This window comes from Prionailurus viverrinus, chromosome A2, assembly GCF_022837055.1.
Source record: "Prionailurus viverrinus isolate Anna chromosome A2, UM_Priviv_1.0, whole genome shotgun sequence".
NCBI classification, from domain to species: Eukaryota; Metazoa; Chordata; class Mammalia; order Carnivora; family Felidae; genus Prionailurus; species Prionailurus viverrinus.
The window spans coordinates 115,750,359-115,894,537 of NC_062562.1; the positions used below are offsets into that span (position 1 = coordinate 115,750,359).

General features: G+C 39.3%; 3 protein-coding genes, 1 long non-coding RNA gene and 1 pseudogene across 12 annotated transcripts in view; 3 read left to right on the top strand and 2 right to left on the bottom strand.

The window, feature by feature from the left end:
• Window positions 1–3,112: 3,112 nt before the first annotated feature.
• On the bottom strand, window positions 3,113–4,266 carry LOC125153745 (heterogeneous nuclear ribonucleoprotein A1-like; annotated as a pseudogene).
• A 2,901-nt stretch (window positions 4,267–7,167) lies between these two features.
• KLHL7 (kelch like family member 7) lies at window positions 7,168–76,127 on the top strand. Of its 4 annotated transcripts, none has more exons than XM_047845977.1 (12): window positions 7,172–7,236; window positions 22,721–22,851; window positions 27,718–27,820; window positions 28,615–28,708; window positions 28,988–29,112; window positions 36,831–37,006; window positions 39,453–39,627; window positions 51,668–51,810; window positions 66,407–66,647; window positions 68,804–69,005; window positions 73,678–73,775; window positions 74,682–76,127. In XM_047845977.1, the coding sequence occupies exons 3-12, from the start codon at window positions 27,742–27,744 to the stop codon at window positions 74,963–74,965; spliced, it is 1,617 nt and encodes a 538-aa protein (XP_047701933.1). In that variant the 5' UTR covers window positions 7,172–7,236; window positions 22,721–22,851; window positions 27,718–27,741; the 3' UTR covers window positions 74,966–76,127. The 4 variants fall into 4 exon arrangements, with proteins under 4 accessions (XP_047701941.1, XP_047701933.1, XP_047701915.1 ...); XM_047845968.1 differs by having other exon boundaries at window positions 7,187–7,538; XM_047845985.1 differs by lacking the exon at window positions 22,721–22,851 and having other exon boundaries at window positions 7,168–7,236.
• LOC125158669 (uncharacterized) lies at window positions 37,878–43,300 on the bottom strand. Its single transcript, XR_007149455.1, has 3 exons — window positions 43,217–43,300; window positions 42,083–42,160; window positions 37,878–37,945 (listed from the first exon to the last, which is right to left on the bottom strand). It is a non-coding gene; the product is annotated as an uncharacterized LOC125158669 (long non-coding RNA).
• A 6,758-nt stretch (window positions 76,128–82,885) lies between the features above and the next one.
• On the top strand, window positions 82,886–100,524 carry NUP42 (nucleoporin 42). 5 transcript variants are annotated; one of them, XM_047850596.1, is made up of 8 exons: window positions 82,934–83,071; window positions 83,497–83,595; window positions 85,245–85,473; window positions 88,338–88,432; window positions 95,181–95,257; window positions 95,998–96,084; window positions 98,616–98,700; window positions 99,918–100,524. In XM_047850596.1, the coding sequence occupies exons 4-8, from the start codon at window positions 88,357–88,359 to the stop codon at window positions 100,484–100,486; spliced, it is 894 nt and encodes a 297-aa protein (XP_047706552.1). In that variant the 5' UTR covers window positions 82,934–83,071; window positions 83,497–83,595; window positions 85,245–85,473; window positions 88,338–88,356; the 3' UTR covers window positions 100,487–100,524. The 5 variants fall into 5 exon arrangements, with proteins under 5 accessions (XP_047706550.1, XP_047706552.1, XP_047706551.1 ...); XM_047850595.1 differs by having other exon boundaries at window positions 83,497–83,584; XM_047850594.1 differs by lacking the exon at window positions 83,497–83,595 and having other exon boundaries at window positions 82,886–83,071.
• A 41,421-nt stretch (window positions 100,525–141,945) lies between these two features.
• Window positions 141,946–144,179, top strand: part of GPNMB (glycoprotein nmb) — a 26,012-nt gene continuing 23,778 nt past the window's right edge. Inside the window, exon 1 of one of the 2 annotated variants that reach the window (XM_047825937.1) lies at window positions 141,946–142,277. In XM_047825937.1, the coding sequence (XP_047681893.1) occupies window positions 142,205–142,277 (73 nt within the window). In that variant the 5' untranslated portion in view covers window positions 141,946–142,204. The remainder of the gene's footprint in view (window positions 142,278–144,179) is intronic. The other variant, XM_047825926.1, reaches the window with a different exon arrangement.

Genomic DNA, 144,179 nt, shown 5'->3' on the forward strand with positions numbered 1-144,179 from the left:
TTCCACACCTGGACCATAGAATCTCACACATATATCCAAGGAGATATGTATTTATATATGAATAGCTATGTTTTGGTGATAGAGAAAAAGTCTAAACAACCTAAATGTACCCTAATAGGAAAATGGATAAAGGATGGATATGGACACAACAAAAAATTACATTGCGTAAAAAAAAAATGATAAAGCTGTAAGTATTAAGGGCGATGAGCTTCATAAACATAATATTTGAGGAAAGAAAACAAGATACAAAAAAATACTCCTTAGATTATTTCAAGCCTTTACCTAGTTTCTAGCAACCTGAAAAAGCTGATTTTGACAGTTCCCTAGTGTTCTTGTCGCTTTCAGGGAGGAATCGATTTTCAGAGGTCCAACTTACTCCACCATTTTGCAAGCTGAGGTCACGCTTGTAACTTATATGCTGTATTATAAAATATATGCATGACAAGCATATTTCTACCATTTTTGACTAGAATTCAATGAACACTAAATCTTTTTTGCCTACCATTTTACACAACTGAAGATTGAAAGAATTTTCCACAGACAAGCTTCTAGCTTTATATATTTCACACTTGTTTTTCCTCCACTCCTTATGGTATTGGGCACTGTAGAATATATTGTGATAAGATCTCTGGCCCTACATCTTGACATTGCAGCACAGAATTGGCACAGTGGGCACAAGGACTATGCCTGGAAGTCATACCTACATTGAAGGGCTGAAAATAACCTAATTATATAGAAGTAACTATGATCCACAAAAGTATATGCTACTAAACCCCAACAAAATGTATCCCAAGCTCAATTTGTTCTTAGTCATGTCTCAAAAAATCCATGTCCACTCCCACACCACTTTATAGTAAAAGAAATATATAGAGATAAAATCAGAGTAGAATGAGACAACAGACTCAACCTAGTATGGTTACAATATCTTTTAGAAATTTTACAAAACCAAATGACTATATGAACACATTGCTAGGACTCCAACCTTGAAAAGGGCCTATTAGAGATCCTGAATTTTAAGCTTAACCTCACTATATGTCTCTGTCTCTGCCTCTATTTCCCTCTCTCTCTCTCTCTCTCTCTCTCTCTCTCTCTCACACACACACACATTCATACACACACACACACACACACACACACACACACACACACACACACACACCACCTGGTCTCTCCTTTGATTTCTCTCTGGATCTCTGGGTTTCTTTTCCTCTATGTAGTTTCTGCAGACTGCTTTACTCTGCTTATCTATGCACATGGCCCTAAGATGGCTGCCTGAGCCCCTTGTACATATACCCTGTAGAATTGCTAAGTGCCAGCTCACTAACATCTATTTGTCCAGTTTCCAGAGAGAAGCTAATTGCTCTCCCCACCAGTTTATTAATTGGCTTTCTTCGGCTCAGGTGTTCAACTTTGATCCAATAAGCTATACCAAGTATAAGTAAAGTCTCATAGGACAAGGGTAGCTTTAGAGTCCCATACTGTAAGTGGATAGAATATCAAATAATTTGTGGATGGAAAATAGGAACAGGCTAACCTGATGCCCAAGGCAGTATATTATGGCAAACTTGATTACGTTCAAGCAATAGGCACAGCAAAGTCTTTGCCAAAAACTTCATATGTAAATATATTTGGGATTTTCTCTAAGAACATATATCTTATTTCCCAAAATTGTATTCACAGGGATCCTATTTCAGGGGGATAGGGATTGTTCATAGCACTAGAATTCTGAGGAACACATTTTGGGGAATTCTGGATTAAATAATAACAGTGAAATTATTACTCAGTAAAGTAATATTGTTTGTCTCAGCGTGGCACCAATCTAAGCATTTTTGGAATCCTTATACCAGTTCCATGTGGTAGGTTCTATTCTTACAAATAGAGATGCTGAGGCATAAGAGAAGTTGACCAATTTGCCCCAAGTTGAACAACTAAGGAGTGGGGCTGCTTGACTGGCATCCAGGCAAGTTTTCATGCTTAACCTTGTGCTACATAGGCATACCTTGGAGATATTATGGTTCAGTTCCAGATTACTGAAATAAGGCAAAAATCATAATACAGTGAGTCAAATGAATTTTATGCTTTCCCAATGCATATAAAAATTATCCTTACACTATAGTCTATTAAGCATGCAATAGCATTATGCCTTAAAAACAATGTACATACATTAATTGTAAAATTCTTTATTACTAAAAATTGCTAATCATCATCTGAACTTTCAGAAAGCCATAATCTTTTCCCTGGTGGAGGATCTTACCTTGATATTGATGACTGCTGACTGGTCAGGGTGGTGGGTTGCTGAAGCCTGGGGTGGCTGTGCCATTTCTTAAAATAAGACAACTATGAAGTTTGCTGCTTCAGTGGACTCCTCCTTTCACAGCTGATTTCCCTGTAGCATGTGATGCTGTTTGATAGCATTTTACTCACAGTAGGAGTAAAATTTTTTCAAAATTGGAGTCAATCCTCTCAGACCTTGCTGCTGCTTTATTAACTAAGTTTCTGTAGTATTCTCAATCCTTGTCATTTCAACAGTCTTCACAGTTCCTAACCAGGAGCAGATTCCATCTGAAGAAACCACTTTCTTTGCTCCTGCATAAGAAGTAACTCCCCATCCATTAAAGTCTGATCTTGAGATTGCAGCAACTCAATTATATCTTCAGTCTTCATCTCTGGTTCTAGTTCTCTTGCTGTTTCCATCACGTTTACAGTTTTGTCCTGCACTGAAGTCTTCAACCCCTCCAAGTCATCCATAAGGGTTGTAATCAACTTCTTCCAAACTCCTGTAAATGTTGACATTTTGACCTCTTCCCATGGGTTATGAATGCTTGTAATGGCATCTAAAATGGTGAATCCTTTCCAGAAGATTTTCAATTTACTTTTCTCAGACTTATCAGACGAATAACTGTCTATGGCAGCTATAGCCTTACAAATGTATTTTTATTTTTATTTATTTTAAAGAAAATTTTTTTATTTTTATTTTTAAAAAATATTTATTACTTTTATTTATTATTTATTCTATTTATTATTTTCTTCTCCTCCATGCATGAGAGGGAGAGAGAGAGAGAATCTTTTATTTTTAAAGACATAGTTATACAGCATTATGATTAGATTATTACATTGAGAAATCAACAGCATGGGTGCAAAAAAAATATCTACATTAAAACCCTTTGTTGGAGTGCATTACACTTTCCACAGAACAGAAACTAAAATAAACTGTTATATAATTAGTCATGAATATAGTCCTTGGGTTTTAGCCCATACATATGAATATTGTCTAAAACATGGCTCCTTTGTGGCAGCTAGGCCCTGCCACCACCGTGCTTGGCTGAGCTCACAAACCTGTTGTAACCTGTAGCTTCCCTGTCACTTCTCTGGCTCTCCTCTCCTGCTAAGCTTCGTTTCCCGACAGTAATTAAAACCTTCTGCCACTGCCATAGCTACTGCTGCTGCTGGAACTGCCACAGCCACCTTGGTTTCTGGTTTGACAAAGTATTGGCCTCCACCACCATAGGGCGCAGAGCTTCTGCCTCCAAACTTCCCTCCTTGCAGGGGTCCAAAATTTGAAGATTGATTGTTGTAATTGCCAAAATCATTATAGCTTCCGCCACCTCCAAAATTGCTTCCATCATTACCAAATCCGTTACAGCCATCCACACTGCCACCACGTCCACCACCACCTCGATTGCCACCAAAGCCACCTCGCCTGCCACCAGAGCCACCTCGCCCACTGAAGTTTCCCCCACGACCAGAGTTGTCATTCCCACCACAACCACCACCAAAGTTTCCAGGACCACTTTGACCTTTCTGGCTGGCTGAAGCACCAGCCATCTCCTGCTTAAATAGGGCTCTCCTCACTTCCCAGTGTGGCCGTTCACAGTATGGTATTTTTGAATGACAATCTTGTCTACAGAGTCATGATCATTAAATGTTACAAAAGCAAAATTCTCTTCTTGCCACTACCTCGGTCAGCCATGATTTCAGTCACTTCAGTTTTCCCATTCTGTTCAAAATAATCTCTAGGATGTGTGCTTCAGGGTCTTCTTTAACGCCACCGACAGAAATCGTTTTCACAGTTAAGCGGGCACCAGGTCTTTGAGACTCGTCTCTTGAGACAGCCCTCTCTGGTTCTACAACTCTTCCATCCACCTTGTGTGGCCTTGCATTCATGGCTGTGTCCACCTCTTCCACAATGGCGTACGTGACAAACCCAAAGTCTCTGGAGCGCTTGGTGTTGGATCTCTCATTACCACACAGTCTGTAGGCGTTCCCCCATTACTCAAAATGGCTCCTCAGACTCTCATCGGTTGGTTCAAAGCCCAAACCTCTGATGAAAACCGCAGCTGTTCAGGCTCTTTGGGAGACTCTGACATGACGGCATCTACAGGCAGAAAGCAAGAGAGAGAATCTGCTTGATGCAGGGCTCAATGCAGGGCTCTACCTCGGGCTCACTCTCACAACCATGAGATCATGACCTGAGCGAAAATCAAGAGTCAGACACTTAATCCATTGAGGCATGCAGGTGCCCCGAAATGTGTTTCTTAAATAATGAGTCAAAATTACTCTTTGACCCATGAGCTGCAGAATGGATGTTGTGTTAGCAGGCATGAAAATCTTTGTTTTATATCTCCATCAGAGCTCTTGGGTCACCAGGGGTATTGTCAATGAGCAGTCATATTTTGAAAGGAAGCAGATCTCAACAGTGGGGCTAAAATATTAAGTAAATCATATTGTAAACAAATGTGCCATTACCTAGGTTTTGTTTTTCCATGTAAATTTAGCATAATTATTAAGGGTCCTAGGATTTTTGGAATGGTAAATGAGCATCGGCTTCAACTTAAAGCCACCAGCTTCATTAGCCCCAAGAGAGTAACACTGTCCTTTGAAACTTTAAAATCAGGCATTGACTATTCTTCCTTAGCTATGAAAATACCAGGTGGCCTCTTTTCCAATAGAAGCCTGTTTAGTCTAGATTGAAAATCTGTTGTTCAGTGTAGCCACATTTCATTAATTGCCTTAGCTAGATCTTGTACATAACTTCATATGGCTTCTACATCATCACCACTTCACCTTGCACTTTTGTGTTACGGACATAGCTCTTTCCTTAAACCTCATGAACCAACCTCCGCTAGCTTCAATTTTCTGCAGCTTCCTCACCTCTCTCAGGATTCATAGAATTGAAGAGGGTTAAGATTGTGCTCTGGATTAGGCTTTGGCTTAAGGGAATGTTGTGGCTGGTTTGATCTTCTATCTAGAGCACTAAACCTTTCTTCATATAAGCAGTAATGCTGTTTCACTTAATCATTTGTATGTTCACTGGAGTAGTACTTTTAATTTCCATCAAGAACTTTTCTTTTGCCTTCACAGGTTGGCTAACAGTTTGGTGCAAAAGACCTAGCTTTTGGCCTATCTCACTTTCAACATGTCTTCCTCACTAAGCTTAATCATTTCTAGCTTTTGATTTAAAGTGACAGATGTGTAGCTCTTCCTTTCCCTTGAACACTTAGAGCCCATTAGGGTTATTAATTGACCTAATTCCCTCATTGATGCATCTCAGGGAATAGGGAGGCCTGAGGAAAGACAGACAGGGAAACAGCTGGTTGGTGAAAGAGCCAGAACACACATATTTATCAAGTTCACTATCTTATATAGGGACAGTTTGTGGCACCCCAAAATAATTAGAATGGTAACATCAAAGGTCACTGATCAAGAGTACCATAACAAACATAATAATATAAAATACTGCTAGAATTACCAAAATGTGACCCACAAAGTGAACAAATGCAGTTGGAAAAATTGTGCTTATCAGCAGACTGAAATGAGGACTTGCTCACCACAGTATTACCACAAACCTTAAATTTAAAAAAGTGCAATACCTGCAAAGTACAATAAAGCAAAGCACAATAAAAGGAGGCATATTCTGCAATATGTAAAAGGATTGATTTAACATCAAGTAGGTGATTACTGTTTCTTGGGTTTTTTTGCCTTGTTACAGATGAGTATTCCATCTCCTCACCTGTATTTCTGCTTTGGAATCATGGATCCTTAGTGACTCCCAAGGCCTCAAGAGTTAGAAGACAGGTTTCCACTTCCTTTCAATTAAAATAAATATTTAAATGCACTCATATTCTTCAGTGTCCTGGGGCATTTGATGAAGTACATAGGGTTTTCCTCATTTCTAATTTCATGAGGAATAAATGGTTTCTATTGCCAGGGTCCAGTATAAAACCTCAAATTATGAACTAGCTAAAATACAAGATCTGAGAACCTCTAGATTAAGAGAAGAAAGATAAAGTGCACAGAGGCATAAATGCCTTAGACTTTCGTAAAAATGGAGGCTTATATACCCCTTGCTTTTTCATTTGAGTTATTGTATAGTTTGTCTTCATGAAGAGAAAGCATAATACTTCAATAGCATGTTATTTTCCATAAAGCATGTCTCCATATATACCCATATAGACATAGGTAGAAAATCTACCCTCTGGGTTATGTAGAAATTTTTCAGAATGTGAAACAATGTATAATTTCAAATGATCTTGTATATTATCATGCACTAGAACGATTATTAGAGTCACCAAAAGTCTTTTCTTGCGTTCTGTGATTGAGTTCCGGTAGAATATTTGGGGAAGACTAACTGAAGATTTCTGGAGCTGACACCTGATCTTCTGGTTTCAAACACAGTAATCCAGCCTAAGTAGGCAGGCGTTCCACATCAGGGAGACGCCAACGGGACTACGTTTTTGCTCTATGAATCCCAAGCAAATAAATCTTGTATTCTGTGTAATACGCCTTTCACTGGCAGTACGTGAACATCTTTCATCATTTAATAAATATATATTGAGCGCCTACAGTTTGCGTCTGATGCTGCAGTGAAGAAAAGACCAATCCTGTTCCTAAGGAGCTTACGCTAACGGGAGACACCCTAATGTGTCCTACCGCCTACGCTTCCAAATATATACATATAATCTCACCACATAACCTAAATTTATAAAATCTGACTTGGGGAAATGGAAGCGCTCGCTCGTCCTTGGGGCCGCTGAAAGTCAAAACCGTTCCTGCTCCAGGTGGCGACCCAGCCTCCCGCCCAGCGCCGCGTCGCAGGGAGCGGCGCGCCTCTGTGACGCGCACGCCCCGCCCACCGCTCCCTTCATAGTGCCCCGCCCCCGTGAGCGAAGTGCGCAGACTCCTCAGCCCGGCTCCAGTTCGGTCGGGACGCCGCTGAGCCCGCGACGTCGCCTCCCGGTGAGTTTCTGAGGGGGCCGCCAGGCCTTGTCCTTCCGCAGTGGCCGCGCCGGCAGCAGGGCACTGCAGCCGCAGTCCCGGCCGCGGTGTTTGGTAAGCAGAAGCCCCGGCGTGCCCTGAGCGTGCAGCCCCCCGCCGCTCGGCCCGGCCACAGCCCCGGGCGTGAACGGAGCTGACGGAGGATGGCAGCCTCCGGGGTGGAGAAGAGCAGCAAGAAGAAGACCGAGAAGAAACTTGCTGCTCGAGAAGAAGCTAAATTGTTGGCGGGCTTCATGGGCGTCATGAATAACATGCGGAAACAGGTACCGCCTTTGTGGGAGTGACGGACGCCAGGGGGGAGGGGGTCCGGGACTCGCGCCCCTGGCTCCCTGGGCCGAAACCGCGCCCGGTGGTGATCGCGACTCTCCTCTGTCCTCGCCTTTCCTTCCATTTTCGCACGCCAGCCGAGCTGCTGTTAGTAGAGGGTCGCGTTAACCATTTGTCGAGCAGAAGCGTCTCCTCGTCTGCCGGTGCTGCGTGGCTCGCAAGTCAGGCTCCTGGGAGACTCCTGGGCTGGCATATTCGGCATCGCGTATCGGTTGTGTAACAGCTCTGCCCTAGTTATCTCTTTGTGAGGCGAGGATCCTTCCATTGGCGAGCCGCCGCGTTAAGGTGTCGTGAGATCTCGTGCGAAGAAGCCCATTGGCACAGCCCAGCCCGAAGCCCCCTCAGAAGGGAGAAGCATTGCTGGCCTGAAATCAGCTACTCTTAGATAAGGATCCCCGCCCCTCGTCTGTGTTCCCCGGGTGGAGCTAGTTGAAGGCAAATCCTCCTGTACGTGTTAATTTAGAGCAGAAACAGTCACCGATAAATACCGCGCAGTCTTTTAAGGCTCCTCTGCGCCTCTGTTATTAAGAGGAGCTCTTTGTTCTGTCCTTGACGTGTGGCGCATTAATGACCGTCTTCACGTCGGCGAAAGGTGGGTGATGAAAAGAACGGATTTTAACGCGGAGGATGTAGACAAGAGAGGTTTTTTGGTGGGTTTTTTTTTTTTAATTCCATAACATCTTATACCAATAAGTATAGAAAAGTCACTTGGTTACCGTAAGCTTTATTTGTAGCAAATAGGCATCTTAGATGTGGGAATGTTTCTGTTCTGTAACTGTGGTCCTGTTTCCAAAGAAGACAAAAGCAGGGTGTATGAACTGCAAAACCTGGTTTGCTTATCTAGTGGTTTTGATGGGAATATGGAGAACAGTACAGGAATTTGAGATTTGTAAGAAGATCCTAGCTTCTGATTTCTTGAAGCAAACTCTGACTGCAGGGATCTTGTCTTTGTTCATCAGCTCCTGGCATGGTGCATGAATGCGGTAGAGATCTGTCTGAATGCCTTTAAATCTTCCCCGGCTTTTGTGCCAAAGTCGCCGTGAATGTCTGCATTCAGTATTGTATGTAACTGACTTTCATGTATCTATTTTCATGTATACATTCAAGTTCCTTTCATGTAAACCTTTTTATATTTGCAACACCGGTGACTTCAAATTACTGGTGCATTTAACAAGTGTGTGCTCCTAAAGGGCAGTTGAACACAGTTAACCAGTGCTCAAATTTGTTTCCAGGAATCCTCCCCCCCCCCCGCCCCCCTCCCCCACCCCCAGAGAGGTGGTTTCATCTGTGGACTCCAGCATTGTAAAGCTTGCCTCATTCCTTATGTAGATAGGTTGCAGCTGGGTTGCAGCATCAGCTGTTTACTTGAGGAAAAGGGGATTGTATGTTTAACTGTTTGGGTTCAAAAATTGAATTGTATCCATTTCTTAGATTTAGCTTTAGACTATGTTAACCTCTGTTTATCCACTGTTAAACTAGAAATAAAGTTACTGAAAAATCAGGATTCTGTTACTGTGTAGTAGGGGAAAATAGAGCTGGAACAACCAGAGATCTCTTCCACAGTGGTTCACTGATCTTAATCTGCCGGTTCTCTTTTTGTCAATGGTTTTGCATGTTTTTAAGGTATTCTCCAGTAGAATTTTCACCAACTTCATGGAATCCTTTTGCAAGATGTGCAGTTTCCTTTGCAGTTGATGTACATTGTACTCGTATTGTTCTGTTTAACGTCGTAACACAGGAGAGACTCACCAAGAATGACTGACAAGGGCATTTGATGGGATTGGCAGAAATAGAAAGTGGTCTGAGCCAGAGGAAGAATGTTTGAATGAGAACCAGTTTTATAAGTGTTCTTGTTCTTCAGTGAATATTTTTGTGTTGTGACTCTTTTTTCTTTCCCATATGACTTCATTACTTTGGGGATCAGGATAATGAGTGCCTAGATGACAAGGACCCCTCTGTACACACCCAGAAACATTCTTACAAGAACTTGAGAACACTGAAATTAGAATACCTGAATTCAAATTGCTGCTGTACCATTAATTAGTTTTGTGATCTTAGATAAATATGACTTAGGTCATTTCATCTCTCCATAACAGAGCAGTCAATTCTATACGTAGTGGCCAAGGAGGTTGTACAGAATCAGCAGCCTCAGCTTCTTATGGGCCCCTTTTCCTTCATCATCCTTGCAGTCATTTCTAGCCTTTTATTTTTAAGTAAACTTTCCAATGAAGTAGAGAATTCACTAAAAGGATACAAATCATAAACATGCAGCTCATTGAATTATTACAAACTAAACACACCATCAACGATAAGAAATAGAACATGAAGAGTACACAAGAGGTCCCCCTTTACACTCTTCTGAATCACTACCCCCCCCCACCAAAGGCAACCACTGTTCCAACTTCTATCACCATAGATCTGTTTTTTCTGTTTTTGAACTTATATAAATGAAATCCTACTGTATACATTCTTGAGTCTTGGCTTCTTAAAGCTAACATTATGTTTGTGAGATTTATTATGTCGTTCTGTGTCACTTTAGTACATCCTCGTTGTGCTTAGTATTCCATTGTATGAATACACCACATTTATCCATTCCATCATTATGGACATTTGAGTCATTTCTAGTTTGGCACTATAAAGACTAGTTCTACTTGGAATGTTTTGTATATTTTGTACATGTCTTTGGATGTGTGCATGTCTGCATTTCTGTTGGGAACTACATAAGAGCAGAGCTGTGGAGTCATAGGTTACACTACATTTAGCTTTGATAGACACTGTCCTGTAATTTCCAAAGTTGTGTCAGTTCATGCTCATTCCAGCTGTGTACGAGAGAGGGTTTTGCTCTCATCTTTGTCAGCACTTAGTATTGTCAGTCTTTATAACGTTAGCCATTCTGGTGGGTGTATTGTAGCATCTTATTAGGTTGAGGACCTTTTTATTTCCCTAACTTTTTGTTTAGATTAATTTTATTACCTGAAACACTAGAGAGGGGCTCTACAAAGGAGGGCTGGGTCATAGTCACTACTGCTCCTATCCAGTTGCTCTCACTGTGTTAATGAAGTCTAGGAGACCCTTAACATTTGAGAGATATGTTTTGAGACCTTTTGGAGTACCACTGTAGCTTATAGTTTTCTCATGTTAAGTGAATTAAAGCATAATTAGAATTTAAAAGCTTATGTTAGGGGCGCCTGGGTGGCACAGTCGGTTAAGCGTCCGACTTCAGCCAGGTCACCATCTCGCGGTCCGTGAGTTCGAGCCCCGCGTCAGGCTCTGGGCTGATGGCTCAGAGCCTGGAGCCTGTTTCCGATTCTGTGTCTCCCTCTCTCTCTGCCCCTCCCCCGTTCATGCTCTGTCTCTCTCTGTCCCAAAAATAAATAAACGTTGAAAAAAAAAAAAAAAGCTTATGTTAAAGCCCTATTGAGAATTATGTGAGAGAACCAAAAAAAAAGCTGATTTGAAGACTGGATGCTGAGCAGTTAACTGGGATTATTTACCAACTAAAAGGACTCAGCTTCTGTACAGTCACCTCTTAAAGATTGTTAACTACTGGTAGTCATTTTCTTTAGGGTCTCTTGTGAATGATCTAAACCCTCTGCATTAAATCTTCAGTAAGAGAAACACTTCTTGGGCATGTATTTTCTACCAGCTTTGTCTGTCTTAATTCAGCTAACAGTTCCCATATACAACTCCCATCATTCAGACCTTCCTATTCTTAATTGCTGCCTTCTCCTTTTGTCTGTCCAGTTTAGGAGATAATCATCTCTCTCTTCACTCCCTTTCAAATGCCCCAGGCTTTCTTGACATTCAGCCTTTTTTTCACATCCATCTGGCCTAAAGCATTGATGACAATTTACCTTATTTGTGCAAGGCTTCCAAGCACAGCTGGAGAATATCCCATTATTGAACAGTCCTCTGCTAGGTAAGTCCCAATTTCAACAGGGCTGTCAGTACTGGTGATCAATCCTACTTTCCATTAATTTTACTGTTTTTCTCTAACCTGAGTCTTTTCTCTATATCCTCATTTTCAGTAGGGCATCCCTCTTGTGATATCACAAATAAATAGAAGACATTAGTTTGGAACTATCTAACTTTTAACTTTCTACCACCAAGTCTTTAAGCCTATTTTGTCACATTTTATTTTGCTACCATGAAGAAGCTGCCTCTTTTCCATCTAAAGCCAGTGATTTCACCTGGGCTTTGACTCAGTATTAGTCTGGTCAGAAAAGTTATATTGTTGGTTACTCCATCTCTGCTAAGCACCCTTAACTTCTTTTCTACTAGACTCTAGCCATCAACATTCAGTCATGTTTTAACCTCCCTAGCTTTTAAGCCAACCAAACCAATCCACCTATTGTTAGTCTCAACATTCCCCTGTAAATAATACCTCTCTCCCCCTTGTTAAAACCAAAAGGTGGGTAGATTCACTGCCTTTTTTGGCTCACTGTTGATTGATTCCCTTACCTCAGTTTGACTTTCTAACTCAGCCCTTCAGATGAATATTTATTGAGACCCACTGTATGCTAGGCATTTTGCTAGATTGTTTAATTGCAGTGATGAGCAAAACCAGACAGTCCCTGTCTTCATGTGGGTTTTGTCTAGTAAGAGAGACATTAGTCAAGCAGTCATACACACACAAATGTGAAATTGCAACAGTGGTAGGTATTACTAAAGAGAAGAACATAGTACAGTGAGGGCATATGAATAAATCATTTGACTTCAGGAAGATTTCCCCAGGAAACTGGTAAATGAACTGAAAGCTGAAATAAGAGTAAGGGCACCTTAAGGAGGAGCCTCTTAGGTAGATGGAACAACAAATGCAGAGGTTCTGAGTCAAATGACCTACTTATCACTCATAGAATGGCAAGTGAAAGATACTGATTAAAGGCCAGTGTGACTGGAGCACAGAACATAAGGGGGAGGATGGCGAACATGAAACTGGAGAAGTAGAGAACTGTCCATGCATAGTCTCATAAGACATTAGGGGGGGTTGCCTCTATCCTAAAACCCCTTCAGATGCGGGGTGTGTGAGTGTGACAGAAACAGAAAGGGATCTGTGAGTATTTGTTTTTCTTTTGAAAAAGATGGTGCCTAATCTGTGGCCAAATGGGAGAACTCTCAGAGTGGTTGTTGGCAGACCAAATAGGAAGTTGTTCAGTAACTCAGATGGTCCCTTGGACTAAGGTGGTAGCGGCAGTAGCAATGAGGAAAAGATGACATATTCAAGATTTAGGAGGTAAAATCAATAGATCTTGGTGATGATAACTCTCACATGTGGTTGTGATGACTAAATTAGATAGCCAAAGTAAAATAAAGCATGACCTGATAATGTTGGCTATTTTTGTTGCTCTTGTGATATGGTGGTTGATTCGATGCTGAGGGATTTAATACACGTTGTCAGTTATGACCTGTAGGGTTCTAGAATTCATAACTAGATAGATGATGACATTAGCCACCAAGAGAGGAGACACTAGAGAAAAGGATCAAGGCTTTGAGCAAAGGATTATAGGTTGTATTTTAGATATGTTCAGTTCACAATGCCATGAGACAGTAAGGTATATAATGAACTGACAGGTTTGAGAGTTGTGGGGTAAAAGTATAAATTTGTGGTGCACCTGGCTGGCTTGGTCAGTAGGTAGAGCAGTAGAGTGCACAACTCTTGATTTCAGGGTTGTGAATTCAAGCCCCATTTTGGGGATAGAGTTTACTTAAAAAAATTTTTTTAAGTGTAAATTTGTGATTATCTGCAGATAGAAGATAACTTTGTTGAAACTATGGAGAGTCAGGAGTCTGGGATAAAGAATAGGAAGGAGCCTATAAAGGAGACACCCCCCCCCCCCCCCGAAAAAAGGCCAGAAGAATAAGAGGAAAGAGAATTTTCAGAATTGGGGAAGAAATTGTTTCAGAAGGAGGATGGCAAATTTTGAAGCCTATGAGAAGTCAAGATATGATATAGCAACACAGGGGAGTTGTTGACTGTAGTGTGTTTTGATTGGAAAACAGATGGAAGTCAGATTGGCATGAGTAGGATATGAGACCATTGAGACAATATTTTTGGAGAAACTTGGCCCAGAAGGGAGTAGGGGAGTCCAAATGAAGGTTGTTTGGTTTCATGTGTTTAAACTGGGGAGAATAAGTGTGCTTCAAAACTGAAAGAATTCATTTGAGATGTAGAGGTTGAATGTATATGAAACAGAATGTATAATTGATAGATGATTCCTGAGATAAGATCTAAAGTAAAGGTAATTAATCTGTCATGGGAGGAGGATAGTTTCTCTTTCATCAGAGTGGGAAGGAAGAGTGGTTGGAAGAGAGGTTTGGAATCAGAATAAAAGAGCCTCTGTCAGAGGCTGTCTCTGAAAAGTAGCAAATGAGACCATCTGCTGAAATGAAGGAAGAAGAAAATGAAGTTAGAGGTTGAGGAAAATAGTTTTTGTGGAGTGGAAATGCTATGATGGCTGGCAGTATTTTTGAAGGTTTTTTTTTTTTTTTTGAGGTTAATTACCATGGATTTGTAATTAATATTTATCCTCACCCTGGCCTTCAAAGACCTGTCTGACCTGATCCCATCCTATTTCAGTCAGATTTCATACCACTGTTCTCATAGCCATTTCACTCCAAGGCACCTGTCTTCCTTCAGAGCCTAAAATGTTGTATCAGTGCTTGTAACTCTTTCCCTCTTACTCATGCTCAGTTCTTAACCATAAATGGCACTTCCTCCCTGAATGCCCTTCATTGTGTCAAGGGCATGTACTACATATACTCCATTTCTTTCCTTCACCCATTGATCTTCTTTATTAGACAGATAAACACTTTGTATGTATGTCTTTGCTACTAGGCGCTAAGTTCCTTGAGGGCAGGGACAATATCTGTCTTATTCAGTGCTATATTGCCAACATCTACCACATAGGTGTCAAATATTTGTTAAGTAAATAGTTGATGTCATAGGTATGGTTGATAATACCTAGAGATTGAGGAGGAAGTAAGAAGAAAAGACAGGATGAAATTCTAGGGGAACATCAACATTTTAAAGGATAGAAAGAAAAGTGCATTGGAGATTGAGGTGTGGAAGGAAGAAAGACAGCAGGGAATAATGTCATTGAAACCTAGATATAAGTTACAAAGAAGAGGAGACAGGAGTATCAAATGTAGTAGGGAGGCCAAAAAAAGATAGTGTTCCCTGGGTTTGAAAAGTGGTGCATTTAGCAAATAAAGTTTTAATGGAATGGTGGGGGAGGGAGCAGATTTTAGAGGACAAAGGAAGGACAGAATGGTGAGTACATGGAGAGGGACCTGCCTCCTCTGTGGCCAAAGCTTTCCAGGATGAGATTAATGTTCTTTAAACACCAGTGGTATATACCCAAAGAATACAAAAATACTAATTCAAATAACCATGCATGCACCCTAATATTTACAGCATCATTATCTTCAATAGCCAAACTATGGAAACAGCCCACATGTCCACTGACTGATGAATGGGTAACAACACGCATGCAAGCACACACACACAGATGCACACACTTTTTATTCAGCCATAAAAAAGAATGAAATCTTGCCATTTGCAACAACATGGATGGAGCTAGAGAATATTATACAAAACAAAGTCAGAGAAAGACAAATCCCATATGATTTCACTCATATGCAGAATTTAAGAAACAAACAAGCATAGGAGAAAGAGAGAGGGGCAAACCAAGAAACAGGCTCTTAACTGTGGAGAGCAAACTGTACCAGAAAGGAGGTGGGTGGCTGGGTGGGTTAAATAAGGGGATGTAAAGAATGCACTTTTTGTGATGCGCACAGGGGTTGTATGGTAGTGTTGAATCACTAAATTGTATACCTGAAACTAATATTGTACTATATATTAACTAACTAGAATTTAAATAAAAACTTCAAAAAAGTAAAATGTACTTCTAAAAAAAAAAAAAAAACTCTGGTAGTATAAAGTGCATACTGCCATCATGACACTTACCACATGTGTGTTGAATAAATGAATACAGAAGCACATCTTAAAGGAGACATGATTGTATTAAAATTCCCTCTGAGGAGAAGAAAATCAAGATTTGGGAGCTGCAAGAACCATGCCAACCCCAGAGGCCTCTTAACCTCTCTCTAGGACACTGCCTTCATTGCACCTCAGCTCTGACTACCGCCAATCTGTTTCTCTTTCAGAGTTTCAAATCCTGGAGAGAGAGGATCTGATAGACCTAGTTTGGGTTGAATGTTAACCCTTTGAATCAATGATCTATGCTAAGGAGAACAAGATCATGTAGCACAAACATGATCTTGAAAGGGTTATTTTATGTACTTTATGTATTCCATTTCTGGGGAATGGAGAATTACAAGTTGGGTAGCTACTCCAGTGGGCATCTATTACAAAGATTCATATTATTAAAACAGCTGGCATATTATATATTTTAATACATAATATAGCATATAATTTAGTTACATTCTGTTGAACTGTCTAAAATTTGGTTGATTAATATTTAAGAGAGGCACTCTTAATATGCCATCTATGCTAAATGTCATAAATTCTATACTCAGTATCAGGTTAGTCTACTGGAAAATGGTTTGCCAGAATGAAATTAGTTCTTTTTTAGACCTTTGAATTGCACTTAAATTCAATCACAATTTAATATTATACTGTAAGCTTTTATCATGAACAATGATTTTAAAATGTCTTTGTATCTTCTATAAAACTTCTTTTAGTCATGTTGTCTTTAGTCACTCATTGCTATGGGAAACAATATGCTATAGTGGAAATAACTTGAGTTTTGGAATCAAACAGATCGGGTTTGAATCCTAGCTCTTCCTAATTGTGTGACATTGGGCAAGTCAACTTCTTTAGCCTTTTATGTTTATATTTACACAATAATGATTATAATATTATACTGACCTACCTTACTGATGTTGGGGATAGTGAGAGAGAGAATGTGAAAACTCTTAATAAATTATTTAATGTTAAATATTGTTGATATTGTTATCACAACGAGTCTACTGGCATTCTTGGTTATCAGCAAAAGAAATATGTTCTCTCTTAAGTCAAAATAATTTATTGTAAGAAGTTCGGAAGCTTATAATGTTGACCACAGGCTGGAAGATGAGCAAGCATGGCAAACAGGCAGAAATCAGGCATTCTCCATTAGCTAGGCTTCACAAACCCTGGAGTTCATTACAGTGTAGGCACAGTCTTGACTACCTGCTGCTTCTGCCACCACTGTAAAGAGATTTTTTCTCCATCTTTCTATCATTTGCTCAAGATTCAAAATCCTGAAAGTTGGCATATAATTGACTGGCCTTAGATTGTTTGCCAGGTTTTGGCTCTGGTAAGTGAATAATAGAAACAACTGACTTCTAGTTTCCATAATGAGAATCAGGCTCTGAGAATTGCCCTCTCACCATTTTCATAATGAGAAAATTTTCCAGAAATGGGAGGTTAGGTTTTGTTTTTTTTTTAATTTGTTTATTTATTTTTGAGAGGGAGAGAGCATGAGCAGGGGAGGGGCAGAGAGAGAGGGAGACACAGAATCTGAAGCAGGCTCCAGGCTCTGAGCTGTCAGCCCAGAGCCCGACATGGGGCTTGAACCCACAGACAGTGATACCATGACCTGAGCCATCCAGGCACCCCGGGAGCTTCGGGTTTTAATAGGCAGGAAATTGGGTGCTAGGTTGCCAGAATCCACAAATGTCTACTGTGATCTATATACCTCAAGCTGTTAAATACAAACATGTATGCACTTATTCTCATTCCTATAATTAAAAAAAAAAAGTCATCAGTCTTTTTCACTTACCAGATCTAACTTGAAGTTCAAGATTATTGGTGATACCAGTTTCTTCTATAGTCTTTTCAACATTCTTAGGCCTAAGTCTTAATAGATTTATTTGATTGTAAAGGGGAGAGTTTCACATAGTTAAGACTTATATAAATATAAGAGCAAAAGGGTGCCTGGATGGCTCAGTCGGTTAAGCATCCAACTCAATTTTGGCTTAGGTCATGATCTCACAGTTGTTGAGTTCTTGTGCACTGACAGCACAAAGCCTGCTTGGGATTCTCTCTCTTCCCTCTCTTTTGCCCCTCCCCTGTGCATGTGCATGCGCGCGCTCTCTCTCTCAAATAAACATAAATATATATGTGTGTGTGCGCGCGCACACGCGTGTGTGCAAAGATGAAAATAAAAATGCAAGCCACATTGTTGTTATTTAATATTTTTATTATGCATTGTTCTCATGACTTCATCCTTCCCTGACTATTCCTATTTGTCTTTAGCCAACTCCTCAAGGTTCTTTTTCTGATGGGATGATCTAATCCTTTATTCCTAGGTATCTTGAACCTTTGGTATTACCTATAAAGTCACATTAGTCTTCCATTAATGCTTATTACTAGCTTTAGCAGTACAAGCCTTAGGCAGGAATTTGATTTTATGATATTTATAAGTTGATTAGTTAGCCTGTTGCTGTTTATTTTATTTTATTTTATTTTTTTAATGTTTATTCTTGAGAGAGAGCACGCGAGCGAGTGTGAGTGAGGGAAGAGCAGAGAGAGGGAGGCACAGAATCTGAAGCAGGCTCTAGGCTCTGAGCTGTCAGCACAGAGCCTGACACAGGGCTCGAACTCACAAATCAGATCATAACCTGAGCCAGTCGGACGCTTAACCAGCTGAGCTACGCAGGCGCCCCAGCCTGTTGCTCTTTAATGGATGCTGGCAGAAGACATGAGACTCCTAGATTAGAGACAATAGACTTGATTACTCACAGCATAGCATTATGAGCATCCGTATGTATGTGTCAGTTCCTCTTGCCCCACAAGTACTATGAGGGTGACCTGCCCGGGGCCCAGATGGATATTATACACACAGTGGGTTTGTGTTGTAGCTCTGGAATGAACACTGAGCTTAAGGAATCTGCCATTTTCATAGCAAACAATAAGCAAGCCTGCTCCTTATTCTTGTGAGGGAGAAGGTATCTCATCCCTATGGTTGCTTGCTGGCAACATAATCCTGAGAAATGGTGGCCCAGGGAAAAAGTGTCAGGGCCTTGCCTTCTTGACATGTCCGGGTTTTAAAATATATAGGAATTCAAGAGATCCACAGAGGTCTCCTCTCCCAACAGACAAAAGATACCCAAGGGGATCCCCTGAGCTCCAGCTATCTTCTGTCCCATAAAGAGCAATGGTTCCCCACCCCCCCTTCATTGCCAGGTTCAGAGAACTACCCAAATGTAGTAACTTTTGTTCTTTTTACCCAGTGGCAGGAGGAGGCCAAAATGGCCAGGTTGCAGTTTTAACTTCTAATTCTGTGGAAACATGATTCTATCACTTGAATCATTCTTCTTTTGGGTCCTCATATCTCTAAACTAGCAGAACCCACCTCCAGAGACTGATTGCTGAGATCAGAAGCAAAATATTTGTGAGTGAATCATTAAGCATAAGAGTGAGGGGAGTTTCTTCCATCCTTTGGTTGCCAGGCTAACTCTGGCTATAGAGAAAACATTATTTCTGTATAAATTATGTGTAATCACATCATTTGAAAATGGATTCTACTGCTTAAAAAGTTTGAAAACCACTGTTATAAGGCTTTTCCCTGAAAGGAAAAGACATATAGATTCTGTCTGTGTGTGTGTGGTGTGGGCTGGGAAAAACATTTCTGACCTTCACCTTACTGAAAGAGGAAGCAAGGTATCTTGAACTCATCTCTCTCCTACAAATTTTGCCCAATGAGAGAGAAGTTCTAATGAAGCTAGGATTTAAGACGTTGTTTTATTAATGGTAGGGTTACTCTTTTGAGACTTACATACTTTTTGCCCCAAATTTTTATTTAAATTCTAGTTAACATACAGTGCAATATTGGTTTCAGGAGTAGAATTCCGTGATTCATCACTTACATACAACACCCAGTGCTTATAACAAATGCCCTCCTTAATACCCATCACCCATCTAGCCCATCCCCTACGCATGCACCCAGCTCCCTCCCTCAGCCCTCAGTTCTCTATCTTTAAGGAGACTCATATACTTCTATTTAAGGTCTCCATCTGCTAAGGAGGACAGGTAGGATATGTCTTGTGGACTCTATAAGGTGGATTTGGGCCCCGCTATCTCCCCCCCATATGAATATGCAAATTTAAAAATTTAGATTATTGGAGTATATGGGTGTGAGTAGGTGGGGATTACTAAGCACTCACCCATCTGTTTTATTTTGTCTCACTTGGCTGAAATCTTTACATAAACTCCCTGAGTTGAGAATCTCAGAGGGCTGAATAATAGTATTCAGGCACCAGAGCCCCATCCCAACTCCCAACAGAATGTACTGGACCAAGTAGCTATAAGTTCTTATTTCCAAGTTTTTTTTTTGTTTTTGTTTTAAGTTTTCTGTTTCTTGTTTGTTTTTAACCTGTACAGGGAGCGTTTTGTTCTTTTTTTTTTTTTTTTTTTTAATTTGTGTTGAGAGAGAGAGCACACATGCATGAGCAGGAGAGGGGCAGAGAGAGAATCCCAAGCAGGCTCTGTGCTGATAGTGTGAAGCCTGACGGGGGTTCAATCTCATGGACCATGATATCATAACCTGCACCAAAATTAAGAGTCAGATGCTTAACCAACTGAACCACCCAGGTGCCCCGGGAGTGTTTTGTTCTATGTTAAAGGCATCCTCTATCAATACCTATTCTTCCATGTGTCTTCTGCAGACCACCTTAGGAAGATTATTTAAATTTTTTACTCCAGAAAGCTTTAAAATGAGTAGATAATCTATTAACTCTAGACTGGAAATTCACTTGCATTTCCCATCTAAAATTTTTCTCAGCCAAGGTGTCATTCATAGCTTTCCAGATTATCTGGAGTGAAATAAATGACAGCTTAAAGCGCTCCATCTAATTCCATACTAGCAATATAAAATCCCCCAAATCTGACTGTTATGAACCCACTCATTATTAAATTCCCACATCTGTGATTTCCCTGTGGGTTAAAATTAAAGGGAGTTCCAAATGTGTGTTCTCTCTGGTTTCTTATATGCCAAGTCTCAGCCAAAAAGCCTTCACTTAAGTGTTTGGGTAGGTTCTGGGACTTTGTTCAGCAGCTGCAGCCTGGGCTATCTTCCACTGGCATATATTAAGTTAGTTTAGCACCTCCAAAACTGAATTTTTCCAGTGTCAAGGTGGTTGGTGCCACATGTTTTCAGAATGTCAAAGGGTTCAGAGGACTCTTAAGATGAGTACAGCATCATCCTGATCCCCACAAACCTGAAAAGATACAAGCAAATCTCCCATCTCTACAATAGATGTTGACACCTTACTATACAGTCCTAACCCACATTGTTCCCAGACAAAAACAACAGAAACGTCGGTTTCTAGAGAACAGAGAATCTTCAAAGAAAACTTCAGGATATCTTGGCTTTTGGCTTGCCACAGGTTGCCAGTCTGTGTTGGCTATCTATAATTTATAGACTCTAAACTCAGCTAAGAGGAATCACTTATCAAGAGGCTAATAGGGACACTTTACCATATAGGGAAGAATTTTGTCTATGCATTGTAATGTTTCACTGGCATAGGATATTTTGTACTTAGAGAAATTTGCCAGGGGGATTTGCCCAGCTGCCAGGTCTTCTAGAATTTCTCTTGTTCCCCTTTGTCCTGCACATTTAAAGCTTAATTTTTATTTCTTTTTTCAACCTTGTGTTCCTCGCACCCCAGTGCTAGAATAGTTGAGTTCTGTCCTTTGAGAGAGGATGATCCACATTTGTAGCAGGCAGTCAGGCAAAGCACAGTCTGTAGCCTTGCATTCTCCACCATTCTGATCCTCCTAGTTCTGCACCCTTGTGTCCCCATTATGATCCTGTCCTGCTGCGAAATTCCTTGTATCTACTAATCCTGCCTCCTGAAGGGGTCTTTTTTCCTTTCCATTTTTCTCAGCTGGAGAATGGCCTTTGACTGATTCCTCTAAAGCCTATGGGGACCAACATGGCCTTTGCAGTGTGCTCCTCAGAATCTTACCTTTTCTCGTTATTTGAGGTTTCCAGACCTTGGAAACTCAGTAGTAGCACACATATTCCTTTCTGTTACCTGTATATGTCAAAATGGGCTGTGTCTCTGTTGTCTGTTTCTTTCAGGCATCACCAGCTGAGTTGTTAACCTGTTTAAGTTAAATCTTTTCCTTTCTACATAGTGTGGAGCTAACGTTATTCAGATCAGAATAACTTCCTTTTCCTTTCCTTTTGATTTTGGGCCCAAATGTTTGTTTTGCTTCTTCTTTCTCTAGTGCCTTTCTTAAAAGACACTGTCCTAGTGAAAACAAAGAGGTCCACGTGTTCAGTGTTGATTGAGTTACTGCCAACCTTCAGCAGAGTAATTCCAATTATGGACAAGTTCAGTATTCACTTAGGCTTGGATTATGGCTGGGTCATTTGGCTTCCCTTTGATGTGATCTAGTACTCTCCCTTAGAGTCTTACTTCCGCACATTTCCCAGATATGTTCCACTATAGCTTGTAGCCTTCCTGTCTTCCCAGACACACCACCTTGCAAATTATGTAGTGGAGGAACTACTTTATTGCTGATCTTCCTTTTCCAAAAGTTTACAAATCTATCTGAATTTAATGTAACCACCTATTATAACTGTCCTACTCTTTAAGGGCAATCCTGTCATTATGTTTATGATTCCTTACCTTTAGCTTTGAAAGAGCTCTTAAAAATTTCCTAGATCCAGGCCTTTTCTGAGTTTTATTTCTCTTCCTTCATTATATCTTTGGTATGTATCACCTAAATTGAATAAATAAAGCAAAAATAACTCTTTTTCCTAGTCTTTTAAAGAGCAGTTATACCAAACTGTATATGCTTTCCCTTTCGAAGCTGTTTGACCTAACATGCCCTGTGTTTCCGTTAAGGAAGAAGTCCCCTTTTCCCTCTGTTTATCTGGTGTCTAACTTTTTCTTTCCTTTCCCACTGGCCTTATTGTGATTATGTGTCTTTAAATCCAGTGCTGTTTTTCTTGGCTTTCTGAGAAAATGTGATTCTGAAGGCTTTTTAATTTTTCTCCTAGGTTTTGAGTTTATCATAGCTTTGTTGAGGCTTTTCTAGTATCTCAATCCAAGAAGATTTACCCCCATATAATAAGGGCTCCATTTCCCTTTATCTTTTCAGTGATTTAAATCCACCACCCAACTATAGTTGAATCTGCAGTCTACTCAGGGAGTTATACCCAGGGCCAACTTGAAATCACGCTGTGCAGGACTGATTGCAGAACCTTGTTGACAAGCTACATAAACCCAAAGGTTAGTCATTCCCTGGTCCTCTTCTTGGGATACGATGAAGAACAGAATTTGGGACAGCTGATTGCATGCCTCCTACTAATGCCAGCACACATTGTTAAAAGCTAGAACCTCCTGCAATGCTGCGGAGCTTACATGGAGCCTCCTACCTTTTGCAGTCCTACTAAGAAAACCTGTAAAGAGAGCAAAAGGTCCTTCTACCAACACTTGCCTGAAATCCTTGCCTCTTTTCAAGTGAACGTTTCCTGACCGAAGGACGCTTCCCACAGAAGTCCCTAATGTTTGCAGGCACTAAAGCATTACCAGAGTTTCTGCCTCTGTCTACAGGGCTTGGAGTGTCTATGCATATGGATTTCAACAGCCCTCTTCCACTGTTGGTTCCAAACATTTGAGATGAGTTATGTTCCGCTTTGGGGCAAAATTATAGAAGAGAATGAACCAGACCGGGCAGTTTATGGTCAGTGACCTCTGCCTTATCTCTTGCTCATCTTGTACACACTCTTCACAAGTGACAGTGGAGAAAAAGACTGCACTTTGCTTCTCAGTACTTACTTTCCCCAGAGGAAGAGCATTATGAGAGAGAAATCTAATTTCCCCTAAATGGGTAACAGTTATACCATTTTTTTCCAATTATCCATTCTCTCATCCCACTTTTTAAATTAATAGACTTTGTTTTTTTAGAGAGGTTTTAGGTTTACCAAAAACTTGAACAGAAAGCACAGAGTTTCCGTTTTCCCTCTCCCCTGCCCAGTTTCCCCTACTAGTAACATCTTGTTAATACAAGTGTGATACATTTGCTATAATTGATGAGCCAATATTGTTACATTATTATTAACCATAGTTTACATTAGGGTTTTTTCTAAGTGTTATATAGTCTGTGGATGTTGACAAATGTATAATAACGTGTATCCACTGTTACACTATCCTACAAAATAGTTTCACTGCCTTAAACATTGCCTTCTTACCACATTTTTGAAATAGTATCTTTATGATACATCAAATTCCTGTTTAGTGTAGATCCCTCACATTTCTTAGGTTTACTTCTCAACATTTAATTATTTTGTTGCTGCTATGATGGGTTGTTTTGGTTGTTTTTTTGGTTTTGTTTTCTCATTTGTGTTTTTTTATGGCTTACTGCTCACATATAGGTTAGCTAGTTGCTTTTTCATATTTATCTTATTTGTGTCTAGCCATCTTTTCATTTAGTTCTACAAGTGTTAGGTTTATTTATCTTTATTTTCTTACTGATTTTGTTACCAAAAAACCCAGGTTCGGCTACTTGTTGCTTGAAAAGCCAATACTCAAGGGAGGAATTTTGATTGGAAAGGAATATGAGCTTTATTCAGGAGGCTGGCCATCTGGGGAGAAGGGAAACTCTCGTCTGAAAACCAATTCTGACTATTCTGCCTGGTCCAAAGTTTTAAAGGAACTTTAGGGCATTTAATCAATAAAAAGAGAGCACAGTGGCCTGTAACCCTTCCTGATTGCATGCAGACTTGATGCCAGCTACAGACATCATCATTACAGTGCCAGGAGGTTGTGTATTGGTGCCCCAGGGGGAGGTTGTGCAAGAGGATTTGGTTCTTTCTAGGGAACAATGTATAACCTGTAGATATACAAAGAAAGGCTTAATTAATCACATGGGCTAAAAGTGCTTTCTGAAACTTAAAGACTACTAAGTTGGCCAGAGGGGTTGAGGTATCAGCTTCAATTTGGGTAAAATTTCTAGAACAATAATTGAAAAAAGTAGTGACAGCATATGTTTCTTAGATGAGAATGCCTCTTCTGTGTCGACATTAAACGTGATGTTTGCTCTTTCTTTTTTTTTTTTAATTTATTTTTTAATGTTCATTATTTATTTCTAAGAGAAAGACAGTGTGAGCAGGGGAGGGGCAGAGAGAGAGAAGGAGACCCAGAATCTGAACCAAGCTCCGAGCTGTCAGCACAGACCCTGACTGAGGGCTCAAACCCACAAACTGTAACATCATGACCTGAGCCAAAGTCGACACTTAACCGAATGAGCCACCCAGGTGTTTCCTCTTGATTCGAATGACCTTCGTTATACAGATGCATCATTTTCTTTATTAAAGAGTATGAAAGGAAATGAATGTTTAATTTTGCCATCTATTGAAGTTTTTCTACATGAGGTTTTTCTCTTTTAACCTGTATATATGCTGAATTATATTAAAGAATTACTGTTCTTGAACCCTCCTTGCATTCCTAGAACAATATTTGACTAGTAACACTTCTGAATTCACTCAGCAACTATTTGACAGATCTCTAAGCCTCTAAAAGAAGAAAAAGGTGCAAAGAAAATGTGACCAAAATAGCAACTGGTATTTAAAGAAAAAAAGAAGATGGGGCACCTGGGTGGCTTAGTCGGTTGAATATCCAGCTCTTGATTTCAGGTTCATATCATGATCCCAGGGTCATGGGATTGAGTCCCACATCAGGCTCCACACTGAGCGGAGAGCCTGCTTAAGATTTTCTCTCTCTCTGCTTCTCTATCAAGAAGAAAAGGAAAAGAAAAGAAAAAAGCAAGGAAGCATAATAAGTAATGTAAAAGAACATGGCATATGTAAGATGAAACATAAGTTATCAGTAATAAATATGAAGATTAAACTAAATCTGACTTAAAGTAATCTCAGATGGGGGTGGGGGTGCTGAGTGGCTCAGTTAAGTAACTTCAGCTCAGGTCATGATCTCACAGTTCATTAGTTCTCGCCCCTCATTGGGCTTGTGCTGACAGTGCAGAGCCTGCTTGGGATTCTCTCTTCGGTTTCTGCCCCTCCCCGACTTGTGCACGTGCTCTATCTCAAAATAAATAAAACTTAAAAAAAGAAAGTAATCTTAGATGGTGAGAATTTTTAATTAAATCACCTAAAGCTATCAATTTATGAGAGGCTAAAAATTCAAAAGCTGAAAATAATAAATACAAAGATGTAACAAATATGGGGGAATATAAACAAAAAAATTACAAGATTTTTTTTTCTTGCTTTGTCCAGTGAACATGTATTGTTCAAAGGGTAGTTCTGTGTAGGTTTCTCCTCAGTTCATATAGAGAGGACTTGTTATCTTTCATACTGTCTAACGTAACGCAAGTCTCTGTCTTCCGGTTTTCTGTGGTTACACTCTTCCCAATAGGAGCCTCTCTCTTTAAGTCAGTCCTATCTCTTGTTAAAACCTATTAATCTCCTGTAGTACAGTCAGATGCACAATTTGGATACAAAAAGTTCCTCCCTTTCCTTCTACAACATTAATATCCAGCTGGAGATTAATCTTAGAGAAGACTGAATTGCTTTGCAGAGATCTGATTTCTTTAACTTTCTTCAGTGCCTGTAAATTCATGCCACTAGAACTCCCTGTTGCTGAGTGTATATTTTGAAAAGGTTTTTGGCTCCATTTCCATACAGTTCTACATCTTCTGGAACTTCCTGTCAGCAGCCATAGACCCCTCCCTTATCTGATTTGCTGTTCTCTATCAGTGTTCTTTTTCTCTCCCACCTTTCCTTCTTTTCCTTCCACCTTTATTTTTCTTTCTTGCTTTTGAGCAACTAGATCAGTTTCTTTTGGTGGGAACCAAATATTTGGCTTGGTTTTGCTACCTGGTATTTTTGGTGTGGTATGTGGCAAAATCACCTGAAAGCTGACCAAAGGAAATAAAAATTTTAAACTTCGAGACACTATTGGGATAACAATGGCTTTAACTATAAATAATCTGCATATAATTTCTAAGCAATAGACCATAGGCCTTATTTAAAAAATCTTCACATAGCTGTAAAAGTGAAATTTTGTTTCTCTCTTACCCAACTATAAAATATAAATAAAGCCCATTTCTTTTCTTGTTCTAAGCATTACCATCTCATTTGGTAATGAGAGTATCAGAAACTGTATTAATAGTTTTAGTAAGTATTTAAAATTTACAAAAGGCCACATCCTCTGAGCTACTAATCCGACATTTAGATATGTGATAGATTTTCTTTTACTCTGATAACATTATTTTCCTCATATTCCCAGTGCCTAAGAGAGTGTCTAATATATCGCAAGCATCAAATTTTCTCTGAGACTAACCTGGAGGTTACATATGTAACTTCATTAATTGAAATTTTGTTTGACAAAAAAGATGTTTTTTTTCCTTGAAATTCATGTTTAAGGGTTCCAATAAACCTTAAATTTTTTCTTTAATATTTCATTTCTTTAGCATCGTAAGTGTGTAATCTGACTCTGCCTTCTTTCAGCAATCTAGAGTGATACCATTTTTGCCTTGGTTAGAGATCATAATATAAAAGTGGTTGGTATCCAGCTTGTCAGAAGTGCATTTGAGAAAAGTGTTACTTAAGGAAAGAGTGCTGAATGGTCATTTGCTTCGTCCACTCTGTGTATTCTGAATTGTTTCTGTGAAGGTTACTTTCTTGGGAAATACAGTGTGCACACTGCATCTCAAAACAAATAGATAATTTAAAAAACCCAGATTGTTCTGTTTGAGAAACCATCAAGGGCATTGCTCCTATGTCATTTAGTGTCCCCTTAAAATTTTACCATGAGAAATCCCTTAAGAATTTGTGTCAGGAAAAAAAAAATGGTTTCCCTAACAGATTAGTAGAATACTTCTTTTCTGATTGTAAAGATCTTTTCTTTTTTTCTGTTTTTACTACTGGGAAACTCAATAGCACATTTTGATACAACAAATCATGATAGCACCTCTCTAAGGTCTTCCTAAATAGGTCTTATAAACAGATTCTGTGCTGAAAAAAGACTGGATTTGAACAGAAAATAGAGATAAAACCTTTGGCAAGCACCAGTTTTATATGTGTGCTAAGCCAGGCCCAGTGAGCCCCTTTTAATTTCATTTATTTTTCTCTTGACTAGAAAACGTTGTGTGATGTGATCCTTATGGTCCAGGAAAGAAAGATACCTGCTCATCGAGTTGTTCTCGCAGCAGCCAGTCATTTTTTCAACTTAATGTTCACAAGTAAGTATCTTAAAGTAATAAAACATGTTATTTTTTCCATGAGAATGACTTAGAGTCTAAATTAAAATATCTTTCCGGTACCTGGGTGGCTCAGGCAGTTAAGTGTCCAACTTAGTTTCGGCTCAGGTCATGATATCTAGGTTTCATGAGTTCAAGCCCCACTTGGGTCTCTGTACTGATGGTGCAAAGTCTGCTTGGGATATTCTCTCTCTCTCTCTCTCTCAAAATAAACTTAAAATTTTTTTTAAAAGAAGAAAATATCCTTCTAAAGCCCTTAAGATATTAAGGCCATAAAACATTGAAGAGATTGCAAAGGGGTTATGATGATGTTTGATCAAACGAAAAATGTCCTTTCACTAGCACTAGAGGCCCAAAGGCTTTATTGATGGAGATGCAGTTTCTAGTTGAACAATTGTCATTGTTCTCATAGATTGGCTCCAGCTATATCAGATGTAGTTTTGCTCACAGCAATTTAGAAGAGTGCCACTAAGTCATTTTAGGAGTTGGGGAAATACTAAATCTAGTTTTATGTATCTCTGTTTACTTGGCCCTTTTTGTTTTTTTAAAGAAGTACACTAATCCACTAATTTCTTACCTTATTTTAAGACACATCTCAAGTGTGGAGAATTAATTTGCATTTGTTATAGGAATGTTGGGTTTCCTGGGATCTTTATTAACAGAGAGCTCTCTGTCCTGTTATTCTTCTCCACATTTAACATGGCCTGGAATGATCTGGTCCTCAGTTAACCTGGTGATAGTAGTCATGTCATTTATATTTCTTCTTTTCATTTTAGCTAACATGCTTGAATCAAAGTCCTTTGAAGTTGAACTCAAAGATGCTGAACCTGACATTATTGAACAACTTGTGGAATTTGCTTATACTGCTAGGTAAGTTAAGAAGGATCATTTCTGCTGTGGAGGAGTAAGGTTGGGATCTACTATGGCAGAGCATTATCGTGACAAATTGATGTGCTCCAAATTCTTCAACAGGAAAAACCATAAGGATGGGGAAGTTTGAGGAGCTTATGCCATACATACTCATGCAAGCAAGGACCGAAAAGTTTAATTTTTTGTTTAATTTCAGGAGCTAGTAGGATACATTTTACAAAGCATTATTTAAATAATAAAAAATCATAGGAAATTAAATTCACTTTAACTTCTTTGCAGAATTTCTGTGAATAGCAACAACGTTCAGTCTTTGTTAGATGCAGCAAACCAGTACCAGATTGAACCTGTGAAGAAAATGTGTGTTGATTTTTTGAAAGAACAAGTTGATGCTTCAAATTGTCTTGGTAAGAAGTCATATTCCTATTTAAAATAAAAACCAAAACAAACTTTAATGTGCATTTTAATAAAGGAAAAAAAAAGTGTCATTCTAAGTGTCCTCATTTAATTTTAAAGACATTGTCCACTAGAAAATACACTTAAAATACATTTTAAGAGACATTTAGGGAGATGCCTATTAACCCGGGCAGGAACAAGCCCATTAAAATTTCCAAAATATAAAATAGCTTTAATAATGAGTTTTTGTGTATCTAGAACAAAAAGTAAGGATTGCGTCTGGTGGTGGTGTGGTATGTCATAAACATGAATGTTTACCTTTGTTGCAGTACTTACGATTGGTCTGTCATAGATGAGAAAACAGGTTGTGTATATTACCTGAGGTCTTAAAGCTAGTATGTGGAGGAGCTGGAGTTGGAATTCAAGCCCTCTTGTTCTTAACTACTGTCCCATGTTGCCTCTCCACATTATTAAATACGTTATTGTATACTAGAACACTTAAAAATCCTAGACTATAAATTAAGATACTAAGTAAGAGACTGCTATAGCACTCTATTTTATTTTTTTAAGTCTTTATTTATTTTTGAGAGAGAGGTCAGTTGCAAGCAGGAGAGGGGCAGAGAGAAATCCCAGGCAGTCTCCATGCTGTCAGCGCAGAGCCTGATGCAGGCTCAAACTCACGAACCATGAGATCATGACCTGCACTGAAACCAAGAGCCAGACAGACGCTTAACCGACTGAGCCATCCAGGTGCCCCAGCACTCTATTTTAAAGCCATTAATAAAGTATTTTATATTTCATGTCAGGAAAAGCAGAAATAGTTGATCAGAGTTTCCCAAGGTGTGATATGGTATGCTTTCCACTGTGAAATAATCTTTAGTGGCACATAAATGAACATCCAGGTCTTTGTAGTTGTATTTTCTTACCCTTGCTGTGATTCAGAGGGGAAAAGAATCAGGGTAGGAGTCCTAGGAAGGCAGGGAGGAGAGGAAAGCTGAATCAAGGACAACCAATGCAAAGATTTTTGACAAATGAGAGAAGATGAGGGGTGCTGACAAGAAGCCAACAGCTGGGCAAAGGGCTCCTGGAGATACATGAGAAGTTTGCAAACCTTCTCTTTCCCCCGTTTTTCTAGGCTCCCCTCTAGTAATGAACTAGACGGTTCATCACTCCATCTGTCACACACCCCTACTGTGAATGCAGAGCAAAAGATCTTTGTAGGCAGGTAAATAGGAAGCAGAATAAATTTTAGGGAGGGATAAAAGGCAAAGGGGATGGGAATGAGTTTGTGGCTGGTATCCAAAAAAGGAAATGGACCAAATGGAACAGGACAGGTAATAGCTATGCAGGTGAATATACTGGTGGAATTTATTTTAAAGGTGGTTGTAGGTCACAAACGAAAAGACCCATATATTAGGAAATAAAAGGCCAGTCTCTAATCTTATCTGTGCAGCAGAGACACTCTGGAATGAGTCCCTCTATTTCTCTGGGCCATAGTTTGGGGCTCCATTCATCAATAAAATTTATATCCTGAGATTTTACTTATTTCCCCTTATATAAATATGTAGTCTCACAAAATTTATTGTAAAAAGAATTCAAAGGAGTTTTTGGAAGGTGATGGCTTAAGTACTTCTCCTTAACTCCCTAGCACTCTAAACTTCCAACCAGGTGATTCAACTAGAAAGAAAAACAGCCAGAGTAGGGAGTGGATATGGTGGAACCTGGAGCAAGTTTGTGCTAATCTCATTTTAGGCTTTGGGCTTCTGAGGAGACCACTTGGGAGTGTTACTTCTGGATGCCTTCTGGATCATTGTTTTCAAGAGAGGAAGGATGGTGTAGCAGCCTAGAAGGGAGCCTGATTCCTTCCCTAAGCCGGGGTAAAGATAGTGGCCCGTCCAGTTGAGCCAAGTGCAGCTACTCTCAGTACCCAAGGGAACTGCTGCAGCCTGCATTCTTTTTAGCCCTGGGGTGGCTCTCCCTGTGAACTGATTAGAGAACTCCTTTGTTCTCTGCTGCCCCAGAGATCCCAACAAGCTGACTTCCATGAATTCTAAAGGCACCCATAGTATCTGATGGAAGTGGGCAAAGATATCATACCAGGTTAAAGGAAACCTGCTAGTTCGAGGACAGAAATCAAGCTAAACAGCCAAAATGAATGGCTCCTGTAGAAATTTTCATTTAAGAAATGGAGGAGACCTTAAATAGAAAGGAAAGCCATGATTTTCCATAAAATTCAATTGAATTGAAAAACAGAATGGATATTCCTAAAAATCAACCTAAAGAAAATAAAACAGAGAAAACTGCCTTATGATAACAACACAAAAATGCAAAGAAATGGAAATCATTAGTGAAAAACATAAAAGACCTGAAAGGAAGATACGGGACACTGATGTGAAGTAGGGATTCCACAAGGAACAAGTGGAGGAAAAGTGATATCAAAGAAATCGTAAAAGAAAACTTATTTGAGACTTAAAAAACTTGAACTTTCACACTTATACCAAGTACCAGACCTGATGGAGTGAGATTTTCCTCTCCTAAACATATCCTAGTGATATTTTTTCACCTCCAAAATCAAGAGAGAACTTATTTTTTTTAATGTATGTTTATTTTGAGAAAGAGAGTGAGCACGAGTGGGGGAGGAGCAGAGAGAGAATCCCAAGCAGGCTCCATGCTGTCAGTGCAGAGCCTGATTGGGGCTCAGTCTCACCAACCGTGAGATCATGACCTGAGCCAAAAGTTGGACGCTTAACCAACTGAGCGCCCCGGGTGCCCCAAGAAAACCGTTTGACGTGATAAAAATGTTCTGGCACTAGATAGTGGCGATGGTGACACAACATGGTGAATGCACTAAATCACTAATGGTAAGTTTTATGTTGCATGTATTGTATCCTAATTTTTAAAAATATAATAAAAATTTATAAGTTTTTAGAAAGGGTATGTATGATAGGTTACCAGAAATTGGTCACAAATTCTTTTCATCCTTGTATGTATACCCCTTATATAAGTGACTATAGCTCTTCCATCAAGAAGTGGAGTCTTTTTCCCCTTGTAATCTAAGGTTGGCCATGTGGCTTGCTTTAGCCCATGGGACATTTGCAAATGTGACATGAGCAAAAGCTTAAACAAATGTGCTTTGGGGCTTGCCCTAGTTTGCTGCTGGGGACTCTTCTGCCATCATGAAAAGAAAATTAGAGACCATTTGGGACACAGATGAGTTATACTAGCTGATGTCCCCTTCACCAACCAGCTTGCGTATTACCAAGTATGTGAATGAGGCCAATCTAGACTATACAGTCCCCACTAAGCAACCAGCTGGCTGCAGAGATTAAACCAGCCCAGGTCAAAAGGACCACCCACTTGACCCATAGAAGTGCATTGTTATTTTGAGCCACTAAGTTTTGGTGGTGTTTTTCCTGCATCAACAGATAATTAACATAAAAGCTTACTTAGAAAAGGAGAATCTGAATGACATTAATTTTTTATCTGCAACAGGAAGTTAGAAGACCACAGCATTAGATATGCAAATCGTAGAGAAAAAAAGAATTACATTTAAAAACATTGTTCATTTGAGATATTGCAAAGACACAATGTATAATCCACCTGGAGCCTTCTGAGAAAAGTATTGGGGGAACTACTACAGCAAAGTATGGTAAAGATCTCAAGATAGGGATATGCTGCATCAGCTTCCTTAATTGCAAGCAAAATAAACTGACTTTGCTAGTTTAAACAGAAAAGGAATTTATTGAAAGCTTTTGAGTAACTCAGAATTGGCTGGCTCAGCTCAGTTGGTGAAGCATGCAACTCTTGATCTTGGGGCTGTGAGTTCAAGCCCCAAGTGTGACGTGAAGTTTACTTAAAAAAGTAAATACACACACAAAATTAAATACACAAAATTACATAGAAATCTCAAATCAAGCTTAGTAAAAGTCTGAATTTGAACAACACAAACTTGTTTAGGTAGATATCACAGAGTGTTTTACTCAGTAATCAGAGAACACATAACGGTTTTTCAGACACCTCTGGAGTGTTTACAAATACTGATCAGCAGCCACAGAAAATCTGAAGCACCTAAAAGAGAAGAGACACAGTCTACATCCACTGATTACAGTGCAATAAAGCTGTGAACTAACCTCAAAAGGAAAGCTGTTTCCTCCCACTCCATTCTGAACACTAGATATTTAATTGAGAAATTTAGAAAAATATTTTTAAAGAGGTGTTAATGAACTTACAGGCCAAATAGAAATATATGACAATATGTACAGAAAAAAAACAACCCAAACCTTTAGAATGTGACCAAAGTATTCCTTAAAAAAAAAAAAATTTTTTTTTAATGTTTATTTTTGAGAGAGAGTGAATATGCAGGACGGGCAGAAAGGGAGAGGGATACTGAGGATCCAAAGGAGGCTCTGCACTGACAGCAGAGAGCCCGATGAGGGGCTCAAACCCACAAACCATGAGATCGTGACCTGAGGTGAAGTCAGATGCTTAACCGACTGAGCCACCCAGACACCCCAGTGACCAAAGTATTTCTTAGAAGAGAATTTGTAGTCTTAAAATATTTTCCAAATAAATGCATTTATTTTTATCTTTCCTTGACTGAGTATTCTACTCAAAGAGATAGGAAAAAACTTTAAACACCTAATGAAAGTAGAAGAAAATCTCTTTCAAAGCAAAATTAATAAAATGGAAAAAGAACACTAATAGACTGTAGACTTGGCCAGGGAAACAAAAGCTAATTATTTCAAAAATGGGGGCGCCTGGGTGGCGCAGTCGGTTAAGCGTCCGACTTCAGCCAGGTCACGATCTCGCGGTCCGGGAGTTCGAGCCCCGCGTCAGGCTCTGGGCTGATGGCTCAGAGCCTGGAGCCTGTTTCCGATTCTGTGTCTCCCTCTCTCTCTGCCCCTCCCCCGTTCATGCTCTGTCTCTCTCTGTCCCAAAAATAAATAAACGTTGAAAAAAAAAAATTAAAAAAAAAAAAAAATGGTATAAAATAGTAAACAAGTCTAATCAAGAAGGAAAGATCATAGAACAAACAAGAATTAGAAAAGGTCAAAGAAACAACATTAAGATATGAACACAAAAGAGAAATAGTCAAAATTGTCTTTAAAAGTTGAAAACCCAGAAATAGAAATGTTGAAAAGGTAAAGATTTGTTCCCAACGAATGCTCCAGGTTTGATGGTTTTATGTGTTAATTCTACCAAGCTTTCAAGCAATAGATTAATTCTGTATTACTTAAATCTAGTGGACATGGATAGAAAACTTTACAGCTCATTCTACAAGGGTAGGATTATTGAGGTGCCAGGATTGGACAGATAACACACACGCACACGTGATTTTAGTTTCACTTAGGAACAATGATTTATGGGGTCTGTGGGTGGCTCAGTCGGGTAAGCATCTGATTTAGGCCCAGGTAATGATCTCACGATTCATGAGTTCAAGCCCTGCATCGGGCTCTGTGCTGACAGCTCGCGCACAGAGCCTGCTTCGGATTCTGTCTCCCTTTCTCTTTGCCTTTCCCCCACTCGCACTCTGTCTCTCTCTCTCTCTCCAAAATAAACATTAAAAAAAATTTTTTTAACAATAATGATTTATTTTAAATTCCTTAAAAATAGCAAATTGAATCCATCAATGAATATATTTTTAAAAATAATACTTTACCAAAAAAAAAAAAAATATTGTAATACTTTACCACCCTGGTGTGAGATGTTGACAATGGAAGAGATTATTTATGTATAAAACAGAAGTATATGGGAACTCTGGTTTCTACTAAATTTTGTTGTGAACCTACAACTGCTGTGGAAATTAAAGTTTGTTAATTAAAACAATAATACTTTGTGACCCAGTAGGGTTGACTTCAGAAATGTCAGAATGATTGAATGCTTAAGAATCTAACATAATATACTACCAAGCTATAGGAAAAAAATAAATATTTATAATCATAGCAACAGATACTGAAGGCACTTTTTATATTTCCATTACCCAGTCCTGATTAAAAAAAGAAAAAAAAAAAAACTCTTGCACTAGAAATAGAATATCTAATTAACCTGTGTCTGAAACCAATAGCAAATATTCTTTACATGGAAAGATGCTACTTACTATTCAACTTTTGCTGGAGATGTCCATTAATGCAATCAGTGAGGACAAAATAAGGTAACAGTAAAAGCTTCCTTATCAGGCATAATCAGAACATTAATTGGTTGTCTGACTTAAAATGTCATTAAAACAGTGGTTAAATAAGAGAGGCTCTGCTGTAAAGGTGTTTAACATAGTATGTAAGTATACCAATCTTCCAGTCTTTGACTGTGAGGCCCAAACCTAGTCTCTCAGTATTGATCCATGTCATGTCTTAAATAAATCACACCAATAATATATATAATTTTTTTTTTTTTTTAGTTTCCTTGAAATGAATTGAGAACTTAGTCTGAGTACAGAATCCCCTTAGAATTTTGCAGTGTTTTTTCATATCTCACCAGTTGTCTTGGTCATATGCCTAATCTGAGCTTTTCTCAAGTTTGTCTGAAATCTGAAGATTAGTTTTCATAGAAACAACTTTCTTTTCACATTCATATTTTATTGAAAAGCATGATATTTAATTGGGTTGCATAAATACAGAAAATTCAACTGCCAGAAATTAGTTAATAAACAAATATTGGTTCTTGGTGAAGATACCCTCTCTCTGTTGGGAGCATAGATACAAGCTATAGCAGACTGCTCACCATGAGCATCTAGCATGCCATGGCATTGGTTGGTATTAGATAATAGCAGTTAATCTGACAAGTTCATTACCAGGCATTAGTTATGAGAACCTCTGTGATATAAATGTGAAAGTATCAAAACTCATTATCTTAAGGCAACATGAGTTGAAACAGAAAATCAAAAATAATGAACTGAAAAATATTCAACCTCTGACTTTGAAGGGGGGCCTGCAACAAAATCACACACAATAATCAGTGGATTTATTTAGAAGGGGGATTGGCCAACTTTTTCTGTAAAGGGCCAGATAGTTAAATATTTTAGACTTTGTATGCCATGCACATGTCACACGTGGTCCTTGTCACTTCTTTTCCCTCTCCCTCTGCCCCACTTTTTTTTTTTTATGACCCTTTAAAACCATGAAAAATGTTTTTAGCTGCTGACCAGCTGGTTGTGGGCTGGATTTAGCTCATGGACAGTACTTTACAGATTCCTGAAACAGAACATTAATAGCCAATTAGGGAGACACTCCCTCTCAAACAAAAATATAGAATAGCTAGGAAAAGGCTGAATGGGAAATGTATGAGGGTTTATATAAAGAAATCTGTGTTAATTATATTGAAAATCATAAGAAATCTGAGTAAATGGAGATACATGTCATGTTCCTAAGAGGAGCTCCTCTTGTGTTGCGGAACAGTCCCCACAGTAATCCAGAAATGCACTGCAGTCCTAAGTAAAATTATACCAGGATTTTTTACAGTAGAATGTTATAAGCTTATTTTTACATTTATTTGCAAGAGAAAAATGTTTTAACAGTAGCCAACAAAAATTTGAGAAAACATTGAAGGGGCTTCTCCTACAAAGTATCAATATTGGCCATACTTAATTCAGCATAGCATAGGCATAGGAATAAACCAGTAGAACAGAGAAGGATCCAGATTTGTTAAATTCACTCAGCCTCATTTTTTTGTTTTCAATGTATGTTTGGGGATTTTTTAAGTGATTTTCTATTCATTTATTTTCTTCTATGTTTAGGTATAAGTGTGCTAGCAGAGTGTCTGGACTGTCCTGAATTGAAAGCAACTGCAGATGACTTTATTCATCAGCATTTTACTGAAGTTTATAAAACTGATGAATTTCTGCAACTTGATGTTAAGCGAGTTACACATCTCCTCAACCAGGACACTCTGACTGTGAGAGCAGAGGACCAGGTGACTAAATTGTCTTCTCACTTTTTTCTTAGTAAAATATCTTTTCTGATTTCTTATGTTTCATGTTTGGATACATGACAAGGAAAAGAATCATAGTAGGAGAGAATGTGTTCTTTACATTAAACAGAGTATTCCAAAGTCTTTTTCATAGGAAAAGTAAGTCTTGCGTGCTTGTAAGGCTTGCTCTTTGAGAGAGAGACCATTTGGTAGAAATAAAGCTATTGGGTACCATGGTAGGAAGAACAGTGCTTCCCCCCAAGGATTATCCACATCCTAATTGTCAGAACCTGTTGTGAATATGTTGCCTTACATGGCGGTAGGACTTTGCAGATGTGATTAAAGATCTTTGAGATGGAGAGATTATCCAGGTGGGCCCAGTGTAATCTCAAGCGTCCTTAAATGTGGAAGAGGGAGGCAGAAGAGTCAGTGTCAGTGTGATGCAGTGTGAGAAAGACTTGGCTGGATATTGCTGGCTTTGAAGATGGAAGAAGAGGCTGCAAGCCAACAAATGCAGGAGGAGGCTGCTGGATTCTGAAAAAGGCAAGGAGATGCTTTCTCCTCTAGAGCCTTCAGGCATCCCCGCTGACACATGGATTTTGACCCATTGTGACCTATTTTGTATTCAACCTCCATAATTGTCAGATTAAACTGCCGGAGGTGTAAGCTGGGTGCAGGCATTTGGGAGCTGGGTGGACTAACACTTAGAAATGCAGTCATTCAATTATTCCCTGTTTTCAGTCCCACATCCTTCTCTGTATTTTATTTAATTTGTTAAATCAGCAGTAGCAAACTAATAGAGGTACTGTAGGATCATATGCTTTCAGTTACTTTTGTTCTCGAGATAAAAGATTAGCACTGGGCCATTTTTGTCCAGTCTTCTTCATGGCCCAGCGTATTGTATTAGTCTGCAAGTTGACAGGTTGGACCTGGAAGACCTGACTAGGGAAAAACAAACAAACAAAAATCTTAGTTCTGTGACCCATGACTAAAATTAACTGACTTATATGCATTATGGAAAGGGAATTAAAAACGTAACTAGTCTGAAGAAACCTGGCAAACATTATCTACAGATTATTATTATATCAAGCCTGATGAGCACTATTTATAGGATAATACCGTCAGTGATAAGTCACGTTGATATGCATGGCACCTCCGTAGTCTTCCTCCCAAAACACAGTGCTCCTAGTCTAATCATGAGAAAAACCTCAGACAAACCCAAATTGAGAGACATTTTACAAAATACCTTACCAGAACTCACAACTGTCAAAGTCATCAGAAACAAGGAAAGTCAGCAAAACTGTTACAGTCCATAAGACCCGAGGTGACATAATGAGTAAATGTGATGTGCTCTCCTTTATGGGATTATGGGACAGAGAAAAAAATGAGATAAAAAACTAAAGAAGTTTTTTTGGAAATATGGACTTTAGTTAATAATGGATCGTTAGCTGTGATAAGAGTATCATGCTAATGTAACATTTTAACAGCTGGGTGCAGGGTGTATCGGAACTTTGTGTGCTATCTTTGTAGTTTTTCTGTAAATCTAAAACTTCTCCAAAATTAAGAGTTTTTTTTTTTTTTAAATAGACCAATTCCCATTAAAAATTAATTCATATGGAGGTCAGAACTTAGGCCATATTAACACCAATCCCAAATTAACTAATTTAAGTAACTCAAATGTGGCAGGTGTGTTTTCAGTGTGTCTGAACTACTGATTTGTGGGGACACCTGACTGGCTCAGTCATTAGAACATGTGACTCTTGATCTCATGGCTATGAGCTCAAGCTGCATGGTGGGCATGGAACCAGTATAAAACTAACAATAACAATAAAAAACTAGTGATTCATAAATCAGGTTGTGTTGATGAACTTGGACAGGTAAATACTACAGTATTATTTTCAAAAAAATTCTTATATAATCTGTAATGTATTTTTTAAACATAGAATTCTTATAAAGTTTCTGGAATGTAGATAAGTCTATCAGTTCACAATTCAGGAATATCATATTGAAATAAAATCATAGATGAAACTTCATTTCTCTTGGGATGGACATCCTCTTAGGAAATTAAAGTATTTCCGTGATACCAAGTAAACATATATTGACACTATCATTGACCAGTAGATTTATTTCAGTAGAAATGTACATCACAGCTCCTTCTGAAAAAAGGTTATATTTTGTTTCAAAAAATAAGTTCAGTATCCTCCCTGTCATTATATAGTAGTAATTCTAAAAAATACATTACCGACAAGAATCATTAGAGCAGTGTGTAAGCTGTTCTGAAGTACAGGCAAGTGTTGGGGAATGAAAGAAAATGTTTGATAAAATATTGGGAATAAGTGGTTGCGTCTTTATGAGATCCTCCCCTGACCTTCAGTGTGAGAGTAAACATAGGTAATTGGAAATGTTTCTGCCTTCTAAGAACTTTACTGTGCTATTTTTCCCCCCTTAGGTTTATGATGCTGCTGTCAGATGGCTGAAATATGATGAACCTAATCGCCAGCCATTTATGGTCGATATCCTTGCTAAAGTCAGGTTTCCTCTTATATCAAAGAATTTCTTAAGTAAAACAGTACAAGCTGAACCACTTATTCAAGACAATCCTGAATGCCTTAAGATGGTGATAAGTAAGTTGCCTTAATACCCATTTATAACCTGATCCTGTAGGCAGTTTTTCATGGGCTTAAAACCCTTTAGAATGGATCAGACTCCATTCAAGACTTAGCTCTTTAATTCTTTTTTTTTTTTTTTTAAGTTTGTTTGTTTGTTTATTGAGAGAGAGGGAGGGATTGAGAATGTCAAAGCAGGCTCTGAGCTGAGAGGACAGAGTCCAATGTGGAGCTCAAACCCACACACTGTGCTGAAACCAAGAGTCAGACACTTAACTGACCTAGCCACCCAGGTGCCCCAAGACTTACCTTTTTTAGATTAATAATCCACTGGGGTTCTTAGCTGTCTACCTGGAGGAGACTTAGCCCCAGCCCTCATTTTATAGGAATGTGTATGATAGAAGGTAAAAATTACTTATGCCTTGTCTCCTTTTGTGTATAATAGCTTTCATGTACTTTGTGCCTAGTGTTTCCTTTTTTATTTTACTCAGCCAAATAATATACTGTGATCACTTTTTTTTTCCTTTTTGATCAGCCAACAACTGCCATATTTTGTCATTTACTTAGTTTTTCTTGGCTTGCAGGCTAAGTCCCACCCCCTCTGTAAAATGCTACTTAATAAAATTGTACAATTAAACAATCTGTTGCTTTTATTTCTTGTAAACATCCTTCATAGAGCCTTCTACGTATTCCAGTGTGGACTATTTGCACTCTAACCCTGAGACACTCTTCTTGTCCTGGAACTTCCCTTCTCTGCCATCCTGGGATGTCCTTTCACTCCTCTCCTTTGTTAGATCCACTGCCTTCCCGGACCTCAGGTCTTCCCCTTTTTTAATTCTCCCTGTTGAATGGAATGTATCCCATAACAGGTTCCTGAGAAAGAGTATGTCATCAGTAAATATTAGGAGACTTGATGAATCTCCTGTATTTATTTTACCATAAAATGTTGAAGGATAGTTAAACTGGGTATATAGAATTATGTTGAAAATCATTTTAGAAAATTCAAGTTAGAATTTTGAAGGCATTGCTCCATTAACTAGCTGCCAGTGTTGTTTTTCAGAAATATGATGCCAGTCTGATCCTTTTATTTTTTATTCCTCTTTGTAATTTTTTTGTAATATCCCTGATGTTTTGGAGGTTCACAATAATGTAACTTTGTGTTTTGTCTTTTGTTTTTTTAGTAGTCATGTTGGACATTGTCTTTTCAATCACAAATTTCTCATTTCTCTGTTACTGGTATTGTGATTCTTCAATACAACTCTTGTCTCTGCTTCTCTGATCTGTCTTCCAGGAGACAGCCTTAATTTTTCTATCATCACTTTTATTTCAGCTATTATTTTTAATTTCTGTGAGCTTTTACTTATTCTCTAATTCCTTATTTCATGGTTATAATACCTTATTCTGAAGTAGCATTATAGTGCCTTTCATGTTTATCTTGTCTGCATTTTCTGTATTACCTTTGAATTTTGTTTTTCTGTTTTTGTTGTTGGAAGCTTTTCTTAATGTGTTATCTGTGAGTCATATTTATAAGACTAAGTTATTAATAAAGCCAATAGCACTGTATATGTGAGTGGGCTCTTGGTTCTTGGCCTGAACTGTAGGGTAATCAGTGTAAACACATGTTTTTTTGTTTTATTTTTGAGAGAGATAGCAAGCAGGGGAAGGACAGATAGAGAGGGAGACAGAATCCCAAGCAGGCTCCACACCATCAGCACAGTGCCCGATGTGGGGCTTGAATTCACAAACTGAGATCGCGACCTGAGCCGAAATCAAGAGTCGGGTGCTTAACCGACTGAGCCACCCAGGTGCCCCAACACACATTTTGTTTTTAATTGAGGACCCCTCCAATGTTAGTATCTATAAATATTTTCTCAGATAGTTGGATACAGGCATTTGGGAGCTGGGTGGGGAATATTTGGTATGTAGACTTTCACTTAACCCTTGTCATCAGGCTCATACCCTTCTCTGTGTGATTCTCCAAAGGCCAGTCATCATATATCCTACTTGGAGAAGGCATGGCAGGTTACTGGACTGTGCAGTAGGGGAAGGAAACCTGACAATTAAAGTGTTGTTTATTCAGAATTTTAAAGCTCTCTTGTTTTCATCCCCACCCCACTTTCTGGGGGTACTTCCTATCTCCCATTATGAATCTTTCCAGGCTTCTGCAAGATAATTTGGCTTGCTTCTCATTGGTGTCTCCTTCCACAACCATCTCTTTTTCTTTTTCTTTTTTTTTAATGTTTTATTTTTGTGAAAGACAGAGCACGAGTGGGGGAGGGGCAGAGAGGGAGACACCGAATCTAAAGCAGGCTCCAGGCTCTGAGCTGTCAGTACAGAGCCTGATGGGGGCTTGAACTCATAAGCTGTGAGATCATGACCTGAGCTGAAGTCAGACACTCAACCAACTGAGCCACCCAGGTGCCCCCACAACCATTTCAGGTTAACATTCTATCTGCTATATGTCTTCACTTACTGAGTTTCAGGGTTATATAGATCTTCTAGTATTATCAAAGGTAGAGTTTGTTTCTTGCTTCATTGTTGTTTGGGATGGCTTTCAAGAGAAGAAGAGAAAAAGGTCTTAAAACTGGCACATTCAGTCTCAAGTTCTTTTTATCGTTAAGTCTGAATCAGTGTTTTTGTATTATTAACTCTGAATCTAGTGTTAGGGATGTAGTTGGAAATGTCTTCCTTATTCCAAGGTAATTTTTTAATTTCATAAATTCTTGTCTTGTGCACTTAACGGATTTCTTATTTTCTCCTTTTTTAAAAAAATGTTGAAACCTTGTATCCAACTGAAATTTATTTGAATACAGAAGAGTCTATCTTTTTTTCCTCTTTAAATGTCTGGCAAGATGGCCCAATATCATTATTGAATAATTTATCTTTTCCCACTGATTTGAACACCATGAACTAAATTTCTCCTTATCTGTATACACACAAAAATCAGTTTCTCTTCCATTTCATTCTGGTACCTTTTAATTATTGTTGTACCTCATTTAAATTATATGTCCTGGAGAATTTATAATTTTCTTTTTATAAACTTCTACACTTCTTAAAATCTTTTTTTAGATATTTTTGTTGTTGCTGTTGTGAATTGTATTTGCATTTGTCATTACTCATTTCTTTTTAAAACTTGTTCAGTTGATTTCTCTTGCTTTTTCTAGGGATTTAATCTTTTATCTGCAAGTAATGATAATTTTAGATTCTCCCCTCTACTATTTATACCTTTTATTTTGTTACATTGACTACTTTCAATAGCCTTTTCATGACAGTGTGCAGTTAACTAATAATGATAAATGGCAGCCTTGTATTTTCCTTTCTGGAAATACCTTTAGTCCTAGTGGTGTGGATCTGGGTTCTGACTGTGGTTGGTTGTGTGTGTGTGGTACTAGATGGATATGAGTAGAGTGGGTGTCTATAATTAAGACAGTACTTTGGTTTTCCTAAACTCTAAACTTTAATAAGCACCCATCAGTTGTTTTTTTTTCTGAGAGTTTGAGGATTTTGGCAAATATTGCTATAAGTGTTGTTTTAAAAAATTTAGTATGCATATTTAAGCTGTACAGAAAGGTATAAAAACTAATAATGAAAATATTCATGAACTTACCTAGCACCCTGAGAAGTCAGTACAGATGAAGCATCCAATGTGTTCCTCCCCAGTGACAGCTCACATGCTTCTACCTAGGAGGAAACAATAGCCCTGAATATGGTGTTTGATCAGCATGCAGTTCTTTACCATATATATAAGCAACATTTAGTATTGTTTTGCCTGTTCCTAAATGCTACATGAATGGTATACTGTATGTATTCTTCTGCAACTTGCTTTTTTTTTTTTTTAATTTTTTTTTTTTAACGTTTATTTATTTTTGAGACAGAGAGAGACAGAGCATGAACGGGGGAGGGTCAGAGAGAGGGAGACACAGAATCTAAAACAGGCTCCAGGCTCTGAGGTGTCAGCACAGAGCCCGACGCGGGGCTCGAACTCACGGACCGCGAGATCATGACCTGAGCCGAAGTCGGCCACTTAACCGACTGAGCCACCCAGGCGTCCCTGCAACTTGCTTTTAATATACTTTTTTAATGTTTATTCTTGAGGGAGACAGAGACAGTGAGAGTGGGGGAGGGGCAGAGAATGAGGGAGACACAGAATCAAACTCATGAGCCATGAGATAATGACCTGAGCTGAAGTCAGACACTTAACTGACTGAGTCACCCAGGCGCCCCCTGCAACTTGCTTTTAAAAATACTTTCTAATTTCCATTATGTTTTCTCTTGTGACCAATAAGTTTAGTAGAAGTATGCTTTTAAATGCCTTTGGTCATGGATTTTTAACTTAATTGCATTGTGGTCTAAGAATGTTATGATCAGATACCAGTTTTTTAATATTTATTGAAAGTTGTCAATATTTGTAAAGTTGTTTTGTATCTTTTATGACTAACTTTTTGGTCTAGTTAATTTATCAGTTACTGACAAAGTTGTATTATATTCACCCACTATAGTGGATTTCTCCATTTCTCCTGTAATTCTGTTAATTTTTCTGTTCTATATTTTGAGGGTTCTAAATATGAGTTTAGAAATGTTATCTTCCTGGTGAATGCAACCTTTTATCATTATGTAATGATCTTCTTTTTCCCTAATAAAGATCGTTGCCTTTCTGTATTTTATCAGATATTTATGTAACTAAACCACTTTTTATCTGGTTACTATTTTCTTAGCTTATATTTATGCATTCATTTCTTTTCAAACATTTTGTGTCCTTATATTTTAGTTAGATCTCTTAAAAACAGCATATAGCTTTATTTTCTTTTTTAAACCCTTTCTTACTATCTTTTAACAGGTAAATTATATTCCATTTAATTTATTGTAAATACTATTCTTAATTATTTCTAATACCTGATTTTGCACTTTTTGTTCATCCCAATTTTTCTATGCTTTTTTAATCTCCTTTTGGGGTGAGGTTTATTCCCTTCATTTTTTCCTTCTACTGTTAGAGAAGTTTTATATTTTGTATCAATCTTTTTAATAGTTATGCTTTATATTTTAATATGTGTACCTTAAACATTAATATTTCTACCTGCTTCCAGGGGCACCTGGGTGGCTTAGTCAGTTGAGCTCGTCTGACTCTTGATTTCAGCTCAGGTCATGATCTCATGGTTCGTGAGTTTGAGCCCCACATGAGGCTCTGCGGCTGGCAGCACGGAGCCTGCTTGGGATTTCTCTCTCCCTCTCTCTCTGCCCTCTCCCATTCGCACTGTCTCTGTCTCTCAAAATAGATGAATAAACTTAAAATATATATATTTCAGGGCACCTGGGTGGTGCATTCAATTAAGCATCCAACTCTTGGTCGCAGCTCAGGTCATGATCTCACAGTTTGAGAATAAGAGCCCCACATTGGGCTCTGCTCTGATGGTGAGGAGCCTGCTTGGGATTCTGTCTCTCCTTCTCCATGTCCCTCCCTTGCTTGTGCATGTACACAATGTGCACTCTCTCTCTCAAAATGAAAAAATAAACATAGATAGATTGATTTCTACCCTTCTCTAGAAGAAAACAAGGGTCTTAGGACATTTTAATTCAGTGTATCTCTTTAGGTGTTTTGTTCTGTATTTTAGTTCTTTCTTTTCTTTTTTTTTTTTTTTAACTTTCCAAGTGGGACATTATAATTTTTTTTATAATTTTTAAAAAATATAGTCAGTGTTGAGATATATACATGTTTACCAATTTCTTTGCCCACCATTTCTTGTACCTTAGCCCTTCCTTCTGAGATTATTTTCCATATTTCTACATTTATGGTCTGATTGTAATAGCCATTGTGAATGTCTGGAAATGTCTTTTTATTCATCCTATTCTTTTTTTTTATAAATTTTTTTTCAATGTTTATTTATTTTTGGGACAGAGAGAGACAGAGCATGAACAGGGGAGGGGCAGAGAGAGAGGGAGACACAGAATCGGAAACAGGCTCCAGGCTCTGAGCCATCAGCCCAGAGCCTGACGCGGGGCTCGAACCCACGGACCGCGAGATCGTGACCTGGCTGAAGTCAGACGCTTAACTGACTGCGCCACCCAGGCGCCCCTATTCATCCTATTCTTAAATGAAAGGTTAAGTGGGCGTATAATTCTAGATTGAATAGTTGAAGGTGTTATTTCACCCTGCATCATTACTGTTGATCCCTGCTATTAGTCTAGTTGTCATTCTTTGTAGATGATCTGAATTTTTTCTGTGGCTTTTTACAAGAGCTTTTCTTTATTTGTGGTGTTTAGCACCAAATGTGTATGGGTGTTTATTTCTTTAGTTTATCCTGCTTGGTATTTGTTTTGTTTCCTGAGTCCAATGATCTGTGTTTTTCATCATTTGGAAAATTCTCAGCCATTTTTTTTTTCTTCAAATAATGCCACAGCTTCAGGAATTCTTCAGTTAGAAATGTTGGTAGGTCTTGCCTTTGTGATTTCTAAACTTTCCATTCATCTTTGTCTCGTTGTGTTGCATTTGGGGTAATCCTTCAAGTCTGTATTCCAGTTCACTGATTCTTTCATCTATTTCTATTCTAGTCAATTGTTTAACTTATCCTTTCAGTTTTGAATATTACTTGGTATTTCTTTTTTTTCATAGCAGCCTGGTCATTTTCAGTGGCCTTTGCTCATGTTTTCAGTTCTTTTATTTCTGTAAACACCTTAAATATAGTTATTATATGTTTTATGTTTGATGATACCAATATGTGAAGTCTTCGAAGACCAGATGCTGCTATTTGTTGCTTGTTTTGACTCATTTCTGGTTGCTTAATTCCTTATGTGTTTTGTGATTTTTGTATTGTGAGCTTGTATTTGTTTGATATTAATCTCCAAGAATATGGGGAGACCTGGGTTGTATTCTTGTGAGTCTTCCCTGCTCTCCTCAAGAAGAGAATAGTATTTGCTTTTGCCAAGTGCCCTGGGGCACAAAAATCCAAGACTGCTTTGAATTTATCTTGGCTTACAGTTTCCTAGATTTACAGATAGGTAAATTCAAACCTCAGCCTTTACAAGGGCAGGGCCATCATTATAAATTCTTTGTATAGAATTTATAAAGGAAAGGAAACTTTACCTCTACCTGGAGCTGAAATTTAAATAGGCAAAGTATTATTTTCCCATTCTGCCATAAGGCAGATTAGTTTTTTGGCATTTTGTTTTGTTTTGTTTTGGCTCATCTTTTCATTAAAGGTATAACAAGTCCGAGTGAATTGGCTTTAGGCAAAGATCTCAGTTCCAACACCTTACTTGTATAAATCTAAGACCTTATCTTCTCTCCCTCATACAGCCAATAAAATAAATTTCTATGTTTCCGATATTATCAAAAGCCCTCAGAGTCGCTCCAGGGTCTCTAAATGCTTACCATTCTAGTGTTTAGTTTTCTCATTTTTCACCCTCTGATCTTGGCTGTGCTTTTTTTTTTTCCCCACTTTAACTATTTTATTTTACTCTTTTTACTTTTTTTACTCTTTTTACTCTTTACTTTTTATTTTACTTTAATCTTAAGTAAGCCCAACATGGGGCTCAAACCCACAACCCAAAGATCGAGTTGTATGCCCTACCGACAAGCAAGCCAGGTGCCCCTTAGCAATACATTTAAAACATAAAACTATGTTTTAACATTTATTATTTCCAGCATTAAAGTTATTTTGTGTTTGTGGAAGTCTAAACTGTCATGCTGCTATAAGTAGAAGTTAAGCTTATTCTTTGAAGAGGCCTGAAATGTGCAGGCAATGATTGTAATATGCTAAGTTAAGTATACTAATGCTAACTCTCCAGGGCTCTTGAATTCCCAGTCATCCTAAACCAAAAACCACATGGATAGTATCCACAAATGGGACCAACTGTAAGATTTCAATTAATGTGATGATCAAGAAAGCCTCTCATAGAAGGTAGCTGGAACCTACTTTGAACCATTAAGTTGTTTTTGGTGCCTTATCTGGACATTTCATTTAAGGTATAGCTGGTTTCAGGCACAAAGTTAACGAAATAAATGAAAGAGAAAGGAGCATGTTCCCTCCTGCCTAGGACACCTTTCTCAGGAGTGGCATTAAGTTTGAGTGTCCTAGTAATTAAATAGTATCACTTGCCTCTTAATTTGGAAGTTAAGTAAAATTTTCATTAGATTTATCACACTGCTACTACTTAATAATATTGTTATGGCATTAGGTAGGTTGACCCAATATTGTCCCTTAAATTGGAAAAGTATTATGATATATCCATACAATGGAATGCTTTGTATTTACTAAAAATATTTTAAATGAATATCTAGTAATTTGGAAATTTTTCATAAGTGGTAAAAGCATGAAACAGTATATGGTATACTATCTTTTTGTTAAATGAAAATAAAGAATTTTTAAAAGACTAGGAATATTTTGATCCAGTTAAAGTGTGAAGAGAAAAAAGAGAAGAGGGTATAAGTTAGGGACATATCTTTATGAATACCTACATTTAAGCAGTGGTAGAAGGAAAAGAACCAGGAAAGGAGAATTTATTAAACTGCTTGAACCAAAGGATGGTGTTTTGAAAACCAAGGTATAGAGAGAATTTTAAGAAGTACAGCATAGGTGCCCACTAGTCTCTTAAGTTCATAAAGATGAAAGAAAAAATTGGGACCAAAAAGATACCTTTAGATTAGGGCTTTCACCTTTTGGATTTCACACATGTTAATATTAGATTTTTTGTCATGCCTCCATTCCCACACCGTGTGTTATATTTCTGGTTTCATTGGATAAAGCACTGCACCTGTTTCTTCATACATGATGTGAGCTGTTAAAGACAACTAGCCAATCTCATTCAAGTACAGTATTTAGTTCCTATGTGGATTCGGAATTGATTTAGAAACAGGATGGCAGGATTATTCTGGAAATCCAACCAAGTATAGGGATTCCAGAAAGCCAATCAAGGCTCTGTTATTTATTACATTTTTTTTTCTTTTTTAAAAAAGACAGTAAGTTATTCTAAAATTCCCTGACTAATACAAGCAGCTGAGACTCTTCTAGGCTTTGGGACCTGGGCAGAGCTAAATGGAGGAAAGAAGACCTCAAACCTCCCTTCTTCAGATCATTAATTACCTTCCTAACATCTGCCTTAGCACTGTCTTTTCAAAGCAGAAGCAAAAAGCACAGTCAAAGCCACTGCAAAGGGCCAGACCAACTTCTTACTCAAAATTTGCAAGTGACAATACCTGACTCTCAAGGGAATAACTCCCAAAGCAATAAGCCTAAAGAGCAAAGAGCTCCCCAGGAAAGATGTCAGAGTATTTGTTTCTAGCCCTGTCCTTGTAGAGAAAAAGCCTACCAGTAAAGCCCCAGCTTATGCTTCCTACAGAGGTCAACACAGTTGGCCACAGTCAGCCACTTTTACCCAGTGGCCTGTTGTTTGCAAACCATTACCTCCTGTCCCTCTCCTTCCTTGCTACCTGTCTTCTCTTGTTGGGAGTATCCACAGTACACTTGTGCCTGTGTAGAGCCCTCCTAGAGCAGTAGCTCTCAAATTCCAGCATTTCTGATTCACAAAGTCTGGGGTCAAGTACGGTAATTTGTATTTTTAACAAGTTTCCAGGCGCTGCTGCTGCTACTAGTGATGGTCAGGCAAGAACCACTATCTCAGACCAGGAACAGGAGGGCTGAAGGGGAGGTCAGCAAACTACACTCCACAGGCTAAAGCTAGCCCTGAGCTAAAAGGATTATAAAAACAAGTGGAGAGTAGTGACAAAAACCATCTGTGGCTCGCAAAGCCTAAAATATTTATTGTCTGGCCCTTTCCAGAAAAAGTTTGCTGACCCCTGACCTGGAGCATGTGCCAGAGCCTTGGCTGCAAAGGTCTCCTGCCGTTCCAATACAAAGTGCTTCTACTCAAACTCTGAAATGAGGGAGGTGCTAAATATTGATTTTCATTCCCTCACAAACTTCTCCAACCTGTCTTTTTATTTGAAAGCCCAGCACAGCATCATGAACAAAGTGTTTTGCATGTGTTAAGAATTGTTGACATTATTTTGTCTTTGGATCTATAATACTGCACATCATACATAATTCAAAAAGATACAAAAGGGTATATAGTGAAAAGTCTGTCCCCTATCCCCTTGTTCCCTCATGCGGGAGGTTACTTGAGTCTGCATACACATTTACGTACATATACTTGTATAAATTATATAACTGTGTATATATGCATAAAACGTACATTTTAAAACACAAATGGTATCATACTGTGTACTCTGCTACATATTGCTTTTTTTTATTCCATGTTAGTTTTGGGAGATTATTCCATGGGTACATATTCCCTCTTTCATTTTTCTTAACAGCCACATACAATACTCCATTATATGGATATACAGTAATTTTTAACCACTTTCCTAACTGAACTTTAGGTTGATAAACTCCTGGAAGAATTAAGAAGAATCATTGACTATAAAGAGTGTGTGCATTTGTAATTTCGGTGGATCACACTATTGCCTTCCAAATAGTAGTACCTATTCACGTCCCCCACCCCACCCCCCCAGCACTGTATAGAAGGCAGCATGTGCTTCCCCACACCTATATTCTACCCTGTGTCCAGACAGTTTGATCTTGGCCAATTTGATAAGTGAAAAAGTATGATTTAATTTGCATTTCTCTAATTAGAGCACTTCAGTGTCTTTTTGTATGTTTAAGAGTTAGTATATTTAAGTAGTTCTTTTTCTGTGAACTGTGTTCATTTACTTAATGGAATTTTCTGTTAGTAACTGGTCTTAATCTTGTTAACGGTATCTTTCAATATTTGTCCCTTTTGTTGATAAATATTTTCTTAGTTTGTCATTGTCTTTTGGTTTTGGTTTTTTCTTTCTGCCATGCAGCAATTTAACTTAAAATTTTATGTAGTTAAGTCAGTTTTTTTGTTTTGTTTTGTTTTGTTTTTTCACGGCTTCTGTGTTTTCTGCCTTAGCTTTTCCACTTGGGGCCTATTTTTAAAAAAGAAAACTGTTGTCTTTTTCTCTTAGTACATTTATGAGATTTTTTGCATATTCAGGTATTCTTTTGATTTGGAACTTAGAATAAATTATGAGGTAGGGGTATAACTTTTTCCTTTTTTTTTTTTTTTTTACATTATTTAATTTTTACATTTATTTATTTTTGAGAGACCGAGCACAAGTGGGGGAGGGGCAGAGAGAAGGAGACAGAATCTGAAGCAGGCTCCAGGCTCCGAGCTGTCAGCACAGAGCCCGACACAGGGCTCGAACTCACAAACCGTGAGCTCATGACCTGAGCCGAAGTCTGACACTTAATTGACTGAGCCACCCAGGCGCCCCATAACTTTTTTTTTTATATCATTATCTAACATGATTTATTGAGCAACCCACCTTCCCATGCTGGTTTGAAATAATACCTTAAAAGTTTTTCATTGTTAAATGGCCATTGACAAAATGAAGGAAATGCTAAATGAAAAGGATCAGGTTAGATCACACTAATTCCGAACTGTCATTGCATTTTCAAATCATCTAAGGCATCTACTTTCTCAAAGTGTGTATCTGAATTACCATGGGATTTTGTTAAATACGTAGATTCTGATTCACTAAGCCTAGTAGGTTCTGGGGTTCACTATTTCTAATAAGCTCCCAGATGCTAAAGCTGTTGGTCTTTGAACTACATTTTAAGTGGCAATACTTGTGCCTGGGCCCCTCCAACAGAGTTTTTTACTTTATTCGTCTGTGGTAGTTTCAGAGATTTCCGAGGTGATTTCTAATGTACAGTTAGGGTTGAGAACTGATAGATTAGGAGATCTGAATTTCAGTAACTATTATTTTGGCAAACTATTGCTTGAAGAGCCAGATAATTACCTGGTGTAAAGTAAGTGGGTTTGGCGTTCTTAGCCTAATCGTGATTGCTGAGAATAATAAATTGGTTAGGACTCCAACCCTTACACATTTTCCTACCTTTTCCCCCTCTTTCCTTAACTGCTTTAAAAGGATAATAGAAAAACAGTTACAGAAGTAAAAGCACTATTATATTTGGTTATTTCCTTTTCAAAGCATTAAAGTGCCAAAGTTTTTGAAAAGTTGCTATATGTTTTTCCACAGGTGGAATGAGGTATCATCTGCTGTCTCCAGAGGATCGAGAGGAATTGGTAGAAGGCACAAGGCCCAGAAGAAAGAAACATGACTACCGCATCGCCCTGTTTGGAGGCTCCCAGCCACAATCTTGTAGATATTTTAACCCAAAGGTAACTGATTTTTATTGTTTTTGTTTTTGAAAGCTCAGAGCACATAAACACTCATCTGCCACTAGTAATAATAGCTCATACATTTAGAGAAGTTACAGTTTGTGTTGTTCTTTCACATATCTTTTGATATACACAGGTGTCTTCTTTAACAAATAAAGAAATTGAGGCTATAAATGTTTCAGTAATTGCTCTGGAATGCAGTGTAGTAACCACTGTATCAAAGAAAATGGAAAACTAGTTCTCCTATCTTACCTCATTTTGTTACTAACCCCTTGCATTCATTATGACTAGTTGTTTCCTTTAGGTGCTATTTTCAATGACAATATGGTTCTGGAGCTGTATGTGGGTTGTTGTTGTTGTTTTTTTTTACTTTAGTAATTATGTTTTAGTGTAAATTAATACATACTCATTCTGGAAAATTTGAAAACCTAGAAAATCACAAAGAAAACAGATAAAGTTACCTTTAACTATGTAGAAATAATTATCAATTTTAATGTGTTTTCCAGTACATGTTATACCATTTGGACCAGCAGAGCCTGAGTCATAGGTCTAGAAATACAATTTTTAATAGACTATTAATTATAACCTTGAGAAAGGCCACTTACATTTCTACCCCTCGTTTCTTAGTCTCGTATGTTTTGGCTATGGAAGGGATAATACCATATTCTGTTAGTACTAAATGTGTTGCTGGGGCAGAGCAAATATCACAGTCCTAAAATATAACACCCCAACCTTGCAAGGTGGTACCCATAACTGGTGTTCAATCTAAGCATATAATGGTCTCTTTATTATTTTGTTGGCCCATTTTTGGTTGATGATAGATACCTGATAAGTCCAGAGCATCCTCTTGGCATCAGGATGCTTATCTGATACTTGTTTCTTTGGAGGCAGTCTATGTCATACTGTAGTAGTGATGTACAAAGCATTTGTAATATGGTGATGTTGTCAAGTGTACAAGAGAGAGTGAAGTCCAAGCCAAGTCCAAAGTATTAGTTCCAATGAGGGCAGAGCATTGTCCCTTTAACAGTGGAGGGGTCCCAGTGCAGTTAGCCTGCTATTAGATAACTAACTGGTTCCCGCAAGGTTTGGTAACAAATCAAGGGCTTAGGATTGATCAATATTCCTGACAAAGTGGGAGCTGACTAGTGGATAGCCACATTGGCCTTAGGGGGGGAAAGTATGTTAGCTTCCACAGCTGCTAGCGTATGCAGCCTCTGTCATTGACCCTGTGGTCACTCATAAGCCCATTGAGCACAAGCATCAGATTGAAAGGGGAAGGTATAGATGGCAGTCCTACCCATGTAATTATTAAGAGACTTTACTGGTGGGCGCTCTGTTAAGAATTCATATGGGATGCAAGTTTGTGTCCTTTCTAGAGGGCCATCTACATTATCCTTCCTCGAATCTTTCTGTCAACAGTCTTACATTGTTGCTTATTTCAGGTGTGCATCCATCTGGGTGAACCATTAGCTACTGTCAAGAATTGATAAAAACTGACCTTAGCCTGTCTCTCCTGAAGGGCATAATGGAAAATAAAAGGAACTACTTGAAATTCTGCCAAATTAGAAGGTTTCTTCTGAATTGTCCTTTAGTACCATTTTTGAAGGGACTAAAATGCTTTAGCAGTCCTCTCTTGGCTAGTAATATCATAAATGATCCAAGCTCAGGTCTTTCAAATTTATCAGCTGATTTATCAGGGACCACCTCCGCAAAGACATAACCCTGGTCGAAGGAGAAGACCTCCTAGGAAGGAGTTGTGATTCGTCCTTTCAGGTATTTTGTGCCTTTGGGACCTCCATAAGTGCAGGGTTATGTTTACAGACCAAATGATTGGTCAAAGGCATGCTATTTGTGATTTGATAGATCAGGTAAAATTGGTTCAAAACAGGTTAATGATATGGTCAACCTGGTTTCCTTTGGTGTCAGACATTTGCTGTCTGTCACAACCTAGTGGCCAGCCAGGAGCTATGTACTGAAAAAAAATGGGTTGGCCTTGCTCCAGAATCCCAGGGGCATGCTCCATGATCATACTGGAACATGCCCCAAGCTATAAGCAGCACACTGGTCAGTACATTGATGCCCCAGGATCACAAAGTAACCTGAGCAGCCAAGCCATTCTACTATAGCCTGTCCTACTTAGAAGGTTGTCTCCTGCTCTAGCTTTCACTTGCAACTGGCAGCTTTTTGGTTTACCCTATAAACATATAAAAGTGGGACACTCAGTTAACAGGATCTGTTCCATCTATAGTATGTAGGAGATACTTGGGGCAGCAAGCTATAGCCTTCGTTTCCAAGGAGCTATACCAACACGCTGTAGATCAGAGCTTAATGAACTTTGTCTATAAAGGACTTCATAATAAATATTTTCAGTTTTGTAGGCTACACAGTCTCTGTCATTACTGGTCAACTCTGATGCTATAGCAGGAAAACAGCCATAAACTACATGAACAAATGGGCATGGGTGTGTTCTTGTTTATTTACAAAAATAGGCAGTGATTTGCCAGCCCAGTTTTGCCATCTGTAGGCCATAGTTTGCCAACCCAGCTCTAGACCTGTGCACATCTTTGAACTTTGTAGTGACTGTATTCTAGGGTAAGTTCTGTCCTGTCAAGCACTTGTCTTACCACTTCCTGTTCTCCAGAACTGATCAGAATTATGGGCATCAGTATAGGAAACCAGGGTGTGACAACCTTTGGTAAAGTGAGATAGACCAAGGGTCCTGCAGCTTAGATTATAGCATACAGAGTCCTCTCTTGACTTGAGGTCAGACCATGAAATGATTTTGTTTTCCCTGCCAGCTGAAAAGAAATCCCATCGAATGGTGTGGATAGACAGTAACAGAAATACTCATGGCAGAGTGTTAGCTATATACCAAGTGTTAGCAGTAGTTTCAATCTGGTCCAGTCAGAAGACCACACATGACCCTGCTGCAACAATTAGAGGCATCAGTCTCGGCAGTTCTACAAAGCAGCAGTTCCTCCTCTGTTTTGGTAGAAAAGGAGGCCTTACCAAAGAAGGCTTTTCCTTCTTACTGTAGTATTTAACACCATAACCCATGAGTAAATATACTGCCAGATAGCAAGAAGACCTCTCCAAGGAGGGAGGGTTGGGTTAGATTGGTTAAACACCATCATGTTTGGACTGTCCCTGTTGGTCTGGTCTCAACTCATCCATCCGTCTCTGGCCCATTCTTCCATCTCCAGAATATAGGCTGTATTTTCTTTACTAAAGACATCTAGCTTCCTTTCTCAGAAGACTGGTGTCTGGGGGCGCCTGGGTGGCACAGTCGGTTAAGCGTCCGACTTCAGCCAGGTCACGATCTCGCGGTCCGTGAGTTCGAGCCCCGCGTCAGGCTCTGGGCTGATGGCTCAGAGCCTGGAGCCTGTTTCCGATTCTGTGTCTCCCTCTCTCTCTGCCCCTCCCCCGCTCATGCTCTCTCTCTGTCCCAAAAATAAATAAACGTTGAAAAAAAAAAAAAATAAATTAAAAAAAAAATAAAAAAATAAAAAAAAAAAAGAAGACTGGTGTCTGGCAGGTACAACAAGGCTTCATGGCCTATGTGGTACAACCCAGTAAGCACGATGGTGTTGTGCTTAAGTGATTGATACACCTACCCATCTATTTCACACCAGGTAAAGTTAAGACTTCTTGACATTTCACTGTTTCATTGTTTTTTAATTTTTCAGGATCCATTTGAATAAAGAGCAGGAAACTTACAAGTATGATCTTTTTTTTCCAAGCAAAAATTGAAATCATAGGAGTTTATAATTCTATGAACCATGGCTTTCAAGTGTTGATAATAATCCCTTCTTGTTACCCAAAGCCTAACTACAGTATTGATTTTTACAGTTAAAAGCAAAAAACAAAAACAAAAAAACCCTAACTATACTTGTGGTGAGCAGAGCATAACATATAGACTTATCAAATCACTATGTTGTACACCTAAAACTAATGTAACATTGTGTGTTAAGTATACTTCAGTTTCTTTAAAAGGAAATGAAACTACATTTTGGTAGAAAGTATTTTATGTTAAAGCAGGTGGCTATTTTGATGTATGGAGGGACAAGGAGATCTTAATTTCATTTACGAGGCTGAGCATTGTAGAATGTGGAAAATGTGGAATGACTCCTAGCACTTTATTTTTGGTTTGTAGTTCTAACCCTTTCCTTGATTTTTTTTTTTTTTTTAACTGAACAGTCAAAAAGAGACACATATTCTATACAAGCCTGAAAGTGAGACTGTAACTCCAGAATTCTCATTCATTGTCTTACTTTGCTCTTATAAATGCCTGATACATACTTAATGTTCTTTCCTGTATTCAATCACAAATTTTTAGGCTTTCAATGGAAAAATTCAAATAATTGAGGAAATAACTACAAATAAAATTATACTCATTCCATCAATTGTCTCTTATGCCCTGAAGCTAACACCACTAGAATTCCACTAAATGTTTATTAAATGTTTCTATTAGAAGTATCACACCCTCCCTTCTTTTTGCTATAAAATTTTATCTTGAAAAACTCACCCATTACTATTATTTGTATATAATATTTTAATATAAGTTGATTAGTCTTTATTATGTCTAATATTTAAATAATTGGGAAGGCTGATTTCATTATAAATTATTGTTATTTATCTTGAATCTCCCAAAGTGAACACTATTTCATTATTCAAGTAGATTGCTTAATAAGAAGTACTATACAGAAATTATATTTTATTGAACTTAACCTTTCATCAGTTAGAATTCAGAAATTCAGATTTGACAGTCATCAAGTGGGCCCCATTTGTGTGTGTGCTATATGCACCAAAAATTATCATTTTCATTGGATTGATCTCCTTTAAAGGAGGCAATTTAAGCAGTATTATTACTTAATTGAATTGTCTAGAATTAAGGTGGTATCCCTATAAACTATTATCATTAGATATTCCTTGGATATCACTGGTGAGAAGAGGCAAATATTTATATTAATTGCTGACTGAAAAATGATAAAATCTTTTTTTTTTTTTCCTGAGTATTGACAGAAAAAGGAGTCTTGGGTTGCTGTATTGAATTGAAATGATGTAATTCTTGTTATGATCCTTTTATAAAGTCTATTGAGTCTTCCTTTCTCCCATCTGTACCTGTTTTTAAAGTTTTCAAGTGCTTAGTGATTACTAAAAAAGTTATGTGTAACCATGCTCTACTCTTTTAGTACTGGTATTCTCAAATTGTAGGATGGGAATGTCTTACGATATTAATTCCTAAATAAAAGTTGACTTAATTGACCAGTTTTTATTTGGACTGTTACTACCGGTAAAATGATGAGCTCTAAGGGCTTAGAACTTGGTAAAGGTCTTGGCTTGCCACTTCAGTATAGTGGAGAAATAGGAGACCGTGTCCTAGAGATAAAGGGATTCTGCCTATTCCCTGCCAAAAACAAATAAGGACTAAGACCCAACAAGGTAAGGGCCAAAGCCTGTAAATTACAAAGGCAGAAAACCATATGGTGCCGTGTCGTATGAAACCATCAGGTTCAGAAGGATTACATTGTACAGTAATCAGAAGGATTACTGAGTACATTTTCTCATTCAGAACTCTGACAGATTCATCACTGAGCTTAGTGTCTGGCCCAATGTGGACACTCAAGTTTGAAAGGATGAATACACCAAGATAACTTTATATAACACTTCACAAGCAGTTTTGTCAGTTTTATAGGACTGGGTTTAAACATAGGTGGCCCCTGAATCAAAAGAAATGAAGTTACCTTCCACTCAGAACACATTTTCCTGCTGGAAATATTGTTTGTTATAGGTATCAGTGTGCTTCCCAGTGCTTTTTCTCACAGCATCATAGCCACCTTACCTCTTAAACAGGCCGTCGCTGAGGAGACAGTCCCACTCTGTGATCAGGGTGGAAATGGGCAGTTATACATTGCATATTATTTTAAAAGACATGTACACGAAGAAGTGTAAATCTTAAATTAAAAAGTTAATAAGGCACATGGGGAACCTAGAAGAGCAGGCTCTTTTGTCAAAGAGCAACTCTTGATCTCAGGGTTGTGAGTTTGAGCCCCACGTTGGATGTAGAGATTACTTAAATAAAAAATTAACAAAGCTTGTATGAGAGTGTATCAGTTGTGTTTGCCACCAGCAAAAGAGTGCTGTAGAAGCAGTGCACAGAGGTAAAAGGAAGAGCACTGCTAAAAGGATCAGGAGCGCCCATAGGAACAAAATATCCAAAGTGGGCAGCAGTCATCCCAAGTGGATTGGATCCTGGCTGTGTGCCCAGGGGCCGACATTGTTGGAATGCAAGTGTGGGTCACCCTGGGTATCCCTTCAGCTTCCTTAGTTGTCGTTATAATAGGCATCCAGTGGTAATAAGGTCCTCTGCAGCTTGGGCACAGTAGCTGTTCCGTAAGCTTGTTTGCATGCAGTTTGGTTAGAGAGGCGGTACTCACATTCGTATGGAAGAGACTGGAGTACATTCTGAAGTAAATTCTCAGGAGAGTGCTCTTCCTTCCTAAAATGTCTTCTAAAATATTGAGAGCCTCAGTTCTTCTCTTTTCAAGCATCTCCACCACACACTATTTTGTAGTTTTATTCTAAAATCAACCTGACAGCCCCTTGCTGTCACCCTTCAGGGATCTGTTTCTTTTTGTGTTTAGTCACTGCATCTGCAAGAAACCCCAGTGAAGTACAGCTAACCACAGGAGGGATGATACCAGACTCATTCTCTGTAAGCCATAGTTATCATAAATTAACAGATCAATCCCCTAAAAAAGTATGGGAGAGAGCAGAAATAGAGCTGTAGTTTATTATTTTGTTTTGTTTCTGTAATAGAGCAGTAGGTCTTTGATCAAGGGGTGTAAGGGGGAAGGAATGAGAAAACTAAACATGGTATCTGTGTGTGGTGGTGTTTTAAAGACTCCAGCCATTCTGAAATGAGCCGGAGAGTAGTGGGCATATGAACACAGGACTACAGGGATAAGGGTCAGGTTGAGGGTAATCCTCAGAGAAGTAGAAAAATTACCACTACCATGGCACTTGGAATTTTCTCTTGGCTAATTTGGGTAATTGTTCATATGATGACCCAGAGGCACAGTAAGATCAGTCATCCTAGAAGTATTAAATCACGTCCAAATAGGTTTGCTGTGATTATTTTCTTTGAAAATTGATGATCAGGTTTTAAGAGAAAATTATCCTCAGCGGTTATAAACAACAGAACATATTGTATGGACTATGTCCAGAAGCAGGAAGCAGTTAGAGGCTGAGGTCAGTGAGGAAGCCACTGAACACAGCCAATCAAAAGTCCCAATATGGGATGGACAATAATGGCCTTTTTGATATGAAGAGCTCCACCTGAGTTGGATTTGCCCATGGAAGCTTCATGGAGGTTTTCTTGAGGGAAACTTACTGGTGGAGTTTGGATAGGAAGAAAGAGAAAAGACAAGAATATATTGAGTCCTAAGTATGTTTGCATCTTTTTGGTTTGATAAGTATGGTTATTAAAATTTTTCATGTGAGCTTCGAAAGTATTACTTAGCTGAATGGAATCTAACTTTGTGCTTAAAAAAAAGAAATTAGATGTAGGTGGAAGAACTGAAGGACTAGGCCATTGGTCATTTTTCTTTTGTGATTCCTTTTTTTTTTTTTTTTTTGGTTCTTTTTCTTTGTTTTATTTGTTCTGTTGATTGGTCACTTTTGTTTTGTTTTGTTTTGTTTTGTTTTTGTAAATGAAAGCACCTCTTTAGGAGAAAGAGCATTTCAAGTTTAGGGTATATGAACTAAGGCAAATCAGTCTTCAGCTTTCTGGTCTATTAAGAAAGTTTAAATCTTCTCAGCATTTGTGTGAGCATCAGTTATGTTCATTTGACTCCATCTTTTCTTTGACCTTCACTCACTCAGCTTCTCCCTGCCACATCTTTAGGATTCTTCATCTTCCATATTTAAACATAAAAAGGCTTCTCATCTTCCTTTGTTCATCTCCTTTGTCTCTTCACCTTCCCCAACTCTTCCAAACCTCTTGCCCTTGTGCAGCATCTCCCCTACTCTGTCCATCTGAGACAGCAGATGTTCATCCCATCTAGTGAGAACAGTTTATTAAATGAGTCTGTTACTGCATTTCAAGATTTGAGACAGTCAGTTAAAGCGTAGTGTGCCTTCCTGTGCCAAGATTTGCAATCCCGCGTTAGGGCTGTAAAGGCAGATCTTGTGTTGAAGTAACTGGCAGAGTGCTAGCATAGGGGTGCTTCATGGATTCTCTACACAAAGCACAAGGGCTGTTATAAAGCCTAACATCCTTCTCAGGGTCCACTTTTGCATTGAGCCTCATTTCATATTTAAATTTCTGAGTAATTCAGGTTTGAGTTTTGTTTTCTGGTGGTATGGTATTCATCTGAGAGTTGAAGGGAAGACATTTTGTGACTTTATAAAGCAGCAGGTTTTTTGTTTTAAAGTCGGCCCCACGCCCAGGGTGGAGCCCAATGTGGGGCTTGAACTCATGACCCCCAAGATCAAGATCTGAGCTGAGACTGAGTCTGACACTTAAACCTACTGAGCCACCCAGACACCTACCAGCACTTATTCTTAATCAGTAATTCCCTTTTATCAGGTCTCTGCCCTTCCTTCAGGCTCCTTGCTGATTTTAACAATCATTAACAGTTGAGAAATGGCCATTTACGTGCTTGTTGTTCCTTATTTATCTCACAGTTTACTACAGCACAGCCATGCCCCACCCACCCCCACCCAGCCCCCACTGTGGAAGCCCTTTCTTCCTAACTACAATGCTGTATTTCTTGAAGAACTTAAATTACAAGAGCGTTTTCTCCTAATGGCTGATTATTTAAATCCCTTTCTGGAGTTTGGAAGGTTAGTATGTTCTCAGCAATATTTGTGTGACCCTGTTGAAAATAGTGTATTTCAAAATGGGTATGGCCTGAGAAGTTACTTGGCAAATGTTTACTTCTGAAAACCAGAGTGCCCTGGTAAGTGTGCTGTTTGGAAGGAAGGCAGAAAGACTGCTTCTGATCTGTCCTGTAGTTGAAACTCAGCCTCATAGTATAATAGCTATTTATGTGTTTCAGTTCTTAAACCCTGAAATTAATTTTACTTCCACCTTAGTGTTAAAACATTAGCACTATTATAAACATCTGCTCTGAGAAGTTGTTTCCCTTGTACCATACTTTTGCTACCATTTGCCTGATTGATGTATTTACTTTTTCTGTTTGTTTGTTTGTTTGTTTTTACTGTTTATTTTTGAGAGAAAGACAGAGTGCAAGGGAGGGGCAGAGAGAGACGGAGACACAGGCTCCCAAGCAGGCTCCAGGCTGTCAGCACAGAGCCCGACATGGGGCATGAACCCATGGACCATGAGGTCATAAACTGAGCCAAAGTCAGACACTTGACCGACTGAGCCACCCGGGTGCCCCTACTTTTTCTGTTTAAATAAACACATGTAGAAGATTCAAATATAGCAAGATATAAAGGAGAAAGCCAAAGCACTCCCAGTATCAAAAGACAGTTCTCAGAAGTTAGTGAATATCATTCCAGTCCTCTCATTTTATATATATGAGATCATACTGTACACGCTATCTTGTAAAAACTATTTTTTACTCTTTCGGCATTTATGTTGTAGAAGTATTTTCATGTCAGTGAAAATACCATCCTTTCAAAGGGCTACAGAGTGTTCCATCATAGGGATATAACATAATTTATCTGAAGCTAACGATATACCATATTTTGTTTAATGCTTATCTTCTTCACGCACATTTGGCCTAATTCCCATTTTTCCCTGTTGAAATACCCCTGCAGTGAAACATCTTGTATATACCAACTTTACACTGTCCCAATTTTTTCTGGAGAGTAAATTCCTAGGAGAAGAATTGTTCTAGCTAAGGATAAAGATGGAAACTCTTTCAGTTTACCAAAAAAGTAAATAAAAGCTTGGTTCCTAACATCAGGTACTGTTTGTTGGTGGGTCATAGGTTTCCTGTACCTCAGTAGTGCAGCCACCAGAGGCCCAGGGACTAGAGTGACAAGATGCACACTGGAGTCAGTATAGTTTAAAGACATCACTACAATGAGGAACTGACTCATTGGACTAGGAGCCCCGTGCAGCATCTACAGTCTTTGACCTTTAGAAAGTCAAAAAGAAGGTGGTTCAGCTGAATGAGACATTTCCACAAATCTGGCCTATCTCCCAATAAAAACATTCCCATCAGTACGCTAAGCCCTTGGCCAAATACCATACAAAGACATGGGGGAAATCACTGTTTTCAGAGAGGCTGTAGTTTTAGTGCTCAAATATTATTTTTCTAAGTGATAAGATATGGAGACTGTGCATGAGGACCTCAGTGGCCCTCTTGCCAACATCTTGATTGGTAGATGAGGGTGGTTCAGGTCCTTTGATGTCAAGTCAAATGCCCACAGTGACTTAGCTAGAAATACAACAGGAATAAGAAGAACCCAGATTATTCCACTCCCAGTCCAGTGTTCTTTCTAGGAGGCCCTTTAAGAAGATTTTTAGAGAGCAGGGCAGTGTAGGAGTTAAGAGCACAGCTTTGGAGTCTTGACAGATTGGGACTTAAATCTTGGATTCACTACTTTCTAACGCTGTGATCTTGACATAGTACTTAACTCTCTAAGATATCATCATCTATAAAATAAGCTTATTCTTCATGGAATTATTGAGGAAATTAAATAAAATGTTTTAAGATATTTCAGCATAGCTCCTGGAAGGGGAAGTGCTTGAAATAAGTCAGATAATGGCTTTACAGAAAGTGCTTACAATTTGGACATTGTAAACTCAGATTAGATTGACTCCTTGAAGTTTCTGCAAGAAATCCTAAGGGTTTTTTTTCTTTTATTTGTTTAATTTTTTTTGCCGTTTTGTTAATTTTGTTTTCCTTTTTTTCTAAGACCCCATCTTTCCTATGTTTGCTTGGTTTCCTCTCAAAATGATCCAAAATAAAATTCTCGAGTCTTAAAAATAAAAAGTATTTCTTTTACTTTGGATTTTGCTTGTCTTGATTGTTAAAATATCTGTGTGTGGTGTGTTTATTTTTTGAAGATTCATGTGTTTTCAGAATGCAGATTGTATAAAATCAGTCCTTACTCTCAAGGAAAACAGCAAGCTGATATTTTTGCCTTGAGGGATTTAGAGAGGCAATTACAGCCCCTCACCTCAAGAAGCATCTCACTGTAGTACCACACCACTGCTGGAAAATCATACAGGACACGATGTAATGGAGTGCTCAGTCATCAAGCCCAGACTTAAGTGTGGTGGGGATTCAGAAAAAGAGAAGCCTACAAAAAAGGAAAGAAGCCTTGAGCTTGAAAAAAATCTTGAATGTGGTATATATCACAGCAGAGACAAGAAAGGCTAAGGACAAAGGAAGACAGGATTTTATACACGAGTGTATATGTGTGTGGATGCATAAATGAGTGATGTGTCAAAACTTCCTTCTACCTGTGTCTTTTCCAGGCTTTCCAGTTATCCCATTTTCATACCAGCAGTCAGGCACAGAAACGTGCATGAAATTGATACTCAATAAAACTTAACTGAGTTACATTGTTTTTAGAGTAACAGTTCCATGCCCACACATATACAATGTAACTCTAGTGCTATGTATGTGTCTGGACTTACAGGAAAGCTGCATGTCTAACTTGACCTGTAGCCTAGGAGCTCAGAGCCATAAGCAACCCTTCTTCTACCTGCAGGCCCCGGGTTGGGAATGGTCCTATTGCTAGGATAAGACCTGGCATTCCTACCCACAGAGGCTTTAAGTCAGACTTCTAATCTGTATTTTTACCCTCTCTGCTTGCTCTCTCAACTGCACACATTATCTCCTAGGCAGTATAACAAGTTATTAAAGGGCAAACATCAAATCACCTTCTTAGTATTGTTTTGGATGAAGTGTAGATGGGGGGAGTTAGTAGATGGGAGTGAGATCTACCATACGTACATGTGAGTAAAAAAGCTCCCTTCCCTCATACATGGATACAACCAAAGCCAGGTATTTTCAAGCACAGGTGCATACCTGTGTATACCTGACAGGTATACTTAATGAGCTAAAATATAAAACATTAAATTTTAGCTGAAATAAAGTCGGATTTACATTCTAGGTAAAATTCTTGCAAAGGTTATTTCATCTATCTGCCTTGAAGATGAACTCTTAGGTAAGAATATTATATGTAGTTAGTATTTATCAAGCTTAGCGTCTACAATGTACATTGACCAATGACAGTATTTGGAGAATTGAAAAAGATTTAAAAATTTGAGGATTTCTAAAGAAATCAGGGCCCAAATTGCAAGTAGATACAAGCATGTGCATGTGCCTATCTATTCCTGGTCACACATGTGTCACACACACTGGATAATCATTTTTCCCTTGAGCTTATAGTTCTAAGAGCACAATTTATTTTAATCCTTAAATCTGAAGCCTAAGCCCTATGTGACAGGTACATATGAGAACTCATTTATTCCTTACTCAAACCCTTGGGTAGTATCAAAAGTTAGAACTATTCTATTATCAAACTCTTGGGAGTTATTTGTTTTGTTTTGTTTTCTTTTTGGAACTTCTCATATCCTAGCGTCTAAATGTTCAAACTCATTTAGCTAAAAGAAAAAGTATTTTGTTTGTGTGTTTAATCCCAGCTCATACATGGGCAGTTATTTTTAATTTGAAGAGTAGCTGGTCTTAGAGATCATTTAAAAGGATATATCACCCACTTTCTCATCCTGAAATAAAGGAAGAGCAGGAAAAGATAATGTTCTTGAGAATATCTTTAGAAATTATGGGAAAGTTCCCATATTGCTTTCTAATAATATCAAATAAATTGGGTGTAAAAGTGGCAAGACTTGAGATTCAGTGAATTAACAATGTATCTAATTAATGAAACTGAAGTTCTCTACTTATAAAGTTGGTCAGGTAGGAATTATGAGTAGATTTGCAGAATATGTAAGAGTCATTAGTTTATACTTTTGAGGGATCATTCCCTGTAGAGTATGGTCATTACTTTCTTATTTTTTTTTTCATTCTGTGGTATGCAACTCTAAGAAAACAAATTTTTAAAATAATTTTCCCATTTTTCAGTGTCCATTGAGCAAAACAAACTTTGGGAAAATGTTATATTTATCCTATAGTTTTGTATGCCTGCCATAGGTATACCACTGAGTAACCCAGGGGAATCCCAAATTGAGAATAAAGCAAGGATTAAGACTCTTGTTTTTCTAGGGGTGCCTGGGTGGCTCAGTCAGTTAAGCATCTGCCTTCAGCTCAGGTCATGATCTTGCGGTTTGTGAGTTCAGGCCCCACATCAGGCTCTGCACTCAGTACTGAGCCTGCTTCAGATCCTCTGTTGCCCTTTCCCTCTCTCTCTCTCTCTCTCAAAAATAAAAATAAACATTAAAAGAAAAAGAGAATTTGTATTAAAAAATAAAAAGTCTCTTGTTTTTCTGGTCACCTAAAGAGCAGAATGTTCATCATCACAAGGAGTCAAGGTGCTCTGCATAAGGGGCTCTTTTTCCTGAGACTTCCTGGTGTTGTATGATGCTTTGATCTAATCTGATGAATGCCTAAAACGGCGCTAGTGTGACAGATACCCATCAGATTTTCCCAAAGGGCACTGAGCGTTAATAATCACACACACACTGCTTTGCTCAGTGACAGCAGGAATTGTTTGGATTTCTGCCAGACCCAAATTATTTTTAGACATTTTCAGAAAGCAGCAGAAACACTATAGCTTCCTTGTTCAAAAAAAAAAAAAAAAAGGAGGGGGGGTGGTGGAATCAAAGATGCTGTAGCTTTGGGAGAATCCCCATACATTTACACAGAAAAAGGTATCCTTGGATGTATTAGACATAGTGAGGAAACTAAATGGTGCTGTGAACCACCCTTATTGTGAAGTACTGATTATGTGCTCATTTTTAATCACTGGGAAGAAAAAAGTGAGCTTCCAGACTAGTTGAAACAGATTCTTCAAGTATTCCATAGTAAATATCACAGCTTTAAGAGTCCATCTGAATAAACTGGCTGAACTGAATATTTTTAAAAAGTTAATATTACAGAAGTCCACAAAATACCTTCTCGCCTTAGATGTCAGGAAGATCACAGCACCTTAAACTTCATGTTAGCCAATGATTATTTACATCTCTCAGTGTATCTGGCAGGGAAGGGATGGCTAGAGTTACATTTGAAATGGGCCTTTGTCTAAGTAACAAAAGTACTTCACTTATTTTAGAATTTTCTTGTATTATTAGGCTTAGTAACAGAAGGAATAGGAGACTGGTGGTAGGGATGCATTCAAATGTGTGACAGTTTAATCTGGAGCCAGAAAACACCCAAAGCAGCCACTATCTTCCTCTCGCCCTCTGCCCCCACCTAACACACATTCTGAAGAAATCACACAAGATTAAGTTAGGTAATGTCTCAAGCCAAACATTGTGATATGTACTCTAGTAAATTAACAAACTCACATTTTGTATTTTCTCAACTATGTCTTTGCCTCATCTGTATCAATTTGCCTCATCAGATCAATGCCTCATCTGATCAATAAGATAAGATCATCTTATCATCTGATAAGTTTTGCATTACTGACCATTTTTTTCCTGTTACAGGATTATAGCTGGACAGACATCCGCTGCCCCTTTGAAAAACGAAGGGATGCAGCATGTGTGTTTTGGGACAATGTAGTGTACATTTTGGGGGGCTCTCAGCTTTTCCCCATAAAACGAATGGATTGTTACAATGTCGTGAAGGATAGCTGGTATTCCAAACTGGGCCCTCCAACACCTCGAGACAGCCTTGCTGCCTGTGCTGCAGAAGGCAAAATTTATACATCTGGAGGTTCCGAAGTCGGTAAGGACTTACTCGGTATCTTTGTTTGCAAAAAGTGTTTTACCAAGTATCTTGGTAAAGTTTCTTGGCTTTTCATATTTATAATAAACAACCGGTATGGTCTTTTTAACATAACTTACATACACATCTGTCACATTGTACAGCCCATTTCCCTGAAGGTTTACCTTACTTCGTTAATTTTACAAGAACTTCAGCTTCCTAAGTTACGTTAACTGTCCCGTTTTTCTCTCATGCCGTCTAGATTTTAGTTCTATGTAGATTGCTTTAAGATACATAATATTTGCTTTGACAATTTCAGAGTGTGGCTCACTCCTAGACTCTTTAAGATCTCTTTACTACATTCTTGCTTTTAAAATCTATATTGCCTTTTTAGAACAGCATATGGGCTTGGCTGTAAAACACCTTTCTCTTTAATGGATAATTTGTTAGCATCAGGAGTGGTCTTTTTCTAAATGAGTAGTTTTTCTAAATGAATATTCTAGGCGCAGACTGGATATATAATAGCATTTACATGCTTTTACCTTTTCAGATAATTTCTTTAGCTAAATAATGGGTTTATAAAGAAAACTAGGAAGACCAAGTAAACCTAAGGTACAGAATTTAAATGTTAATTAAGTCTTTATTTTCTTTGATAATTTTATATTAGGCCAGAGAATGTTTTACTTTTGGTCAGCATATTTATCTGTTTGATGTTTTTACTCCCCCACTAGATGTCAAAAATACTTAGATTCTAAAATATTAGAAAATTTAAAGGTTTTTTTTTTTTTTTTTTTAAGTTTATTTTGAAAGAGAGGGAGCATGAACAAGCACTGGGGAGGGTCCGAGAGAAAGGGAAAGAATCCCAAGCAGGCTCCGTGCTGTCAGCATGGGACCCCATACAGGGCTCGATCACAACCTGAGCCAAAATCAAGAGTTGGACACTCATCCTCGTGACACCCAAGAAACCCAGAAAAATTAAAGATTTTTAAAATGTGACTTAAGAAGTGACCTTTTCCCCTTCTTTTTTTTCCTTTTTTTTCTTTTCCCCCTTTAAAAGCATTCTTCATAGAATGTCTATGAAGACATATTTCAAACACAATAAATACTAAAGATAATAGAAAGTAACTGTTCTATAGATACACTTTTTATAGAAAGCATAATATGTAACTTTACTTCTTCAGCAATTACTGAGTTTTTTACTTAAATAGTAATTTCTTATATCTGCCACATACTCTGTATTTCCCCTTAATATCAACCAATTGAATCTATCAAATTGAAAATGTTCTAAAAGTTAAAAAGAAGTTAATGTTAATCAGGACGGTTGCTTCTTCCATTTGTTATTCCCTGAATTTTGCCTTCTGTAGACCTTGGTTGTGGTTGAGAATTATAAGGGTGTTGTTAAGCATTAGCAAAGTCCAGAAGAGTGGGAGATGAGAAATCATTTGGTTAAATTTTAACGTTTTTCTTCGGAAGGAAAAAAGCACCTGTTTCTTCATTAGTATTATTTCTAAAATTCTCTATTGAGCCCCTATAACTTGCAGAAGTTGCAAAACAGGATGAATATATGTTTTGCTATTAAAATGTATAATCAAATTACACCAGAGTCATGCAGTGGTACCTTGAGAATATACTTCAGAATGGCCCAGCATGACTTCAGGGCTTACTCACACAACCACTAAGAGTAGTCAGGAAGAATAGTTTTGTTAATGGTGCAGTGACTATTACGGAATGTTAAATTATAATCCTTAGAATATTATCAGATCATAGTTTTCAGAGTTTAAGGTATGGATTTATCATCTATAAATAACTGTAGTTTTCTCCTCTATAAACATTTGAAGTTTGGATAATTCCCATCATGCATAACTGGGCTTGAAGACATACATAATGTTATTTATTTAATTTTTCTTCTGAATTCAAACCAATCTTTTCCTAAATTAATTACCAATAAATAAGTATCTTCAGCAGATCCTTTTTTTTTTTTAAATATTTTCTAAGGTCTATACAAACAGGGTTAGCTTTTTCTTAAGCTATTCCTACATTTTGCTGTTATTGTTAATTAAGTTTAGAAAAGACTCTACAACTGTAAATTCCTCCCTCCAGTAACTAGTGACTTCTACAATCAGCTCACTCCAAGCCCACACACTAAACTAAGTCTAGTTGGGCCTTTTCTTTTACAGGAAACTCAGCGCTGTATTTATTTGAGTGTTATGATACAAGAACTGAAAGCTGGCACACAAAGCCCAGCATGTTGACTCAGCGCTGCAGCCACGGGATGGTGGAAGCCAACGGCCTGATCTATGTTTGTGGTGGAAGTTTAGGGAACAATGTTTCTGGGCGCGTGCTGAATTCCTGTGAGGTTTATGATCCTGCCACAGAAACGTATGTATCAGTTTAAAAGTCCTATTTTAAAATCATGCAAGAACAGACCTGTTCTTAAGTCATTGAAATCACACTGGGTATAATTCATCTTTTAAGTAACATCGTTCTTTAGATATAAGGGTTTGTAAACTTATGTGTAGAAGTGTGTGGGAATAACCTTATGCATAACTCATTAAAACTACACTGTATAAACAAAAAAAAAAAGTCTTCTTTCAGTTAATTGTATGTAAGCTCAGAGGAAGAAGATGGCAAAAGGCAAAGGAGCCCAACAGAAGAATTTAGTTCTCGTATCAAGAATGTGCATACACTTGGGAATGTGCTAGGTTTGGGACATTCATGGCCTGGACCACTCCTCTATGCTTTAAGAAATGGCTTGACCTTATATACCCTGTGGGAGCTGCTCTCTTTCTGTTCTTGTTTGTGCAGCAAATGCTGTGAATGGGACAAGTATGACTTGATTCATCAAAGTCATAAAATACTTTTGTTTGAGGTCAGGAAATGTAGGGGAGGACAGGGAAAAATTTATGATCAGTAGTAAATTTGCCTTTAATTGGGAATATCATATATTGATTGGTTTGTATCATTAATAAATTGTACCCCTAGGTATAATGTCTTAATTCTGAGTTTGTATGGGTAGATACATATTTTTCCAGTAAGATTATTCTTAAATCCAGGAAGTAAGTAACTGCTTTTTTAAAGACAAAATGCTAAAGAAATGGTTAGGCAGCTTTTCTGACCTCATAATTAATGATGGAACCTGTTCAATGTAGACAAAGACAAAGCTAATGTGCAAATTACTGAACAGTAGGGGGCGTGGGTAAGTAAAATGCCATTAAACTAAGGAATGACCACAGGTAATATCCAAGTCAGACCTTTTTTTTGATACTCAGAAACAGCCAAAGAGATTTGATAAGACAAGTAACTTACTGATTTGAAAGCATTGTTCTTCCTTTACCAGAACCAATTATTAGGTAAATATGTTCAACTTAAACATTATGCCAAAGAACTGCACCATAAGTCTTACGTTCAAGTTTTACATTTAGGAAATATTGCCAGCTTATGAAACATAGAAGTCTTCTACTCCAGCTATTTTTTTTTTTTTTTAGTGAAAAGTAATAATTTAATTATAAAATGTGATTAGCCATGTACCATTATTTACTTATACTTCCACCCATTTTTAAAGAATTTAAAATCAGTAATTCCTTCCCCAAACAAAGCTGCAGTTACAGTTGTTCTTTTCTCATTTTTTTTGCCCAGCTGGTTACCAGTGCTAGTAATAGAATTGAAAGCAACTTATCTTGAAACTTACCTTTGCTGAAGTGTTGAGACTAGAAAATCTCTCAGAGATCATCAAATTTACTATTCCTCAGTGTTTTTCAAAATATACCTTTGTACTTGCCAGAACACACTGGGGATACCCCTTATCTCATCCCATCATCTGTCAGTTGAGCTATCTACCCCATCTTGTCCCAAATTACAGGAGGGGGGTGTATGCCAACTGTCTTCCCTCCTGTATCCCTGAGATACCTCTGCTTTGCCTCTGAGAAATTTTATGCCCAAAAACTAGTACTGCATATTAGTTGGAAAACTGTGGTCTCATTCATCCTGCTGCCTAATTATTTTTTTCATTTCTAAAAAAATCTCTTAAAGTAGAACTCATACCAGATAAACACCAGGATTCTAAATTTTGAGATCTTTATTCAGGCACTGTCAGTGTAAATTAGTATATTCTTATTCATAGCAGCAGGGAAAAAGTATAAAGGAATTCTGCCCCTCAATATTTTTTTTTAAAGTTATTTATTTTTGAGAGATAGAGAGCAAGAGCAGTAGCTGGGGAAGGGCAGAGAGAGAGAGAATCCCAAGCAGGCCGGTGCAGAACTCTACATGGGGCTCAGTCTCACACACCATCAGATCACGCATGACCTGAGCTGAAATCCAGAGTTGGATGCTTAACTCACTGAGCCATCCGGGCACCTCTGCAGCCTCAATATTTTATTTTTATTATTATTATTATTATTTATTTATTTATTTATTTACTTATTTTTGAGAGACAGAGAGTGACAGAGCACAAGTTGGGGAGGGGTAGAGAGAGAGAGAAGGAGACTGAATCCAAAGTAGGCTCCAGGCTCAGAGCTGTCAGCACAGAGCCCAGTGCGGGGCTCGAACGCACGAACTATGAGATCATAACCCGAGCCGAAGTCGGACGCCCAACCGACTGAGCCATCCAGGCATGCCTACAACCTCAATATTTTTTTAAACTGGATCAATACATTCAATTTAGGGGAATATTTTAAAACTTACACAACTTAGCATTTCTTTTGTATATATTGAGCTTATGTATGAAACCTGAATTCTCTATATTCTCTTCAATGCCCTTAACTTTACCCTAAGTGAAAAGCTAGTGTGACTATAATGATTCACATCCCAAAATGAAAAGTTATATGCTACAGTGATTTCCTTTTTTAAGTGTTTTGTAACTGGTTTAATTGGAAGCTAAGAAATGAAGCCTGTGGAAACAACATGACATAGTTTATGCAGTCAGAACTTTAAGAAAAACTTCTAAACACTAAAGTTCAGGTTGGGGAGAGCATGGACACAGTACATACTCCACATATGAAATTACAGGAAGAAGAAAATGTATTTTGGGAAACTTCCTACTCTAAACCTTCAGGAGACTTAGCTACAAAGATCTTCCTCGACTTACAGTGGGGTTATATCCTGATAAACCCAATGTAAGTGGAAAATATTGTTACCTTGCAAATGCACTTACTCCACCTAACCTGGACATCATAGCTTAGCCTAGCCTACCTTAAACATGCTCAAAACACTTACAGTAGCCTATAGTTGGGCAAAATCAGTTAACACAAAACTATTTTATAATGTGGTGAATAGGTGAATACTGGACGTGAAAAGCGGAATGGCTGTACAAGTACAGGATGGTCCTAAGTGTATCAGTCGTTCACCCTCGTGATCATCTGGCTGACTGGGAGCTGTGGCTCACTGCTGCTGGCCAGCATCGCGAGAGAGTATCATACAGCTGGCCCAGGAAAAGATCAGAATTCAAAATGTGAAGCACAGTTTCTACTGTATGTGTTTCACTTTTGCATTATCATAAAGTCAAAAAATCGTTAAGTCAAACCATCATTAGCATCAGACCACCCACCATACATACAAATACACTCTTACTTTATATCACGGACATATGTGGAGAAGAAAGGGGTATATATTTTGAATTTTTCCAAGTCAAATACTATATTTATTGCATTTTGACAGCTCACCATCTGAAGCTCACTGCGTGGAAAGGCAGTGGAGGTCCAGTGTGGCTTCCATGTCTGAGCTGTTTGCTGGAAAAAACCAGCATGGGGGAGCATGTGTATTTACCCTGGGGAAAAAAAAAAAAAAAAAAAAGGACCAGTGTTGCCCACCTCACCTTACAGAGTACTCTGAAAATGAGAGTGGTGACTTTCAAATATCTTTTAAAGCAAACAAAATTTATAGATATAAGGCAACAAAACAGTTGCTAATATTTCAGTTAATCATTATGTCCTAATTATTTTGAAAAAATTGTAAATTTAACTTTTAAAAGAAGAGATAGGGGTGCCTGGGCAGCTAAGTTGATTAAGTGTCCAACTTCGGCTCAGGTCATGATCTCACAGTTTGTGAGTTCAAGCCCTGCGTCAGGCTCTATGCCTACAGCTCAGAGCCTGGAGCCTGCTTTGAATTCTGTGACTCCCTCTCTCTGCCCCTCCCCTGCTCGTGTGCTCTCTCTCTCTCAAAAATAAACATTAAAGAAAAAAATTTTTAAATAAGAGATATAAATAATCATATTAAAGAGTTACACTTATGTCCAATTTCCTGTTTTTGCTTGGAGACTTTTGATATGTTAGCTGTTGAGACACAAACAAGCCTGTGTGCCAGTACCCCCTTCACAGTCAGAAATGTCAGTTGGGTATATTGGATTATATGCAAAAGAAGGGATTGAGTCTCATAGAAAAAAGTAACAGTTGTCTGTGTGTATGAGGCTGTTAGCTATGATTTAGTATTCTTCAACACTTGTGTCCACATTTATGTTCTCAGTCTCATTACGTATAGTAGTGGACAAAATAACATGCTAATAAGGTATTAAATTAGACACAGTGACAGTACTTTTGCTACTAGAGCTGCCTAAAGTTCGAGGGTACATTTGAAGGTGGACATGTGAATAGTAACAGATACTACTCATTTGCTGATTGCTAGAGCCCAGTGTTAAATTTGTATTTTACTCATACATAAATGTTAATTAAAACCATGTGTGACAATATTAGTATTTTATACTTAAATACCTTCCCTTTTTTTTTTTTGTTGTTTTGTTACCATTTTAACAAATTATTGTGAACTACAGGGATTGGATTTCCTCCAAAGACATGTTAGCAGTCTCCAGATATTCTCTATTTCTCATACTCTATCGAAGTTGAAAGGAGTAAAATCCCCATTTACCTGACCTTTAAATAAATTCCTCAAAATCATGTTAGACTTTTGTTTTCTAGCTTCTCAGGTGTGTGTGTTTGTGTGTGAACACATAGGTGAGTGGTAAATGATCACTTTAATTGGGATAACAAACCTTTCTTATAAATTAGTATGAGTACTTTACTTCCTGTGAACAAGTACTCTAAAAACTTTCTTTTATTTTCAGATGGACTGAGCTGTGTCCAATGATTGAGGCCAGGAAGAATCATGGACTAGTATTTGTAAAAGACAAGATATTTGCTGTAGGTGGTCAGAATGGCTTGGGTATGTGATATTAATTCACTGTTTAACTTTCCCAGTGAATTTGCTGAGACCTCCTTCTCTTAAATTTTGTAAACATTTCTTAAAATCTAAATACAAGCATTTATCACACACATTATTATACTTATTTTTATAGTTTCTGGGAACTATTTTATGAGACATTGCAGTGTATTTAACATTGCTGTCCATGAAATGTAGGTAATGTCCACCTCACACATTTCCTGGGTAGTAGTATCATAATAACCAAAGAACTTATTGAGTAACAGAAACATTGGAATTAAAAAAAAAAAAAAACCTTTAAATACAACTTTTAAGATTTGTATACAGACCCTGCATGGCATAATTTCCTAAACATTTTTAAAATTTGCATGAAAATATCAATATTACTATTTTTTAAATAAGTAAATTTGACTTTTTACTTTCTTAAATAATTTATAGCAAAAAATCTTATGGAGAATCTGGACTGAATCTATAGTCCACAAACCTCATTTTAGTACCTTTTAGCATTACTTAAATATATAACAAAGAAATACCTTCTTTCCCTTTTCCTGTCTCTCACCATTGCTAAATTGATAAATGCCAGAAGGATAATTTGAATAATTATAATCAAAGTTAATCAGAAGGAGAATCCACTGATTTACTTTTCCAGAACAGAACATTTTTAATTTTGCAAAATAAATATAAATATTTAGGATTCTAAACCAACAAGTAAAAATTAAGTTAAATTTGTATTATGTTAAAGTAAAAATAAGAATAGATGGTAGATTTCTGGGCATTCATTGTAAGATTCTTAACTGTTCTGCATGTTTGAAAATGTTCGCAATAAAATGTTGGGAAAATGCAAAAGAATACTTTAAGAGATCTTAGAATTGTTCATATAGTCGTTCATGTAATTTTATTCTTTTGAAGGTGGCCTGGACAACGTGGAATATTATGATATTAAATTAAACGAATGGAAGATGGTCTCACCAATGCCATGGAAGGGTGTAACAGTAAAGTGTGCAGCAGTTGGCTCTATAGTCTATGTCTTGGCGGGTTTTCAAGGTGTGGGTCGATTAGGACACATCCTTGAATATAATACTGAGACAGACAAATGGGTTGCCAACTCCAAAGTCCGAGCTTTTCCAGTAACAAGTTGTTTAATTTGTGTTGTTGATACTTGTGGAGCAAATGAAGAAACACTTGAAACATGAAAAGTGAATGGACTTCAAGATTTATTGGAGACTCAAAAATATGGCCACCAGTGCTTTGTTCCAAGAGTTTGGTTACAAAGGTTTAGTTTGGTGTTTTGTTTTGTTTTTAAGGAAATTTCAAGTAAAGTAAGATCGCTATAAAATAGATGTTTCTTTTATATGAATTTCCTTACTTAATTCAAAGACCATATTTTAGCTGGCCACTTAACCAAGACATACCTAGTGAGAAAACTTGAAAAATCATAAGCATTTGGTGAAAATACAAATTCTTGAATGAATTTTACATGTGTAACTATGATTATGGCAGAGTGGGGATTGGCTCGTCAGTGAAGCAGTCTCATCTTAGCTCTAGATTCTATTTTCATACATCATAGAAGTGCTATGTAGGTAGGTCTACTTGTTTCTGTTCAGTCAAGAACGAAGACATAGTATGAAGTGTAAGTCAAGACAGGCAACTCCGATGAAGCAGCTTAGTCTCACCTAGTTTTGCTTGTCTTCATTTGTTCCATTTAGTGCCAAATTTATTCCATTTTAAAAGCAAGCCAGAGTGAGTCAAGGCATACACATTTTCTCTCACAAAACTTCATAAACACATTTTGGGCTTAGAAACATATCCAAGTCCTCATGAAATATATTCAATTAAATATATTCCATCTTTTAAACACAAAATGTCAAGCTTAGCACGCCAGTTAATTTATAGTACTGTTTTACCCCGTGGTTAAAAAATGATTATGCCTCTTCACTCACTGTTAAATAAAATAAAATAAAATAAAATCATAGTAAGAATGATTAGCAAAAGATAAAGCTATTTATAGCAAATTTCTAGGTTACTAGAATAGCACTGATAGCTATACAATATCAATGTTGACTTTGAACTTCTTATGGATTTAAAAAGATACATGATTTCTTTTTGTTAGCAGGACGCATCAGAGAGGTTTGACCCAGGTATCTCCTAAAAGTTTTGTAATAATTTGAGTTAAATGTTTGTCATCTCGTATTAATTGCTTTTATGTGGTCAATAAATCTTTTACAAACCCAACTACTCATTTCTTTCCTAGTAATGTTTTGCCCTTTTACATTATGGAATGTATGGAATGAGCCATGTAAAGCTGTCACCATCAGTGTTTTTATCCAATTATATTAAATATTTTTTAACTTAAAATAGACTGCTAAGTTTTATTCATCTTTCATTTTAAATGTGTTAGGCAACGGTTTTTAAAACTTGTGAACCATTGTTTCTGTTTTGATCTTCATTGTTTTATTTATATGGGGGTTATAATCTTAAATCCTAAAAATGTTCAAATGAAAAAGAAATTATAAAAAGCATAGTGATAGTATTTTTATTTATGTAGGGTTTTTAATGCACATAACACTTTTCTTGAAATGTAATTTACATATCCTACAATGCACCCATTTAAAGTATACCATTCAGTGGTCTTTATTATACTCACAGACTTGTGCAGTCAGCATCACAATTTTGGAACATTTTCATCACCACAGAGAAGAAACCCCATACTCATTAGCCATCAGTCCCCATTGTCCCCTCTATTAGTTTCCTGTGGCTCCTATAATGAATTACCACAAACTTGGTGACTTTAAAACAACAGAAACTTATTCTTTCTAAGAGGCCAAAAGTCCTAAATCGGGTTGTTGACAGAGTTGCCTCCTTCTGGGTAGAGGCTCTGAGGCAGAAAGTGCCCATACCCCTCCCCTAGCTTCTGGTGGTGGTTGGAAACCCTTGGCATTCATTGACTTGAAATTGCATCATTAAAATCACTGCCTCTGTCTTCACATGTCCTTTCCTATGTCTCTGTGTCTTGGTGTGGTGTTATAAGGACAGTTAGTCATTGTATCTAACCTACCCTCCCTCAGTCTAGTATGATCTTAACTAATAACATCTGCCGAGACCCTGTTTGCAGATAAGGTCACAGTCTGAATTTCCAAGTGGACATGAATTATAGGGGGACATTATCCATCCTGGTTACATACCCCAAACAAGACAACCATTAATCTTTCTGTCTCTGGATTTGCCTATCTTGAATATTTTTATGTTGGGTTGTGAATTTTGTGAAATTGAATTAGAAAAAAAATGTCCAGTTTAATTTCTTTGAGGGCAGAACATCCATTTAACATGATTTGGTTATATTACTTAATTTAATACAATAATCTCCCATATGGAATATGCAGCACTCTTTGAAATATTTTATTTTTTTTTAATTTTTTTTTGAAATATTTTATTTCTTAAATTATGTTTGTCTTTGAGAGAGAGAGAGCATGGGAGGGGGGCAGACAGAGAGAGGGAGACAGAGGATCTGAAGCAGGCTCTGCACTGACAGCAGTCGGGGCTCAAACTCACAAAGTGAGATCATGACCTGAGCTGAAGTTGGATGCTTAAACAACTAAGCCACCCAGGCACCCCCTATTTGAAATCTTTTAAACAGACTAGCCTTTTCTTTAGGCTGTATCGACTGACCAGAACACACTGTAAGTATGTAGAGAGATTTGATGTATTGTAATGAAGTGGTTTGGGGGGAGGGGGGTGGTGTTAGTAATCTTAGTAATTACTAATTAGTACCTATTTTCTGCCTTGGAAATACTCTGCAAAATTGTCAATGCCAGGATAATGAGTAATGATGACATGATATATCAGCAAGTATTTTTTCTATTCCTTTTTCCTCCCCACAAAATTCCTGTCCTTCATATAAAGGTCTCTACTTTATTTTTCATCACCATGTGATATGTTAATACTATATCCTTTGCAGTGACACAATTTTGATGACAGAAGTTTAGTTGAAATTTTAAAAATCACAACTTGAACGTAAAAAGTTTGTCTTCAAAAAATGTTGCTATAAAAAAACAGTACTCAATTACAATTTTGACCTAGCTTTCAAAAACCTGACCTACAATCTTAAAGGAAATTTTGAATCACAAAAATAAGCCATTAAATAAACACATATTAACCAAGCAGTCTATGTTCCTTTTGCCTTATATACTGTTAACAGCAAAAATTTGAGATTTGCCGCATAGGCCAGGGTAAGGGAAATATTTGGAGGACATTTTGCTTTTTAAGGGTGATGCCATTAACATATACCCACAGTGTCAGAAAATTCAGTCCATTCCAACATGACACCAAATTAAGCCTCAATAATTTGGCAAAATGAAAGACAATTTCAGGCTGCATCTTTCATCATGTGATAAATCCTTTAACACTCTTTTTCTTACATTTGCCTCAAAAGACTTAAAAGTTTGAATTTATTTTCACCTTCCTAACTTCCTCCTTTGCAAGGCTATTTTTGGGAGAAATAAAAATTTTAAAGTCTATGCTGGGAAATTGTCTGAAATGTTACTAACTAGAAAGCTTTTTAGTTCCCAGACCTTTAAGCCTCCTCTCATAACAACAGTAATCGGGTTCAGGATCTGGTTTAGTCAGTTCTTGTACGGGATTTCTCTGACTTTATCTTCCAACCCTCTATTGAATTTGTTTTCACTAGCCATGTTTAATTTCTAAGAACACTTTTTAAAAAATATTCTTTCCTATAGTATTCTGTCCTGGGGATGTTTTAGTTTCTTTAACGTTTTCTATACACCTTGATGTCTTTCAGTTTACTCTCTTTTTCTGTTTGCTCTTTTCTGTTGGAGTCTTTACACAAATATCTGATCCCTGGCTGTGTATTTATATTTAAAATGAGACATTTAAAAATAATTTTTGTGTACAGAGGTGGGCTTAATTTTCAGTGAGCTTTAATGCACCTGGGTGCCTCAGTTAAGCATCTGACCTTGGCTCAGGTCATGATCTCACAGTTCATGAGTTCAAGCCCCATGTTGGTCTCTTTGCTGTCAGTACCAAGCCTGCTTGAGGATCCTCTGTCCCCCTCTTTCTGCTTCCGCACCCCCCTCCCCATTCTCTCTCAAAATAAATAAACTTGTAAAAATAAGTATAAAAAAGTAAAACTTATCAGTGAGATTCGTCATATGATGAGGAAATGGCCACTTATTTTTGTTGGGGATCTATCGGAGATTCATAGATACTTTTCTGAGATGTTTGATTCTCAAAAAAAATAAACTTCCAAACTCCTGGACCTTGGGTGGGGAGGGCAAGTTGGGGAAAAAGGGGACTGTAAGCCTGGCTGCAGGATTTCTGGAGCTCAGGCAAAGGGGACAATAAACATAAGTTGCTTTGTCAGTACCATAATTTCCCCTTTGTCGTTGATGTCCTGGATTCTGAGGCCTCTCTGGTTACCCCTGTCACCCCACCCGCCCCTTTTTTTTTCCAAGAAAAAAACCTATCTCCCATCAGGTACGAATAGTTGCCTCACTAGGTGGATTTATGGAGCTAGATTCTAACTTCACCACTTACAGACTTTCAGTCTACTCTTCTCTGGTTACCTAGAGGCTTTTAGTTCCTGAGGCATTTCAGCCTTCTCTAGGGACATCAGCGTGCACCCCATAGATATTTGATCTTCTAAGTAATTGAATATTCTTCCATGTGCATTCAGTCCTCATAAATTGTGGTTTGAGATTTTGGTTATCTCCTAGTATAATGAAAGATGGTGTTTTTGCTTTTCCCTCTTATTTTGAGATGATTTTTAAGAGGAAAGGGGAGGGGCATTAGTATTTTCACTCCGCCATGTTGAAATCAGAAGTTTCCTTCCTGTGACCCCACTCCTGATTTTTCCACCTTCCCCTTCCCTGACTGATCACTACTGAATTCTGCATCCATTGGCCCTATGCTCTGTTGTCTCACACAGCACTCCACCAAGATGATCTCCATTGGGATCTGGGCTTGCCCATCTCTCTCTACCTTCACACACCACCATGCTCACCCTCACAGCTTCAGCCACCACTGACATTATTTTAGGTCTTTGATAACCCAGCAGAGTCCTTACATATTTTGGTGTTTGCATAGACAAGTCAGTGGCCACAATGAGAAACTGGTTAATACAAGGGGATTACTCAAATGTGAACAGTGGGAACCAAGTCCCTCCTCCCAATCAAAGGAGGCAGTAAGAAATACAGGAGCAAGATAAATCCTGTGATCTTGGGATAGAATTGGAGGTTATCAGTGTAAACTCCCAGTTTCTAATACACATAGACACAGAAATAATGTGTTGGTGTAAATGTGTGTCTGTCTATAGTACATATTTCCTAGCAATGCCCATGAAAGGGCTTGGGAGCAAAGACCTCACAACAGCAACCAGAAAACTTAAAGTTCAGATCATGGCTTCTAAGTACCATTAAAAGACCCAAGATTCCTTGGAGAAATGGCTGATTCCAAGACTGGATCAAGGAATGCATAAGATGAGCCTTGCAATCTTTTGGGCCAAGGAGTAAAGAAGTGCTCAGAGAATCATGTGATGTGTCAAAAAACAAAGGAGCTTACAGGGCTCTCGCTGGCCAAATTGGGGAAGATATGAACCTCAAAATAATGACTAATAGATTATAACCCACTGAATAAAACTGGAAATCATGAGGCCATACTGATAGGAATAAATGAATGAATGAACCAAAAAGCTTGAGGAGGAATGACATTTTTATACTTTCAGAGTATCTCCCCACAAAGTCCTTACTAATAACAAAAGGAAAAGAGTCATTGTAGAGTGAAGTAGCTTGGCACACACCACCTTATCAAGTGATCAGAGTGAGGTAGTGAGACAAATTGAAATTGTGCACAATCTGGGAGGTACAATGTGAAGACCATGGCTTCATTTCTGTGATAATCCTACCAGAGATGCTCAATCTGAATCCAATCCTGAGAAAACATCAGATAAATCTGCATTGAGGAACTTCTACCAAATAACTAGCTATCAAGGTCTTGAAGTAGTGTTAAGGTCTTTAATAGTGTTATGCTCTTGAAAATCAAGCAAATACTGAGGAAATGTTCCAGAATGAAGACAACTAAAGAAATATGAATAAGGCAACAATAATTCTAAAGTGGATCCTTTTTTTTTTTTTTAATATAAATGTGCTTGTTTATTTTTGAGAGGGTGCACGCGCATGAGCAGGGTAGGGGCAAAGAGGGGAACAGAAGATCCAAAGCGGGCTCTGTGCTGACAGCAGTAGGCCCCATGCGGGGCTCGAACTCACAAACCTGAGCTGAAGTTAGATACTCAAACGACTGAGCCACCCGGGCGCCCCAGGAGTACATAAATATTAACGTCTTGATTTTGGTGACTGCACTGTGGTTATGTGGGAGAATGTTTTTGTAGGAAATACAGGAACTATTTGGGTGATGGGGCATCAAGTCTGCAATATAGTCTCATACTGTATTTGTAAATCTTCAATAAGTTTCAAAGTAAGTGAATTGAATATATATATATACATATATATATATATATATATATATTTTTTTTTTTTTTTTTTTTTTTTTTTTTTAATAAACTAGGTTAGGGTGCCTGGCTGGCTCAGTCAGTCAGAAGGGCATGTGACTTGATCTTGGGGTCGTGAGTTTGAGCCCCACGCTGGGCACAGAGATTACTTTAAAACATTTTTTTTTTTACATTTATTTATTTTTGAGAGACAGAGCACAAGTGGGGGCAGAAATAGAAGGAGACACAGAATCCGAAGCAGGTTCCAGGCTCTAGGCTGTTAGCACAGAGCCCAACACGGGGCTCAAACTCACAAACTGAGATCATGACCTGAGCCGAAGTCCGACGCTTAACTGACTGAGCCACCCAGGCACCCCTAGAGATTACTTTAAATAAGCTAGGTTGTACCAGTTATTCCCAGTGCTTTGGTAGATTCCATTGTACTCAAAATCCAAAGATGTGAGCAAGAACTATGACCAATCATCCTAAACCACCAGGGATAAACCTGTATTCCAACAAATTCATATTCATTGCCTCCTTGCAACTAAGCAGACTGGGAACCAGGGGGAGAGTAGGGTGTCTCACCATACAAAGGAAAAGACAGTTGTAGGATTTTGTGGGGAAGATGGATTTTAGGCAAAATTTGGTAAGCTCGAAGCAAAGCAGAGTTGTGTGTAAAGGCATCAACATCCAATCTGGACTGAGAAGTGGATGTAGGGTCGTTTTCTTGGAAACTACAAAATTAAGAAAAATATGGAATGCTCTTTTCAGGAACCTGAAGTTCCACACCTGGGTAGAAGTCGATGCTACTTCTCTGTCTTCGCTCCTCCAAGGAAGAGTGGGATGTTTCATTCTTAAGAAAACAATTTCAAATCGCAGTGTTTATGTGACTTTATTTTTTTTTCAACGTTTTTTATTTATTTTTGGGACAGAGAGAGACAGAGCATGAACGGGGGAGGGGCAGAGAGAGAGGGAGACACAGAATCGGAAACAGGCTCCAGGATCTGAGCCATCAGCCCAGAGCCCGACGCGGGGCTCGAACTCACGGACCGCGAGATCGTGACCTGGCTGAAGTCGGACGCCCAACCAACTGCGCCACCCAGGCGCCCCTATGTGGACTTTAAACAACTAACTTTCTCAGTGTAAGAATGTAGTGTTTATAGAAGTTGTTATGATACTTTTCAGTTGCTGTCTGTCCTTGAAGGAACCAGTTTCCTGTTAACCTTGTAACTGGCTTTATGTGTTACCCACCTGATGAATGGCTGGGCAGATTTTTGCTTCCTCAACAGCAGAAATGAAAAGTACGACTCGGTCTCTCAAACTACAAGTACTCCTGTCCTCCAGGGCCTTGCTGAAGATCTGTTTCCTTAACCTGCTTTCTTCTCATTTCCGACCCTCAAGCCTCCCTTAAAGTCGGAGGCCTAGTACCACGAGCAAACACGCCTCTTTCTCCGCGTTAACCATCCAAACATTCCGCTTTCCCAAGACAAGCTCTGTGAGTGGGGGGCCGCCCCGTTCTTCTCAAACCCTATTGGGTAAAACCCACGCCTCTCATCCCAGGGCGGGACAAGAGAGAAAGGGGCGCGAGAAGATGACATCACGGTAGCGGGGTGGGACCTGTGGTTGCATTGGGCTCTCCTTCTGCTGAGGGTGCCGCCTGAAGACCGTTCCGTGGGCGACGCCGTCGCTATGACCATTTGTCAATTCTTCCTTCAAGGCCGGTGCCGCTTTGGAGACCGGTGCTGGAACGAACATCCCGGCGTCGGGGGTGCGGGCGGGGGACGGCAGCAACAGCCCTCAGGTGACGTTCTCCCCGGTCCTACGCCGGTAGCCGACTAGGGGAAGGCCTGGCCCGGGGCTCGTCCGGTTGGGAAAGGGCGTCAGGCGTGAGGCCCGCCACTAGGCTTTGCCGCGCTGTGCACCAGTCCGGTGACGCTGAGTTGCTCGCGTCGTTCCCTCTTCAGCCCCGCCCACCGGGCTGGGTTCAGGTTCTCTCCGACGCTTTTATTAGCTTATTAGTCCCTGGGTTGTTTTTTGTTGAGGGGATGAAGACAGGGACTTGGCCTTTGTCGGGAGTACGCGGAAAGCTACCTTGTCTGTGGGTGGTAATGGTCCGGGGAATTGGTGTAGGTCGACCCAGATGCCTCCTTGCTTTACTACCCTTCTGAGTACTTTATTTTTTTCCCTTGTCACCTTAAATATAATTTTTACCAAACTTTTTTCCAGAGAGAGGCTAGCAACTGGGGTCAGAACCTGGATTCTTAACTTTGGAGAAGTTGCAAACTCCTTTCAAAATCTAATAATAGCTACAAAGGTATACCCCAGGTGAATGTACATGTTCATAACATTGGGGGTAAAATTAGAAGGATGGGATGCCCAGTTAAGAACTGTGAGTTATGAGGGAAGGGGGGTGGAGGACCGCGTTGACCTACTATCTGGGCCTTAGTGATTGTCAAAGTTTTGGGAATATTTAAGCCAATCGTGGATGATGTGAAAGGATGGTGTTCAAGATGAGGAGGGAACAAAAATGAAACCATATTACAATGCAAAGTTTTAAAGTTCAGATGAATAGTTAGGTTTTATTTTCTAAGGATTGACGGTAGCCCTTGACAGTGTCACAAGATGCTGACCACCTCTCCAACTCTTCCTTCCCTTCCCTCTTGTGGGACTGTTCATCCAACTCTTCATGTTGCATTGTGGTTTCACGTCTGATCCCTCCTCGTCTTGGAGACAGTCCTTTTGCATCACCCACCATTAGTCTAGTGAATATTCCAAACCAAAAATTATGACTCGGGGTTTGATAAATGTGAGTGTATTTCCTAGAAAAACCACTTAATATTTGACATTCTTTGAAGACTCACTCTAAATGTAGTAATTAAAAAATAAATGTTGAATGGATTAATGGTTGAAGAAAGTGTAAATGAAACTCATTAAGTAAACAGTGTATTTAGTTCCCAGAAAGGAATGCTTCTAGAATTAATAAGTGAAGGCCAAAAGCTATATACAAAAGAAAGAATGAATTTCTTCAGGGTGTCATCCCCCAAAGGATTTGAAACTTCAGAAAAATAAAATACCATTAACCCTTACATGAGGAATCTGGCCCAGCAATCTGCTCCTTTTTCTCATTGGTTTTACTAAGTAGTTTGAGAAATGGGAGATGAATTTTCAAGAAGGAATATATCTCCCATCACTCCAGTTTTTAATATATTTCATGGCATATCTCCTAATTCAGTCAAAAACAAGGTGAATTATCTTGGCCCCCACTAGGAAGTGATGAGTAAATGAGGTACTTTAAGTGAGAAGATTTTTTTAAATACAGAGAGAGGAGAGAGTCCTCTTGGCTCATTTCAATAATTATGAAATATTAGAATCTGCTCATAATAGAACTCAGTGCATTTTATTCACATGTAAATTATAATCTCCCTATGAAAGAGAGGTGGGTAATGGTGTTTTCCCAGAGGGAAGATGGAGTCAAATAGATTTAAGCATCTATTCAAGGACAGAGGGTAGGATCTAATTTTTTATATTCAACAAACTCTTTAATACATTGTTCATTTTTCAGACTTTACTGCTGTGTAAGGGCCCAGTAGGAGAGCAAAAAATGGTAAAGACAGAACTTTTTATCCTGAAGGAGCTTATGGTTTAAGATAGATCCTAAATCCATTATCAAGCAATTATTTATTTAATAAGCTTATATCATCTTAACTTAGTAATATATCATTATTTTTCTGTGGATTTACAGGCCTCTCAACCTTTTTAAGCAAACAAACAAAAAATGCCACTAGACCATTACATGATGTGTTGGTTACAAGTAAATATATAAATCAAAAATGAAGGATTTTGTGATTTAAAATGAGTGGAAATATGCTTCTTAAATCTTTGCATAATGTCTGCACATAATAAGACAAAATGTAATTAAATTTTTAGAGTTTTAAAAAAAGAGTTGCCAATAAAATTGTTTTGTTTGTTTTCAGGTAGTAACAGACGTGGATGGAATCCCTCCAGCCAGAGATACTCGAGTGTTATCCAGCCATCCAGCTTCTCCAAATCCACACCATGGGGGGGCAGCAGAGATCAAGAAAAGCCATCTTTCAGTTCTTCAGATTCTGGAGCTTCAAATAGCAGGAACAGGGGGTTTGGACTATCCCAGAATCCATTTGCTTCACCCAGCTCTGATGAGCAGAAAGATGAAAAGAAACTTCTGTAAGTGGAAGCCTTCAGAAAAACTACCCATTTGCTTATTTTTTTCAAAAGTACCTATAATATTGTCTTTAAAACAGAAGTAATACATTATTAAAAAATCAGAATAAGCAAAAAGAAGAAAAAGCACCCATGATCCTATTACTCAGAGATAACTATTTTGCATATGTCACAGTAGACTTTATTTCATTTAAAAATGTACTACCTTGGAGCACCTGGGTGGCTCAGTCAGTTGATCATCCAACTGGATTTCAGCTCAGGTCATGATCCCAGGGTCATGGGACTGAGCCCCACATCAGGCTCCACGCTGTGGAGCCTGCTTGAGATTCTCTCTCTCTCTCTGTATCTCTCTCTCTCTCTCCCTCTCTCCCTTTCCCTGACTTACACACTCTCTCTCTCTAAAGTAAAAATTAAAAAAAATATTGGTCACCTTACCATACCAGTACAGTGACTCTCAGGGCTAATTTTTTTCCCCACTTTTCTATGGCTAACACTATATTGTGAATATCTTTCTAAAGTAGTTCTGTTTAAATTTGTTGCAAATTATGAGGTCTTTGCAAAGTATGAGGTAATTTAAGCTATTTGTAATCTTGGTGGTACTTACAACATCTGGCATTTTTCTTTCTAAAATTTTTATTTCACCTACCCCATTGAAACTGATTTCATTTGATTTCCTTCATTACTGTGGAGTATATTCCTTATGATTTCTTGATCATGGTAGAATGTATGACTGGTGCCAAAATATTCCCTGACTCTCTGTAACTGTTGCCTCAGCTCCCCACTTGAGGACAGAACTTAAATATACTTGTTAGTCTTTTATTTCCCATAATAAATTAGAACAAGTGGTAAACATTTTGAGCCATGTACTACATACAATTGATTTTTTAAAGGTAAAAGAGCAAACAAAGCCTTCCTTCCTATATTTGATGTTGTAAAATAATTTAAAAATTATTTAAAATTCTGTGATAGCTAAAATTTTATTAATTGTAGCTTTTTGGATAGTGGAGGGAAACATTTAATTTAGAGTCAAATCTGTCCACACCTTTGCCAATAAAATAACTATATGTACATGGGTCTGTTTTCCATTCTGCAAAATATGAGAATTAAACAAAATGGTCTCTAAAATCCTGCCCACTTTATTATTTTTTTTTAATTTTTTTAAACATTTATTTATTTCTGAGTCAGAGAGAGAGCATGAACGGGGGAGGGTCAGAGAGAGGGAGACACAGAATCCGAAACAGGCTCCAGGCTCCGAGCTGTCAGCAGAGCCTGACGCGGGGCTCAAACTCACAGACCGCGAGATCATGACCTGAGCTGAAGTTGGCCGCTTAACTGACTGAGCCACCCAGGCGCCCCAAATCCTGCCCACTTTAAAAAGTTTAAGGTTCTGGGTGCCTGGCTGGCTTTACGTGGCTAAAGTGTCTGATTTGATCCCAGTTCAGGTCTTGATCTCAGGGTAGTGAGTTCAAGCCCTGCATTGGGCTCCCCGCTGGGCTTGAAGCTTACTTAAAAAAAATTTTTTTTTTAACAAATTAAATAAAGGGACATCTGAATGCCTTGGTCAGTTAAGTGTCTGACTCTAGGTTTGAGCTCAGGTCATAATCTAACAGTTCGTGAGTTTGAGGCCTACATCGGCTCCTCACTGATGGCACAGAGCCTATTTGGGATTCTGTCTTTCCCTCTCAGAGTTTCTGCCCGTCCTCTGCTCATTCTCTCTCTCTTTCAAAATAAATAAATAAACTTCAAATACATACATACATACATACATACATAAAATTAAAATGTCATGGTTCTGTATTACTCATATGGTGCTTTGTGTCTTTTTCCAGTTAAATGGCCGTTGATGTTTATGATAACAAAGAAAGATTAAAGTTAGTATTGTATATCTTATTGTATTTTAGTTCTTTAAATATGTATAGTTGGATAGTTCTCACTTAATAAATGTATTGGTTAATGGTTCAGCTTACTAGAAAACCAAAACTATAAACTTTTTTGGTATTATATTTTTTTGTTTTAATTTTTTAAAATTATTTTTTAATATTTATTTATTGTTGAGAGAGAGACACAGAGTTTGAGCAGGAGAGGGGCAGGGAGAGAGGCAGACACAATCTGAGCAGGCTCCCGGCTCTGAGTTGCCAGCACAGAGGCCAACGCAGGGCTTAAGCTCACGAGCCATGAGATCATGACCTGAGCTGAAGTTGGCTGCTTAACTGACTGAGCTATGCAGGTGCCCCCTATTTTCATTTTTAATGTTTATTCATTTTTGAGAGAGAGAGAGAGAGAGAGAGAGAGAGAGAGAGACAGACAGAGTATGAGTGGGGAGGGGCAGAGAGAGAGGGAGTCACAAAATCTAAAGCAGGCTCCAGGCTCTGAGCTGTCAGCACAGAGCCCGATGCAGGGCTTGAACCCAAGAACCACAAGATCATAGCCTGAGCTGCAGTCAGACCTTTCACTGACTGATCCACCCAGGCGCCCCTAATTTTTTTTATTTTAAAGAGCTCTCGAGCTAAGGAGAGGGGTACAGGGAGGGGATGAGACAGAGATAGAGGATCCCAAGCAGGCTCCCCACTCAGTGTGGAGTCCAACACAGCTCAATCCCACAACTCTGGGATAATGACCTGACCCAAACCAAGAGTCAGATGTTCAACCAACTGAGCCACCCAGGCACCCCAATATTACAATACTTAAAATCATGAAATATAGTTCTTATTCTATAAATTCTGCTTTAAAGAATACTCTTCAGAAAATACAATTGAAAAAATCTGAAATTATATGTTTACTATAATTTAAAATTTGAGTCATTGAAAATTATAAACAATAAATTTTAACAAGCAGATTAAAAAGTTCCTTTTCTCTTTTTTTTCCAGAGAAGGAATTATAAAAGATATGGAAGTTTGGGAATCATCAGGGCAGTGGATGTTTTCTGTTTATTCGCCAGTGAAAAAGAAGCCTAATATTTCAGGTAATTGAGAAATTGTATGTTTATAAATTGTGTTTTATAACTCTTAGTTTCTAAAACGAAGGTCATGCTTAATAAACTAATCTCAAACTTAGCTACAGTTAGGAGAGTTTAGACATTGTTTAAAGTATTCCATTTTTCTGGCGGAACTTCATAATTCAGAGATAGAGATTAGAAGATACAGTTTTTTGAGGGGGCGCCTGGGTGGCTCAGTCGGTTGAGCATCCGGTCATGATCATGACCGGTCCTGATCTCATGGTCTGTGAGTTCGAGCCCCGCGTCGGGGTCTGTGCTGACAGTTCAGAGCCTGGAACCTGCTTCGGATTCTTTGTCTCCCTCTCTCTCTGCCCCTCCCCCGCTCATGCTCTGTATCTTTCTGTCAAAAATAAATAAACATTAAAAAAAATTAAAAGAAGATACAGTTTTTTTTAAAGTATGTAGCTCTCATGGGAAAATAGTGAAATCAGGACCCACCCCAATTCCAATTCTGTAAGCCCCCAAAGAGTCTCTGCCTTCTTGGTTCCCTATAGGTACAACTTTCAAAACTCTTAGCTGCTAACAGTGAATAGAAGATTCACATCCATGGGGCGCCTGGGTGGCGCAGTCGGTTAAGCGTCCGACTTCAGCCAGGTCACGATCTCGGGGTCCGTGAGTTCGAGCCCCGCGTCAGGCTCTGGGCTGATGGCTCAGAGCCTGGAGCCTGTTTCAGATTCTGTGTCTCCCTCTCTCTCTGCCCCTCCCCCGTTCATGCTCTGTCTCTCTCTGTCCCAAAAATAAATAAAAACATTAAAAAAAAAAAATTTTAAGAAGATTCACATCCTTTTTGTCATTAAGGCCTTGGCTGCCTGATTCTCTTCTCCCTTCCCTGTATTTCCTTCCAAAGATAGTTATTTTTTGTAAAGCATGTTGAGACCTATTCTGGAGATAGCATGTGAAGGTAAAGAGCTTTAGCTTGGCTACAGGGATAGCATTTCTTTAGAATACCCTTTTTCCTCCCTGTTTTCTTTTGTGCGTAGTACCTAAGCCCTTTCTGAACTCAAACCTAGAGCACCACACTTTTCTAATCCTATTTTGGGTGGTCCTGGGCCCTCTGTGCTGTTGAGTAAATAGCAAGTACCTTGTAGATGAGGGCCCCTGCAATCCCTCAGAACTCTGGGATCCCTACTCTGTCTCAGCTCTGCCTGCTTATTCCCTCTGAGCATTTGTCACACCAGTCCTTAGTTATTTATTCACTCAGCTGTTCAACAAAATATTTACTGAATTTCCTTTGTGCCAGGCCCTATTCTAAGTTCTAAGAATATAGTGATGAGCAGGATAGACAAGCTCCCATGCTTACAAAGCTTATGTTCTTGAGGGAGGGAGACAGTAAATAATACAAATAAATCAGATAGTTTTAGATAGTGTTTTCTATAAAGAAAATAAAGAAGTACTGAACCTTTTTTAATCAGTTTGGAATTAAACCTAATGTCTAATGCCCTAAAGCAATGGTTCTCAAACTGTGGAATATAGATTCCTACGTAGGATTGCCAGATAAAATATGGGACACTCGGTTAAATTTAAATTCTTTTTTATTTAGGTAAACAAAAAATATTTTTAGTATATGAAATCCCATGTAATATTTAGGACATACTTATACTAAAAAAGTATTTGTTATATATCTGACATTGAGATTTAACTGGGCATCCTGCGTTTTTTTTAATGTTTATTTTGAGAGAGAGAGAGAGAGAGAGTGCTTGTGCACGGGGGAGAGGTAGGGGTGGTGAGGACAGAGGATCTGAAGTGGACTCTGCGTTGACAGCAGGGAGCCCAGTGCAGGCTTTGAACTCTCGAACTGTGAGATCATGACCTGAGCCGAAGTCAAACAATCAACTGAGCCACCCAGACACCCCTGGGCATCCTGTATTATTTGCTAAATCTGGCAGCCCTATTCCTGAGACCCTTTTAAAGGTTGTACAAATTTGGGGTGCCTAGGTGGTTCAGTCAGTTGAGCGTCCAACTGTTGATTTGGGCTCAGGTTATGATCTCACAGTTTGTGAGATCCAGCCCCACAGTGGGCTCTGTGCTGACAGCATAGAGCCTGCTTGAGATTCTCTCTCTCCTTCTCCCCCTGCCCCTCCCCTTCTCACTTGTACTTGAGTGCGCACACACATGCTTTCTGTCAAACTTTTTTTAAAAAGCCTCTACAGGAGCGCCTGGGTGGCTCAGTCGGTTAAGCGTCCGACTTTGGCTCAGGTCATGATCTCAAGGTATGTGAGTTCAAGCCCCGCATTAGGCTCTCTGTGTCAGCATGGAGCCCACTTCAGATCCTCCCTTGCGCTCTCTCTCTCTCTCTGCCCCTTCCCTGCACTCTCTCTCTCTCTCTCTCCCAAAAATAAACTTTTTAAAAAAATAAAAATAAATTTTAAAAATTTTTCAAAAGGCTCTACAGATTCAAAAATATTTTCATAATAATACCAAGACATTAATTGCCATTTCACTCTGTTGACATTTGCACTGTTGGTGCAAAAGCATTGATGGGTCAAACTCCTTGTATCTTAGCATGAATCAAGGCAGAGGCAACATAACTGTACTAGCAGACTACAGTAGTCAGTAAAAAAAATTTTTTTTTTTAATTTTTATAAGTAATCTCTACACCTAACATGGGACTTGAACTCCGGACCCTGAGGTCAAAAGTCACATGCTCTTCTGACCAAGCCAGCCAGGCACCCCAATAAAAAAAAACTTTTTAATGCCATTTTCACTTAAAGTTTTTGATGAAGAGGTAAAAATACTGATTTTATTAATCACGACCCTTGAGTGTACACCTTAAAAAAAATTTTTTTTTAATGTTTATTTTTGAGAGAGAGAGAGAGACAGAATGTGAGTGGGGCAGGGGCAGAGACAGAGGGGGAGACACAGAATCTGAAGCAGGCTCCAGGCTCCAAGCTGTGAGCACAGAACCCAACGTGGGGCTTAAGCTCATGAACTGCAAGATCATGACCTGAGCCGAAGTTAGTCACTTAACCAACTGAGCCACCCAGGCACCCCACACTATTTTTAGAGAGAGAGACAGAGACAGAGAGAGAACAAATCAAGCAGGCTCCACACTCAGCACTGAGCAGCATGCGGGGCTCCATCCCATGACCCTGGGATCATGACCCGAGCTGAAATCAAAAGTCAGATGCTCAACTGACTGAGCCACCCAGGTGTCCTGTATGCACACTTTTTTTAATCTGTGTGACAAAATGAGAAGCACACATGAAATGCTTCTGCCACGTACTCAGATATGATGGTTATCTTCCTTGAGGGAAGACACGAGTGATCCTTTGAGTTGTGAGCTGAACCAGCCACTTTTTCCATAGATCGTTTTTACTTGAAAGAATGGCTGACAGCTATGGTTATCTAGACTTAGGAATTTGGCAGCATTTTCTAAAAAAACAAATGGAATGAGTTTGTTGCTTCAAAGAAAACAACTGTTTATTGCCAGTGACAAAATTCAACTTTCATGTGAGAATTAGAATTATGGAAAACTGTTTTCTGCCACTGTCAGCTTGATGACTTAAATATCTCTTTAAGTCTCTTCTGATGAGATGGACAGTGACATTAACAAATAAGAGTTTTTTGATATTGTAAAATGGCATGTGGCAATATTTGAAAGTTCTAGATGACTCAATGAACCAGTAGTTTCTAAATGACAATGTACCATGTTATAAAAACATGCATGGCTGAAAAATTCATTCTAAGCACAAGATAAACCACTGGATTTAATATAATAATACAAAAAGTTAATTAATATTAAGGCTTAAATTTACATTATAGCTAAACTTGTAAGAACCTAACACCACAATTACCTGAAAAGATTATTAAAGTCCTCCTTCCCAACTCCCTATCTGTGTTAGAACAGATTTTCTTCATACACTTCAGCCAGGTAGTATATTGCAACAGACTGAATGTAGAAGTAGATATAATAATCCAGCAGTCTTCTCTTAAAACCAAACATTAAAAAAATGTACAAACAGACCCTCCATCAGCAAAGAGATGATGACTCACTGAAAGCTCAGAAGAGGGTTAGCATTTTTTAGCAATAAAATATTTTTACATTAAAGTATGCAAAAAAACATTTACAAACATAAAACAGTGCCACTCATCTCACTAAATTTTTATTTTTTGCTTGAAAAATAGTTTTTTCATTTATGTTGATATGTAATTGGTTTCTTATTTTTATGTGAATTAATAAGTATGTTCTATTTCTTATTTTTCATTTTAAATATGGTAAATATGTATATTATAACCTATATAAGCAAAAGCTCTTTGGCATTGTTAATGATTTTTAAGAATATAAATGGGTTTTGAGACCAAAAAGTTGGAGAACTGTTCTTAGACATCAGTTGTAATGAATTAACTCTCTATGCATCTAAAATGATACTGCTTTTTTACCCCCTTGGGATAACTGTGAAAATAGTCACTCAGATAATTTTCTGTGTTCTGTGGTTCAGATGAGGAACAGCTGGAAGGAGGATAAAGTAACTGGAGGGACAGTGTTTCTTTTTTTTTTTTTTTTTAATTTTTTTTTTTTCAACGTTTATTTATTTTTGGGACAGAGAGAGACAGAGCATGAACGGGGGAGGGGCAGAGAGAGAGGGAGACACAGAATCGGAAACAGGCTCCAGGCTCTGAGCCATCAGCCCAGAGCCCGACGCGGGGCTCGAACTCACGGACTGCGAGATCGTGACCTGGCTGAAGTCGGACGCTTAACCGACTGCGCCACCCAGGCGCCCCAGGGACAGTGTTTCTTTAGAGTAAGTTATCCATTCTTACAAAGCAGGATTGGAGCGGAGTCCTAAGTGAGAAGAAGGTGTCTCTTATGGGAAGATTTGGGGAAAGCATTCCTGGCAGTAGGAATAGCTAGTGCATAGACCCTTGTAGGAACAAGATTGGCAAGTTTGAAGACAAGTGAGGCCAGAACCCCTGGAGGAGAGTGAATGAGAGAAAGAGTAATAGGACATAAGGCCATAGCGTCAGCCAAGAGCCAGATCATGTTGGACTAACTGTACAGGACAGCCATGTGGAGCTTTAAGCAGAAGGACATGATCTGATTAGAAAAAACTCAGTCGGACTGTTGTATGAAAGAAGTGGTCTGTAGGGAGTGCTGTGGGGTGAAAACTAAAGTAGTGGCAAGGAGATGAGTTAGGAGACAAATGCTGGTGACTGACTAGGTTAGAATCACTAGCAGTGGAAACAGAATTGGTCAAATTCGTAGTGCGTTTTGGAATTAGAACTGGCAGGATGCTGATTAATTAGATGTGGGGAAAGAGATAAATACAAGGAGATTCCTAGGTTTTTTGTCCTGAACAGTTATTAAAGATGGTATAACGACAAGTTGTTAGAGGGAATCCAAGGTTCTAATTTGAACATTTAGTCTTTTCTTTATTCTGGGGTGTAGAAGTCCACGGAGTTAATGATATCAGGGTTACAAGTAATTCTCTGTAGGAAATATCCTGAATGTTGTTTTTCCTTTCTTAAAAAGTTTCCTAATTATAAATTTACAGCTGTTGCCATAGAAAACTTGAAAAACACAGAAATACATAAATAAAATAAAGATCACCTGGTGTCACAAAGATAACTATAATATTTCAGATTATTCCTTTCAAAATATGCACACACAACCATATTTACTGTTTGTAGATATATAATTAGGACCATAATCTAGTTTTGTATTCTACTTTGTTGTTTTCAGTTTGTCTCTATTACTAAAAATACTAGAATGAACACCTTCATACATAAAACTCTTTGATTATAGGTCTGATTATTTTCTGAGGTTAAATCCTAGAAATTCTATTAAGGACAGAAGGTACAAACATATTTAAGGCATTTGACACGTACTGACAATTGTCCTCCTAGAAAAGTGCCTTTCTGGTTCCCTTAAAGGCAATTTAGGAGAATGTCAATTTTACCACACCCTTACTAACAATAAATACCATCCATTTTTAATTTTTGCCATTAAGTAAAGTATCTTATCTGTATTTTAAGTTGTATTTTTAAATTGAACTTTTTTTTTAAAGAATTTTTTTTTTAAGTTAGTCATTTATTTTGAGAGAGGGACAAAGAGAGCAAGTCAGGGAAGGGCAGAGAGAGGGAGAGAGAGAATCCCAAGCAGGCTCCACACTGTTAGCACAGAGCCCTATGTGGGGCCCAAACTTACCAATTGAGATCATGACCTGAGCAGAAACCAAGAGTCGGATGCTCATCTGACTGAGCCCCCCAGGCACCCCTAAACTGAACTTTTTTATTTCACTTACTTACTGGCTATTTGAATTTTTTTGTGAATTGCCTGTTTCTTATGTTTGCTCCTATTTGTTTGTCCTATGGATTTGTAAGTGCTGTTTACACATTGACATTAGCTCTTTTCCTGTCATATATGTTAAAGTTACTGTTTTCCATTTGCCTTTTAATTTTGCTTATTATAGTTTCTGGCATACAGAATATTATTTTAGACAGAAATTTGAATGTATATGTAGTTAACTCTTGTATTATTCCTTACACTCCATTTATCTTTAGAAAATTTCCCCCTTTAAAGATCAAATATACAACTATATTTTATTTTAATCTTATACTTTATTAAACATATAGGCTTTGAAATTTTTCCTTATGATTATGAAAATTTTCTTATGATCAACATTAGCATATATTCTTGTCTAGGACTTCTAGCTTTACTATACTATCAAAAGTACTGGTATTTATTTTAAAGATTCCAATTGATTCCTCACTTCAGGTTTTACAGACATTTCACCAGAGGAATTGAGGCTTGAATACCATAACTACTTAACCAGCAATAACTTACAGAGTTATGTAAGTTTGTTTCCTATTCATCTACCTTAATACCAGATTAGCTGTTAATTATAGTCTTTTCTGTTTGTAGTGGCTTGCTTGTATATTGGCAAAGTGGATGAGGTCTAATAATTTTTCTCAAGACAAGGCTATTTTTATTTTCTAAATTACTTTCTTTGAAATTGGTTGGTTATCTAAAATGGTAATAATATATTTTGACTATATAACTAGGAATGTCACTATTTTTCTTGCAAATTATCCAGTGATCAGTCATAGAAGTCAGACCCTTTCATCATTTGACACTTATGGAGCATCTATTAGGTACAGACACCATGATGAATTCAAGAAAAGCAGTGAAATAAGACACAGTCTGTGGTACGGATTAACATTCTCACATATGCGATATCAAAAAATAAAAAAGCTGGACTTCAATAAGTTAGTGCTTAAAAGAAATGACATAAAGTGTATTTTTGTGTTGTCTACGGTCATGATCATGCATTTCAACTAGTATACATGTTTGTTCCCATCCAGATATAACTACCTCTGTGCTGCCACATTACTTGAAATTCTAAACCAGGTGACACAAGGTTTTGGAGAACAGGGAGGAAACTATAGCTGGAACATCTTGGGCAAATTGTACGAGTAATGGGCCATAAAAATGTTTTCTAAACTTGTGATTTTAGCAAATAAAGACATGAAGTTAGAGAGACTAACTTAAACACTCAGAATTGACTGATTATTTTTCTGTCTTCTCTCTTTAGCTGAATTCCCTCCAACAGTTAATAAATCAGTGGAGAAACAGAGTAAATGAACTGAAAAATCTAAATACATCGGCTAACATAGCTTCGGTGAGTATTGGGAAAGTTTTCTACAGGGAAGTGTCTTAGCTATTACTTTTTTTGCAGAGAATTTCACTTCGGATTTAGAAAGCAAAGCTAAAGTTTTCTGTCAAGAATTATGATACACATTCTCAGGATTGTATCATTTAAAATCACACAGAAAATTGCTTTCTCTCTGTTCCTCAGTCAGAAAAGTACAGGTAACTTTGCTTTCCTTAGGGTAAAGTTTTTGACTTAAGTAGTCTAGTTTTGAAAATGTTACATAAATTCAAATATACCAGGTTATTAGCATTTGCAAAGAAATTGCTTTGAAAAATGATCTGAATACACATTTAGACTACTGTTTGCTTTTGTGACTGGAAAACACTCACCATCTATTCCCTGACCTATATAGAAATGCCTTTAGTAGATGTATACCCACTTGTCTCCAAAGATACATGATCCTGACTATAGCATATTCATTATCTTGGTCAATAAAGTTATGATATTTCTATTCCCATTAAAACTTCTTAACGCCCGGGGCGCCTGGGTGGCGCAGTCGGTTAAGCGTCCGACTTCAGCCAGGTCACGATCTCGTGGCCCGTGAGTTCGAGCCCCGCGTCGGGCTCTGGGCTGATGGCTCAGAGCTTGGAACCTGTTTCCGATTCTGTGTCTCCCTCTCTCTCTGCCCCTCCCCTGTTCATGCTGTCTCTCTCTGTCCCAAAAATAAATAAATGTTGAAAAAAAAAATTAAAAAAAAAAAAAAAAAAACTTCTTAAGGACCTTATTTTGAAATAAGATATTTAGCGTTTCCCAGACAATTTGTATTTCTACCTTCTAAAAAGGATATGATGGTTGTCACTGCCTAACTTAGTAAATGACTGTGTGACAGTTGCAGTGCTCCACCCCTTTCTTAAATATGTACTTCCTAAACAGACTCTTGTGTAAGCTAATTTCTCCACCGTTTAGTTGTTATAATGCCATTTAAGTTTAGTAGGACTTCTTGAAGGATTCTGTCCGTACATGAGAGGTAGCCACCATCACCATTACTGATGTAAAGGGGATAACTGAGTCCAAAGAACTACACAACTACCCTCAGGGTTAGACGTTCCTTGCTCTTTGCCACTTTTCTAGGTGCCCCTCCATAGGTTAAGATCTTGGACAGCCCCACCCACAGTGGGCTTAGCATATATGAGTAGTTCATTCTTTATTCTTTTAATCCAGTGTATGAATATATGTTTATCTGTTTACCTGTTAATGAATATTACACTGAAGGAGAGAAGCTGGACCAAAAAAAAAAAAGTACATACTATGTGATTCCGTTTATATGAAACACTAAAGAAAACAAACCTCATCTATAGTGATAGGAGATGAGTTCTTCCCTGTACCTAGCATTCGGGAGAGAGTTGACTGAAAAAAACACAAGGGAACTTTTAGAGGTGATGGAAATGTTCTAAATCTTGATTGTGGTGGTGACTAGAAGTTTGTCAAAACTCACTGAAATACATATATACGATGGATGCATTTTATTGCGTATAAACTACCTCAATGAAATTGATTTTTAGAAAATGCTATTGAGGCTTCCAAATAAGAGAAATTATATCTGTTTGAGTTAGTTAGGAAAAACTTCTTGGAGGTAAGGAGTAAGGGAAAAGTTCCTTGAAAGGGATTTTAAAGGAGTGCCTGGCTGGCTCAGTCAGTAGAGCATCCGACTCTTGATCTCAGGGTCATGAGTTTGAACCTACATTGGGTGTAGAGATCACTTAAATAAATAAAACTTAAAAATAAAATAAAAGAAAGGGAGATTGAGATTTCACTATGCAGAGATGAAAGACATTTCTAGAGTAGAAAATAGTAAGAACATAAAGTATTTTCAAGGAATAGGAAATGTTCAATCGATTTTAGTAGTAAGTTTTTAATTATGTAATTGTGAATCAATTCAGTTCAGGCATCAGAATAAGTAGACTAGGTAGCCTCCAAAGGCCCTTTGCCTGAAGTCTAGATTTTTTGATAATCAACCTGGTCATTAAAATGTATTATTAATTTTTTTTTCTGATTTTAATATAAATTCATTGAAGAAATTTAGAAAATATTTTAGAAGCATAAGTAAAACTAAAATCACCCATAATTCATCACTCATAATTCATGAGTTGCTCTTAACTCATTAAAATTAGTCCATTTTTTCCTATGCGTATTCATATTGTGGGCATTTTTCTATGGTAAACATTTTTAAGTGCACATTTAAAAAAATTTTTTTTAACGTTTTTTCATTTTTGAGAGAGAGTTGGGGGGGGCGGTGCACAGAGAGAGAGGGAGACACAGGCCCAAGCAGGCTTCAGGCTCTGAGCTAGCTGTTCACACAGAACCCAATGCGGTGCTCAAACTCACAGAACATGAGATCATGACCTGAGCTGAAGTCGGATGCTCAACCAACTGAGCCACCCATGCGCCTGGTAAGTGCACATTTTTAAAATTTAATTTGGCTGCGAATTGAGAATTATTCATCAACTAATTTATTATTTGCCTGCTTTTTTTTTTTTTTTTTTTTTTTTTTTTTACAGCTCTCAGATGTAAAGGGTGGAGTAAATCAAGCAGCAGCTACATTTGGATTTGGCAGTATGCAAGGAATAACATTTGGGCCACCAGGTAAATGATAAAGTGATGCAAGACTTTATCCATTTTGGAAACAGGATTTTAGAGGTTTCAGATCATAAAGTCTGAAGGTGTGTTAAGGGACATTAAATTACCATTGCATTGCAGATTCTACCGTCTTCCATAATGGAGTTTCAAAAAATTTGGCTCATCAGTCATTTGTGAAATGGAGGTCAGATGGAGCATGTTTTTTGAAAGACCCTATGGCTCAAGCTTTCAAAGTGTATTTTAGGAGTTTTTTCAAAAGTTTTATAGGAATACATAGTAACTGTTGTAGCAGCACCACAATTGAGGACCTTCTTTTCACTGTGTATAACAGCATAGTATTGTCTGATGTGGCAATACTGTGTCACTTTTTGTTTTGGAGTTTTTTTTAGTTTAAAGGACAGATTTTTTAAGTTAGGACACAGGTGAACAATGGTTCTTAGAGACAAATAAAAATGCAAATTAGGACTGAGGGTTTCAACTGTCATAAAAAGTATGCAAAAAATGGCAACTCAGGAAAAATTTAGGCAAAAACTAGAGATGTCGATTATTAGAGTATGATTTCATCATATTCATCTTAGTTGAGAGCTGGAAGGGGCTTGAGAATCTATACAGGAGAAAACTGAGATGAAGTGACCACTCTATATTTGCTTAAAAGAATATAGCTGGCGCGCCTGGGTGACTCAGTCGGTTAAGCATCTGACTCTTGGTTTTGGCTCAGGTCGTGATCTTGCGGTTGGTGAGATCACATCCTGCGTTTGTCTCTGCACTGACAGCATGGGGCCTGCTTGGGATTCTCTCTCTCCATCTCTGTCTCTCTGTCTCTTTCTCTGTCCCCCCTCCCCAAAGTAAATATCTTTTTAAATTAAAAAATTTTTAAATAAAAGAATATAGCTGAGGAAAGAGTTACTTCTTTGATAATGGATATAGCTGATTTACTTGGGGCACACGAGCACAGAAAGCGAAAGTCTACCTCCTAATCCCAGAGGTTTCTCAAAGCTGTTTCCATGAGTGTGGATAATCATGGTACAAATGAGATCAGCACAGCAGAAAGACAGGACGACAGGGTTTTAATGGGTTTGTTCCAGCTTCTTCTTTTCACTTTTTCCAATAAAGCTTCTCAACATTCAAACATGGCAGAAATAAGAAAAAAAGGAGGGGTGGTTAATATGGTTACATTTTCTGACTTATCATAGGTTATTTTTTCCTTTTTCTGGTTTTTGTAGGTTTTCCAGTGCATAACAGCAGCAGTGCTAATGCTCAGAATTTTAGTTTTAAACCAAGCTCTGGATTTGCCTCTGCCGCTTCTGGAAGTCCTTCTGTGTTTGGGAATACTCCAGCGTTTGGAGCTGCACCCCCTGCCAGTTCTGCCATCACTACTTCCACTCCAACGTTTGGATTTGGGAAACCTGCAATCACATCTGCTGCTTCATTTTCTTTTAAAAGTCCTGCAGCTTCCGGTTTTGGATCACCTGGATTTTCAGGATTTCCAGCTTCCATGGCAGCAGGCTCTGTTGGAGCCCCAGCCTTTGGAAGTGGCAATTCTGTGGCTGGTTTTGGTAATCTAGGCTCACATTCTCACAGTGCTTTTTCCAAGTCATCCAGTGACACCTTTGGAAATAGCAGCATATCCACCTCTTTACCAGTCTCAAATGGCAGCATCACAACAGATAATGTGTTATTCACACCCAAGGATCAACTAACAGCAGAAGAACTGGAGCAGTTTCAATCCAAGAAATTTACTCTGGGAAAAATTCCATTAAAGCCACCACCTGTGGAACTTCTAAATATTTGAAAGGACAATTTTAAATACAGAAAAGAACAGCTCTTAAAGTTGTTTTGAGTGGTTCATATATAATTTCTCTGAGTGGTTCAAATATATACGTATATATGTACATATATACGTTTAAGGAATATAAGCTTTCAATAGTAACTTCAGGGGTTTTGAAATTCAATATTTTTTTCATAAAAAATACTCAAGAGGTTTTTTTTTTTTTTTACTTTAATTATGAATGGAACTGGAAAAACTGTCAGTGTGCACTGAATTCTACATCACTTTACTGTCATACCCTTTAAAGGTTTACCTGTAAACATTTTTTTTTTAGGAAGGAGATCTTTCCTAAAGCCATTGGGGAAAAAAATGCTTAAATATGTAGCTTATTTACCAAATAAACATCAGTAACATCACTTTCCTTTATGTTAAAATTCTCTTAAAGAGAAATAAGTTTTTAAAGGGCAAAAATGTATTTTTCAGGTCTGTGGAGACATTTTCCCCTCATAATTTTGTTTCCCCCTCAGTTTTAACTTTCTCATGGGCCCCTATTTGAGTATTCTTCATCAGTTTTAGGCAAATTCTTAAATGGGCCCAGGATTGTAAGAGAAATGGAAATTGTGGTCTCCTGTGAATAAATAGTGTCTGTGGTGGGGTCAAGATTCACCAGCTCTAGTGAGCTTCTCTTAGAATTCTCATACATGTTGGGTCTCCCTGTGTCCTTAGATTGAGAGAGGAATGCTTCTATCTCTTATGTACAGTTGACACAAGAAGCCAAAGACTTGTCATGAGTTGAGGCATATGTATCAGAGTTCTGTGCTCCTCCCTCAAGCCTCCAGAAGGACATAGCTAGCACTACAAGAGCAGTTACCTGACATAGATCTGGTGTTGAGCTGATATAAGTGAAAACAGAATCTTACCTAATAAAAGGCACCCCAAATGATTTTAGCACATATGCAAAGCATTCAGTCCTCAGAGGATCCAGTTGTTACTTCTTTCAAAGAACTATGACTCCCAGCTAACACTTCTGGAAACCCAAAATTTGGGATAGAATCTATAGCCAAGGGGTATATGTTTGGAACCATTCTTGGTGTAGAAATGGTAAATAGATCCTAAGTTTCTGCTTTGGCCTCAAGCTCTAAAGACTTTTCAATGTTTATTCCAACTTACAGATGACGCCAGGAATTTCCTACCCTAATAGAATGAACCCTGTGCTACCAGACTTACCAGTCTCCCATGGGTCCCAGCTGAACTTCCCAGTGTCCTGGAGGCTCTGAGGATGCAGGTTAAGGGTCTACTGTTTCTAAATTTGCCTGATGAGAAGGATTACCTGAGGTATTTGTTAAATTATATATCCAGAATAATACATATCCACAGGGCTAGACCTGAGGATGTGTCTTTTACCAAGTGTTTCATGAGATTCTACAAGCAAATTTAGGAAACGGGCCTATCTAGTTGCATATACACTACTCAGTAATATGTGATTTGGGAGTTCTGTTGTAATTGCTGAAGTGTATTTTATGTGCTTTCACGCACACGTGCTCACCTCCCCCACCCCCCACACACGGTGTGGTGAACTTAATGAGACTCAAGGTTGTCAAATAGTGCTGCTGTCAAAAAGCACAAAGAAGTGCTATGGGTTACTTAACAGTGTGAGGAACTAAAGCAAAGATGTTTACACAGTAGAAACCAGCAGTGTGCGTGCATGCCAGTATCAGGAGTCAAAGAAGGCCAGCTTAGACCTGGCTAAGAGGCAGCAGTGCTTCAGAAAATAGAAACAGGTACCAATGAGGTGGTGGCCAGGTAGATTGAATTTCAAGACCCTGAGAGCGAGTGGAAGGGAAAAAGCAACCCCAAGAGCATGTGCTACCATCTAGATTTATTCAGTAAGGCAGGAACCAATTCTGGGTGAGCTGGTCTAACTGGAAGGTACACCCCCAAAAAAGCAAAATCCACCTCCCTTCACAGCTGCTGCAATGTCTGTCCCTGTTTACCCAGGATGGGAGCAAATTACAGAATTGCAAATAAGGTTTTATTACAAGTAAACTTATTTAACCAGCTTGGTTGTCTGATCACAGATTAGAAGTCTAATAGCTGAGAGCTGATTAGAAAAGGAGAGAAAAAAAGCTGAGATTATCACTGTTCAAAAGGCATAACATGATTTAGCTACACAGTATTATTCATAAGAATAAAATAATTCAGTCTAGTGTCCAACAATACTAGACAGCCTTTCTAAATGGCCTAAAAGAGGGGTGCTTGGGTGGCTCAGTTGGCTAAGCATCCGACTCTCGGTTTCAGCTCAGGTCATGATCTCACAGTTTCATAAGTTCATGCCCTGCATGGGGCTCTGCGCTGACAGTGCAGAACCTGCTCGGGATTCTCTCTCTCCCTTTCTCTCTCCCATCCCCCTCTGTCTCTGTCTCTCTCAAATAAACTTAAATGACCTAAAAGATAGAGAATAACTTGGAAAAGACTTTCTTCTGTAGTCAATGGACAAAAGCCTATTATAAAATAGTATGTATAATGTGGTCCATTTTAGGGGGAAATTGTATATTCATAGGGAGAGGAAAGCCTGAAAGTTCATAATAGCTCAGATTTATTACTGTAAAAAAAAAATTCACAATATTAAATTTATCATCTTAACTATTTTTAAGTGTATAGTAGTGTTAGGTGGTGTGTACAACATTCACATTGTTGTGTAACAGATCTCTAGATCTCTTTCATCTTGCCACACTTGAAACTATCCCATTGTTTGTATGAACCGCATTTTCTTTAACCATTCATCTGTTGATGGGATTTGGGTTGCTTCCACCCAATGGAAACTACTGTAATAATGCTGCAATGAACACGGGTGTGCAAATATCTCATTGAGATCCTGCTTTAAATTCTTCTGGATATATTTCTAGATGGGGAATTGATAAGTCAATGCAACTCTTATGTTTAGTGTGTTGAGGAACCTCTACACCACTTTTCACAGCAGCTGCACCATTGTACATTCCCAGCAGAGTTCCAATTTCTCCACATCCTCTCCAACACTTACTTTCTTGTTTTGATAGTAGCCATCCTAATGGGTGTGAGGTGATATCTTATTGTTGTTCTGATTTGCATTTCTCTTGTGATTTGTGATATTGAGCATCTTTTCAGTTGCTTCTTGGCCATCTGTATATTTTCTTTGGAGAAGCGTCTATTTAAGTCCTTTGCCAATTTTTTAATCCAGTTATCTGTTTTCTTCTTGAGTTGTAGAAATTCTCTATATAGTCTGTATATTAACCCTTTATCAGATATATGATTTACAGATATTTTCTCTTATTTCATAGATTGCCTTTTCACTCTCTTGATTGTTTCCTTGGACAGTGGAAGTTTTTTCATTTGATGTAGTCCCATTTGTCTATTTTTGCTTCTGTTGTCTGTGCTTTTGGTATCATATTCAAGAGACCATTGCCAACTCCAGTGTCATGAAGATTTTTCCTATGTTTTAATCTAGGAATTATATAGTTCTAGGTCTTACATTTAGGTATTTAATCCGTTTAAATTTATATATATGGTGTAAGGTAAGAGTCCAATTTCATTTTTTTTGCATGTGGATATCCAGGTTTCCCAATACCATTTGTTGAAAAGACTGTCTTTTCCCCATTTTGTAGTCTTGGCACCTGTGTCAAAAATTATTTGGGTATATATATGCAAGAGTTTGCTTCTGGGCTCCATTCTGTTTCGTTGGTCAATACATCTGCCTTTATACCAGTACCATACTGTCTCATTAGTGTTGCATTGTGTTATGCTTTAAAATCAGGAACTGTGAGGCTGCCAGTTTTGTTCTTTTTCAAGATTGTTTTGTATATTTGGGATACTTTAAGATTCAATATAAATTTTAGGATTTTTTCCTACTTCTGCAAAAAAAATGTATATATATATACACACATACACACACACACACATATATATACATACATGTATGTATGTATACATGTATATAAAAATATACAAATATATATGCCATTGGGATTTAATATAGATTGCATTGAATATTTACATCACTTTGGATAGTATGTATATTTTAAGTGTATTAAGTTTCCTGTTCCATAAACATGGGATGTCTCTATTCATTTGTATTTTCTTTCTTTTCTTTAGCAATGCTTTATAGTTTTGAGTGTACAAGTCTTTTACCTCCTTGGATATGTTTATTCCTAAATATTGATGCCATAGTAAATGGGATTATTTTCTTCATTTCCTCTTTGTATTAATTATTGCTAGTGTATATAAATGTAACTGATTTTTGTGTTGACTTTGTATCCTGCTACTTTGCTGAAAAATTTTTTAAGTTTATTTATTTCGAGAGAGAATGAACATAAGTGGGGGGAGGGGCAGAGAGAGAGAGAGAGAGAGAATCCCAAGCAGTCTCCACACTGTCAGCACAGAGCCTGACTCAGGGCTTGACCTCACAAACCATGAGATCATGACCTGAGCCAAAATCAAGAGCTCAACCGACGAGTCATCCAGGTGCCCCTTTGCTGAAATTATTAATTGTAACAGTTTGTGTGTGTGTGTGTGTGTGTGTGTGTGTGTGTGTGTGTGTTGAGTGTTTAAGGTTTTGTACATACAAGATCAAATAATCTGTGAGCAGAGATAATTTTACTTTTTTCCTTTCCAATTTAGGTACCTTTTATTTTTTTTTGTCTAATTGCTTTGGCTAGCAATTCTAATACTATGTTGAATAGTAGTGTTGAAAGGAGGCACCTTTTTTAAAAATATTTTTTAAGTTTATTTTTGAGAGAGAGAGACAGAGTGCTAGCAGGGGAATGGCAGAGAGAGAAAGGTAGAGGGAGACACAGAATCTGAAGCAGGCTTCAGGCTCTGAGCCTGACGCAGGGCTCATACTCATGAGCCATGAGATCATGACCTGAGCTGAAGTCAGATGTTTAACCTACTGAGCCACCCAGACGCCCTGAAAGGAGGCATCTTTGCCTTGTTTCTTTCTTTCTTTTTTTTTTTTTTTTAATGTTTTATTTTTAAGACGGAGAGAGACAGAGCATGAGTGGGGATGGGGCAAAGAAAAAGGGAGACACAGAAACTGAAGCAGGTGCCAGGCTCTGAGCTGCGAGCACAGAGCCCGACGCAGGGCTCGAACTCACGAACTGTGAGATCATGACCTGAGCCGAAGCTGGCCACTCAACCAACTGAGCCACCCAGGCACCCCGGCCTTGTTTCTGATCTTAGAGGAAAAACTTTTAGTCTTTCATGGTTGAGTATGATATGTATTCACTGTTGAGGTAGTTTCCTTTTACTCCTAGTTTTGAGTGTTTTTATCATGAAAGAGTGTTATATTTTGTCAAATGCTTTTTCTGCATCAGTTGAGATAGTCATGTGGATTTTGTCCTACATTTGTTAATGTAGTGTGTTACATTGATTTTTTTTATTATTGAGCCATTCTTGCATTCCACATGTAAATCCCATTTGATTATAGTGTATAATCCTTTTAGTGTGCTGTTTAGTTCGGTTTACTCGTATTTTATTGAGTATTTTTACATTGTTACTCATCAGGAATATTTTTCTACAGTTTTATTTGCTTGTGTCTTTACCTAGGTTTGATATCAGAATAATGCTGGCTTCATAGAATGAGTTTGGAAGTGTTTCCTCTTCTTAAATTCTTTGGAAGGTTGTGAGGAGGATTGGTGTTAACTGTTTAAATGTTTGGTAGAATCCTTCAGTGAGTCATCTGTTCCTGGTTAGGAGGTGTTTGATTACTGCTGGAATCTCCATACCAGTTATAGGTCTGTTTAGATTTTTTATTTCTTTATGATTCGGTCTTGGTAGGCTGGTTGTTTCTGGGAGTTTATCCAATTCTTCTAGGTTATCCAATTTGTTGTTTTAGAATTATTCATAGTAGTCTCTTATAATCCTTTTAATTTCTGTGGTATCAGTTATACCCACAGTTTCAATTCTAGTTTTAGTTATTTTAGTCTTCTATCTCTTTTTCTTAGTCTAGCTAGGGCTTTGTTAATTTTGTCAATCTTTTCAAAAGACAATATCTTAGTCTGCTCAAGCTACCATAAAATATCATAGACTAGGTGGCTTTAAAAAACAGGCATTTCTCACAGTTCTGGAAGCTGAAAGCCCAAGGTACCAGCATGATCAGGTGCTGGTGAGAACCCACTTCCTGGCTTGCAGATAGTTGCCTTATTGTTGTGTGCTCACACGGCCTTTTCTTGGTGCGTGTGCATGAAGACAGAGATTTCTCTCTCTCTCCCTCTTCTTACAAGCCCATAAATCCCAACATGAGGTTCCCATCCTCATGACCTCATCTAAATCTAATTACCTCCAAAAGGCCCGACCTCCATATACTATTGCATTGGGGATTAGGGCTTCAATATATGAATTTGAGAAGAAACAGAAACATTCAGTCCATAACACACCAACTTTTGGTTTCATTGATTTTTTTCTTTTATTTTTCTGTTCTCTATTTCATTTGCCTCTGCTCTAATCTTTATTCTTTCTTTCTTTCTTTCTTCTAAATTTAGATTCAGTTGGTTCTTTGTCTCCTCAAGGTGTAAAGTTAGGCTATTGATTTGAGATCTTTTTTTTTAATTATTATTAGTTTTCTTTATTTTTGAGAGGCAGAGAGAGCACGTGTGGGGTTAGGGTGGAGAGAGAGGGAGACACAGAATCCAAAGCAGGCTCCAGGCTCTGAGCTGTCAGCACAGAGCCTGACATGGGGCTTGAACTCATGAACTGCGAGATCATGACCTGAGCCGAAGTCAGACACTCAACCAACTGAGCCATCCAGGTGCCCCAAGATCTTTTTTAATGTAAGCACTTACCATTATAAAATTCCCTCCTAGTACTGTTTTTGTGCATCCCATAAGCTTGAGTATGTTGTGTTTGTTTTCATTTGTCTCTACATATTTTCTAAGTTCCCTTGTGATTTTTTTCTTTAACCCATTCATTAAGAACATTGTTTAATTTCCACATATACGTGGATTTTCCTTGTATTGATTTCTAGTTTTATTCCATTGTGGTCAGAGAATATACTTTGTATAATTTCAATCTTCTTATATTTGCTAAAACTTGTTATGTGGCCTCAGGCACCTGGGTGGCTCAGACAGTTAAAGCATCTGACTTTGGCTCAAGTCATGATCTTGCGGTTTGTGTGTTTGAGCCCCACATTGGGCTCTGCTGACAGCTCGGAGTCTGGAGCCTGCTTTGGAGTCTGTGTCTCCCTCTCTCTCTGTCTCTTACCGGCTTGCACTCTGCCTGCCTCTCTCTCTCTCACTCTCTCTCTCTCTCTCTCTCCCAAAAATAAATAAACATAAGTATATATATATTTTTAAAAAACTTGTTTTGTGGCCTAATGTGGTATACCTTAGAGAATGTCCATGTGCACTTCAAAAGAATATGTATTCTTCTTCTGTTAACTGTTCTATGTATATCTCTTAGGTCCAGTTGGTTGATAGTGTTGTTCAAGTCCTCTGTTTTCTTACTGATCTTCTGTCTGGTTGTTGTATCCATAAATGAAAGTGGAGTATGAAATCTCCTAATATTGGCTTGCTGTCTATTTCTTCCTTCAGTTCTGTCAATGTTTGCTTCATATATTTGGGACCCCTAATGTTAGGGGAATATATATTATACTTGTTTTATCTTCCTGGTGAATTGACCCTGTTAGCATTATATAATGTCCTTTTTTTGTATTGTGTGATAGTTTTTGTCTTAAAGACTATTTTGTCTAAATATGGCCTCCCCTGCTATTTTCAGCTTCCTGTTTGCATAAAATATCTTTTTCCAACCTTTCACTTTTAGCCTATGGTGCCTTTAGATATAAAATGTATCTCTTGTAGACAGTATATTAATTGGATCTTGTTTCTTACCCATTCAACCAATCTGTATCTTTCAGTTGGTACATCTAAAATCCCTTTACCTATAAAGTAATTGCTGACAGGGAAGGAGTTACTATTGCCATTTTGTTCATTGTGTTCTGCCTATCTTATGGCTGTTTTATCCTTCTTTTCTTCCTGCTACCTTATTTTATGTTTCATTAATTTTTAAATTTTTTTGGGGGTGCCTGGGTGGCTCAGTCAGTTAAGCGTCCGACTTCGGCTCAGGTCGTGATCTCGCAGTCCGTGAGTTTGAGCCCCGCGTCAGGCTCTGGGCTGATGGCTCGGAGCCTGGAGCCTGTTTTCGATTCTGTGTCTCCCTCTCTCTGACCCTCCCCCATTCATGCTCTGTCTCTCTCTGTCTCAAAAATAAATAAAGGTTAAAAAAAAATTTTATAAAATTTTTTTAGTGACATATTTTGATTCCCTTCTCATTTTCCCTTTGAGTATATTCTATAAATAGTTTCTTTGTGGTTATCATTGTAAAAGCATTTTAAAGTTGTAACAATATATTTTAAACTGTTAATAGCTTCACTTCAATCACATAAAAACTTGCCCCTTTACATCTTTGCACCCCCCCTTTGTTATTGAGACACAAATTACCTCTTTTTATATCACATATCCATTAGCATATATCTATATATAATTGCTTTTCATGTTTTTGTTTTTAAAATTGTATACCAGAAAGTGATAGATGCACCTGCATTTCAACACTACATAGTTCTACATTTATGTATTTACTTTCACCACAAGAGTTTTATATTTTTGTATGGTTTTGGTTGCAGTTTATCACCCTTTGACTTCAACTTAAAGGACTCCCTTCAGCATTTCTTTTTATTCCCAGCCAGTTTATTGACACTGCAGTGCTCAGGTTCTGACCACATACATCCACAGTGGGCACAGCAATGTCTTCCACTGCTGCTTCTTAGTCCTCAGTTTCTTCAGTCCTCATGCTTGTTGAGTCAGCAACATCTGGCATACATTTACTTGGGCTGCAGTTCCAGAGGCTTGTACTACTTGCCCTTGTAGAATTCTCTGAGATTCTCTTTCTGAGTCTGGTCAATGTGGCAAGAACCCAGGTGATGGATTTATGAACAACTTTGATCTTAGCTTGGATGCCAATCTGTCACTTTGGTGACACACAGCTGGGATAGCTTCATCTTCTAGTTGTCCAGCTATTTCAGCAGTTCCTCCTTCTTACCTTGAAGGTCTTGGGGCTTAATCTTGGCCATGGCTGCACAAGCCATCTCTGCCACCTCCAAGGGAAAGAGTGCATCAGCATTTCTTATAGGGCAGCTCTAGTGATGAGAAACTCTCTCAGCTTTCATTTATCTGGAAAAATCTAAATTTCTCCTTCATTTGTTAAAGGGTAGTTTTGCTGGATATGGTATTCTTGGCTGGCAATTGTTTCTACCAGTAATTTTTTTTTTTTTGAGAGAGAGTATTCATGAGAGGAAGAAAGGCAGAGGGAGAAGGAGAGAGAAAATCTTAAGCAGGCCTGACTCAGTGTGGAGCCTGACTCAGTGTGGAGCCTGACTCAGAGCTTTATCTCACAATCCTGATAGCATGACCTGAGCCGAAATCAAGAACCAGACACTCAACTGACTGAGCCACCCATGCACCCCTCTTTCAATACATTAAAGCCTTGGATTGTGAGTAACTTGTTCTGTGAGTGTTGTGCAATATGAACAAACATTTCTAATAAGTTTTAACTTGATAAACGAGCAGTGTCTTGTAATACGAGTAGCACATGATGCCAAATGTCACATGATCACAACTGAGCCAATGGTTCTTGAAATTCGATTTGATATACAAGTGCTTTGGATTGCAAGCATGTTTCTGGAATGAATTATGCTCACAAACCAAGGTTTTACTGTATTTAAAAAATGTTTTTTAAATGTTTATTTTATTTTTGAGAGAGAGAGTGTGTGAGTGGGGAAGTGGCAGAGAGAGAGAGACACACACAGAATCTGAAGCAGGTTCCAGGCTCCAAGCTGTCAGCATAGAGTTCGATGCAGGGCTCAGACTCACTAACAGTGAGATTATGAGCTGAGTCGAAGTCAGACACTTAACTGACTGAGCCACCTGGTGCCTCTACTGTATTTTTAATATATCATCCTACTGCCTTCTAGCCTGCAAGGTTTCTGCTGAGAAATCTTCTGATAATCTAATAGATGGTCCCTTGTACATGACAAGGCACTTTTCTCTTTCCACTTTCAAGATTCTCTTTGTGGCTTCTGACAGTTTGATTATGATATGCCTTGGTATAGTTTTCTTTAGATTTATCTTAGTTGGAGTTTTTTTAATTTCATGAATTTGTATGTCCATTTCTATTTTTAGATTTAGGATATTTAAGACCATTAATTCCTTAAGTAGGCTTTCTGCTTGCTTGCTTGCTGGCTTGCTTTCTTCTCTTTCTTTTTCTTCCTTCCTTCCTTCCTTCCTTCCTTCCTTCCTTCTTTTTCTGAGGCTTCCATAATGTGTGTGTCATTCTGCTTTATAGTATCCTATAAGTCACTTAGGCTCTCTTCATTTTTCTTCAGTCTTTTTTCTTTTTTACTTCTCTGCCTAAGTAATTTTGAAATTCCTATCTTTGAGTTCATTGATTCTTTCTTCTTCCTGGTTAAATCTGATGCTGAATAGTGAATTTTTCAGTGCAATTATTGTTGTTTTCATTTTCAGAATTTCTGTTTGACTCTTCTTCATAGTTTCTATCTCATCATTGATATCCTCATTTTGTTCATGCATTGTTTTCCTGATTTTGTTTAGTTGTCTGTGCTCTCTTTTAATTCAGTGAGCATTTATTTGATGCTTATTTCAAATTTGTTAGTAACTCATATGTCTCCATTTATTTGGGGTCAGTTTCAGGAAATTTAATTTTTTCCTCTAAATTGGTCATATTTCCTTGTATGTTTGTATGTCTTGTTATCTACTGTTGAAATTTTGGCATTTTAAAAATCACCCATCCCTCTCAGACTTCTTAGTCTGGTTTTGTACAGGAATGACATTCTCAGTTCAACCTTGCTAGAGATTCTGGACTTCTCAAGCCTTTTCTGGGGATGTGTCCTTTTTGGGCTTGTGTGTAACTTAATTAAAGAGGTTTGCCTATGTTTACGCAGTACTTCCACCTGATGTCTGCTGGTGGCCACCCTGGTGCTGTAGTATGCCACATGACACCGGAGCTCCACCTAGTGTCTATCTGTGGTACTGCAGACTCTGGTGCATGTTGATCACTTGTTCTCAGAGTCGAAGCTCCCAACCTGGCTCCTGGTTGTCAGGCAAAATGTAAACTAGGCCCTTGGGCAGTCTACATAAAAGAATGTTGGACACACATTCTGCTTCTTTCTTGCACATGAAGGAGATGGGAATTAAGTCTTTCCTCCCAATAGTGCTACACTATTAGCACTATTAGAAGGAGGGGCTCTGGCAAGAGAAATTGCCACATATTTTCCTACCAGGCTTTAATATTATTGACTTTGAACTCACCTGGAATGCAGGAACCTCTTGACTGAATTCTAGATTTTTCAGACAATTGGTTCAGGTATTACTGTTAAATCTGTGTCTCCATAGGAGGAAGAAGGGGGAAGGGCTTCCTTTTCTACCATCTTACTGATGTCATTTTTAATAGCTCCATAAACCAGTAGGTTTAATGAGCTTTTGCAGTGTTTCAAACAGTGTCCTAAATATTTTACATCTATTAGCTAATTTAATCCTCAAGCCCTATGATCTAGGTCCTATTATCATGATCCTTATTTTCTAAGTGAGAAAATGACCTATCCAAGGTCACTCAACTGGCAAATGGTTAAATTGGAATTCAAACACAGGACTTAGAAACACATGCTTTTCTGATGAACATGTATACAAAAATTCTCAACAAGATAACTAGCAAATAGAATCCAACAGTATATCGGGCTTCATGCTGGCAGTGGGGAGCATGATTGGAATTCTCTCTCTCTTCCTTTCTCTCTGCCCCTGCCCCACTCACTTTTGCTCTCTCTCTAAAATAAATAAACTTAAAAAAAAATTTTTAAACTGCACAGCAAAGAAAACAATCAACAAAACTCAAAGGCAACCAATGGAATGAGAGAAGATGTTTGCAAATGACATATCGGATGAAGGGCTAGTACCCAAAATCTATGAAGAACCTATTAAACTCAACTCACAAAAAATAAATAATCCAGTTAAGAAATGGGCAAAAGACATGAACAGACATTTCTCCAAAGAAGGCATACAAATGGCTAATGGACACATGAAAAAATGCTCAACATCACTCATCATCAGGGAAATACAAATCAAAACCACAATGAGATACCACCTTACACTGTCAGAATGGCTAAAATTAGCAACTCAGGCAACGACAGATGTTGTCGAGGATGTGGAGAAAGGGGAACATTTTTGCACTGTTGGTGGGAATGCAAACTGGTGCAGCCACTCTGGAGAACAGTATGGAAGTTCCTCAAAAAGTTAAAAATAGAACTACCCTCAACCCAGCAGTTGCACTACTAGATATTTATCCAAAGGATACAAAAATACTGATTCGAAGGGGCACATGCACACCAATGCTTATAGCAGTGCTATCAACAATAGCAAAACTATGGAAAGAGCCCAAATGTCCATCGACTCGCGGGTGGATAAAGAAGATGTGGTGTGTGTGTGTGTGTGTGTGTGTGTGTGTGTGTATACCTCTCACCTGTTCTACAGACCCTAGAAAGTTCATGCAAACACCCTCTTCCTCCTGTAGCAGCGTTGTTCAGAATGACTGGGTGGAGGTTCCAGCAGTCCTCTGCCACCCCAAAGTTATTGGCTGAGACCCTAGGCTTCCTCCATGCCCATTGGCCTACTCTGCCCACAGGTTCCTGGGCTGCAGAGGGGCTGGCTACAGTGGTCCTGACCTTTATTGCCAAGGGTACGCCTCTGCTGGGTTGTTCCTTTCTAGCATATGCATGTGATTGTATGGAACAGTTTTAGGAATTGTTTCTAGCTTAGAGGGACTAGTGTCCTCCCAAGTCGAGCATTTGGGGTATGGAAAATTGTGGTGTGTGGTAGGGTTTTTGTTTTCTTTTGTTTTTGAGTCTTTATTTTTTCCTTTGGTCTTCTGTCTTTTTCCTAACCCTTTCCTTTCTCCTACATTGGCCAGCTTGGGCCTTCTCTCCATGGCCCCCCCGTAGGAAGGCACCCACCCACCCCTTCTGTCTGCCTATAGCATGTATCCAAGGCCAGAGCTCAGGACTGCAGACTGGGTTGGTGGCTCCTCTGCCTCAGGAGCGTGGGAGCTGAGAAGGGGCTTTTAAGAAATAATAAAAAGAAAAATAAAGTGTTTGACAGTTTCCACCTACTCAGATCCTCAAAGGCTGCAAGGTTTTGATGACGTAGATTCATTAGGAATGTCTCCTTGCCAGCCAGGGCCAAGCCCCAGACCTGCTGAGAGCAGAGGTCCTCCCAGTACCCAGGTTGCCACCACCCCAGGGACCCTGTCTTACAGAGGCCCAGGCCTGAGAGTGCAGAAATCTGGGACAGTTACCATCCTTTTTCAAGGGCCAGAACTCCTTTGCCAGCATGGATTCAAGTCAGGACTGCATAACTAAACCAGTTGCAGTTTTATTTTATTTTTTTAAAGCTTTTTTCCCCAAAATGATTTGTAGTTGTGTGTGCAGCACTTTGCCCTGATGTGTGTGCTCTGCAATAAAAACAAAATCTAGTATGTTTTGGAAAAACAACAACAACAAATAATCCAGTGAAGAAATGAGCAAAAGACATGAATAGACACTTATCCAAAGAAGACATCCAGATGACTAACAGACACATGAAAAAATGCTCCACATCACTCATGACCAGGGAAATAAAACCACCATGAGATACCACATCACACCAGTCAGAATGACTAAAATTACAACTCAGGCAACAGCAGATGTTGGCGAGATGCAGAGAAAGAGGAACCCTTTTGCACTGCTGGTAGGAATGCAAACTGGTACAGCCAATCTGGAAAACAGTATGGAGTTTCCTCAAAAAATTAAAAATAGAACTAGCCTATGACCCAGAAATTGCACTACTAGGTATTTATCCAAGGGATACAGGTGTGCTGTTTTGAAGGGGCACACGCATCTCCATCTTCATGGCAACACTATCGATGATAACCAAATCTTTCCATTGGTAATGACGTGGATGGAACTAAAGTGTATTGTGCTAAGTGAGATAAGTCAGAGAAAGACAAATACCATATTATTTCACTCATATGTGGAATATAAGAAACAACAGGTGAACATAGGGGAAAGGAAGGAAAATAAGATAAAAACTGAGAGGGAGGCAAACCATAAGAGACTCTTAGGTATAGAGTAGCTATAGAGAACAAATTGAGGGTTGCTGGAGGGGAGGTGGGCAGGGGATGCGTTAAATGGGTGATGGGCATTAAGGAGGGCACTTGTTGTAATGAGCACTGGGTGTTATATTTAAGTGATTAATCACTAAATTCTACGCCTGAAACCAATACTACACTATATGTTAACTAACTTGAATCTAAATAAAAACTTGGAAGAAAAAAAAAGTGCATGCCTTTAACTACCATACTATACTAGATATTAGATTATGGGGGAGATATTTCTTTTTTGTTTGTTTGCTTGTTGCTTTTTGCCTTTTGCTTTTTTCTATAATACATGTGCATTACCTTCTCCCATTTTTCTTATAGGCATGGAATTTGTAGGATGGAGCATAAGACTTTTTAGATGCAAAGGCTTAATTTTAGCAGGATTAGTTACTTAAGTTAAATTCATTCCCCTAAAATTCAAGATAAATGAGACACTCAGAAGGTACAAACTTCTTAGCCCTTCTTTCCTCCCTGAGCTTCCAATTCTGTTTCTTTTACCCTCAGCAAAGGAACAGTGTAGGAAAAAGACTAAGACATTCTCCCAGCTGGGGTGATGGTAGATGCTTCTCCTGGCTCTCTTCCAACCCCATTCTTTCAGTTCTGCCTTTCCACTTTTGTTTCCATTCCTTAAAAAAAGAACACTTGAAGGCTTTGAAAATGTGATGGAATCTTTTAAGAAGGAGGCTTTAGAGTATGAAACAAATGAATGAAGGCATTTTCTTTGCCCCAAATTTTAGTTTATGTTTAGAATTACTTTAGAAAAAGAAACTCAAGTGGTCTAACCTCAATAACACTCATGAAAAACAAATTAATACGAGATACCACTTCTTGCCCATCAAAATTGGCAGAAACAAAAGTCTGATAACAACAGGTATTGAAGAAGATGTGATGTTGTCGAGACCTTGTGAGCTGTTGATATGAGTGTGGATTGGTGCAAGCACTCGAGGCAACAGTTTGGCAAAAGTCCACACCATTTACAGCCTAGTGGTTCCACTCCTCTGTGCTTCTCAGAAATGGTTCTAGGACCAGCAGCATCAATACTGCCTGAGAACTTGATACCAATGCAGAATCTCAGGCTCCATCCCAGACCTATCGAATCAGAGTCTGCATGTTAACAAGATTTGCCAGATGATTGGATGCACCTGAATATATGAGAAACAATTGCGTGTGGAGAAAAACGTGCAAATCTACACACAGTATTGTTTGTAGTAGAGAACATTGAAAACAGCCAGAAGTCCATTCATAGGATAAATATCTGGTGAAATGGCATTTATCTGTACAGCAATTCCAGTCATATCTACGAACAGCCAAAAAAGCACAAGTACAAATTGATATGTAGGGTATACCCTTTAAAGTACAAAATGCAAGAATAATATTCTGTTATTTATGAATGTATAAACATAATAAAGGAATAACTGCGTGAGAATAAGCACCAAATTCAGAATCAAATTGACTTAGGGAGGCAAAAAAGGAATGAGATTTTGGAGGCATGTGACATTTAAAATTTTTTTTAAACATTTATTCATTTTTGATAGATGGAGAGAGACAGACCATGAGTGGGGGAAGGGCAGAGAGAGAGGGAGACACAGAATCCAAAGCAGGCTCCAGGCTCTGAGCTGTCAGCAGAGAGCCCAACACAGGGCTCGAACCCACGGACCACGAGATCATGACCTGAGCTGAAGGTGGATGCTTAACCGACTGAGCCATCTAGGCACCCCTATCTCTGTCACATTTACTCTAAACTTAATATGACAGTGGTGACATTTGAAAGTACAAATGATGAGTACATAGTTATTCATTATATTATTTTCTATGTTTTTCCATATATTTGAAATAAGTTTACACATTTATAAAGATTTAATTTGGGGGGGGGGGAAAGGAATGCCTTATTTTCCACCCTAAATTGTGTAATATCAAGTAACTTTTAGATTTCTGAAGTGATCACTATGGATCAGCTGGTTTGTCAAACTGTATCCAAGTCTTTTGGATTAAATATGCCACCCTGATGAAGCTTGTCTTCAAACACCTAAGCACAAGAAGGAAAACTACTCTAGGAAACTGACTGTGGATAGAGACAATGTAATTTTTGCTGCCAGACTGATGAAATGTTAAGGGTACACAGATTCTTATGGAGCAAAATGAAAATTATATTTGATTCATTAGTTTGGGTATGGTCATGTGCTTGTCTCTCTACTTATACCAGACAAGGTAGATAATCTAGAATCTATGTTAACTAGCTACTTTGAAGCTCTTTTCTCAACCACATGTCATCAACCAGCTGGAAGTCTCATCTTATTTCCTTGTCATTTATAATGTAAACAGTATTTAATCCTGTCATCAGTAAAGCCGTGGAATAGAGGGATTCTCTGCCATTAATACTTCTTTTGACATGGTGGTTGTCAAGCTTTTTCCATTTGGAGAAGTTCTAGTGACTGCATGACTCACATCTCCTTTCCACCAAAAAAAAAAAAAAAAAAGGTCAAGAGAAGACAGTACTGGAATTATTTATTAATCAAGAAGCTACTCAACTCAGGGACATTTACATAATTCAGTAGAGAAAACACAGTCTTGTATAAGAAAAAGATTGCCTGGTTTATTGGAATTGTTGCTCTCTGATATTAAGGACCCACCAAATGCAAATGCTACACTAAGGATTCAGTCCTAAGACCTACTGAGCAGGTTTGGAAATGACCCTGAAAGATTATGGAAAGTTCCAAAGTATCAAGTCTCTCAAGGAGCTCATCATCAAAATGAAGATGAACAAGAATAGAATCATCTATGCAAATTCAGATGGTAACGTATATTCAAAGGCGCTGCAGTGAGAGCATCAAAAAGCCACAGAGTAGAGGTAATGGAGCCATCATCAGCCAGTGGTAATTTCCCAGAGGAAATGAATTTTAATAGTGTGCAGAGGGAAATGAAATCATAATGGGAAGGAGAAATAGCTAAAACAGCCAGGAGTGAGCTTCTAAATAGAGATAAGCTGAGCCCGGGAAGATCACATTAACTTTATTATATAGAGTTTGAAAAGATTCTTTATCTCTTTAGGTAAAGAATCTTTACTAACTGGGTGAACTTGGGCAGGTTAACTTTCCCAATCCTCTTGTGCGTAGAGTAGGTAATATCCACCATCTAGTGACTGTGTGAATCAGTAATGAATGTAACATGCTTAATTGAGAAATTATGTTCAATGATTACATTATTTGAGCAAAAATAATGCTTGTACACAATAGAGAATTCAAACCACACAGAAATTCATAAAATAAAAATTATTGTCCTCTTTCACAATAGCATTGTCTTTAACATTATTGGGCGATTCTCTCATTTTTATATATATTTTAAATATTTATTTATTTATTTTGAGTGTGAGAGCAGGAGCAGAGAGAGAGGGAGAGAATCCCAAGCAGGCTCTGCACTGATAACTCAGGGCTTGATTCCACAACCCCAAGATCATGACCTGAGCCGATATCAAGAGTCAGATGCTTAACCGAGTCACCCAGGTACCCCTCATTTTTGTATTTTATACACATTCTAGTAGTTATTATCATTATCAGTGCTATATACTGTTTTTCATCTTGTTACCTTAACAAAATGTCTTGAAGAGCCTTCCAAATCAGCGTGTATAGGTTTACCTCACTCTTTTTTTTTTTTTTGAGTTTATTTATTTTGAGAGAGAGAATGAGTAGGGGAGGGGCAGAGAGAGAGAGAGAGAGAGAGAGAGAGAGGGAGAGAATCCCAAGTTGGCTCCTCACTGTCAATGTAAGGCCTCACTCAGGGCTCAATCTCACGAACCATGAGATCATGACCTGAGCCGAAATCGAGAGTCAGACACTGAACCAACTGAGCTACCCAGGTGCCCCATAGGGAATACTATTTTTAAAAAGAGTTGGGGGGGGGGTGCCTGGGTGCCTCACTTGAGCCTCCAACTTCAGCTCAGGTCATGATCTTGTGGTCCATGAGGTCTAGCCCTGCATCAGGCTCTGTGCTGACAGCTCAGAGCCTGGAGCCTGCTTCAGATTCTGTGTCTCCCTCTCTCTCTGTCCCTCCCCTGCTCGTGCTCTGTCTCTCTGTCTCTCTCTCTCTCTCTCTCAAAAATAAATTAAAACATTTAAAAAAATTTTTTAAAGAGTGAGGTAGGGGTGCCTGGGTGGCTTAGTCAATTAAACATCTGACTCTTGGTTTACACTCAGGTCATGATTTCACAGTCTGTGGGTTCAAGCCCACATCAGGCTCTGCTGACAGTTCAGAGCCTGCTTGGGATTCTCTCTCTCTCTCTCTCTCTCTCTCTCTCTCTCTCTTTCTCTCCTTCTCTCTCTGCCCCTCCCCTGCTTATGCACACTCTATCAAAATAGTAAAGATAAAATAGTATTCCACTGTATACATTAAAAATGTATAGATAAAATAGTATTCCACTGTATGTCCATTACTTAATTTATTTAACTATGTCTATTCATGGGCCAACGGTGCTTCAATAGGACATTCTAGAGCATATATCTTTGCACCATTGTGCAAGTGTTTTGTCAGAAGTGAAAATGCTGAGTTGAAAGTATGAATAATTTTATTTTAGTAGACTTTGTTAAATTGATCTTTGACATGTCTTACTAATTTATCCTTTCTTCCCCCATCCCCCCACCATGTAGGTCCTGAGAACAGAAGACACAGCCTACTTACATTTCAAAGGTAATGAATTTGTTGTCATTGAGTATATACAGCATATGACATATATATATGTCATTGAGTATATACAGTATATACATTCCCTACCAATGAGCCCCCTGAACCACTACTGTACGGACAGTGCTTCAGGTCTTGTTGGTTTTTTTCCCATCAAAGTTAGAAAAACCCAGAGAGACTGGATTTCCAAGTGCTCTGAAGATGCCATATGTCCTGTAGACAGGTTTGCATAATGTGTGATGGTTGAGTGTACAAGCCTGTCATTGACCAGAGAGATGAATCTCATCAAAACACAAAGAAAACACAGCGCACCCATGGGAGCAGAATTGAGAGAGGTGATTCTAAGAAACAACTCCAGCTTCCTAACTGGCCAAGTAGTTTCTAACAAGCCAAGTCTGAGACCAAAATGGGCAAAGGGATAGGAAAATGAGGCTCTGTAGGGGTGAGGAGAACTATCCCCAAGTGTCTGAGACACCTCCTGGCCTCACAGCTTTCTTCTTCTAGCTTAGATTCCATAGTCCATGAGTCCAATCACTCTTGAAGGTATATAATTACAACTCTTCTGCATTCCTTCCTCCAGGCAATTTCCTGCCAACCTGAGACACTGGCCAGCTGTCTTCCATGGCCAGCACACCTGCAGAGCAGTGTAGCTGCTACAGAAAGCTACACCATGAAGTCACGACCTTCCCTCTCAGTAATGCTGCCCAGAAAGCCACACAGTTCCTCCAGGCACCTGCTCCCAACTAAGTTTTTCTCCCTTCCTTTCTTCCTTCCTCCTTCCATCCTTCCTTTCCTTCCTTCCTTCCTTCCTTCCTTCCTTCCTTCCTTCCTTCCTCAGTAATCTCTACATCCAACATGAGGCTAGAACTCACCACCGCAAGATCAAGAGTCGCATGCTCTACCAACTGAGACAGCCAAGCACCCTGACCTAAGCTTTTTTTTTTTTTAGCGTTTATGTATTTTGAGAGAGAGAAAGAAAGAGTATGTGCAGGTGGGGGAGAGGGGCAGAAAGAGAGGGAGAGAGAGAAAGAATTCCAAGCAGGCTCTGTGCTGTTAGCATGGAGACTGATGCGGAGCTCAATCTCACCAGCCATGAGATCATGACCTGAGCTGAAATCAAGAGTCAGATGCTTAATTGACTGAGTCACTCAGGTGCCCCCCACATAAGCTTTTCTATACCTTTTCTATATCATCTCATCTGTCTTCTCTCTGAAGAAATGATCTTCCTCATCATTCATTGAGAGATTAGAAGCCTCAGAGAGGACATTGGTCATTCTCTTCTGTACTCCAAAGCCAGCCCTTCACACATGCTATGGGACACCACCAGTGGTCCACTCTTCTCTTGAGTCACCTGTTCTTTACCTTCAGTAAGTACCCCCATAAACATTTCACATGCTGTAGCATCTCCCTGCTGGGGGAAAACAAATACAGAATGCTCTTGACCTTGTCTTCCAAAAACCACTGCCCCAGCTCTCTGTTTCCTGCGAATGCCACACTTCTCTAAATGTTGTTTCACTCGACCACTCTCCTCCCCCACCCATTCTCACCTCACTCTTCAACACGTCCCAATTTGTCTCAGACCTCATTTCACTGAAACTGTCCTTGCTAAGTTCTCAGTACTGGTCAGGCCTCTTTCCGGCTCCCTTTTCACACTGACAACATTCCTGCAGCAGCTCCAGACCCTACATCTCTCAGAGAGTTAGTGAAGAAAAAGAGTCTCTCCCAGGATTCCCAACAGAATCCTCCCAGCCTCTCACTGGCTCTGATCAAGACCATGTGTCCATCCTGGATCAGTCACAGAATACACAGAGGCTCTTCTGATGACCTGACCAATCTCTGATACAAAGGTCTACCTTCTCCTTTTTAACAGCTGCATAATATCCAATTGCATGAATGTATCATAATTTATTTAACCTCTCCTTTGCTGAAGGACATTAGGGTTTTTTTTTAGCAATTTCCTAACACAAATAAAGCCATTCCAAGTTGCACATTCTAGGACCCTGTCCCCCTACGTACACACTCATACTCACACGGTTCTTTCTTTACCAACCTCACCAAGCACATGACTGCTGAATTGTGCTTTTTATGCTTTTAAGGAACTTTCCATCACACCACCAGCATGGCACAATGTAAGTTCCTGTGACCACTCTGCGAAAGAGGAAGGGGGAGGGGACCCCGGAGTCTGCAATGTCTAGACATTTTCTTCATTGTCTTCAGGTCACCAAAGGTAGTCCAGCCGTCTATAGAGGGGCTCTTTGAAGCTTCCCCTAAAATTAGAAGGAAAATAATTTTTCAAATTTCTATGGAAGCCTCACTTGCCTTCCAATCTTTCCAAGTCAACCTTTTGTGGGTGGTGGGGTAACATTTCTCCTAATCTGTTCTACCTCTGCTTCTACCTTAACAGTTCAAAAGAACTGTAAAAAATCTTGGAATTTCCAATTTCACCTCTTTTACCATTGTCTAAGGGCTGCTTCAACGCAAGCCATAGGAAGAGCCACTACCATGACCCTCCTACCTCCATCTTCAAAGAGGTGACATTGCCCCCAGTCCACTACGTGACTTCTCAGCTCTTCTCTTGATCCTCTGGCTTTGTGGCAAAAGCCCTTGCCTGTCCTATGATGCCCTTATCCAGCCAACCCACCACCTTGAAGCCATGAATCAGCACTTCTAGCTAAATGAATGCAGCATGTCTCAGAAGCATGTCATGTATCCTTTCTGCTTCTGATGCCTGATTTAAAATAACAACAACAACAACAATAATAATAATAATCACTTTACAAACCTTTCTGGGCTAACCTCACTTTTGAAGTTCTAGTATGCAGCTCTACCACTGACCAGATCTCCAGTCAATACCCAATTACACTTTCCGTCCTTGTTTTGTTGCTGATAAATAAGCTTTCTCTTCCCTGACCTTGCAGAACATTTATTTTTGCAACAGTTTTCTCTTTTGCCTTTATATCCTCTATTGCACCATGAGAAAACACCACCAATGCTATTTACCACCCCTTACAGCACAGGTCCTCTTCTTCCTCCTGCCCTGCCCCTCCCACATGTGCAGTATGGAGTGAAAACACACACGGAAAATACTCTCTCTCCAGCCTCTCTCTGATGGGATCCTCACCCCACTTCCAGTGTGCTCAACTCCTTGGGGGCTCCCAGAGGAAGTCTCAGCCCACATTGGAATACGGTCTTCCCTCAGGCCACATTTGCCGATATTTTAAAACAAAACTTCCTTTTACTGGTGCTTGGTATGCTGAATGAACAAGTACCACTCATAAAATAGAGAGAGAATTTATTATAACTGCTGGCATTGTTTCTAAAGGGCTCCACAGACGCTGCACTACTGGCATTAGTAAACATATTTGTTTTAAAGACAATTTTACCCAAAGAAGCCTCGGTATAGAGGCAGGAAAGGTGTACAAGTTATAGATCCTACCTTGTGATTATTTTGATTATTTTCCAAAACCCAATTTTTTTCAGGCTATAATAACGTGTGTATGTACATCTGGTGCTTAAAACACAAGTTCTCTGCTCCCCTCAAGTCCCATCACAGACAGCACTGCTCTGGGCAGTCCCATGAGACCCGGATCAAGTTTCTCCTTCCGTGTGTCCCAGGATGTGGCATGTCTACCACTTAGAGAGATGTGCGGAGATGACTTTACAGTACATTATCTTTCTATAGATAGAAAAAGACACAGCTAGTGTATCAAACCCCTGCATTTGGAGTACTATTGTTCAGGATGAGATTAAAGTGTTGATGTAGATTCAAAGATAAATATTAAGTAAAAAGTACACAGAGATGATAAAAACCATAAAGGTGGTACGAGAATGAAGTTGAGGACCCTGCTCTCTCTCATGCTGCCTGAAACATGGTGCTTCATCCGAGTTCATTAATGTGATGCCTGACCGTCGTCCATGCTTCTTCCAGCAATATTCTTTTTTACATTTTTCAATGTTTATTTATTTATTTTGAGAGAGAGAGAGAGAGCGCACAAGCAGGGGAAGGGCAGAGAGAGGGAGAGAGAGAATCCCAAGCAGTCTCCAGGCTCACCACGGAGCCCCATGTGGGGCTCAGTCTCATGAACTGTGAGATCATGACCCGAGCCAAAATCAAGAGCCGAATGTTTAACTGACTGAGTCACGCAAGAGTACCTTAAATTATTTTTTAATGTTTAAGCAATTTTCTTTTTTATTTTTTTATAATTTTTTAACTTTATTTCTTTATTTTGAGAGAGAGAGAGAGAGAGAGAGAGAGAATCCCAAGCAGGATAGGTGCTATCAGCACAGAGCCTGATGTGGGGCTTGAACTCACGAACTGTGAGATCATGACCTGAGTCAAAACTAAGAGTCAGATGCTTAATCGACTGAACCACCCAGGCGCCCCTATTTTTTTTAAGCAATATTCTAAATAAGCTGCTGTAGGCAAAGCACATTAACCTAGTGGCTGGCTTTCTGTGTTTGCCTGCTTCCTGAATAGCTGGTGCAACAAGGCAGAACCCACCGGCTGGAATGACTGTGCTGCACTTGGGTATCAGAAAAGGCTTTCAGGCATTTATCTGTTCAGTGGCCAGTGAGTTGATTTGGATTTGTTTTAGTTTTGAGAAAGAGGAAGAGGTTGGTAGTGATCTTCTCCCCAGGAGCCCTGGACAGCTGACTCAGTGTCACGGGCTTGTTGGCCTGGCAGCATTTCAATGGCAGGCTCAGACTCTCGCAGAGCAAATCCCATGACTTCATGGGACTGCCCGGGTCACTGTTGTGCCAGAATGTTCTTGTGGATGATACTGTTGAAGTGAGTAGGTCCTGAAAAATCTTTTTATCTTAAAGGAATTTTATGAGAAGAGGCCACTTGATATAGGGTTTTATTTATTTTTTATATTTCCATTTTTTAAAGGTTTTTATTTTTGAGAGAGAGAGAACAAATGGGGGAGGGGCTGAGAGAGAGGGAGACAGAGGATCAGAAGCAGGCTCTGTGCTGACAGCAGAGACCCCGATGCGCGGCTTAAACTCACAAAATGTGAGATCATGACCTGAGCTGAAGTCAGATGGTTAACTGACTGAGCCACCCCAGTGCCCCTAGGATTTGATTTCTTTTAACAATTGTCATTTAGTTTATTGCATTACAACTTTTTTCTAGAAAGGATATGAAATGACTTATAAAAATACATACAATAAGATAAAACTTTAATAGATGAGGAAACTGGGGCAAAAGGAGAAGGAGGGAAGGAAAGATAAAATGGAGCCAAGAATGAAGACAGTCACAAATGTATGCATCAGGGGCTCCACGGTGGTGGCACAGCTGGCTCACCTTCCTCACAGCCAGACAGCAAAGGCAACAATGACGTATATGGTCCATGGTGACCCTAACGTTTTCTTTCTAAAAACAAACCACTGCTCAGGAGAAGGCTAAGCATCCCATGTGCTGAGATCAAAAAGAAGTTTCTAGTGTACATGTGATGCTGTCAACAGGGTCCTCAATGATTTCTCTGGGATGCACCATAGTGGCTTCACAGGGCTGTTTTGTACCACATCCTTCAGCAGAGTTGGGGGCTTCAGGCCAAAGCAAGCATTGGAAATCAATGTTACAGGGAACCAAGACTATGCCCTTTGAGGACACATCTCAGCTGGTTAGCTTAACCCCTCAGTGGGTTTCAGAGGGCCTGGCGGCACGGCCAGACGACACCTCCATAGCCATTATTTCTAAGCCAGCTCTGCAAACTCTTCAGCACCGAGGAGTTCAGGGAAACACTCCCTGACAGCCTAGGATGTGGATGTGGCCCTTCCAGGCTGCAGTGCTATGTGCTCTAGGATGCCAACTGGAGGCAGGACCCAGACTAGCTCCATAATTTGTGGGCCAAGGGCAAAATGAAAATACAAGTTTCCATGTGCAAAACTTAAGAATTTCAAGATGGTGACAGCAGAGTGGTGAAGCAGCCACAGGGCCCTTGTAAGGATGGAGCCCCGTGGGACTGCACAAGTCACTCACACACCTATGGAGCAGCCCTGGGTGCATTGAATAGCCTCATGAAAAACTGGAGAAACTAGTGAGGACACAATATGTGTTTGTGTTGGCTAGATAATAATTATTTTAATTAATAATTATTGGTTTTTTTAATTAATTTATTTTTGAGAGAGAGAATGTGTGTGTGAGCAGGGGAGGAGAAGAGAGAGAGAGGGAGAGAGAGAATCCCAGGCAGGCTCTGTACTGTCAGTGCAGAATGGTGAGATCATGATCTGAGCCAAAATCAAGAGTCAGACGTTTAACCGACTGAGCTACCTAGGTGCCCCTAATAATTATTGTTTTAATTAATGGTATTGAAAATGCAGATACACAATACACTGTGTTTATTTTATTAGTTTTTGTTGTTACTGTTTTCATTATTATTATTGTTGTTATTATTATTGTTATTTATGTATCTGAAGTTTAGTACAATGGACCAGGCTGGAGATTGTTTGGAGTCAGCAGCATGCAGTAGGCCTTTAAAGCCATGAGAGTAGATGGGCTCACCTAAGGACTGCATGCAGGTAGAGGATTGGAGCACCATGACAGCTAGGGGTCAAAGAGTTGGGAAGAAACCAGCAAAAGAGATTGAGAAGGAGGGAGAGGACAGGAGTGGGTGGGGTGCTGGACTCCAAGAAAAGACGGTGTAAAGAGGAGGAAGGGGATCAGCTGTGTTTGATGATGCTGTTGGGTAAAATAAGATGAAAACTCAGAATGGACCATCAGATTTGACAATATGGAGGTCACAGTGACCTTGGTAAGAGCTGTTCTAATGCAACGGTGGGATGGAAACCCTGACTGAAACGATTTCAAAAAAGAATGGGAGGAAAAGTTGTGGATGCAACGAATGTGGACATACTTTTTAGGAGTCGTGCTGCAAAGAGCAGACAACAGGGACAGCAGCTGACCAGCAAGCATGGGAACCTCGGTCCTATAACCACAAGGGACTGAATTCTGCTAACAACCACTTGAGCTTGGAAGAAGACCCTGGGGTCTAGAAGGGAGATGCAAACCAGCTAACACTTTAATTGAAGTCTGTGGGACTTTGAGCAGAGGACCCAGGTAAGCCGTGATTTGATTCTGACCCATCAAAATCAGCAGACAATGAATTGGTGCTATTTTAAGCCACAAAGTTTGTAGTCATTTGTTATGCAGCAACAGCTAACTAATACAATGGACTAAGTATAAAATGATATTAAGGAATTATTAGAACTGTCACAATTTGGAATTACAAAAAATGTTCTTGCTTTTTTAGTGATGGGCACTGAAATATTCAGGAAATGTCTGGGATCTATTTTAAAATTATAGCAAAAATAAACAGATGAAAAATATATGAAGAAAATATAGCAAAATGCTGTTAGCGTGAGACCCAGGTGATGGATATACGGGGAATCGTTGCGCTGTTCTGTTTTCATGTATGTCTGAAATTTGTCATAATAAAATGTGAACATATAGACATAGATATGGGTGCCTAGACAGAAAAGTTCAGGCTTAAGTCTCCTTTCTCCTCCCTCTTGTCCTCTTCCTCCTCCTCCTCCTTCTTCGTGTTTTCTAATTGTCACTTTCGTTTGTCTCATTTACGAGGCTGCCCCCTACATTGGCCTGCTGTCTTTCTGAAGGATGTACCTGTTAAAGAATATTTTCATAATTCTCTCCTCTTAAAAGTTGGATTAAGCCTCTCAGCTGCAGCCTCGTGTGTCACGGAGCCCAGCGTGAGCTGACCCACAGGGACGGCCACCTCCCCACAGCAGGTCTGCTGCAGGCCCTGGGGCTGAAGTGTCCTGGAACAATGGCCCTTATTCGCAGCAGGGCCCCCTTTCAGGAGCCTGGTGTGTTCTCCTGATGCCAGCCCCAGCTGTCTTTTTCACCATTCTGAGCTCTCCTCACCACCTCTGATGGGGGCCTTGATTCTTTCTCAGAAACCCGATTCCTTCGGCAGAAGCCACGTGTTCCCCTCAGGCCCCATCTGACAGCTGTGGCCCCTGGCCTGGCCCCACAGACACTCACTGTTCCCTTTCACAGACTTGGAGGTGTTCCTGCCAGAAAAGTCCACTTCCTTTACGCGTCTCTTTCTCATGGTGTCACTCTTTTTGGCCTTGAGTGTCATGCCAATTCCTTGCACACTTAATGAAAAGATGCAGGGGCAGAGAACTTGAATCAATGGGGTCTTTTTATTTTTGAACATCAGTAAACAGCACAAATCAGTTCAATGAGTTCAGACTTTCAATTATTTCCACACTTGCTGCAGTCTCTACCCAGTATTAAATCCCGCTGAAAATGCCTCTTGTTATCTCCAGCTAATGAAGAATGTCGCTCTTTTTTCTGGGTTTGAACACACTCCAAAACATTGGCCTGAAAGATCAATTTAACGCTGGAGAGCCCTGAACACAAGAATCTTTAACTTTGCCTTTTATGCAGTTCACTGGCATTATTCTAATCGTTTTCTTTCCTCTTCATTTTATTCTGCTCGCTGACGGTATTTTTATGTTTGGTTGTGTAAAACGCAATCGTTTATTTTCAAGACTAATGAAGACATGCCAGATCTTTTCCATGGACTAAGTTACAAATGACATAATTTGCAATTAAAAGCTCCAGCTAACCTATTAATTTGCCATGTTTGTAACTCCGTCAAAATGGACTCTTCCCACCGTTGTCATTCTCAATATCCAGGCCCAGGAAGGACACTTCATGGTATATTTGTGGCACCAGCAAAGAACATGGCCCTCTGTCTCTCTCTCTCTCTTTTTTTTAAATGTTTATTTATTTTAAAAGAAAGAAAGCACACAGTGGGGAGGGGCAGAGAGAAAGGGAGAGAGAGAATCCCAAGCAGGCTCTGTGCTATCAGTGCAGAGGCCAATGTGGGGCTCAAAACCATGACCCTGAGATCATGAGCCAAAATCAAGTCGTTAAACCGACTGAGCCACCCAGGCACCTGGCCCACTATATTTTTTATTTAAAAGTAGTCAGTGGCATATTAAGTTATTGAAAAATAAAACCATAGAGCAAGAATTTTTGAAAAAAGATTTAAGACAAAAAAAATCTATGTATTGTCCCTGGTACTACTGAATGCCCCCATATTTTAAAAAAGTTAAGCCTTTTATAATTAGACCATTAATACCAACAGCATAGTTAAGTGGTGCAAGTGATATAGAGAAACCCTCAGCACAGGAAGAGGATTCAATGGCAGATTCTGGAACCAGACTGCAGGGGATCCAAATCCCAATTCCAGTATTTACTAGCTGTGTGAACTTGAGCAAATTACCTCACCTGTCTGTGCCCTGGTCTTCTCATCTAAAAAATCAGAGCAATTAAAGTACCTACCCCAGGCAGGTTGCTACGAGATGTAAAACACTTAAGTTATGGTCTAGCAAGTGAAAAGCAATCAGCATTGATTGCCATTGGTGTCAGGGACATCTTGGGTGAACGATGTTAACTCTGATCTATCTGGCCTTACACTCCTGCCAGAATGGTCTTCCTGTGGCACTGCTCCAATCCTTCCTCACACACTTGCCCCCTAACACCCGCCCACATCTCACAAACCTCTGGCATTTTTTTACTCATCAAGTGGTCTGCCACTCCCCTTAGGAGGAAGCTGCCTTGAAAACACAAATAATCCAGTGAAGAAATGGGCAAAAGACATGAATAGACACTTCTCCAAGGAAGACAACCCATCATGTGCCAACCGACACATGAAAAAATGCTCCACATCACTCATCATCAGGGAAATACAAGTCAAAACCACCATGAGATACCACCTCACACCTGTCAGAATGGCTAAACATGAACAACTCAGGCAACAACAGATGTTGGCGAGGATGCAGAGAAAGAGGATCTCTTTTGCATTGCTGGTGGGAATGCAAGCTGGTGCAGGTACTCTGGAAAACAGTATGGAGGTTCCTCAAAAAATTGAAAATAGAACTACCCTACAACCCAGCAATTGCACTACTAGGTATTGATCCAAGGGATACAGGGATGCTGTTTCAAAGGGGCACATGCACCCCAATGTTTATAGCAACACTATCAACAATAGCCAAAGTATGGAAAGAGCCCAAATGTCCATCGATGGATGAATGGATAAAGAAGATGTGGTATATATATACAATGGAGTATTACTCGGCAATCAAAAAGAATGAAATCTTGCCATTTGCAACTACATGGATGGAACTAGAGGGTATTATGCTAAGCAAAATTAGTCAGAGAAAGACAAATATCATATGGCTTCACTCATATGAGGAGTTTAAGACACAGAACAGATGAACATAAGCGAAGGGAAACAAAAATAATATAAAAACAGGGAGGGGGACAAAACATAAGAGACTTTTATTTATTTATTTTTTCAACGTTTATTTATTTTTGGGACAGAGAGAGACAGAGCATGAACGGGGGAGGGGCAGAGAGAGAGGGAGACACAGAATCGGAAACAGGCTCCAGGCTCTGAGCCATCAGCCCAGAGCCTGACACGGGGCTCGAACTCATGGACCGCGAGATCGTGACCTGGCTGAAGTCGGATGCTTAACCGACTGCGCCACCCAGGCGCCCCCATAAGAGACTTTTAAATATGGGGAACAGACAGAGGGTTACTGGAAGGGTGGTGGGAGGGGGGATAGGCTACATGATAAGGGGCATTAAGGAATCTACCCCTGAAATCATTGTGGCACTATATGCTAACTAACTTGGATGTAAATTTTTAAAAAGGGGGCGGGGGGGAGGAGGAAGCTGCCTTGCTGTGGCATGATAAATTACCAAACTTTTACTTGGAAGGCAGTCATGATCAGGAAACCACAGGTTACGACATGAACCAGGTCTGGTTTTTCAAGATGCTTATTACTTTTGTTAAAAATACTAACCTACATGAGGAGAGATCATTTTATTCCTCCTTTTGAAGCATATGCTTGTCATAAATCTCCATGTAAGTCTTTTCCCTTGCTTTATTTATTTATGTATTCCCTTATTCACTTTCCTCACTACCATATCCCTCCACACACATTCTGTGCTGAAGGTGTCTCTCAGTTTCCCAGTGTTTGGTAAAGGGAGTATGCTGGTGAATGCACTGGTCTTTATGGGTCCTTACTTACATGCATGTTACAGGTACCTTTTCCCTATGGTCTTAAGATCCCTGTTGCTATGAGGATTTCAAGGCTTCTGTTCTCCTTGCTGCCTGTCATTTGACGTTCCTGTCATTTGACATTCCCCTACCCCCGGTGACAGACACCTATGTTGCCCCCAGCCATCCTCCACAACAAACCAGGGAAAAGAGGAGTTTCTCAGAAGATGGCCTTGGAAAATCTTGGTACTGCATGGATACAAATAAAACTGGAGCACCACCCAACACTGCATACAGAGTGAACTGCAACTTGATTAAAAACCAAAATCTCAAAGCTGGAACAATGGGATTAATAGAAGAAAGAGCGGGTGAATGCCTCGGTGGTGGGGGTTAGGGGGAGATTCTCAAACCTCAAAAACAGAAAAGCACTTGAATATCTCTTCCATTCACGATGACTTTCAGTCCTCTCCCATCTCTGAGCCCTTCGCAACTGCCCAGAGCTTTTCTTCTGTGTAAGGACAAAAGTGGAAGAACAACAAAAATTTAAAGCTTGTCTTTTCCCTACTTTCAGCTTTCCCTTCCTCTAAATCAAAAAGATTTCTTTTCTGTAGTCCTCCCCTTTTTCCTGCACCAGGGTTGGTGATCTACAGCCCACGGGTCAAATCCAGCCCGTCTTCAAGTTAAGTACAACCCACTAAGAAAGGTTTTTACATCCTGGGAGCACCTGGGTGGCTCAGTCAGTTAAGCATCTGACTTCAGCTCAAGTCATGATCTTTCAATCTGCGAGTTCGAGCCCCATGTTGGGCTATGTGCTGACAGCTTGGAGCCTGGAGCCTGGTTTAGATTCTATATCTCCGTCTCACTCTCTGTCCCTCAAAAATGAATAAACATTAAAAAAAATTAGAAAGGTTTTTACATCTTTAAATGGATGAAGAAAAAAAAGAACATTTTGTGACCCTTGAACAATATGTGAAATACGAATGTCAGTGTCCTTAAACAAAGAACTTGACCTAGTATGTCCTTCTCTTATAGGAGAGGAAAATATTCCCCGAGACTCCCCAGCAGACCTCTCCTCATGGTGTGAGCCAAAAGTGGATCACACACTGGACCAGGGGCCAGACCTCCCTCCCCTGAGAACTAGAGATCTCCTCCCAAAACTCAAAGATCATCAGGGAATGAGGAATAAGAGAATGGCTTTGGGGTATGCAATAAAAAGCGTCCCCCGAGGCTGACAAACAGTGAGGCTGATGTTTTACCTTGGAAAGGCAACCCAGAAGTTTGAACAACGTGTTATGAATGAAACCAAGCAGAAGCTTAATTCCCATCTTTCCTAAGACTGTGACTCGTTTTACAAAAGCGTATCTTTACCAAATATTTTCAGATGGTTTTCAAACCATAGAAGCACCAGAGTTGGCTGAGTAGCTTTTTTAGCTTTTTCTAGACAGTTGGCCCTGTCTAATAAATTGTATTGTTCCCCAGTCCCCAAGACTCTCTGCGGCTGCGCACTCATGGATTAAATGGCTCTTGTCCTCAAAACCCTCCTATTCCTAATGTCTGGCTCATCGGGATCGCTGGAGTCCTCTTTTGCAATGGTTAAGCAAGCAATCAAACACACTATTATGTGTAAGTGTAAGTAATGGCTTACAACCAGAGTTCTCTGTTGCATGTAGAAATGAAAGAGTAGGACAAGAACACACAGGCTTGGAGGAGACAGGAGCCGGTGCCCAGCCTGTGATCTGGGGCCTTGTGAGTCAGAGCTGTGGGCCCGTGAACATGCAGTGACAGATGGCTCCTTTGATCCTCCAGACCCCGTGCTACACGTTCTGTTTATGTGCCTCTGCTCACTCGATTCAGTACATGTGCAAATGAAGGCACCGTCAAACAAGGACTAACAAGGAAAGTAATATTTTCTTATACCTTTTAAAGTTAGAAAAGTTTAAAAAGTTAGAAATCCTGAAATGCCAACTCCAGAAGCAGAGAGGTGTGATAGGGTGGGTTTTATATACTTTTAAAAACATTTGGCTGCTCTGCTTGCTCCTTGGCACCGTTTCTCAATGACCGTTTAGTCTGGTGACTCCGGTGGGATCTGTCCCCACATTCTTTCCCTGTCCCGTTCTGACAACTCCACCTGCCTTAGATCCAGGCATGAACATAAAGGAGTCGATGCACACAGTCCTCCCCACGGAAACTTGGAGGGAATAGGGGTGTGATGAGAAGTTGCTAACTCACACATAGCAAATAAAACACTTTGCTTCACAAAGGCAACTGCCTTGACCAGCCCTGTGCATAGCCCTGACTTTGCAGATGTTTCCTAACGTCAGAAGGTAGTGAGGAATTGGTCAAAGGAACAACAAAACATATTTAAATATTTAAACTTTAAAGCATCGATGACTGCCATGAACTATAGTCTCTCTAAACCTCTCCCAGAAATTCAGATATGGCTATGGAGGCCTCTCTGCTTCAGTCAGACTTCCATTGTTATCAGCACCTCAACCCACTGCACAAGCAGGCACTCAAAATCGTAATCGAATTTGCATTCCGTGGCGAATGGGTGAGAAGGAAGGGAGCCAAGAGAGCCGGCACAGCTTGAAGGCATATCCTCTTTCCAAGCTGGGTTCCGCGGATCCTGGGAGAAGTGAGGATGAGGCCTGTGGTGCTGGACCTTAAATCTGATCCTGCTCAGAGGTCTTGGGCTCTGGAACGCCATCCTGTTTTATTTTGTAACTGAGCACACTCTGCACTGAGTTGTGTTACTTTTGCATTTCCATATTTAGAGGTATTGAGCAAAACCCCCGTTTCATTTTTTTTTTTTTAGTTTATTTATTTATTTTGAGAGGTGGGAGGGTCAGAGGGAGAGGGAGAGAACCCCAAGCAGGCTCCACACTCAGCACAGAGCCCCTCACAGGGTTCCATCTCCATCACAAGATCATGACCTGAGCTGCAATCAAGAGTTGGTCACTCAACCAACTGAGCCACCCAGGCGCCCCACCCCTGTTTCATTTTATAAAGTATGAATGAATATGTACCATTCAGCTACAAAGCTACATAAGCTTTACAATTTACATGATTAATAAAAGAAAAGTAAGTAGATGTTTTTCAAACCCAAAGAACTAAGCAGATGCTGAAGGTAAAGAGGTCAAGCTGGAAAACTTCTGGAATGTAGCCTCTTATAAATATTGATCTGTTAGAATAAAGGAAGAGAGTATTCTTGTGTGTGTGAGCTATGTCTCTTTATACCCAGGTGAATGTTTTCAGTGAAATCACATTCTAAATATGTTCAGAATTTTCTCATACATTCTAACATCAGAACAAGATTGCTGCAGTTTATGTGAATGAAACTTTAATTTGTTTTATAAGTTTCATGTGACAATTGGAGTAGCCCTCTCCTAGTGACCTAAAGGCCTCCAAACCTCAATCAACAATGCTCCAGGGCCTACTCCATGCCTCACCCTGTGCTAAGAGATTGCATGAATTTCTGGTTAAATCATATCCTCTTAATTTAATGAGCTAAAAGTGATCAACCGATACTGGAAGATGAGATGCTCTGAAAAGGGAGGAATATTATTTATGTGGTATTCCTATTCAGGAATATCTTAGCACAAGGAAATACCAGACAACTCCAAAGTGAGGGGCACTCTATAAAAACTTGGCCAATAGTCTTCACAAATATTAATGATATGAAAGATAAAGTGGGCCAAGGGATTGTTCTAGATTAAATGAGACTAAAGAGGCATAACAACCAAATATAGTGTACGATCTTGGATTGGATCCTGAATGGTGGAGCCAGAGGGGGAATTGCTCTAACGGAGGTTATTAGAGGGGCGCCTGGGTGGCTCGGTCAGTTAAGCATCCGACTTTGGCCCAGGTCATGATCTCACTGTGCGTGGGTTTGAGCCCCACGGGTGTGAGCCCTGCATCAGGCTTTCTGCTGTCAGCACAGAGCTGGCTTTGGATCCTTTGTCCCCCTCTCTCCTGCCCTTTCCCCACTCTAGCACACTCACTCTCTTTCTCGCTCTCTCTCTCTCTCAAAAATAAATAAACATTTTTTTAAAAGGGATGTTATTGGGGCACCTGGGTGGCTCAGTCGGTTGGGCGTCCGACTTCAGCTCAGGTCACGATCTCGCGGTCCGTGAGTTCGAGCCCCGCATCGGGCTCTGGGCTGATGGCTCAGAGCCTGGAGCCTGTTTCCGATTCTGTGTCTCCCCCTCTCTCTGCCCCTCCCTCGTTCATGCTCTGTCTCTCTCTGTCCCCAAAATAAATAAATGTTAAAAAAAAATTTAAAAAAAAAGGGATGTTATTGGAGTATAGGAAAAATTTGAAAAAAACGGGATTAGATAGTATATATTATGTCGATGTTAGATTTCCTGATTTTGATAACTGCACCCTACTTATGTCAACAGATTGCCCTTGATTTTAGGAAATGCTAGCTAAAGAAAAGAAGAGTAAGGGAGCGTAATGTCTGCAATTTATATTTCATTAAAAAATAATAACAGGAATAAATGTGCATATGTATGTATGAGCACATGTATATGTAAGTCAGCGCACACATGTGGCAGAATGTTCAAACTGGTAAATCTGGGTATAGGGTATATGGGAGTTACTCTTCCTATAACTTTTCTGTGCGTTTGCGATTATTTTGAATTGAAATTAAAGTTTAAAAAGTTATGGGTGGGCACCTGGGTGGCTCAGTCGGTTGAGCATTGGACTTCGGCTCAAGTTATGATCTCATGGCTTCTGAGTTCGGGCCCCGCTTCAGGCTCTGTGCTGACAGCTGCTTTGGATTCTGTCTCCATCTCTCTCTGTCCCTCCCCTGCTCATGCATTTTCTCTCTCTCTCTCTCTCTCTCTCTCTCTCTCTCTCTCAAATATAAGTAAACATTAAAAGAATTTTTTTTTAAGTTATAGGGACATATGTTACACTTCTGAAATCACTTGCCTTGAGAGATACCACTCTTGGCTAACACTGAAATATTCTCTTGAGCAAGGCACTGATGATTAAGTTGAAATGAACAAGTTTTACAACCAAGTTTTGCAAGATTTATTACCACTTTGAAAAGAATGCTGGAGACGGACAGTCGGGGTGTTGGGGGTGGGGAATAGTCATTAAATCAATTTTGTGTAAGAAAAATCAATTATGCATAATGACAACTCTGCCTCTCTTCTTTATCTCCACTCCTGGGAAATCAGAGAAAAAAAGACCAGATGTTCATTAAAACATACTCCCTGTTACACTCACTTTCCATCAAAACCAGACTGGACCCTCTACCCTGGTTGCTTGTCACCCTCACAGCTGGCAGACAGCAGCCCTCCTCCAGCCTCTGCTCCCCTCTGGGCTGTGGCCCCCACAACTTGCTCTGCCTGGAGCAGCACAAGTCCCAGGCCATGCCTCACCCTCTGGAGAAGCTTCTCCTGTCCCTCCAGGCGCTGTCCCACACACCAGCCCCTGGCCCATGCACCAGTGAGCACCGGCTGGTCTAAGCGACATGTGCTGTAAGTGCAAACACTGAATTTCAAAGACCACATGAAAAAAAGAATGTAAAAGATCTTGTTAAATTTTTTCTACATTGATTACAGGCTGAAATGATGTTTTAGATATATTGAGTTACATGATGCATAATAGTATTAAAATAATTTCAACTGTTTCTCATTACTTTTTTTAATGTGGCTACCAGGAAGTTTTATGTATGTAATATGTGGCTTACGTTATATTTGTATGGAACTGCACTACCCAGATGGAACAGAACAGCCACTTTTTTCTGCCCCTACTATGCACCCTGACATATTCCCCCTCTCAGCACCTACACGTGCTCCCTCACTGGGCTGCTGCCTCCAACAGGACTGGAAGCCCCAGAAAGCCAGGTTCCTTATTCTTCTCTGTATCCCAGTTTCTGGTACCACACCTGGCACACCTGACAAAGGGTACTGAGGAGTTGGTCATTAACATTTTTTAAAGAATCATAATTTTTTCTTTTTCTTTTCTTTTTCTTCTTTAAATTTACATCCAAGTTAGTTAGCACACAGTGCAACAATGATTTAAGGAGTAGATTCCAGTGATTCATTCCCTACATATAAACACCCAGTGCTCACCCTTAATGCCCCTTGCCCATTTAGTCCATCTCCCCACCTAAAACCCCTCCAGCGACCCTCAGTTTGTTATCTTTATTTAAGAGTCTCTTACGTTTTGTCCCCCTCCCTGTTTTTATATTATTTTTGCTTCTCTTCCCTTGTGTTCACCTGTTCTGTGTCTTAAAGTCTTCATATGAGTGAAGTCATATGATATCTGTCTTTCTCTAACTAATGTCGCTTAGCATAATACCCTGTAGTTCCATCCATGTAGCTGCAAATGGCAAGATTTCATTCTTTTTGATTGCCGATTAATACTCTATAGTATATATATACCACATCTTCTTTATCCATTCATCCATCGATGGACATTTGGGCTCTTACCATACTTTGGTTATTGCTGATAGTGCTGCTATAAACATGGGAGTGCAAGTGCCCCTTCGAAACAGCACACCTGTATACCTTGGATAAATAAATACCTAGTAGTGCAATTGCTGGGTCATAGGCTAGTTCTTTTTTTTTTTTTTTTTTTAATTTTTTGAGGAACCTCCATACAGTTTTCTAGAGTGGCTTCATCAGTTTGCATTCCCACCAGCAGTACAAAAGGTCCTCTTTCTCCACATCCTTGCCAACACCTGTCGTTGCCTGAGTTGTTAATTTTAGACAAGGAATAGTAATTTTTTTAATCAAGGTGAAATTCACATAACATAAAATTAACCATTTTAAAGCGAACATGTAGAGGCATTTAGTACATTGGGGTTCGAGCCCCACGTTGGGCTCTCTGCTGACAGCTTGGATCCTAGAGACTGCTTCGGATTCTATGTCTCCCTCTCTCTCTGCCTCTCCCCCACTCTGCCTCTGTCTGTCTGTCTCTCTCAAAAATAAATAAACATTAAAGAAAAAATTTTTGGAGGCTTCCTAGGGTTAAGCGTCTGACTTCAGCTCAGGTCATGATCTCATGGTTTGCGAGTTAGAGCCCCACATCCGACTCTGTGCTGACAGTTCAGAGCCTGGAGCCTACTTCAGATTATGTGTTCTCCCTCTCTCTCTGCCCCTCCCCCACTCACACACACACACACACACACACACACACTCTCTCTCTCTCTCTCTCTCTCTCTCTCTCTCTCAAAGCTAAATAAAATTTGAAAAAAATGAAAAAAATTTTTTTTAATTTCGTTAAGAAAAAAACAAATTTAGGTATAAGAGTAATGATCCAATATGCTTTTCTATCTTCAGTTTCCTGGCCTTTCTTCTACAGTCAAATCCCTTTTTATTTCTCTTCTAGCTTCTTCTTTCTTGGACTTACAATAGATTTCTAGTGAATGAGTGCAATGCACTTACTTGCTCCAGTATTCTGAAACATTTCTAGATAATCCCTAATTATCATAAAAGTGGAAGCCAAGTTTCCATTCAGATTTCTATTTTGGCCCCCTCCTTCCTTTCTCTTTCTATAGATCCATTCTATTCCTCCCTTCTCTGTCCCACTGCTCTGTGGGCACCAAAGGTAGAAAGGAAAGGAGCCGATTTTTCTTTGCTACTGCATTCACACAACAAACTTGTGTCTTAGTCTCCTGTTACACTAAGAATACAGAGAAACGAGGACTTCAGTAGTGTGATAATCCACACGTTTCTAAACCTACTGATGTTTTTCATTTCAAATGGGGCCAGTAATTCCATAAGAAGAGTCATGTCAAAAAATATTTGCCATCAGCACTCAAGAAGAAAATCCCTTTGGCCGAATCAAGTAGCCAATTCCTTCAGGTGCAAAATCAGGCTAAAAATACAACAGCCGTTGATGCTTTGTGATTGCTGAAGTGACCAGAAAAGAAGGCATTTACCTTGGTGGTTCATTTTCTCCTCTTTCTCTGAAAATCTAGGAAAAATATTTTGGTGGAAGAGTAATTTCAAAACTTAATAAACCTGGAAACAAGGGAGTTTAATTACTTATTCATGTGGAGAGAAGCCAGACAGGAGAGCCCAAAGAAGTAGACAGTAAACAGAAGTCTGTGAGTCATTTGTTAATGCTTAAATCTGAAAACCATGACTCTGATTATAACACGTTAAAAAGCCCACATTAGGACAAGGCAGTCACATGAGCCTTCTCTCTCTCTGAACTGATTCCTTTATCTTTAGTTTATTCTTGCCTTTCTGCTCTGCCAAATATCAAAGGCTTTGTTTCAACAAGTCTCGTAATCTTTGAGAAGTACTTCCCATGACTGCTCTCATCACAAACTCTTCTTCACAAAAAGAATTTTTGTTAAGTCACCTGTTGTATGACTGTGATAAACAGAATAATGGCCCCTAAAGATGTCTACATCCTAATCTCTGGAATTCGTGAATATGTTATATGGCAAGGGGGGATTAAGACTGCAGATGGAATTAAGGTTGCTAATCAACTGACTTTAAGACAAGGCAAGTAACTGGATTACCCAGGTGAGTTCAATGTAATCATAAGTTCCTTATAAGTGAGAGAGAAAGGAAGGAGATTCAGTGTCAGAATGATTCCATATGAGAAAGACTCAGAGGACTGGCCACTGCTGGCTCTAAAGATGGAAGAGAGTTTTGAACCAGGAAATGAGGGGAGGCCTCTTGAAGCCGGAAAAGGCAAGAAAACAAATTCTTCACTAGAGCTTCCCTGCTGACACTTTGATTTGGGCCCAGTGAGACCTACTTCAGAAGTCTGACTTCCGGAAGGTAAGGTAACAGATTTGTGTTGTTTTAAGCTTCTAAGTTTCTGCAGTTTGTTACAGTGACGATTTATAAACAAAAGTTTATAAGAGTTGGGGAAAAAGACCTTAATTTTTATTATCTTACTTAAAAACACCAGTTTGAACTGAGAAATTTTTGAAGTTTATTTATTTTTTGGAAAGAGCAAAAGAGAGCACGAGTGCGAGTGGGGCAGGGGCTGAGAGAGGAGACACCGAGAATCCCAAGCAGCCTCCGCTGACAGCACAGAGCCGTAGTGGGGCTCAATCTCAGGAAGATCATGACCTGAGCAAAATAATGAGCTGAGCCAGTATCAAGAGTCAGATGCTTAACCAGCATGCTGAGCTACCTAGGCACCCCTGAACTAAGAAATTTCTAAAATTAAAAGTGTTAGGGGCGCCTGGGTGGCGCAGTCGGTTAAGCGTCCGACTTCAGCCAGGTCACGATCTCGCGGTCTGTGAGTTCGAGCCCCGCGTCAGGCTCTGGGCTGATGGCTTGGAGCCTGTTTTCGATTCTGTGTCTCCCTCTCTCTCTGCCCCTCCCCCGTTCATGCTCTGTCTCTCTCTGTCCCAAAAAAAGTAAACAAACGTTGAAAAAAAAATTTTTTTAAATTAAAAGTGTTAACTCCCTGCCACCTGCCACTGCCCACATCTCCCTTTGGGTGGCCGCTATAGGGACTTGGGGGCTGCTTCTCAGGTTAGGACTGTGGACACCACACGAGGGGCATCAGGAACCAGGACCCTTAGAGGAAATTTAGTACATTCTCCAAAGCTGACTATTTTCTCAGCATCATTTCCAAACAGAATAATCATGTTGTTAATACCAAGTAACTGAAGGTTCCCCTTTTTCAAATAACTAAACTTAATTCAGAGTATGATTTTATAAAAACAAACAAACAAAACACTTGAGCGGCACCTGGGTGGCTCAGTTGATTGAATGTCCAACTTGGGCTCAGGTCATGATCTCACAGTTTGTGAGTTCAAGCCCCTCATGGGACTCACTGTTACCAGTGCAGAGCCTGCTTCGGATCTTTGTCTCCCACTCTCTCTGCTCCTCCCTCACTCTCTTTCTTCCTCTCTCTCTCTCTCTCTCTCAAAAATAAATAAACATTAAAAAAAATTTTTAATAAAAAAAACACTTGAGAATATTTTTTTATCCAAAATAACCCCGAGTCTACATCCTACGAAGTAAACTATTTCATATGCCATCAGCTTGTGCTAATCAAGGCACAGGCGATCCATGCAATTAGTAGTGCTTTAGAATGAACAACTAACTTCTGGTTTCTTCTTCACCTCCGGCCAGCTGCTCCCGGTTTTTCCTATTGCCGTAGTCATTGCCGTCTGCCCTGGAAGGAGAGAAGACATAAAAGAAAACTACATCTGTCTCCTTATTAATTAAGGTTTTATAACAGAAGACTTTGACACTTCCAATTTAGTTAGCAACAGAGGTAGCTAATGTGGCCAAACTTAAAAGCTGGAATTGGCTGTAACAAAGGGCAAAAATATTTAAATATCAACAGTAAATTTTCCCTAAAATGAAAAGCCTTTATTATAAAAGTTACACGTTGGTTGGAAAAAAGCAAACCGAGCTATATAGATGATTCACATTACATAAAATAAGTACTTCCGTTAATTTATTCATCCGTATTTGAAAATAGTTTTGTTTCAATCATGAATATGTTCCTTGGGATGGTTTTTTTTCTTTCATACGGTCTTCCAAATCTGTAAAAGGAGCTTTAAAGAGCTGCGTTGCAGCCTCAGGGTAGGGGGCTGGCCTGCCACACCTGCTGGATGGGCTTCAGTTTCTTTTTTTTTTTTTTTTTAACGTTTTATTTACCTTTGAGAGAGACGGAGACAGAGTGCGAGCGGGGGAGGGGCAGAGAGAGGGAGTCACAGAATCCGAAGCAGGCTCCAGGCTCCCAGCTGTCAGCACAGAGCCCGATGCGGGGCTAGAACTCACTAACCCTGAGATCACGACCTGAGCCGAAGTTGGACATTTAACCGACAGAGCCACCCAGGCGCCCCTGGGCTTCAGTTTCTATTCCTTGTTAGCACAGGCGAAACATAAGCTAATACCCTGAATTTTACCCTCACCCCCACTGGGATTTTTATATGTACTGAAGATGGTCATGTGGACGTGACCTAGACAAACATCACATGTAGTCAAGTGTTCATGTTGCCACATTTTCTGCACACTCTATAACCAAACACGATTTGCTTATGTAAAACTCGTGTTCCAGGCAAGAGTGTTTTTTCACTCAGTGCCTGTTCTCTGTAACGTGAAATACACAGTATGTTTTATGCAGTTGGCCTTGCGTGGTATGACACAGGAACGCTTGGAGAACAGTTACCAGAAATGATGCAGGAAACGCTGTATGGAATTGCACAGATCTCCTAAAATGGGCTCTTAAGTACATTTCTCAGCAACTGGCAGCCTGTGCAGCTGTTTCCAGCACCTTCTGGTGCAACATATGCTATTATCCATATATGTCATCCCCAATTTCAAGTGATGGAAGAGGTAACTCCCCCACTTGTGTCTCCTCTTGGGAAGGGAATGTACAAGCACTGGGAAGAGCTGGTCATCTGAAGCACAGCTAAAGAAGCGCAATTGTGACATGGCCACGTGAGCTGTGGGTGAATGACTCAGTAAAGGAACCGCATCAAGTTGACAATGAGGTTGGAGATTGAAATTTTGTTTGATGAAGGATATTAAAGTAGGGTCCATAGGAAAGGAAGTCCGTTTAACTAGAAACATGGAATCACAACACTGAAACGGTGCACATCTGAAAAGAGAGAATAGATGCTAAGAGTGAGTGAGTCAGAAGCACATGAGTTGTAAGAGCTTGAACTCCAGAGACCAGATCAGGCAAGACTGCTTAATACCATCACATGATCTGCCCTGAGGCACCCTGTATTTAATTAAAATAAGGAGTGGGGCGCAGCAGAGGCTAGAAGAGCACTGTTGTTCTTAGCGGGTGGAGCCAAGGGAGTTAAAAGTTAAACCTTGATTGCCTGGGTCTGTGAGAATTCAGCATGGAATGTTTCTCCTGTTTCCTGGGGTTGCTGCTGCTGCTGGCTGCAAGATTGCCTCTTGATGCTGCCAAACGTGAGTAACTGAGTTTCTGTGTTTAACCCATTCTTTGTCAACTAAAAGGATGGATTGCCTGAAGTATTGTTACCTAAGCCAGAAGGGGACTTCCTGAATCTCCTCAGGAAACTTTCGTGCTCATTCATTTCTTCTGGAAACACTTGGGAATGTTGAAACCAAAGCAAAATGTCTCGAGCTCCAGCTTTTGCTTCCGGCTCTTGGAAAGTAATAGCCACGCAGCCCCTCTCTTAAGGAGCTTTTTTTCCATGGCACTGGCCACCTTCTCTTGCCACACTCAGGGATCAGGGAGGGTGGAGGTGTGAGGGGAACAGTCTCTGGCCTGAGAACAAAGCAATGGCTCCCACGAAATTTGGTCTAGTTTCTATCCAGTAGCGTAGTCCGCTCAAATGAAATGAGGCCTAAAATCTAGATCTGCTCACTAATCATCCCAGCCCAGAAGCCGTTGCTAGTCTTGTTGAGATTTTTTCACAGACCTGCAGGAGCTCCTTTTCGAGTGAGGTTACTAAGAGAAGAGCCGAAGCCCTGGGTCTCAATTCTAGTCCCACGTTAGAGGTTGGAGGTTTTCTAACCATGCCGAGAGGCTCGGATCGATGAAACCAGAATCTTTGGAGATGGGCTTGGAGCCTCCTTGCTTAAAAAGCTCCTCTTGTAATTGGAATGCAAAGCCAGGGTTTCAGTTCCCTGCACTTGTGTGTGGCCCACTTGTCTGTCCAGGGGATGGGTGGCTGTGGTGGCCCCCCACGCTCCTGCAGGTAGTGTGCAGTGGGAGAGGGAAGGTCTCCCAGAAGGTCCACCCCACCTCACTGCAACAGAATAGGGACATTCAGTGATGAGAAGTCCGGGGGTCCTTAGGCACCTGGGTGTCTCCGCTTGACAGCTCAGACCCTGGAGCCTGCTTCTGATTCTGTGTCTCCCTCTCTCGCTACCCCTCCCGCACTTGAGCTCGCGCGCGCACTCTCTCTCAAAAATAAACAACAACAAAAAAACCACTTTAAAAGTCCAGGGGTCCTGATTGTGTCAGACCATTCCATGGGGTTTAGAGGGTGGGGGGAGGATGGTAGGCATAGGGAAGGGGCCAGTGTCTACCTCGTGCCCATGTGTAGCCACTCTGCAGCTATTGCACTTACTCAAGTACTCATCCCCACAACCACCACCGCGGAGCAGATGGTCCTCCCCCTATTCCACAGGTGTGGGAACCAAGAGCCCAGGTCTTGCTTTGCACCTGCTGGGCCCACTTGTGTGTGAGCAGGATTCTGGACACATGGGCTAGGCGCCCACACAAACCCTCTTTTCTCTCCCCTTCCTCCTTGTGGAGGGAAAAGTCCTTTAATTAGGTTGTCCTTGCAGGGTGGGATCCTGGCAGGAATGCTGAGTCTAGAGAGAGGAAGAGGGGGAGCTGCTTGTACCCGTGGAGTGCAGACGAGTTTCCCCAAGACTGGAGAGGCTCAGGAAGGGGTGAGGCTGAGAAGGGGTTGCTGGGGGCCACAGGGCCCCCCAGGTGAGGGTAAGGGGCAGGAGCAGAGTGGCCAGAGGCACAGTCCATTTTCCTAGTGGCTGAGCTCTCAGGCTTGGGCTGTCCTGGTCCCCAGAGACGCCAGCCCTGCCATCTCTTGTGGCTGGGTCGGGGAAGAGGCACCCTGTCGTTGATGAGGGAGTCCAGACCAAGGATTTCACAGGGTGCCGAGGCTGGGAGGCTGGCACTGTGATGATTGTGTTTCCTAGACATGGAGCCTAGCCACAAAGAAGGCAAGTAACTTGACCCAGGCTACACAGCAATTAAGAGGAAGAAAGCTCAAGCCAACCATGGTCCTTCCTGCTGTTGGACAGACTTGGGTTCCCTGCCAGCTGTGGGACTGGGCCACAAGTGACTTACCACCATTGAGCTTTCATTCCCTCATT

What these genes read in the sequence shown, in the direction of transcription:
- NUP42 (XM_047850594.1), top strand. Translation starts at nt 82,960, where the DNA reads ATGACCATTTGTCAATTCTTCCTTCAAGGCCGGTGCCGCTTTGGAGAC. An exon ending in GCAATAACTTACAGAGTTAT is followed by an intron (nt 95,258 to 95,997) that starts GTAAGTTTGTTT and finishes TTCTCTCTTTAG; the next exon opens with CTGAATTCCCTCCAACAGTT. An exon ending in AATAACATTTGGGCCACCAG is followed by an intron (nt 98,701 to 99,917) that starts GTAAATGATAAA and finishes TGGTTTTTGTAG; the next exon opens with GTTTTCCAGTGCATAACAGC.
- KLHL7 (XM_047845959.1), top strand. Translation starts at nt 7,419, where the DNA reads ATGGCAGCCTCCGGGGTGGAGAAGAGCAGCAAGAAGAAGACCGAGAAG. An exon ending in TTTCAACTTAATGTTCACAA is followed by an intron (nt 27,821 to 28,614) that starts GTAAGTATCTTA and finishes TTTTCATTTTAG; the next exon opens with CTAACATGCTTGAATCAAAG. An exon ending in CTGTGAGAGCAGAGGACCAG is followed by an intron (nt 37,007 to 39,452) that starts GTGACTAAATTG and finishes TTCCCCCCTTAG; the next exon opens with GTTTATGATGCTGCTGTCAG.